At 49.6% G+C, this 118,457-nt stretch overlaps 1 protein-coding gene across 2 annotated transcripts; it reads left to right on the top strand.

Moving 5' to 3' along the window:
* The first annotated feature begins 40,163 nt into the window (after positions 1-40,163).
* LOC144511340 (galectin-9-like) lies at positions 40,164-107,472 on the top strand. 2 transcript variants are annotated; one of them, XM_078241611.1, is made up of 11 exons: positions 40,164-40,570; positions 67,348-67,436; positions 72,885-73,092; positions 79,041-79,160; positions 83,406-83,456; positions 92,382-92,444; positions 93,452-93,511; positions 96,230-96,262; positions 98,304-98,389; positions 99,695-99,860; positions 106,302-107,472. In XM_078241611.1, the coding sequence occupies exons 1-11, from the start codon at positions 40,541-40,543 to the stop codon at positions 106,446-106,448; spliced, it is 1,053 nt and encodes a 350-aa protein (XP_078097737.1). In that variant the 5' UTR covers positions 40,164-40,540; the 3' UTR covers positions 106,449-107,472. The 2 variants fall into 2 exon arrangements, with proteins under 2 accessions (XP_078097737.1, XP_078097738.1); XM_078241612.1 differs by lacking the exon at positions 93,452-93,511 and having other exon boundaries at positions 40,189-40,570.
* The last annotated feature ends 10,985 nt before the right edge of the window (positions 107,473-118,457 follow it).

The raw sequence follows: 118,457 nt of genomic DNA, 5'->3' as shown, positions 1-118,457 counted from the left end.
ATGTTTACAGAGTCTGCCCCAAGCGGAAGGTCACTTATGCCCAGATCACCGGAGGCAGAGCGAGGAAGGCGAGTGCTCCTGCCGCCTCAGGGAACAAGAAGCCCACCGCAAAAGAAGCTGGCACGGAGAAAGCTTCTGAAGCAAAGGTGGACCCCCCAGTGCAGCAGGATGACGACACATCCACACCACCACCAGCAGAGGGCGCAGAGGACATGGAGCAGGAGAACGGAGATCCCGAGGGCCCCTGGCAGGTGGTAAAGAAAAAGAAAAGCACCCAGAAAAGGAAATCCTGCGCAGCCAGGGTCTCCAGGGACGACGTCTCCTCAGACGAGGAAAAGAAAGCGGGCAGCCGACAAAGCATCAAACGGCGCATTAGAAAAGCGGCACGAGAACCACAATGGACTCGGACCAACGACCAGAAAGCAGCCGGGGACCATCCAGCCGACGGATACAGCAGTGCGGCCGAGGCCCCCCAAACCCCGGACAACAGGAACGAGGACACCGACGACGCCCAAGGCGGAGATCGGCCCGCAAGCCCGGCACCAACCGAGGGCTACACGACACCGACCATGTCACCCAGTCGTGGTCGGGGACCTGAGGCAGGGTCGGACTGCTACCTCAGCCCTGCAGAATTTCATCAGCGCCACAGGGATGCAGCACCTGGAAGAGGCTGACTGAAGGACACGTAAGAACTGACAAACCTTTTAAACATTAAAATGTCTTTAAAGTTTGCAACTTTAAATGTTCGCAGTGTTAAAGATAGTCTGAGATGTGCGGCCAGCTTGTCCTACCTGGCCAAGGTCAAGGCTGACCTGCTGTTCCTGCAGGAGTGTGGAATACCACACCTCAGCAACTACAGGCGCTGGTCGAGTGTGTGGTCCCACGGACCGTCCATCTGGTCAGGTGGGAACGACTGCCGTTCATCTGGCCTAGGCATTCTGCTGCGGGGGGGCGACTTCACCGTCTCCGAAGTTAAGGAGGTGGTGGGAGGACGCCTCCTCGTAGCAGACATCACGTACAAAAACTGCCCTCTCAGGCTGATTAATGTGTATGCCCCGGCCGTCAAGACTGAGCGGCTGGCACTTTTTGAACAGCTGCCACTGCTACTCACCACCTCCAGGCCAATCATACTGGGTGGGGACTTTAACTGTATCATTGACAAGGCCGGCCGATCCAACAGGGCCGAAAGCAAACTGGACGCTACGTCCAGAGCCCTGCTGGAAACAGTCAAAGATGCCAAGCTGCTCGATGTCTTCAGTGATCCAGCCGACGGAGGGAGGGCAGCGTAGATACACGTGGTCGCGGCCAGACGGGTCTGTCCGCTCCAGGATCGACTTCATGTTTGTATCCCGCGCGCTCACGGTCAGGTCCACCGACGTCAAGCCGGTGTTCTTCTCTGACCACTGCCTCCTGCTGGCAGACTGTCAGCTGGAGGAAAACCAGAAAGTGGGCAGGGGGTCCTGGAAGCTAAATGTAGAACTGTTGACCCCAGAGAATCTCAAGGAACTCAAGAGGGTTTACCACGGTTGGAGAACCGTGAAACCCTTCTTTGAGTCTCCATCGCTCTGGTGGGAAACCATCAAGGGCAACATCAAGAGGTTCTTTATCCGAAAAGTTAGCAAGGAATGAGCTGAAAAAGGGGCTGAGGAGAGCTAGGAGGGGACATGAGAAGTCCTTGGTGGGTCGGATCAAGGAAAACCCCAAGGCTTTTTACTCTTATGTGAGGAATAAAAGAATAACCAGGGTGAGGTTAGGGCCGGTCAAGGACAGTGGTGGGAACTTGTGTATGGAATCAGTAGAGATAGGCGAGGTGATGAATGAATACTTTTCATCAGTGTTCACCAAGGAGAGGGGCCATGTTTTTGAGGAAGAGAAGGTGTTACAGGCTAATAGGCTGGAGGAAATAGATGTTCGGAGGGAGGATGTATTGGCAGTTTTGAATAAACTGAAGGTCGATAAGTCCCCTGGACCTGATGAAATGTATCCTAGGATTCTTTGGGAGGCGAGGGATGAGATTGCAGAGCCTTTGGCTTTGATCTTTGGGTCCTCACTGTCCACGGGGATGGTGCCGGAGGACTGGAGAGTGGCAAATGTTGTTCCTCTGTTTAAGAAAAGGAATAGAAATGACCCTGGTAATTATAGACCGGTTAGTCTGACTTCGGTGGTTGGTAAATTGATGGAAAAGGTCCTTAGGGATGGGATTTACGACCATTTAGAAAGATGCAGATTAATCCGGGATAGTCAGCACGGATTTGTGAAGGGTAAATCGTGCCTCACAAATTTGATAGAATTTTTTGAGGAGGTAACTAGGTGTGTTGATGAAGGTAGGGCGGTTGATGTCATATACATGGATTTTAGTAAGGCGTTTGATAAGGTCCCCCATGGTCGGCTTATGATGAAAGTAAGGAGGTGTGGGATAGAGGGAAAGTTGGCCGATTGGATAGGTAACTGGCTATCTGATCGAAGACAGAGGGTGGTGGTGGATGGAAAATTTTCGGACTGGAGGCAGGTTGCTAGCGGAGTGCCGCAGGGATCGGTGCTTGGTCCTCTGCTCTTTGTGATTTTTATTAATGACTTCGAGGAGGGGGCTGAAGGGTGGATCAGTAAATTTGCTGATGACACCAAGATTGGTGGAGTAGTGGATGAGGTGGAGGGCTGTTGTAGGCTGCAAAGAGACATAGATAGGATGCAAAGCTGGGCTGAAAAATGGCAAATGGAGTTTAACCCTGATAAATGTGAGGTGATTCATTTTGGTAGGACAAATTTAAATGTGGATTACAGGGTCAAAGGTAGGGTTCTGAAGACTGTGGAGGAACAGAGAGATCTTGGGGTCCATATCCACAGATCTCTAAAGGTTGCCACTCAAGTGGATAGAGCTGTGAAGAAGGCCTATAGTGTGTTAGCTTTTATTAACAGGGGGTTGGAGTTTAAGAGCCGTGGGGTTATGCTGCAACTGTACAGGACCTTGGTGAGACCGCATTTGGAATATTGCGTGCAGTTCTGGTCACCTCACTATAAGAAGGATGTGGAAGCGCTGGAAAGAGTGCAGAGGAGATTTACCAGGATGCTGCCTGGTTTGGAGTGTCGGTCTTATGAGGAAAGGTTGAGGGAGCTGGGGCTGTTCTCTCTGGAGCGGAGGAGATTGAGGGGAGACTTAATAGAGGTTTATAAAATGATGAAGGGGATAGATCGAGTGAACGTTCAAAGACTATTTCCTCGGGTGGATGGAGCTATTACAAGGGGGCATAACTATAGGGTTCATGGTGGGAGATATAGGAAGGATATCAGAGGTAGGTTCTTCACGCAGAGAGTGGTTGGGGTGTGGAATGGACTGCCTGCAGTGATAGTGGAGTCAGACACTTTAGGAACATTTAAGCGGTTATTGGATAGGCACATGGAGCACACCAGGATGGTAGGGAGTGGGATAGCTTGATCTTGGTTTCAGATGAAGGTCGGCACAACATCGTGGGCCGAAGGGCCTGTTCTGTGCTGTACTGTTCTATGTTCTATGTTCTAAAAGGGGTTCAGAAGGCCAGGGAGAGACGGGGGGAAATGTCCCGACTCCAGAAAAGCATGCAGGAGCTACTCCAACTGCAGTCGATGGGGGTGGATGTCAAGGAGGGCCTCCGGGAGGTGAAGAGCCAGCAAGCCTCGCTCTTTGCCTCGGAGGCCTCCAAGGTCATCTTCCGGTCCAGGGTCCGCTCCGTGGAGCAGGACGAAACGTGCTCGCGCTTCTTCTTCCAGAAGGTGCACAGAGAAACCGCAGTGATCACAAGCCTGAAGGAAGAAGATGGCTCTGTAAGGTCATCGCAGACTGACATTCTGAGGATTTGCAAATCCTTCTATGCCGGACTGTATGACCTGAAGCCAACAGACAGCACGGCCTCCCAGTCTTTCCTGTCGTCTATCACGGAGGTCTTAGAAGACGGCGAGCGGGAGAGCCTGAACAGACCGTAATCTCTGGATGAGCTGACAAAAAATGTAATGTTAGATTACAGTAATGTTATGTAACAGTAATATGATGCTATATTATAGTAATGTGATGTTATATTACAGTAATGTGAAGGTATGTTTCAATAATGTGATGTTGTATTACAGTAATGTGATGTTACACTCTGTCCCTGCTTGCAGATCATTTATATAGATTGTAAACAGTTGAGGTCTGAGGACTGAACCCTGGTTACATTTTAGACCACTCCATCTGACGAAGGAGCATTGCTCCGAAAGCTTATGGTATTTGCTACCAAATAAACCTGTTGGACTTTAACCTGGTGTTGTGAGACTTCTTACTGTACATTTTGCCAGCCAGAGAAGGACCCATTTATCCCAACTCTCTGCTTTCTGTCAGTCAGCCAATCCTCAATCCAATCCCGTACTCTACCCCCAATCCCCTGCAAAGTTGTTACGGTTATGTGAAGGCACATTACGGTTGCGTGGAGGTGTGTTACGGTTATGTGGAGGTGTGTTATGGTTATGTGGAAGCGTGTTATGATGATATGGGGGCAAAAAGAGTTAAATTATGAGATCTTTTGCACAAATTGGCCCCTGGTTTTGCCTACACACCGATGTCTGGGATTTGAAAGTAGTCTGTTGGCTGTAAATCCTTCTGGGAAGTCTTGGGTGTGTGAATGGAATAAAATAACTGCAAGTCCCTTTGTCCTTTAAGGAACTGTAGTATAGCAAGGAGCCATTAGGAGAGGAATGTATAATAAGTTTTCATTGAAGAGGGGCAGCCAGCAGAGGGCAGTGACACACCATAAACAGCTGTGATACCTGTTGGAGTTAAAACCCAGGAACAAAACTATCAGAGATAAAGGAGGAAAAGAAACGGATGGTCACTTGTTACATTAATAAATAACTGTTGTTTGAGCTTTGTTCAAAGGTCACAGACTCGCTTGGTTTCATGTAGGCGTATGACCTTGATATCATAGAATCCCTACTGTGCAGAAGGAGGCCATTCGGCCCATCGAGTCTGCACCAACCACAATCCCACCCAGGCCCTATTCCTGTAACGCCACATATTTACCCTGTTAATCCCCTGACACTACGGTCAATTTAGCATGACCAATGCACCTAACCACACATCTTTGAACTGTGGGAGGAATCTGGAGAACCCGGAGGAAACGCATGCAGACACGAGGAGAACGTGCAAACAGTGCACACAGACAGTGACCCGAGGCTGGAATTGAACCCGGGTCCCTGGCACTGTGAGGCAGCAGTGCTAACCACTCCACCTTAACGTCAATTAACAATGTGTTAGCTCTGCAAAGCATTCTTAGTCATGAGCTGACTATTTTGAAACAGCCTCTGCTGGCTTAGATGGTTTGAATGGCTATTGTAGAATTTATCTATGAAGACTGGGGATTTGAAAGAAAGGCTAGCATTTACATGGGTGTACCTTGGTGCATTACAGCCAATGAAATACTTCTGAAGTGGAACTGCTGTTGTAGGAAACAAGGTCGCCAATTTGTGCGCACCAAGCTCCCATAAATAGAAATGTGATAACGGTCAGATAATGGGTGGCACGGTGGCACAGTGGTTAGCACTGCTGCCTCACAGCGCCAGGGAGCTGGGGTTCGATTCCCAGCCTCGGATCACTGTCTGTGTGGAGTCCGCATGTTTTCCCCATGTCTGCGTGGGTTTCCTCCGGGTGCTCCGGTTTCCTCTCACAGTCCGAAAGACGCGCTGGTTAGATGGATTGGCCGTGCTAAATTCTCCCGAACAGGTGCCGGAGTGTGGCCACTGGGGGATTTTCACAGTAACTTCATTGAAGTGTTAATGTAAGCCTACTTGTGACACTAATAAAAGTTTTTTATAGGTTTGGGGGATTGGCAGGGTGGACAGGGGGGGATTATGGGAATAGGATCTGGGTGGGATGCTCCTTCAGAGAGTCAGTGCAGATTCAATGGGCTGAATGACCTGCTTCTGCACTAGATTTATAGATAGAATTTATGGTTCCATAATCTTATAATGATGTTGATGGAAGGATAAATATTGGCTAGACACCATAGATAACTTCTCAGCTCTTTGACATAGTGCCATGGCTTATTTCATCGGCGAGGCAGCTGGGGCCTTGTTTGAATAATGCAAGCTGAAAATGCCCCTTCTGAAAGTTGCCAAAAGAGTGGAGGGTGTCACAGTGTCAGGATGTCTCAAACTGTGGAAGATTGGGGGGGGTTAACCCCAAAAATGCATGGTATCATAGAATCCCTACAATGCAGAAGAGGCCATTTGGCCCATCGAGTCTGCTCTGACTCTCCGCTAGAGCATCTTACCCAGGCCTATCTCTCCCCCGCCCTATCCCTGTAATCCCACACATTCCCCATAACCTGCACATCTTTGGAGTGTGGGAGGAAGCCAGAGCTCCCGGAGGAAACCCACACAGACACATGCAGACTCCACACAGAGTCCAAGCCGGGACTCGAACCTGCGCTCCTGGCGCTGTGAGGCAGCAGTGCTGACCACTATGCCACCGTACTGCCCCTATTCCTTTTATACTTTTCACAGGTGAATCTTCAGGTCAGCAGAAAGCCATGAAAAAAGCTTAAAGAAAAGTAAGATGGATTATGAGAGTAAAGTAGCTCAGAATATAAAAACAGATAGCAAAGGTTTCTACAAATATATACAATGAAAAAGAGTGGCTAAAGTAAACATTGGTCCCTCAGAGGATGAGAAGGGGGATGTAATAACTGGCAATGAGAAAATGGCTGAGGCATTGAACAGGTATTTTGTGTCAGTCTTCACAGTGGAAGACACAAATAACGTGCCAAAAATTGATGACAGGAAGGCTACGGCAGGTGAGAACCTAGAAACTATCATTATCACAAAAGAGGTAGTGTTGGGCAAGTTAATGGGGCTAAAGGTAGACAAGTCTCCTGGCCCTGATGGAATGCATTCCAAGGTACTAAAAGAGATGGCGGGAGAAATAGCAAATGGGTGGTAATTTACCAAACTTCGCTGGACTCTGGGGTGGTTCCCACAGATTGGAAAACAGCAAATGTGATGCCACTGTTTAAAAAAGGCGGTAGACAAAAGGCGGGTAACTATAGGCTGTTTAGCTTAACTTCTGTAGTAGGGAAAATGCTTGAATCTATCATGAAGGAAGAATTAGTGAGACATTTGGATATAAATTGTCCCGTTGGTAAGAAAATGGCTGAGGCATTGAACAGGTATTTTGTGTCAGTCTTCACAGTGGAAGACACAAATAACGTGCCAAAAATTGATGACAGGAAGGCTACCTCATTGAATGTTTTTAAGACATAAATTTCTGAACGGTAAAGGAATTAAGGGTTATGTTGAGCGGGCGGGCAAGTGGAGCTGAGTCCACAAAAAGATCAGCCATGATCTTATTGAATGGTGGAGCAGGCTCGAGGGGCCAGACAGAGTCATAGAGGTTTACAGCATGGAAACAGGCCCTTTGGACCAATTTGTCCATACCGCCCTTTTTTTTAAAACCCCTAAACTAATCCCAATTGCCCACATTTGGCCCATATCCCTCGTACCCATGTAACTATCTAAATGCTTTTTAAAAGATAAAATTGTACCCGCCTCTACTACTACCTCTGGCAGCTTGTTCCAGACACTCACCACCCTCTGTGTGAAAAAATTGCCCCTCTGGACACTTTTGTATCTCTCCCCTCTCACCTTAAACCTATGCCCTCTAGTTTTAGACTCCCCTACCTTTGGGAAAAGATATTGACTATCTACCTTGTCTATGCCCCTCATTATTTTATAGACATCTATAAGATCACCCCTCAGCCTCCTACGCTCCAGAGAAAAAAGTCCCAGTCTCTCCTTATAACTCAATCCATCAAGTCCCGGTAGCATCCTAGTAAATCTTTTCTGCACTCTTTCTAGTTTAATAATAATAGGGTGACCAGAATTGCACACAGTATTCCAAGTGTGGCCTTACCAATGTCTTGTACAACTTTAACAAGACGTCCCAACTCCTGTATTCAATGTTCTGACCGATGAAACCAAGCATGCCGAATGCCGCCTTCACCACTCTGTCCACCTGTGACTCCACTTTTAAGGAGCTATGAACATGTACCCCTATATCTCTTTGTTCTGCAACTCTCTCCAACGCCCTACCATTAACTGAGTAAGTCCTGCCCTGGTTCAATCTACCAAAATGCATCACCTCGCATTTGTCTAAATTAAACTCCATCTGCCATTCGTCAGCCCACTGGCCCAATTGATCAAGATCCCGCTGCAATTGGAGATAACCTTCCTCACTGTCCACCATGCCACCAATCTTGGTGTCATCTGCAAACTTACTAACCATGCCTCCTATATTCTCATCCAAATCATTAATATAAATGACAAATAACAGTGGGCCCAGCACTGATCCCTGAGGCACACCGCTGGTCACAGGCCTCCAGTTTGAAAAACAACTCTCTACAACCACCCTCTGGCTTCTGTCAAGAAACCAATTTTGTATCCATTTAGATACCTCACCCTGGATCCCGTGAGATTTAACTTTATGCAACAACCTGCCATGTGGTACTAGATGGCCTACTCCTGCTCCTAGTTCTTATGTTCTTATGTTTATGTTCAGAACTCAGAGCTTTTAACTGCTCCTTTCTCCAATCCCACTCTCAGAGGCTGGAGTGAGACCTAGAGGATGATTGAATGGAGACCATCACGGCCTGCTCCTTTGGTCGGCACTGCCTGCCTGCTGCCCAGCACGCTGTCTGTGAGGGAGATTGACGCTGCAACATTTCAACATTGGACTTGGTGACGGCCGCACCCCTTTTCCAAAGCTTCACATTGAACAAAGAACAAAGAAAATTACAGCACAGGAACAGGCCCTTCGGCCCTCCAAGCCTGCACCGACCGTGCTGCCTGACTTAACTAAAACCCCCTACGCTTCCGGGAACCATATCCCTCTATTCCCATCTCATTCATGTACTTGTCAAGACACCCCTTAAAAGTCACTGCCGTATCCGCTTCCACTACCTCCCCTGGCAACGAGTTCCAGGCACCCACCACTCTCTGTGTAAAAAATCTGCCTCGTGCATCTCTTTTAAAACTTGCCCCTCGCACCTTAAACCTATGCCCCCTAGTAATTGACTCTTCCACCCTGGGAAAAAGCTTCTGACTATCCACTCTGTCCATGCCCCTCATAATCTTGTAGGCTTCTATCAGGTCTCCCCTCAACCTCCGTCGCTCCAGTGAGAACAAACCAGGTTTCTCCAACCTCTCCTCATAGCTAATGCCCTCCATACCAGGCAACATCCTGGTAAATCTTTTCTGTACCCTCTCCAAAGCCTCCACATCCTTCTGGTAGTGTGGCGACCAGAATTGAACACTATATTCCAAGTGCAGCCTAACTAAGGTTCTATAAAGCTGCAACATAATTTGCCAATTTTTAAACTCAATACCCCAGCCGATGAAGGCAAGCATGCCGTATGCCTTCTTGACTACCTTCTCCACCTGCTTTGCCACTTTCAGTGACCTGTGTACCTGTACACCCAGATCCCTTTGCCTATCAATACTCTTAAGGGTTCTGCCATTTACTGTATATTTCATTGAGTAAAGGTGTCATAAAGTCTCCACATCACTGGGGCCATTGTCTGTGAGCAGACTCTGAACTGAGTGACATTTCAACACAAAACCTGCAACACGGACAAAGATCCAATTGAATTGTGCAATTTGAACAGCAGGATGAAACTGATACGAGATTGTTATCAAGATTTGTCTGATGCAATCACAAAGATCCATACAATGCAGTATTATTTAATGTAGTTCTAAATGAGGAGTTTGCAAATGTTAGATTGTAACTAATTATCCTTGATCTGCAAGTCGAGGTATTAATCTGGAGACTTGTATCTTGTAAAATATTCATTCATTAAACATAATTAGGCATCATTTCAGTCAGCTATCCAATGGATGTTACTTCCTGGCTCTTTCCTCCACATGGGGCGGCACGGTAGCACAGTGGTTAGCACTGCTGCTTCACAGCTCCAGGGTCCTGGGTTCGATTCCCGGGTCGGGTAACTGTCTGTGTGGAGTTTGCACATTCTCCTCGTGTCTGTGTGGGTTTCTTCCGGGTGCACCGGTTTCCTCCCACAGTCCAAAGATGTGTGGGTTAGGTTGATTGGCCAGGTTACAAATTGACCCTGAGAGTCCTGAGATGCGTAGGTTAGAGGGATTAGCGGGTGAATATGTGGGGGTAGGGCCTGGGTGGGATTGTGGTCGGTGCAGACTCGATGGGCCGAATGGCCTCCTTCTGCACTGTAGGGTTTCTATGATTCTATGGTGGCACAGTGATTAGCACTGTTGCCTCACAATGCCTGGGTTCAATTCCTGGCTTGGGTCACCGTATGTGTGGAGTTTGCACGTTCTCCCCGTGTCTGCGTGGGTTTCCTCTGGGTGCTCCAGTTTCTTCCCACACTCCAAAGATGTGCAGGTTAGGTGGATTGGCCACGATGAATTGCCCTTTAGTGTCCCAAGATGTGTAGGTTAGGTGGATTGGTGGGATGGATAGAAACATAGAAAACTACAGCACAAAACAGGCCCTTCGGCCCCACAAGTTGTGCCGAACATATCCCTACCTTTTAGGCCTACCTATAACCCTCCATCCTATTAAGTCCCATGTACTCATCCAGGAGTCTCTTAAAAGACCCTATTGAGTTTGCCTCCACCACCACTGACGGCAGCCGATTCCACTCGCCCACCACCCTCTGTGTGAAAAACTTCCCCCTAAAATTTCCCCTATACCGACCCCCCAGCACCTTAAACCTGTGTCCTCTCGTAGCAGCCATTTCCACCCTGGGAAAAAGTCTCTGAGAGTCCACCCGACCTATGCCTCTCAACATCTTATATACCTCTATTAGGTCTCCTCTCATCCTACGTCTCTCCAAGGAGAAAAGACCGAGCTCTCTCAGCCTATCCTCATAAGGCATGCCACTCAATCCAGGCAACATCCTTGTAAATCTCCTCTGCACCCTTTCAATCTTTTCCACATCCTTCCTGTAATGAGGTGACCAGAACTGAGCACAGTACTCCAAGTGGGGTCTGACGAGTGTCTTATACAGCTGCATCATTATCCCCGGACTCCTGAACTCAATCCCTAGATTGATAAAGGCCAGCACACCATATGCCTTCTTAACCACCTCCTCCACCTGCGGGGCCGATTTTAGAGTCCTATGGACCCGGACCCCAAGGTCCTTCTGATCCTCTACAGTACTCAGAGTCTTTCCCTTTATATTGTACTTCTTCATCCCATTTGACCTGCCAAAATGGACCACTACGCATTTATCTGGGTTGAAGTCCATCTGCCACTTCTCCGCCCAGTCTTGCATCCTATCTATGTCCCTCTGTAACTTCTGACATCCCTCCAGACTATCCACAACCCCACCAACCTTCGTGTCGTTGGCAAACTTACCAACCCATCCTTCCACTTCCTCATCCAGGTCATTTATGAAAATGACAAACAGCAAGGGTCCCAGAACAGATCCCTGGGGCACACCGCTGGTGACCGACCTCCATTTAGAAAAAGACCCATCTATAACCACTCTCTGCCTCCTTTTGGCAACCCAGTTCTGGATCCACAGGGCAGCAGCCCCTTGGATCCCATGCCCTCTCACTTTTTCTAGAAGCCTTGCATGGGGGACCTTATTGAACTTGCTAAAATCCATATAAACCACATCTACCGCTTTCCCTTCGTCAATGTGTTTAGTCACATTTTCGAAGAACTCCACCAGGCTCATAAGGCACGATCTGCCTTTGACAAAGCCATGCTGAGTATTCTTGAGCATACTAAACCTCTCCAAATGCTCATAAATCTTGTCCCTCAGGATCTTCTCCATCAGCTTACCAGCCACTGAGGTTAGACTCACCGGTCGGTAATTTCCTGGGCTATCCCTATTCCCCTTCTTGAAAATAGGAACCACATCCGCAATCCTCCAATCCTCCGGCACCTCTCCCGTCTCCATCGACGACGCAAAGATCATCGCCAGAGGCTCTGCAACCTCTTCCCTCGCCTCCCACAGTAACCTGGGGTACATCCCATCCGGACCCGGCGACTTATCTGGAGCACCTGGAGGAAACCCATGTGGGCACTGGGAGAACGTGCAGACTCCACACAGACAGTCACCCAAGGCTTGAATTGAACCCGGGTCCCTGGAGCTGTGAGGCAGCACTGCTAACCACTGTGCCGCCATCCATCCTCCAATAAAATCCACCCCATTAAGTCATTATGGCCCAGAATTCAGTTGACTGTTTTTTGCTGTTATGTGGCAGATTGTTTGGTTGGCTCTAATACAGTGAGAGATGGGAGAGGGTCTCGTTGATCTAGATCATCAATGTAGGCCCATTGAGACCATGCCGGATCGCTACAGAGCACTGTAGTCAGTCCCGTTTCCCCATTGTATTCCCATAGCCCTGCCTGTCCATTTCCCCATTGTATTCCCAGACTCCTGCCTGTCCATTTCCCTCCAGAGCCCTTCCAATTTCCCTATAAATTTGTTGATTGTCTCGGCTTCCGTCAGCCGGATTCGGTGAGTTGCAGGTCACCATCACCCGTGGCACAGAAAATGTAAATCTAATGTAAATCATGTGGACATACAGAAATTGTTTATTCATTTCGATTGATAAGTTAACACAGGTAAGAAGCTAAATATTAATAGACTGAAGATTACTTTGGCTGCAACTGACCTCAGGTTTATTCAGCTGTGAGATTAATCGGAGCAGCTCGAACCTGACAAGGGCATCATTAACACCAAAGTTAAAACTAAAGAAAGACTTCCATTTATGTAGCACCTTTCACTAGCCCAGTTTGTGCCAAAGACTGTTAAAGCCAATCAGGTACTTCTGGCGCGAATCGCCATTGTAATGTAGGAAAGGGATAAATGGTGAGGGGGTGGCATTGTTGGTCAGGGAAAATGTTACAGCGGTACTCAGGCAGGATAGATTAGGGAGCTTGTCTACAGAGGCCCTATGGGTGGAGCTGAGAAACAGGAAAGGTACGACCACATTAATGGGGTTGTATTATAGATCACCCAATAGTCAGCAAGAATTGGAGGAGCAAATCAGGAGAGAGATAGCTGACAACTGCAAGAAGTTGTGATAGTAGGGGATTTTAATTTTCCACATATAGATTGGGACTCACATATTGTTAAAGGTTTAGACGGGGTAGAGTTTGTAAAATGTGTCCAGGAGAATTTTCTACATCAGTATATAGAGGTGCCAACTAGAGAAGATGTGATATTGGATCTCCTATTGGGAAATGAGTTAGGGCAGGTGATGGATGTGAGTGTGAGGGAACACTTTGGATCCAGTGATCATAATGCCATTAGTTTCAACCTGATCATGAATAAGGATCGATCTGGTCCTCGGGTTGAAGTTCTGAACTGGAAAAAGGCCAAATTTGATGAAATGAGAAGGGATCTGGGAAGTGTGGATTGGCACAGGCTGTTCTCTGGTAAGGATGTAAATGGAAAGTGGGAGGCCTTCAAAGGAGAAATTTTGCGAGTGCAGAGTTTGTATGTTCCTGTCAGGATTAAAGGAAAAGTAAATAGGAATAAGGAACCTTGGTTCTCGAGGGAGATTGTAACACTGATTAAGAGGAAGAGAGAGTTGTATGAAATGTACAGGCAGTAAGGAACAGATCAGATGCTCGGAGTATAAAAAGTGCAAGAAGCTACTTAAGAGGGAAATCAGGAGGGCTAAAAGAAGACATGAGGTTGCTTTGGCAGACAGAGTGAAGGAAAATCCAAAGAGCTTTATAGGTATGTTAGGAGCAAAAGGATAGTGATGGATAAAAGTGGTCCTCTTGGAGACCAGAGTGGTAGACTGTGTATGGAACCAAAAGAGATGGGGGAGATACTAAATGGTTTTTTTGCATCCTTATTTACTGAGGAAACGGGCATGGAGTCTACGGAAATAGGGCAAACAGGTAGGGAGGTCATGGAACCTTTATAGATTAAAGGGGAGGAGGTGCTTGCTGTCTTGAGGCAAATCAGAGTGGATAAATCCCCAGGACCGGACAGGGTATTCCCAGCAAGGCCCACACCCCACCTGTCCGATCCCCGTAACCCCCTAATCCTCCTAAGCTGCATGTCTTTGAACTGTGGGAGGAAACCAGAGCACCCGGAGGAAGTCCACGGGGAGAACGTGCAAACTCCACACAGACAGTGACCCAAGCCAGGAATCAAACCTGGGTCCCTGGAGCTGTGAGGCAGCAGTGCTAACCACTGTGCCACCGTGCCGCCCGTTTCAGCTCTGGCACCTCAGTGAGAATATATTGGCCTTGGGAGGGGTGTGACAGAAATTCACCAGAATTATAGCAGGGTTAATAAGAGGTTAAATTACCAGGAGATGCTGTGTAAATGTGGCTTGGACTCCTTGAACTATAAAGCATTAAGAGATGATCTGACTGATGTGTTTCAGGACTTAGAAAGGTGCTATCTAAATGCAGTTGGCGGGTGTTTGAATCGGGCAGTTTGTTTAGTGTCTTTCCTATTGCATTAATTTGAAGTAGGGTGTGACTGAAAAATATAACCATTCTCTGCAGTTTACTAGTTTCCTGTTTCCATTTCCGGCAACACAGAGATTTCACTGTCAGTGACTGTCTGGATGAACTGCAGATATTTTCTGTGTTTTGTTCATTTATCCCATCTCAGAACCATTTGAGATGAACTGGAAATGTCAGCGATCTGATATCAAACAAAACAGAAAAACATGCCCCAAACTGGTCACGGCCTGTGAAGAAACCCACTCAGTGCCGATTACTAAAGTGTCAGCCACTTGAGATAGAAGGTTATGTGTTCGAGTCCAGCTCCAGGGCTGGGTCGCTGACCTCGAACTCTTTATCCTTTTTCTTCAAGTCGCGGGGTTCTTTCTGGGAGGCTTTGCCGAGCCTCCCCCCCCTCCCCGAACAATCTGGAAAAGCCCAATCCAAGAGGGTTCATAAGTGTCACCCCGTTAATAATTCAGCTGGCGGGACCCCGGTCGGTGGTAGTGTTTGGCGTGGTGTTACACAATAACAAAAAACTTGCCAAACGTAAAGTCAGTGGCCTGTGAGCTTGCTGTTTCCTGGAAGCTTTAAATGTTTGTACAGCTCACTCTGCTAAGCCTTTCGAGGCTGGGTGGAAGGAGCTGACCATACGTCTCCCCCCCCCCCCCCCCCCCCCACTTCCCCACAATAACACACCATCCTCACATATTATCTCTGTTCTACACTGCTGGTAGGGTCTGATCTGTTCTGACTTGTCATAGTGCCAACCTTGCAGCACAACCCTCTTTAGAACATAGAACATAGAAAAGCTACAGCACAAACAGGCCCTTCGGCCCACAAGTTGCGCCGAACATGTCCCTACCTACTAGGCTTACCTATAACCCTCTATCTTACTCCTTCCATGAACTTATCCAAAAGTCTCTTAAAAGACCCTATCGAATCCGCCTCCACCACCACTACCGGCAGCCGATTCCACGCACCCACCACCCTGAGTGACAAACTTACCCCTAACATCTCCTCTGTACCTACTCCCCAGCACCCTAAACCTGTGACCTCTTGTGGCAACCATTTCAGCCCTGGGTAAAAGCCTCTGAGAATCCACTCTATCAGTACCCCTCAACATCTTATACACCTCTATCAGGTCACCTCTCATCCTTCGCCTCTCCAAGGAGAAAAGACCGAGCTCTCTCAACCTCTCCTCATAAGGCATGCCACCTAATCCAGGCAACATCCTTGAAAATCTCCTCTGCACCCTTTCTATGGCTTCCACATCCTTTCTGTAATGAGGCGACCAGAACTGGGCACAGTACTCCAGGTGGGGTCTGACCAGGGTCTGACCAGCTGCAGCATTATCTCCCGATTTCTAAACTCAATTCCTCTATTGATGAAGGCCAGTATTCCATACGCCTTCTTAACCACAGCCTCCACCTGCGACGCTGCTTTGAGTGTCCTATGAACCCGGACCCCAAGATCCTTCTGATCTTCCACACTGCCAAGCGTCTTACCCTTAATATTATATTCTTCCATCCTATTCGAACTGCCAAAATGAACCACCACACACTTATCTGGGTTGAAGTCCATCTGCCACTTCTCCGCCCAGTCTTGCATCTTATCAATGTCTCGTTGCAACTGCTGACATCCCTCTGCACTATCCACAACACCACCAACCTTTGTGTCATCAGCAAACTTGGCAACCCATCCTTCCACTTCCGCATCCAGGTCATTTATAAAAATCACAAAGAGCAAGGGTCCCAGAACAGATCCCTGGGGCACTCCACTGGTGACCGACCTCCATGCTGAAAAAGACCCATCTACAACCACTCTTTGCCTTCTGTGGGCAAGCCAGTTCTGAATCTACAAAGCAATGTCCCCTTGTATCCCATGCCCCTTCACTTTCTCAATAAGCCTTGCATGGGGCACCTTATCAAACGCCTTGCTGAAATCCATATAAACTACATCTACCGCTCTTCCCTCGTCTATGTGTCTGGTTACATCTTCAAAAAATTCAATTAGGCTCGTAAGGCATGATCTGCCTTGGACAAAGCCGTGCTGGCTATTTCTGATCATACTATTCCTCTCCAGATGTTCATAAATCCTGCCTCTCAGGATCTTCTCCATCAATTAACCAACCACTGAGGTTAGACTCACTGGTCTATAATTTCCCGGGCTATCTCTTCTCCCTTTCTTGAATAACGGAACCACATCTGCAATCCTCCAATCCTCCGGAACATCTCCCGTCTCCATTGATGATGCAAAGATCATCACCAGAGGCTCAGCAATCTCTTCCCTCGCCTCCCACAGTAACCTGGGGTACATCCCATCCGGTCCCGGCGATTTATCTAACTTGATGCTTTTCAAAAGCTCCAACACATCCTCTTCCCTAATGTCCACATGCTCAATCTTCTCAGTCCACTGCCAGTCTGTACTGCAACCACCAAGATCCTTTTCCACTGTGAATACTGAAGCAAAGTATTCATTGAGTACCTCTGCTATTTCTACCGGTTCTATACAGACTTTCCCACCGTCACATTTGATAGGTCCTACTCCTTCACATCTTATCTTCTTGCTCTTAACATACTTGTAGAATGCCTTGGGGTTTTCCTTTATCCTGTCTGCCAAGGCCTTCTTGCTCTTCCAATTTCCCTCTTAAGTTCTTTCCTACTAGTCGTATACTCTTCGAGATTTCTAACATCACCTAGCTCCCTGAACCTTTTGTAGGCTTTTCTTTTCTTTTTGACTAAATTCGTTACAGCTTTCGTGCACCATGGTTCCTGTAACCTACCATAACTCCCCTGTCTCATTGGAATGTTGCTGTGCAGAGCTCCAGACAAATGTTCCTTGAAAATTTGCCACATTTCTTCTGTACATTTCCCTGAGAAAACCTCCTTCCAATTTATGCCTCTAATTTCCTGCCTAATAGCCTCATAATTGCCCTTACTCCAAATAAACACTTTCCTAGCTTGACTGATCCTATCTCTCTCCAATGCTAATGTAAAGGAGATAGAGTTATGATCACTATCCCCAAAATGCTCTCCCACTGCGAGATCTGACACCTGCCCAGGTTCATTCCCAAATACCAAATCAAGTACAGCCTCTCCTCTTGTAGGCTTATCCACATACTGTGTCAGGAAGCCCTCCTGAACACACCCAACAAACTCCTCCCCATCTAAACCCCTTACCCTAGGGATATTCCAATCGATATTTGGGAAATTAAAATCTCCCATCATGACCACTCTGTTATTATCACATCTCTCCAGGATCTGCTTCCCAATCTGCTCCTCCACATCCCTGCTACTATTGGGCAGCCTAGAAAAAACACCCAGTAAGGTTATTGACCCCTTCCTGTTGCGAACCTCCACCCTCAGAGATTCCGTAGACAATCCCTCTGTGGCATCCATCTTTTCTACAGCCGTGACACTATCCCTGATCAACAGTGCCACTCCCCCACCTCTTTTGCCTCCTTCCCTGTCCCTCCTGAAACATCTGAAACCCGGCACTTGAAGTATCCAGTCCCGTCCCTGAGATAACCAAGTCTCTGTAATGGCCACCACATCACACTTCCAAGTAGTGATCCACGCTCTAAGCTCATCCATTTTGTTCACTACACTCCTTGCGTTAAAATAAACACATCTCAACCCTTCGGTCTGAGCGCTCCCCTTCTCCGTCACCTGCGTATCCTCCCTCTCACACTGTCTACAAGCCCCTTTTATTTTTAAGCTAACCTCCCCTTTCCCAGTCACCTCATTTTGATTCCCACCCCCCAAACATTCTAGTTTAAACACTCCCCAGTAGCCTTAGCAAACCACCCCACCAGGATATTGGTCCCCCTGGGATTTAAGTGAAACCCATCCTTTTTGTACAGGTTGCACCTGCCCCTAAAGAGGTCCCAATGATCCAGGAACCTGAATCCCTGCCCCCTGCTCCAATCCCTCAGCATTTATCCTCCACCTTATTCCGTTCCTTCCCTCACTGTCTCGTGGGACAGGCAGCAATCCCGAGATTACTACCTTTGCGTTCCTTCTTCTTAACTCCCTACCTAACTTCCTATATTCTCCTTTCATAACCCCTTCCCCTTTCCTGCCTATGTCAGTGGTACCAGTATGCACCACGACCTCTGGCTCCTCTCCCTCCCACCTCAGGATTTCCTGGATACAGTCAGAAACATCCCTGATCCCGGCACCAGGGAGGCAACCCACCATCTGCGTTTCTCGACTTCCTCCACAAAAACGTCTGTCTGACCCCCTCACTGTCGAGTCCCTGATCACCACTGCCTTCCTCCTCAAACGTAAAGTCAGCGGCCTGTGAGCTTGCTTCTTCCTGGAAGCTTTAAATGTTTGTACAGCTCGCTCTGCTAAGCCTTTTGAGGCTGGGTGGAAGGAGCTGACCATACGTCCCCCCCCCCCCCCCCCCCTCCCCGCTTCCCCACATTAACACACCATCCTCACATGTTATCTCTGTTTCTACACTGCTGGTAGGGTCTGATCTGTTCTGACTTGTCATAGTGCCAACCTTGCAGCACAACCCTCTTTAGGTTGGAGAGAAATGGTCTCAGTCCAGGACTTGCCCATCCATAGTTACATAGAAACATACATCGAAAATAGAAGCAGGAGTAGGCCATTCGGCCCTTCGAGCCTGCTCTGATATTCATTTTGATCATGGCTGATTATCAAATTCAATATCCTGATCTCACCACCCCCCCCACCCCCCCATTTCCCCTGATCCCTTTAGCCCCAAGAGCGAAATGTAATTTCTTCTTGAAATCACACATTTTGGCCTCAACTATTTTCTGTGGGAGTGAATTCCACACATTCACCACTCTCTGGATGAAGAAATTTCTCCTCACCTCAGTCCTACAAGGTTTACCCCTTATCCTCAAACTAGGGCCCTGAGTTCTGGACTTCCTCACCATTGGGAACATTCTTTCTGAGTCTACCCTGTCTAATCCTGTTAGAATTTTATAAGTTTCTATGCGATCTCCTCTCACTCTTCTAAACTCCAGTGAATATAATCCTAACTGACTTAGTCTCTCCTCATATGACAGACCTGCCATCCCAGGAATCAGCCTGGTAAATCTTCGCTCTATAAACTCCCTCTAGGGAGGGAGGACATCCTTCCTCAGATAAGGACACACAATACTCCAGGTGTGGCCTCACCAATGCCCTGTACAATTGCAGCAAAACATCCCTATCCCTATACTCAAATCCTCTCACTATGAAGGTCAACAAACCATTTGCCTCCTTTACCGCCTGCTGTACCTGCGCGCTTACTTTCAGCGACTGATGCACAAGGACACCGAAGTCTCGCCTCTCCAATTTACACCCATTCAAATATAATCTGCCCTTCTGAAGGTGGTGGTGAGCCGCCTTCTTGAACCGCTGCAGTCCCTGAGATGTAGGTACACCCACAGTGCTGTTAAGGAGGGAATTGTTTGATCCAGCGACAGTGAAAGAACGGTGATATATTTCCAAGTCAGGATGGTGAGTGATTTGGAGAGGAACCCTTCACCTGGTCATAGAATCTGTCCAGTGCAGAAGGAGGTCATTCGGCCCATGGAGCCTGCACCGAGCACAACCCTACCCAGCCCCTATCCCCATAGCCCCACATATTTAGCCTGCTAGACCCTTGACATTAAGGGCAATTTAGCATGGCCAATCAACCTACCCATCTTTGGACTGTGGGAGGAAACCGGAGCACCTGAAGAAAACGCACGCAGACACGGGGAGAACATGCAAACTCCACACAGACAGTGACTCGAGGCTGGGAATCGAACCCGGGTCCCTGACACTGTGAGGCAGTAGTGCTAACCAGCGTGCCACCATGCCAACCCAGGTAGTAGTGTTCCCATTTGTCTCCTGCTCTTATCCTTCTAGATGGTAGTGGTTGTGGGTCTGGAGGGTGCTGCCTAAAGGGCCTGGGTGAGTTCCTGCAGAGCTTGCCATTGGGCATTGATGGTGGAGGGGGTGAATGTATGTGGATGGGGTGCCAATCAAGTGGGCTGATTTGTCCTGGATGATGATGTAGTGGGAAAAATCACAAAGGTGGGTACCTGACACACAAAATGGTTGCCTGGCACATAAAATGGTTACCTGGAAAGAGACATTAAGCAGGCACTGACTTTTAGCACAGACAGCTGCTTAACATTAAAACATGCAGCACAGACAGTTATTTAAAGTTAAACATGCAGGGAACAAATACTGCAGGAAGCCAGTAAGAGCTTGAGGCACTTTAAAGATAAGGACAGACCCGGGACAATAAGGTCTGATAAAGAGATTAGCCATAGATGAGGACAGAAATACATAAATGCAGCAAAACCAATCACTGTATGTATAGACCGAAACTAGTCATTGATAGTCATTGATAGAGGAAATGTATCCATTCTATGAAACAATGTGATGTTAAATGTCCATGTCTGTATCTGTCTGACTGTAACGATGTGTTAGAAACATAGAAACATAGAAAACCTACAGCACAAACAGGCCCTTCGGCCCACAAGTTGTGCCGAACACATCCCTACCTTCTAGACCTACCTATAACCCTCCATCCTATTACGCTCCATGTACTCATCCAGGAGTCTCTTAAAAGACCCTATTGAGTTCGCCTCCACCACCACTGACGGCAGCCGATTCCACTCGCCCACCACCCTCTGTGTGAAAAACTTACCCCTGACATCTCCCCTGTACCTACCCCCCAGCACCTTAAACCTGTGTCCTCTCGTAGCAGACATTTCCACCCTGGGAAAAAGCCTCTGAGAGTCCACCCGATCTATGCCTCTCAACATCTTATATACCTCTATTAGGTCTCCTCTCATCCTTCGTCTCTCCAAGGAGAAAAGACCGAGCTCCCTCAGCCTATCCTCATAAGGCATGCCACTCAATCCAGGCAACATCCTTGTAAATCTCCTCTGCACCCTTTCAATCTTTTCCACATCCTTCCTATAGTGAGGCGACCAGAACTGGTTAACTATCGATCATCAGGATCTGCCTACTCAACTATAATGATGTGTTAAATCGCTAATGTCCGGACTACCTATTGTATGAAAAGTATAGAAATGCTCAACTCCTATTGTATTATTGAGAAGGTAGCTGCTAAGGCACTGCGGAGTACCAGTGCTTTCTCCCTCGAAGCTTCGTGTCCCAAATAAAGCTGTATTGTTGAACCTCCGGTCTGACTCCGGGGGTAATTTTCCCACAACAATGACAAGCTTCTTGAGTGTTGTTGGAGCTGCGCTCATCTGGGTAACTGAAGTCCCTAATCCCTGGTACCATCCTAGCCAGCCTCTTCTGTACCCTGTCTAATACATTGACATCTTTCCTAATGTGTGGTCCCAGAATTAGCCACAAGACTCCAGTTGTGGCTAACCAATGCCGAATAAAGGTTTAACATGACTTCCTTGTTTTAGTTTTCAATTCCTCTATTATTTCATTTTTTTAAAAAAACAGCCTCAAACCTGCCTGTTTGCATTGTAGAAATTCTATTCCGTTAGTTTCATGGAACTATGGAAAGATGGATAATGCAACGCAGCAGATTGGTAAAATAAACTTCTCTCTAATTTCACAATTTAACCCAATAAGGGTTAAAAATTTGCCCTTTGTTTTAGGTGATTTGAAACTTGCTTGTGCCAGTCCCACTGGAGTGGGCAGCTTGGTGCACCTACCCCTTTACCAGTAACTGCAGCAGGGGTCTGAATGGGATTCTTGCCGTTGACTTCCTCCGCCCTCTGTTCTTAAAGGTCTGTCTTCAGTCCCTCTTAAAGGGAAACATCATCAAATGATATTGATGACATTTTAAAAATGGAAAATGGAATACCCGGGCAGAGAGAGAGGGTGAGGGAGGTGGCACGGAGGCATTCATGGTGAAGGTGGACAGGAGGTTAGGGGCCAGGGAGCCCCCCAGGATCACCTGCATGAGGGAATAGGAGCCGGCAGTTAGGGAGGTCAACACCCAGAGTCGAGACCTGACGATCAGGCTGCAGTGCCACAAGAGGTTGGTGACCAAGGTCGGTGAATGCAACTCCAAGCCTCCACCACACCAGCTCTTACACTGCTCAATCTACCACACACCTCTTCCCCCACTTTCTACGCACTCTCACACCCAACACCCAGATTCTCCATCTCATCCTCATGCCTCACACCCATCTCTCACTGCCTCTGCACACCTCCAGCTATTTGACCATGGCAGGCACTCCACCCAAACCATGCACCACAATCACTGACATTCTGCCCCCTCTCTTGCAGGACAAGCAGATACACAAGAGGAGGGAGCAGAGCAGAGTTGAGAGGGGCAGGGACTCCCATACCTCCTGAGTTTGATGAGGAGAATGTTCTCCGCATCGCAGGGCTGATGATGCCTATGACACTCAGTGTCCTGAGAACATTGAGGATTAGTGCATGCTCCTGTTTATTCCCCTTGTCAATTCCCAGATCATCTTCATCCTGCTTTTTGGCACAGTGGCCATGGACATCTTGTTTGCCACCCCAACACCCTTCCCCACCCCAGTCTTCCCCCTCTGCATCCCCCTTACCATTGCCCATGGGTTGCTGTGAAGTATGCCAGGGGGTCTGAGGTCACAGATGGTTATCAGCCATGGATATCTAAGGAAATCAAGGAGGGATCAAATTGAAAGAAAATGCATACAAAGTGGCAAAGATTAGTGGGAACCTAGAGGATTGGGAAATCTTTAAAGGTCAGCAGAAAGCCATGAAAAAAGCTATAAAGAAAAGTAAGATGGATTATGAGAGTAAACTGCTTCAGAATATAAATTTGCTAATGGCATTTGCTACCAAATAAACCTGTTGGACTTTAACCTGGTGTTGTTAAAACTCTTACTCAGAATATAAAAACAGATAGCAAAAGTTTCTACAAATATATACAATGAAAAAGAGTGGCTAAAGTAAACATTGGTCCCTCAGAGGATGAGAATGGGGATGTAATAACTGGAAATGAGAAAATGGCTGAGGCATTGAACAGGTATTTTGTGTCGGTCTTCACAGTGGAAGACACAAATAACATGCCAAAAATTGATGACAGGAAGGCAATGGCACCTAGAAGCTATCATTATCACGAAAGAGATAGGGTTGGGCAAGTTAATGGGGCTAAAGGTAGACAAGCCACCTGGTCCTGTTGGAATGCATCCCAGGGTACTAAAAGAGATGGCGGGAGAAATAGCAAATGGGTGGTAATTTAGTAAACTTCGCTGGACTCTGGGGTGGTTCCCGCAGATTGGAAAACAGCAAATGTGACGGCACTGTTTAAAAAAGGCGGTAGACAAAAGGCAGGTAACTATAGGCCGGTTAGCTTCACTCCTGTAGTAGGGAAAATGCTTGAATCTATCATGAAGGAAGAAATAGCGAGACATCTGGATATAAATTGTCCCATTGGTAAGACGCAGCATGGGTTCATGAAGGGCAGGTCATGTTTGACTAATTTGGTGGAATTCTTTGAGAACATTACATGTGCAGTGGACAATGGGGAACCTGTGGATGTGGTGTATCTGGATCTCCAGAAGGCATTTGACAAGGTGCCGCACCAAAGGCTGCTACATAAGATAAAGGTGCACGGTGTTACAGGTAATGTATTAGCATGGATAGAGGATTGGTTAACTAACAGAAAGCAAAGAGTGGGGGTAAATGGGTGTTTTTCTGGTTGGCGATCTGTGACTAGTGGTGTGCCTCAGGGATCAGTGTTGGGACCGCAATTGTTTACGATTTACAGAGATGATTTGGAGTTGGGGATCAAGTGTAGTGTGTCAAAATTCTCAGATGACACTAAGATGAGTCACAGAACAAAGTGTGCAGAGGATGCTGAAAGTCTGCAAAGGGATATAGATAGTCTAAGTGAATGGGCGAGGATCTGGCAGATGGAGTACAATGTTGGTAAATGTGAGGGCATCCATTTTGGTAGGAATAACAGCAAAATGGGCTATTATTCAAATGGTAAAAAATTGCAGCATGCTGCTGTGCAGAGGGACCTGGGTGTCCTTGTGCATGAATCACAAGGAGTTGGTTTGCAGGTGCAGCAGGTAATTAAGAAGGCAAATGGAATTTTGTCCTTCATTGCTAGAGGGATGGAGTTTAAAAATAGTGAGATTATGTTGCAGCTGTATAAGGTGCTGGTGAGGCCACACCTGGAGTACTGTGGACAGTTTTGCTTCCTTACTTGAGAAAGGATATACTGGCACTGGAGGGGGTACAGAGGAAATTCACTAGGTTGATTCCGGAGTTGAGAGGGTTGGCTTATGAGGAGGGACTGAGTAGACTGGGGCTATACTCATTGGAATTCAGAAGAATGAGGGGAGATCTTATAGAAACATATAAGATTATCAAGGGAATTGATAAGATAGAAGCAGGGAAGTTGTTTCCACTGGCAGGAGAAAGTAGAACTAGGGGGCATGGCCTCAAAGTAAGGGGGAACAGATTTAGGACTGAGTTGAGGAGGAACTTCGTCACACAAAGGGTTGTGAATCTGTGGAATTCCCTGCCCAGTGAAGCAGTTGAGGCTACCTCATTGAATGTTTTTAAGGTATAAATTTTTGAACAGTAAAGGAATTAAGGGTTATGGGGCAGCCAACCGCCCCAAACCCCCTCCCCCAACCAACTGCCCCGACCCCCTCCCCCAGCCAACCGTCCCTCGCCCCCTCCCCCAGCCAACCGCCCCTCCCCCCCTCCCCCAGCCAACCGCCCCGACCCCCCTTCCCCCAGCCAACCGCCCCGACCCCCCCTCCCCCAGCCAACCGCCCCTCCCCCCCTCCCCCAGCCAACCGCCCCGACCCCCTTCCCCCAGCCAACCGCCCCTCCCCCCCTCCCCCAGCCAACCACCCCGACCCCCCCTCCCCCAGCCAACCGTCCCTCGCCCCCTCCCCCAGCCAACCGCCCCTCCCCCAGCCAACCGCCCCGACCCCCCTTCCCCCAGCCAACCGCCCCGACCCCCCCTCCCCCAGCCAACCGCCCCTCCCCCCCTCCCCCAGCCAACAGCCCCGACCCCCTTCCCCCAGCCAACCGCCCCTCCCCCCCTCCCCCAGCCAACCGCCCCGACCCCCCCTCCCCCAGCCAACCGCCCCTCCCCCCCTCCCCCAGCCAACCGCCCCGACCCCCTTCCCCCAGCCAACCGCCCCTCCCCCCCTCCCCCAGCCAACCACCCTGACCCCCCCTCCCCCAGCCAACCGCCCCGAACCCCCCTCCCCCAGCCAACCGCCCCGACCCCCTTCCCCCAGCCAACCGCCCCGACCCCCTTCCCCCAGCCAACCGCCCCGACCCCCCCTCCCCCAGCCAACCGCCCCGACCCCCCCTCCCCCAGCCAACCGCTCCTCCCCCCTCCCCCAGCCAACCGCCCCGACCCCCTTCCCCCAGCCAACCGCCCCTCCCCCCCTCCCCCAGCCAACCGCCCCTCCCTCCCCTTCCCCAGCCAACCGCCCCGACACCCCCTCCCCCAGCCAAACGCCCCTCCCCCCTCCCCCAGCCAACCGTCCCTCGCCCCCTCCCCCAGCCAACCGCCTCTCCCCCCCCTCCCCCAGCCAACCGCCCCGACACCCCCTCCCCCAGCCAACCGCCCCGACACCCCCTCCCCCAGCCAACCGCCCCTCCCCCCACCCCCGCTCCCCCAGCCAACCGTCCCTCCCCCCCCTCCCCCAGCCAACCGCCCCGACCCCCCCTCCCCCAGCCAACTGCCCCTCCCCCCCTCCCCCAGCCAACCGCCCTGACCCCCTCCCCACTCCCCCAGCCAACCGTCCCTCCCCCCCTCCCCCAGCCAACCGCCCCGACCCCCCCTCCCCCAGCCAACCGCCCCGACCCCCCTCCCCCAGCCAACCGTCCCTCCCCCCTCCCCCAGCCAACCGCCCCTCCCCCCCTCCCCCAGCCAACCGCCCCGACCCCCCCTCCCCCAGCCAACCGCCCCAACCCTCCCCCCCCAGCCAACCGCCCATCCCCCCTCCCTCAGCCAACCGCCCCTCCCCCCTCCCCCAGCCAACCACTCCGACCCCCTCCCCCATCCCCCAGCCAACCGCCCCTCCCCCCCTCCCCTCGCCAACCGCCCCGACACGCCCTCCCCCAGCCAACTGCCCCGACCCCCCCCCAGCCAACCGCCCCGACCCCCGTCCCCCAGCCAACCGCCCCAACCCTCCCCCCCCAGCCAACCGCCCCGACACCCCCTCCCTCAGCCAACCACCCCTCCACCCTCCCCCAGTCAACCGCCCCAACACTCCCCCCCCCCAGCCAACCGCCCCTCCCCCCTCCCTCAGCCATCCGCCCCTTCCCCCTCCCCCAGCCAACCACTCCGACCCCCTCCCTCCTCCCCCAGCCAACCACTCCGACCCCCTCCCCCAGCCAACTGCCCCTCCCCCCTCCCTCAGCCAACCGCCCCTCCCCCCTCCCCCAGCCAACCACTCCGACCCCCTCCCCCCTCCCCCAGCCAACCACTCCGACCCCCTCCCCCCTCCCCCAGCCAACCGTCTCGACCCCCTCTCCCCCAGCCAACCGCCCCGACCCCCCCCATCCCCAGCCAACTGCCCCTCCCCCAGCCAACTGCCCCTCCCCCCCCTCTCCCAGCCAACCGCCCCTCCCCCCTCCCACAGCCAACCGTCCCTCCCCCCCTCCCCCAGCCAACCACCCCGAACCCCTCCCCCCTCCCCCAGCCAACCGTCCCTCCCCCCATCCCCCAGCCAACCGCCCCGACCCCCTCCCCCCTCCCGCAGCCAACCGTCCCTCCCCCCCTCCCCAGCCAACCGTCCCTCCCCCTCCCCCAGCCAACCGCCCTGACACCCCCTCCCCCAGCCAACTGCCCTTGCCCCCCCTCCCCCAGCCAACCGCCCCGACCCCCTCCCCCAGCCAACCGCCCCGACCCCCCCTCGCCCAGTCAACCGCCACACCCCTCCCCCAGCCAACCGCCCCGAACCCCACTCCCCTAGCCAACCGCCCCGACCCCCCCTCCCCCAGCCAACCGCCCCGACACCCCCTCCCCCAGCCAACCGCCCCTCCCCCCACCCCCGCTCCCCCAGCCAACCGTCCCTCCCCCCCTCCCCCAGCCAACCGCCCCGACCCCCCCTCCCCCAGCCAACCGTCCCTCCCCCCCCTCCCCCAGCCAACTGCCCCTCCCCCCCTCCCCCAGCCAACCGCCCTGACCCCCTCCCCCCTCCCTCAGCCAACCGTCTCACCCCCCCCTCCCCCCCCTCCCCCCCCCCCCTCCCCCAGCCAACCGCCCCGACCCCCCCTCCCCCAGCCAACCGCCCCTCCCCCCCTCCCCCAGCCAACAGCCCCTCCCCCCCTCCCCCAGCCAACCGCCCCAACGCTCCCCCCCAGTCAACCGCCCCTCCCCCCTCCCTCAGCCAACCGCCCCTCCCCCCTCCCCCTGCCAACCACTCCGACCCCCTCCCCCATCCCCCAGCCAACCGCCCCTCCCCCCTCCCCCAGCCAACCGCCCCTCCCCCGCTCCCCTCGCCAACCGCCCCGAAACGCCCTCCCCCAGCCAAATGCCCCGACCCCCCCCCAGCCAACCGCCCCGACCCCCGTCCCCCAGCCAACCACCCCAACCTTCCCCCCCAGCCAACCGCCCCGACCCCCCCTCCCTCAGCCAACCGCCCCTCCCCCCTCCCCCAGTCAACCGCCCCAACACTCCCCCCCGCCAGCCAACCGCCCCTCCCCCCTCCCTCAGCCAACCGCCCCTCCCCCAGCCAACCACTCCGACCCCCTCCCCCCTCCCCCCTCCCCCCACCCCCAGCCAACCACTCCGACCCCCTCCCCCAGCCAACTGCCCCTCCCCCCTCCCTCAGCCAACCGCCCCTCCCCCCTCCCCCAGCCAACCACTCCGACCCCCTCCCCCCTCCCCCAGCCAACCACTCCGACCCCCTCCCCCCACCCCCAGCCAACCGTCTCGACCACCTCTCCCCCAGCCAACCGCCCCGACCCCCCCCATCCCCAGCCAACTGCCCCTCCCCCCCTCCCCCAGCCAACTGCCCCTCCCCCCCCTCTCCCAGCCAACCGCCCCTCCCCTCCCCCCTCCCTCGGCCAACCATCCCTCCCCCCCTCCCCCAGCCAACCACCCCTCCCCCCTCCCCCCTCCCCCAGCCAACCGTCCCTCCCCCCATCGCCCAGCCAACCGCCCCGACCCCCTCCCCCCTCCCGCAGCCAACCGTCCCTCCCCCCCTCCCCCAGCCAACCGCCCTGACACCCCCTCCCCCAGCCAACTGCCCCTCCCCCCCTCCCCCAGCCAACCGCCCCGACCCCCTCTCCCAGCCAACCGCCCCGACCCCCTCTCCCAGCCAACCGCCCCGACCCCCCCCTCGCCCAGTCAACCGCCACACCCCTCCCCCAGCCAACCGCCCCGAACCCCACTCCCCTAGCCAACCGCCCCGACCCCCCCTCCCCCAGCCAACCGCCCCGACCCCCCCCCAGCCAACCACCCCGACAACCCCTCCCCCAGCCAACTGCACACACCCCCCCAGCCAACCGCCCCGACACCCCCTCCCCCAGCCAACCGCCCCGACCCCCCCCCAGCCAACCACCCCAACCACCCCTCCCCCAGCCAACTGCCCATCCCCCCCCGGCCAACCGCTCCGACCCCCCCTCCCCCAGCCAACCGCCCCTCCCCCCTCTCCCCCAGCCAACCGCTCCGACCCCCCCTCCCCAGCCAACCGCCCCGACCCCCCCTCCCCCAGCCAACCGCTCCGACCCCCCCTCCCCCAGCCAACCACCCCGACCCCCCCTTCCCCCTCCCCCAGCCAATCGCCCATCCCCCCCTCCCCCAGCCAACCGCTCCAAACCCCCCTCCCCCAGCCAACCGCCCCGACCCCCCCTCCCCCAGCCAACCGCCCCTCCCCCCCTCCCCCAGCCAACCGCCCCGTCCCCCCTCCCCCAGCCAACCGCCCCATCCTCCCCCCACTCAGCCAACCGCCCCTCCCCCTCCCCCAGCCAACCGCCTCGACCCTCCCCCCCCCCAGCCAACCGCCCCTCCCCCCTCCCTCAGCCAACCGCCCCTCCCCCCTCCCCCAGCCAACCACTCCGGCCCCCTCCCCCAGCCAACCGCCCCGACCCCCTCCCCCAGCCAACCGTCCCGACCCCCCCTCCCCCAGCCAACCGCCCCGACCCCCCCTCCCCCAGCCAACCGCCCCACCCCCCTCCCCCAGCCAACCGCCCCAACCCCCCCTCCCCCAGCCAACCGTCCCTCCCCCCCTCCCCCAGCCAACCACTCCGACCCCCTCCCCCCTCCCCCCTCCCCCCTCCCCCAGCCAACCACTCCGACCCCCTCCCCCAGCCAACTGCCCCTCCCCCCTCCCTCAGCCAACCGCCCCTCCCCCCTCCCCCAGCCAACCACTCCGACCCCCTCCCCCCTCCCCCAGCCAACCACTCCGACCCCCTCCCCCCACCCCCAGCCAACCGTCTCGACCACCTCTCCCCCAGCCAACCGCCCCGACCCCCCCATCCCCAGCCAACTGCCCCTCCCCCCCTCCCCCAGCCAACTGCCCCTCCCCCCCCTCTCCCAGCCAACCGCCCCTCCCCTCCCCCCTCCCTCGGCCAACCATCCCTCCCCCCCTCCCCCAGCCAACCACCCCTCCCCCCTCCCCCCTCCCCCAGCCAACCGTCCCTCCCCCCATCGCCCAGCCAACCGCCCCGACCCCCTCCCCCCTCCCGCAGCCAACCGTCCCTCCCCCCCTCCCCCAGCCAACCGCCCTGACACCCCCTCCCCCAGCCAACTGCCCCTCCCCCCCTCCCCCAGCCAACCGCCCCGACCCCCTCTCCCAGCCAACCGCCCCGACCCCCCCTCCCCCAGCCAACCGCTCCGACCCCCCCTCCCCCAGCCAACCACCCCGACCCCCCCTTCCCCCTCCCCCAGCCAATCGCCCATCCCCCCCTCCCCCAGCCAACCGCTCCGAACCCCCCTCCCCCAGCCAACCGCTCCGACCCCCCCTCCCCCAGCCAACCGCCCCTCCCCCCCTCCCCCAGCCAACCGCCCCGTCCCCCCTCCCCCAGCCAACCGCCCCATCCTCCCCCCACTCAGCCAACCGCCCCTCCCCCTCCCCCAGCCAACCGCCTCGACCCTCCCCCCCCCCAGCCAACCGCTCCTCCCCCCTCCCTCAGCCAACCGCCCCACCCCTCTCCCCCAGCCAACCACTCCGGCCCCCTCCCCCAGCCAACCGCCCCGACCCCCTCCCCCAGCCAACCGTCCCGACCCCCCCTCCCCCAGCCAACCGCACCGACCCCCCCTCCCCCAGCCAACCGCCCCACCCCCCCTCCCCCAGCCAACCGCCCCAACCCCCCCTCCCCCAGCCAACCGTCCCTTCCCCCCTCCCCCAGCCAACCGCCCCTCCCCCCCCTCCCCCAGCCAACCGTCCCTCCCCCCCTCTCCCAGCCAACGACCCCTCCCCCAGCCAACCGTCTCTCCCCCCCTCCCCCAGCCAACCGCCCCGACCCCCTCCCGCAGCCAACCGTCCCTCCCCCCTCCCCCAGCCAACCGTCCCTCCCCCTCCCCCAGCCAACCGCCCTGACACCCCCTCCCCCAGCCAACTGCCCCTCCCCCCTCTCCCCCAGCCAACCGCCCCGACCCCCTCCCCCAGCCAACCGTCCCGACCCCCCCTCGCCCAGTCAACCGCCCCACCCCCTCCCCAAGCCAACCGCCCCGAACCCCCCTCCCCTAGCCAACCGCCCCGACCCCCCTCCCCCAGCCAACCGCCCCGAACCCCCCTCCCCCAGCCAACCGCCCCGACCCCCCTCCCCCAGCCAACCGCCCCGACCACCCCTCCCCCAGCCAACTGCCCATCCCCCCCCAGCCAACCGCCCCTCCCCCCCTCCCCCAGCCAACCACCCCTCCCCCAGCCAACCAACCCGACACCCCGCCCCCAGCCAACCGCCCCTCCCCCCCCAGCCAACCGCCCCTCCCCCCCTCCCCCAGCCAACCACCCCTCCCCCCCTTCCCCCAGCCAACCGCCCCGACCCCCCCTCCCCCCCTTCCCCCAGCCAACCGCCCCTCCCCCCCTCCCCCAGCCAAACACCCCGACACCCCGCCCCCAGCCAACCGCCCATTCCCCCCTCCCCCAGCCAACCGCCCCGACTCCCCCTCCCCCAGCCAACCACCCCGGCCCCCCCTCCCCCAGCCAACCGCCCCAACCCCCTCCCCCAGCCAACCACCCCGACAACCCTCCCCCAGCCAACCGCTCCGACCCCCTCCCCCCTCCCCACCGCCCCGACCCCCCCTCCCCTAGCCAACCTCCCATCCCCCCCCTCCCCCAGCCAACCACCCCGACAACCCTCCCCCAGCCAACCGCCTCGACCCCCCCTCCCCCAACCAATCACCCCGAATCTCCCTCCCCCAACCAACCGCCCCAACCCTACCCCTCCCCCAGCCAATCGCTCCGACCCACACCCTCCCTCCCCCAGCCAACCGCCCGTCCCCCCCTCCCCCAGCCAACCGCCCCTCCCCCCTCCCTCCCCCAGCCAAACGCCCCAACCCACCCCCTCCCTCCCCCAGCCAACTGCCCCTCCCCGCCCTCACCCAGCCAATTGCCCCAATCCGCCCCCCCTCCCCCAGCCAGCCGCCCCTCCCCTCCCCCCAGCCAACCGCCCCGACCCCCCCCCCCCTCCCCAGCCAACCGCCCAACCCTCTCCCTGCCCCAGCCAACCACCTCTCCCCCTCAGCCAATCACCTGGAGAACTGGCAGGGTAGGTAGAGAACTATTTGCCCTGGCTGGGGCATCTCGCGCTCAGAAAGGAAATGGAAAAGCAGAGCTAGACATTCAGGTGTGATATTAGCCAAACACTTCTTCACAGAAACACTCCTCTGAAAATCACAATTGAAGACTTATTTATTAGTATCACAGGCAGGGTTATATTAACACTGCAATGAAGTTACGGTGAAAATCCCCTAGTCGCAGCACTCCGGCGCATGTTTGGGTGCACTGGGGGAGAATTTAGCATGGCCAATGCACCCTAACCAGCACATCTTCAGACTGAGAGAGGAAACCGGAGCACCCGAAGGAAACCCACGCAGATGCGGGGAGAACATGCAGACTCTGCACAGACAGTGACCTGAGGCTGGAATTGAACCCGGGTCCTTGGCGCTGTGAAGCAGCAGTGCTAACCACCGTGCCGCTGTGCCACCCTATGTTTGACATACTCTCTTTGGTTTCTCTGTGCTTTTATTAATAAAGGTCGGGACCCTAGCTGCTTCAACAACTCCCTCAACTTATCCTGCAACTTTCATAGTTTTGTGTACATGCATCCCCAGATATCTCTCTTCCTGCATTCCCTTTTAGAATTGTAACTTTTATTTTATATTGCTGCTCCTCATTTTCGCTGCTAAATTGTATCACTTCACATTTCTGTGCATGAAATTTCATCAGCTGTGTGTTGGACCATTTCACCAGCTTGTAGAAGTCTGTTTCCATTCTCCCTGTTGTCGTTCTGAGTCTTGTATCTCCCTGAAAGCTGTGTCCTGCAAATGCATGTCGCAGTCAGCAATATATATCAAAACGAGAACAGTCCTGAAAACATCCCCTGGGGAACTCCACTTGCCTTTAATGTGTAAAGCAACCGTTCACCACTACTTCCTCATTTCTATACCTTAACCACATTTGTATCCACACTACCATTGTCCAATGATCTATGGTAGAGTATGTTATCAGATGCTTTATAATGGCTACTTAGGCCTCAATTTTGCACTGCCCTCATCGCTGTTACCCCATCCAAGAGATTGACCAAGATAGTCAAACATAATTTGCCATACAGAAATCCGTGCTGGCATTTATTTATTAAGTAAGAAGTCTGACATCACCAGGTTAAAGTCCAACAGGGTTTATTTGGTATCCATGATATGGCAATGCCGGTGTTACATAGAAACATAGAAACCCTACAGTGCAGAAGGAGGCCATTCGGCCCATCGAGTCTGCACCGACCACAATCCCACCCAGGCCCTACCCCCACATATTTTACCCGCTAATCCCTCTAACCTACGCATCCCAGGACTCTAAGGGACATTTTTTAACCTGGCCAATCAACCTAACCCACACATCTTTGGACTGTGGGAGGAAACCGGAGTACCCGGGGGAAACCCACGCAGACACGAGGAGAAGGTGCAAACTCCACACAGGCAGTGACCCGAGCCGGGAATCGAACCCGGGACCCTGGAGCTGTGAAGCAGCAGTGCTAACCACTGTGCTACCGTGCCGCCCCGTTAGACTGGGGTAAACACAGTAAGGAGTCTAACAACACCAGGTTAAAGTCCAACAGGTTTATTTGGTAGCAAAAGCCACTAGCTTTTGGAACAGGCTGTCCCTTCGTCAGGTGGGTGGGAGTTCTGATCACAAACAGGGCACAAAGACACAAACTCAATTTACATGAATAATGATTGGAATGTGAGTCTTTACAGCTAATCAAGTCTTAAAGGGACAGACAATGTGGGTGGAGGGAGCATTAAGAACAGGTTAAAGAGATGTGTATTGTCTCCAGACAGGACAGCTAATGAGACTTATTTATTAACCCATACTTTCCCAAATGCCAATGAATGTTGACCTCTAGCCTATAGTTTGATTTTATCTCTCTGTCCTTTTAGAAACAAGGATTTGGAAACACCAGTCCTCTGGAACGACTCCGGTGTCTGAAGAGGATCAGAAGATTCTGCCAGTACCTCCAGCAGTGAGCTGGGATGCATCTCATTCAGACTGGCTGACTCTAATACTGTCAATCTTTTAACTACTCCCTCTTTATCTGCTTTTATCCTGATCAACATCTGTACTGTACATTGGCAGCAATTCTCTTACACATTTAGCACCTCAGCCATGCCCTCTGCCTCCATTTGAAGATTTAATTTTTGGAGGTCCAGCTTTAGAATTCTCTACCCAGAAGGCTGCTCTGTTTCTGAGTGTATTCAATAGTTGAATGAGAGGATGCTAAGGTGATTTCAGGATATGGGATTGGGATGTTAAAGTAGTAGGTGTTGAAGGTCTTATTGCATGGCAGAGCAGGCTGGAGGAGCCATGTATTTTCTCTGTCTTATGTAGTTGGTCCTTTCTCCATTATTCTCCAATTTCTTTATTAGTGTTTATGAAAATATTTGATTTTCCTCTTTATCTATTCATATACACTCTCTTTGCCTCACTTACATCCTCTTTCAGCTTTCCTTTATATTTCTATTGGGGCGGCACGGTGGCACAGTGGTTAGCACTGCTGCCGCACAGTGCCAGGGACCCGAGTTTGATTGCCAGCTTTGGTCACTGTCTGTGCGGAGTCTGCACGTTCTCCCCGTGTCTGCGTGGGTTTCCTCTGGGTGCTTCAAATGGAGGCAGAGGGCATGGCTGAGGTGCTAAATGTGTAAGAGAATGGTTTCCTCCCACAGTTCGAAAGACGTGCTGGCTAGATGCATTGGCCATCTAAATTCTCCCTCAGTGTACCCGAACAGGCGCTGGAGTGTAGTGACCAGGGGATTTTCACAGTAACTTCATTGCAGTGTTAATGTAAGCCTACTTATGACACTAATAAAATAAACTATATTGAACCTTGCTCTCTATTGTATTTTGAACCTTATTGTTTTGTTTTAGTTTAACCTCTACAGAGTGAATTCTCTGACCTTGGCCACAGCTGGGATTTTCCAGCCCCGCTGCTGTGAATGGAGATTTGACTGAGCATCAAATTCTCCGTTCTCTGGCAGTAGCGGTGGGGCGTGCGCGACTACAGAATTCCAGTCTATATCTTTAATCAGATTTAGCTTTGCTTGACCTTCATTTCCTCATTGTGGGAACACCTCTTGTCTGTTCCTGAACTATCAGCTAGTTGAAGGCCCCAAATTACTCAGTTAATATGTTGCCTGCCAATCTTTGAGTCCAATTCACCCAAACCAAATCCTTTTCCAACTCACTGAGTCCTCCTCGAGTTGAGCATTTACACCATTATGTTTTTCCTTGTCCATTTCCATAACTGCTCTAAACCTAATGACGTTATGATCACTGTTTCCCAAATGCTCTCCCACTAAAGCATGTTCTACTTACCCCACTTCATTCCATACAATCCACAGGATCCATAGAAGGAGGCCATTTGGCCCATCAAGTCTGCACAAATTCTCCGAAAGAGCATCTTACCCAGGCCCAACACCCCTCCCGGCCTGCCCGCTCTATCCCTGTAACCTGTGCATTAATCATGGCTACTCCATCCAACCCACGCATTCCTGGGAAACATACTGATTAAGAAAATTCTTATATCCAAATTTCAGGAATTCTTCTCCCTCTTTGCCCTTTACACTGCTCCTATCCCAGTCTGTATTAGGATAACGGAAGTCATCTACAATCTCTACTCCATAGTTCCTTTGTCTTTCTGTGATTCGTCAGTAAACTCACTCCTCCAACTCCTTCTCACTATTTGGTGGCCTAGAGTATACACCCAGCAGTGTAACAGCTATTCAATTCAAACTAAATAGGCCCTATTTCTGGCTGCCCTCTAATATGATCCTGTTCCAATGCTATAAGAATACTTTGGCCCATAATGCCTGCACCCCGCCCCCCCCCCCCCCCCCCCCCCGCCCCCCCGGCAACCCCTCCATTTTTTGTTACCCTACCTTTCCTGAATAATTTGATGTTGGAATGTCAGATAACTAATGCTCCCTTTCTGGGAGTCAGGTTTCATTGTCTGTCTATTACAGTGCCACGTGGTGACTTGCATCTCTCCAGCCTGATCGGCCAGGCTGTGTGCATTTACGTAGATGCACTCTAGACCCCTTTTAGACTGCCTTGCCTTTGCCCCTGCCTGGTCTCTTCTGTAGCTGGGGTAGTTTTTACTGTTTGCCCACTGTGCAGATTATTTCTTCTCCCTGTTGCTTCATCATGGTGCCATACCCTTTTCTAGACCATATAACATATTGACCATTCGATTAGGATGACTTCACTGGGGGTAAGAACCATAGGCCGGAACTTTCCAGCCGACGGTGTGATTTTCCAGTCCCGCCGATAATGCACCCCTGCCGTGAGGGATGTGCTCAATGGGAAACCCCGTTGAAAACAGCAGGACCAGGAGCTCCTGCCGTTGGCTAACATAGAACATAGAACATTACAGCGCAGAACAGGCCCTTCGGCCCACGATGTTGCACCGACCAGTTAAAAAAAAAACTGTGACCCTCCAACCTAAACCAATTTCTTTTCGTCCATGAACCTATCTACGGATCTCTTAAACGCCCCCAAACTAGGCGCATTTACTACTGATGCTGGCAGGGCATTCCAATCCCTCACCACCCTCTGGGTAAAGAACCTACCCCTGACATCGGTTCTATAACTACCCCCCCTCAATTTAAAGCCATGCCCCCTCGTGCTGGATTTCTCCATCAGAGGAAAAAGGCTATCACTATCCACCCTATCTAAACCTCTAATCATCTTATATGTTTCAATAAGATCCCCTCTTAGCCGCCGCCTTTCCAGCGAAAACAATCCCAAATCCCTCAGCCTCTCCTCATAGGATCTCCCCTCCATACCAGGCAACATCCTGGTAAACCTCCTCTGCACCCTCTCCAAAGCCTCCACATCCTTCCTGTAATGTGGGGACCAGAACTGCACACAGTACTCCAAGTGCGGCCGCACCAGAGTTGTGTACAGTTGCAACATAACGCTACGACTCCTAAATTCAATCCCCCTACCAATAAACGCCAAGACACCATATGCCTTCTTAACAACCTTATCTACTTGATTCCCAACTTTCAGGGATCTATGCACACATACACCTAGATCCCTCTGCTCCTCCACACTATTCAAAGTCCTCCCGTTAGCCCTATACTCAACACATCTGTTATTCCTACCAAAGTGAATTACCTCACACTTCTCCGCATTAAACTCCATCCGCCACCTCTCGGCCCAACTTTGCAACCTGTCTAAGTCTTCCTGCAAACTACGACACCCTTCCTCACTGTCTACCACACCACCGACTTTGGTGTCATCAGCAAATTTGCTAATCCACCCAACTATACCCTCATCCAGATCATTAATAAATATTACAAACAGCAGTGGCCCCAAAACAGATCCCTGAGGTACACCACTTGTAACCGCACTCCATGATGAATATTTACTATCAACCACCACCCTCTGTTTCCTATCCGCTAGCCAATTCCTGATCCAATTTCCTAGATCACCCCCAATCCCATACATCTGCATTTTCTGCAGAAGCCTACCATGGTGAACCTTATCAAACGCCTTACTAAAATCCATATATACCACGTCCACTGCCTTGCCCCCATCCACCTCCTTGGTCACTTTCTCAAAAAACTCAATAAGGTTAGTAAGGCACGACCTACCTGCCACAAAACCATGCTGACTATCACCTATCAATTCATTACTCTCCAAATAACTATAAATCCTATCCCTTATAATTTTTTCCAACATCTTGCCGACAACAGAAGTGAGACTCACCGGTCTATAATTCCCGGGGAAGTCTCTGTTCCCCTTCTTAAACAATGGGACAACATTCGCTAACCTCCAATCTTCTGGTACTATACCAGAGGCCAACGACGACCTGAAGATCAGAGCCAGAGGCTCTGCAATCACTTCTCTTGCCTCCCAGAGAATCCTTGGATAAATCCCATCCGGACCAGGGGATTTATCTATTTTCAGACCCTCCAGAATATCCTGCACATCCTCCTTATCAACTGTAATACTGTCTATTCTACTCCCTTGCAACCCAGTGTCCTCCTCAGCTATATTCATGTCCCCTTGCGTGAACACCGAAGAGAAATATTGGTTCAATGCTTCACCAATCTCCTCCGGTTCCACACATAACTTCCCTCTGCCATCTATAATTGGCCCTAAACTTGCCCTAACCAACCTTCTGTTCTTGACATACCTATAGAACGCCTTAGGATTCTCTTTAACCCTATCCGCCAAAGTCTTCTCATGTCCCCTTTTAGCCCTTCTAAGCTCGCTCTTCAACTCCCTCTTAGCCAATCTAAAGCTTTCTAGTGCACTACCCGAGTGCTCACGTCTCATCCGAACATAAGCCTCCTTTTTCTTTTTAACCAACAAAGAAACTTTTTTGGTGCACCACGGTTCCCTAGCCCTACCAATTCCTCCTTGCCTGACAGGGACATACCTATCACAGACTCGCAGTAGCTGCTCCTTGAAAAAACTCCACATGTCGGACGTTCCCAGTCCCTGTAATCTCCTAGTCCAACCTATGTTTCCTAATTCTCTCCTAATAGCCTCATAATTACCCTTCCCCCAGCTAAAACCATTGGCCCGAGGTTCATGCCTATCCCTTTCCATCACTAAGGTGAACGTAACCGAATTGTGGTCACTATCACCAAAATGCACACCAACTTCCAAGTCTAGCACCTGGTCTGGCTCATTTCCCAGCACCAGATCCAATATAACGGCAGGCCATCTCCCGTCGCGGTGAAATACACAGCGTCCTGCGTGGTAAACCTTGCCCGTGGAGTTTATTCATTGTGCCGGTGAACAGCACGGTGGGTGTACCTACATCTCAGGGACTGCAGTGGTTCAAGAAGGCAGCTCACCACCACCTTCTGAAGGCGCAATTAGCGATGGGCAACAAATCAGCGACACCCACTTTCGGTAAGTTAATAAAAAAGATCTGGTTAAGGTCTATTGGACAATCTGGGGATGAGGAGGAGTTGGGAGTGTCCAGAACCAGGGGTCACAGTCTAAGGATAAAGGGTAAACCTTTCAGGACTGAGATGGGGAGAAATTTCTTCATTGTAATTTTCAAGAAGGAGTTAGATTTCACTCTTGGGGCTAAAGGGGATTAAAGGATATTGGGGGGAAGGTGGGATCAGGCTATTGAATTGGATGATCAGCCACGACCATAATGAATGGTGGAACAGGTTTGAAGGGCCAAATGGCCTGCTCCTGCTCCTATTTTCCACTCGGGGGAGGTGAATCTTTGGAATCCTCTACCCCAGAGAGGTTGGGCATCTCAACCACTGAACATATTCAAGACCGAAATGGATAGAGTTCTACACACTAATGAGAAGAAGGGAAATATAAAGGGAAAGACCCTTAGTACTGTAGAGGATCAGAAGGATCTTGGGGTCCGGGTCCATTGGACTCTAAAATCGGCCCCGCAGCTGGAGGAGGTGGTTAAGAAGGCGCATGGTGTGCTGGCCTTTATCAATCGAGGGATTGAGTTTAGGAGTCCGGGGATAATGATGCAGCTATATAAGACCCTCGTCAGACCCCACTTGGAGTACTGTGCTCAGTTCTGGTCGCCTCATTACAGGAAGGATGTGGAAAAGATTGAAAGGGTGCAGAGGAGATTTACAAGGATGTTGCCTGGATTGAGTGGCATGCCTTATGAGGATAGGCTGAGGGAGCTCGGTCTTTTCTCCTTGGAGAGACGTAGGATGAGAGGAAACCTAATAGAGGTATATAAGCTGTTGAGAGGCATAGATCGGGTGGACTCTCAGAGGCTTTTTCCCAGAGTGGAAATGGCTGCTATGAGAGGACACAGGTTTAAGGTGCTGGGGGGTAGGTACAGGGGAAATGTTAGGGGGAAGTTTTTCACACAGAGGGTGGTGGGTGAGTGGAATCGGCTGCTGTCAGTGGTGGTGGAGGCAAACTCAATAGGGTCGTTTAAGAGACTCCTGGATGAGTACATGGGACTTAATAGGTTGGAGGGTTATAGGTAGGTCTAAAAGGTAGGGATGTGTTCGGCACAACTTGTGGGGCCGAAGGGCCTGTTTTGTGCTGTAGTTTTTCTATGTTTCTACATAGGGAGCGGGGGGAGGGAGGGATGATGCTGAGATAGATCAGCTTGAATGCTCCTCCCATTTCCTATTCCTAAACCTCCGCCTGTTAAGCCAATTGTTCTGAGTTCTGATGCGATCTAACTGAGTGTTTCCTTTCCCGTTTAAATATCCGGGTAAAATAACATTGCGTGGCTTTGTAAATTAAACAGGAAATCAAGTCTAAAGCTAGATTTCTCTGTTTTTCTGTTGGCAGGAATCCACACTGAACACGCTTGTGAGCAGAAATGAAAGTGAAGCAGAGTTTCGGTTCTGTGTGAGGGTGGAGTCAGCTCTCCCCGAGGTCACAGACTGAGGCTGGGACATTTCACAAACTGACATTGCTGCAAGTGTTTCAGCCTCCGGAGCTCCGACAGAACAAACTGCGTGAGGATGGCAGAGCAACAGCCCATATATAACCCGGTATGTCCCATCTGTCACCCTGTGTGCCCATCTGTCACCCTGTGTGCATCTGTAACCCCCCTGTTCCCATCTGTAACCCCCCCTGTTCCCATCTGTAACCCCCCTGTGCCCATCTGTAACCCCCCTGTTCCCATCTGTAACCCCCCTGTGCCCATCTGTAACCCCCCTGTTCCCATCTGTAACCCCCCTGTGCCCATCTGTAACCCCCCTGTTCCCATCTGTAACCTCCCTCTACCCATCTGTAACCCCCCTGTGCTCATCTGTAACCCCCCTGTGCTCATCTGTAGCCCCCCTGTGCCCATCTGTCACCCCCCCGTGCCCATCTGTAACCCCCCCTGTTCCCATCTGTAACCCCCTGTGCCCATCTGTCACCCCCCTCGTGCCCATCTGTCACCCCCCCGTGCCCATCTGTAACCCCCCTGTTCCCATCTGTAACCCCCCTGTGCCCATCTGTAACCCCCCCCCTGTGCCCATCTGTAACCCCCGTGTCCATGTGTAACCCCCCTGTGCCCATCTGTAACCCCCCCTATACCCATCTGTAACCCCCCTGTGCCCATCTGTAACCCCCCCGTGCCCATCTGTAACCCCCCTGTTCCCATCTGTAACCCCCCTGTTCCCATCTGTAACCCCCTTGTCCATCTGTAACCCCCCGTGCCCATCTGTAATCCTCCCGTGCCAATCCATGCCCTCTACTGTCCCTCTACTGGGAGCTGCTCAGATCTGGCACTGAATCAACAACAATCCCAAACTGTTCCCCTTCTTTCTCAGCTTGTGCTTCTCTCTGTAAATACCCGCGATGCTGCATTCAATTCAGGACTGGGGAGTGAGAGGAGTGAGGGAGATTTGGAGGGATGAGGGTGAGAGCGAGGGGGGGGGGAGCGAGGGGGAGAGCGAGAGGGGGGGAGCGAGGGGGAGGGCGAGGGGGGGGAACGAGGGGGAGAGTGAGGGTGAGCGGGGGAAAGCGAGGGGGAGAGTGAGGGTGAGCGGGGGAAAGCGAGGGGGAGAGTGAGGGTGAATGGGGAAGGCGAGGGGGAGAGTGAGGGTGAGTGGGGGAAGGCGAGGGGGAGAGTGAGGGTGAGTGGGGGAAGGCGAGGGGGAAAGTGGGGGAGAGTGAGGGAGAGTGTGGAGTTCTGCGGGTGTGGGGGGGGGAGCCTCTCAGAGCAGCCGGGAACTCAGGAACAGGAGTAGATGATTGAGCCTAACAATCTTTACAGCCACTGACTGATCTATATCCTAACTGCAGCCTCCATTTTAGTTCCAGTGGATTCAAACTGGGCGTTTGAGAGATTGAACTTTGCAGCAACCTATCACACTACTGTGACATTTAATGTTTAAGCACATTTATTTGAAAATTCCTTATCTCCTCCTTGTACAGTTTGTAACCATGAGCAGAAGGAAATATTCTCGGTAATCCGACAACATCACCACAGATTCAAATGCCAAGCTGTCCTGAGATAATTGAAAAATAAATCCATGATGGGTTTTTACTGGAAAGTTGAGGCAGAGCCAGATTCAGCTCAACAAGCCGGGGGCTCGAGAAGATTTAGAGCAAATCGACAGAAAATTTGCCCAAATTGAAAAGATAATTGATTTAAATCTGTAATTTCAGTGATATAAAATTGGACATGGTCCTGTAACTGCATAATTATCCAAACTTCCTTTTCGCTATTCCTTCAAAGCCTTGATGTATTTCAGAGATGTGGTGGATTTATCATAGAATCCCTACAGTGCAGAAGGAGGCCATTCAGCCCATCGAGTCTGCATCGACCACAATCCCACCCAGGCCCTATCCCCATATCCCCATGCATTTACCCTAACAAATCCTCTTGACACTAAGGGTCAATTTAGCACGGCCAATCCACCTAACCCGCACATCTCTGGACTGTGGGAGGAATTTGGAGCACCCGGAGGAAACCCACGCAGACACGGGGAGAACGTGCAAACTCCACACAGACAGTGACTCAAGTCGGGAATCGAACTCGGGGTCCCTGGTGCTGTGAGGCAGCAGTGCTAACCACTGTGCCACCATGCCGCCCCTATTTGCTAAACTTGCTGCCATTAATTTAACTTAATACTTGCAAAGAATGGTTCTCACAGTCGAAAGTCCACAAGTACCCAAGCACTCAAATTCTGCTCAATCAATTCCAGTGCTTTTTAATTTTGTTTTCCAAACATTATTCATGAACCCATGTTTTTTTCCAGCCATTACCATTGCTGCCTTAAATGAGAAAACATGTATCCTCAGGAGAAGACAAGCTCACACAAGCAACACCAATTAGTAATCTCACTATTAACTTAGAACACAAGACCTTGTTCAGTCCTATTTAAAAAGCACGGTATTTTCCATGTCTTTTTCAACAGGATATATAATATATGTATAAAATTGAGTCAGATTAAACACCAAATTTTGTTCAATAATTTATCATTTGTTCAAAAAAGATGTTTAAAAGCTCGATATTGTTTTTAAAGTTTATTTATTAGTGTCACAAGTAGGTTTACATTAACGCTGCAATGAAGTTACTGTGTAAATCCCCCAGTCACCACACTCCAGCACCTGTCCGGGTACACTGAGGGAGAATTTAGGATGGCCAATGCACATCTTTCGGACTTTGGGAGGAAACCGGAGCACCAGAGGAAACCCACACAGACACAGGGAGAACATGCAGACTCCACACAGACACTGAGCCAAGGCCGGAATTAAACCCAGGTCCCTGGCGCTGTGAGGCAGCAGTGCTAATCACTGTACCACCATACTACTCTTGGATAGTCAGTCCCAGTCCAGTGATGAATTTTGATTTGATTTATTATTGTCACATGTATTAACATACAATGAAAAGTATTGTTTCTTGCGTGCTATACAGACAGAGCATACCATTCATGGAGAAGAAAAGGAGTGCAGAATGTAGTGTTACAGTCATAGCTAGGGTGTAGAGAAAGATCAACTAAATACAAGGTTGGTTCATTCAAAAGTCTGACAGCAGCAGGGAAGAAGCTGTTCTTGAGTCGGTTGGTACGTGACCTCAGACTTTTGTATCTTTTTCCTGACAGAAGAAGGTGGAAGAGAGAATGTCCGGGGTGCGTGGGGTCCTTAATTATGCTGGCTGCTTTGCCAAGGCAACGGGAAGTGTAGACAGAGTCAATGGATGGGAGGCTGGTTTGCATGATGGATTGGGCTACATTCACGACTTTCTGTAGTTTCTTGAGGCCTTGGGTCAAGCTGTGATACAACCAGGAAGAATGCTTTCTGTGGTGCATCTGTAAAAGTTGGAGAGAGCCGTAGCTGACATGCCAAATTTCCTGAGTCTTCTGAGAGTTGGTGGGCTTTCTTAACTATAATGTCGGAATCAGGGGACCAGGACAGGTTGTTGGTAACCTGGACACCTAAAAACTTTAAGCTTTCGACCCTTTCCACTTCGCCCCCATTGATGTAGACAGGGGCATGTTCTCCTTTACGCTTCTTGAAGTCGATGACAATCTCCTTCGTTTTGTTGACATTGAGGGAGAGATTATTGTTGCCGCACCAGTTCACCAGGTTCTCTATCTCATTCCTGTACTCTGTCTTGTCATTATTTGAGATCTGACCCACTATGGTGGTGTCGTCAGCAAACTTGAAAATCGAGTTGGAGGGGAATTTGGCTGCAAAGTCATAGGGGAATAAGGTGTATAGTAGAGGGCTGAGAACACAGCCTTGTGGGCACCGGTGTTGAAGATGATCGTGGAGGTGTTGTTGCCTATCCTTACAGATTGTGGTCTGTGAGTTAGGAAGTTCAGGATCCTGGTAATTATAGGCCGGTTAGTCTTACTTCGGTGGTCGGTAAGTTAATGGAAAAGGTCCTGAGGGATAGGATTTATGACCATTTGGAAAGATGCAGCTTAATTCGTGATAGTCAGCATGAATTTGTGAAGGGTAAGTCTTGCCTCACAAATTTGATTGAATTCTTTGAGGAGGTAACTAAGTGTGTAGATGAAGGTAGAGCAGTTGATGTCGTATACATGGATTTTAGTAAGGTGTTTGATAAGGTTCCCCATGGTAGGCTCATGAAGAAAGTAAGGAGGTGTGGGATAGAGGGAACTTTGGCCGATTGGATAAGTAACTGGCTATCTGATCGAAGACAGAGGGTGGTGGTGGATGGAAAATTTTCAGACTGGAGACCAGTTGCCAGCGGTGTACCACAGGGATCAGTGCTGGGTCCTCTGCTATTTGTGATTTTTATCAATGACTTGGAGGAGGGGGCTGAAGGGTGGGTCGGTAAATTTGCTGATGACACCAAGATTGGTGGAGTAGTGGATGAGGTGGAGGGCTGTTGTAGGCTGCAAAGAGACATAGATAGGATGCAAAGCTGGGCCGAAAAATGGCAGATGGAGTTTAACACTGATAAGTGCGAGGTGATTCATTTTGGTAGGACTAATTTGAATGCGGATTACAGGGTCAACGGCAGGGTTCTGAGGAATGTGGAGGAACAGAGAGATCTTGGGGTTCATATCCACAGATCTCTGAAGGTTGCCACTCAAGTGGATAGAGCCGTGAAGAAGGCCTATAGTGTGTTAGCTTTTATTAACACGGGGTTGGAGTTTAAGAGCCGTGGGGGTTATGCTGCAACTGTACAGGACCTTGGTGAGACCACATTTGGAATATTGTGTGCCGTTCTGGTCACCTCACAATAAGAAGGATGTGGAAGCATTGGAGAGAGTGCAGAGGAGATTTACCAGGATGCTGCCTGGTTTGGAGGGTAGGCCTTACGAGGAAAGGTTGAGGGAGCTGGGGCTTTTCTCTTTAGAGCGGAGGAGGATGAGAGGCGACTTAATAGAGGTTTATAAGATGATGAGGGGGATAGAGTGGACATTCAGAGACTATTTCCTCGGGTGAATGTAGCTGTTACTAGGGGGCATAACTATAAGGTTCATGGTGGGAGATATAGGAGGGATGTCCGAGGTAGGTTCTTTACTCAGAGAGTGGTTGGGGTGTGGAATGGACTGCCTGCTGTGATAGTGGATTCGGACACTTTAGGAACTTTCAAGCGGTTATTGGATAGGCACAGGGAGCACACCAGGATGATAGGGATAGCTTGATCTTGGTTTCGGACAAAGCTCGGCTCAACATCGAGGGCCGAAGGGCCTGTACTGTGCTGTACTGTTATATTTTTTCTATTTTATCCAGTCGCAGAGGGAGGAGCCGAGGCCCAGGCCATGGAGTTTGGAGATGAGTTTAATGGGAATAATGGTGTTGAAGGCTGAGCTGCAGTCAATAAATAGGAGTCTGACATAGGTGTCCTTGTTATCTAGGATTGAGTGTAGGGAAAGGGAGCTGGTGTCTGCTGTGGACCTGTTGCGGCGATAGGCAAACTGTAGTGGATCCAGGCAGTCCGGGAGCTGGAATTGATTCGTGCCATGACTAACCTTTCAAAGCACTTCATGATGATGGATGTCAGAGCCACCGGCCGATAGTCATTAAGCCACGCTGCTTGGCTTTTCTTAGGTACCGGGATGATGGTCATCTTCTTGAAGCAGATAGGGACCTCAGATTGTTGTAAAGAGAGGTTGAAGATGTCTGAATACCCCCGCCAGCTGATCCACGCAGGATCTGAGTGCTCGTCCGGGTACCCCATCCGGGCCAGTCGCTTTCCGTGGGTTGACCTTCGAGAAAACAGCTCTGACATCTGCAATGGTGACCCCAGATACAGGTTCATCCAGGGTTTACAGGGTGGAGGTCATGCTCTCGCTGACCTCTTGCTCAAAACGGGCATAGAATGCATTGAGTCATCAGGGAGGGGTGCGTTGGAGCCAGCGATTTTACATGCCTTCATCTTGTAGCCTGTTATGTCTTGCAGACCTTGCCATAGTCGGCGGGGGTCAGTGTGGCTAGCCTGGGACGCTAGCTTGGTCCGGTACTGTCTTTTGTTATCTTTGATGGATCTCCTTAGATCTATCTGGCTTTCTCGTATAGACAGCAAGAAGTCTAACAACACCAGGTTAAAGTCCGACAGGTTTATTTGGTAGCAAATGCCACTAGCTTTCGGAGCGCTGCCCCTTCGTCAGGTGGAGTGAGAGATGTGCTCACAAACAGGGCATACAGAGACCTGGTGTTGTTAGACTTCATACTGTGTTTACCCCAGTCCAACGCCGGCATCTCCACATCATTTCTTGTATAGGTCAGTGTCGCCGGACTTGAACGCCTCAGACCTGGACTTCAGCAAGCAGTGGATATCCCTGTTCATCCATGGTTTCCGGTTGGGGAACACGCTGATTTGCTTCTTTGGCACAGTCTTCTACACACTTACTGATGAAGTCAGTTACTGTAGTTGCTGAAATGTCTCACTGTTGCCATGGAGGTGGAGAGTTCTTTTTGTGACCATTTTAATCATGCGTGGGCGCTATCAGTTCCTTTATGCAGTGTGGGGACTAGTACAACCTGTCACTGGGTCAAAACTCTTCCTAGCAACACTATTGAGTATCGGAGTTGGAATGTTATGGTGAAGTTACCTACACCACATGGACTGCAGCGGTTCAGGAATAGCTCACCACCACCATTCATTAGGGCATGGGAAATAAATTCTGGCCTTGCAGTGATGCCTGCATTATCATGAAATCATTTTAAAAACAAGGTGAATTGCATGTCATCATTACTTGAAAAGTAGATCAAACCAAATGAGGCAAAACAAAACCACATTAAAGCTCTCGAGACTTCGGAAAGAGTAAGTTAACAACATTAATGCCTTAAACTGAATTAGTTTCTTTGCTATCAACAGTTTCTCCAATTAATAGCACAACATAACACCTCCAGTCACATTAGTTAGTCTTAGGACTCACCAAGGCTCCTCCGACAGCACCTTCCAAACCTTCAACCACTACTGTCTAGAGGGACGAGGGCTGCAGATACTTGGGAACACCAGTACCTGTAAGTTCCCCTCCGAGTCACTCTGAACTCCCTCCCTAACAGCACTGTGGGTACCTACACCACATGGAATGCAGCGGTTGAGGAAGTCAGCTCACTACCACTTTCCCAAGGGCAAATAGGGATAGGCAATAAACGCTGGCCTGGCCAGTTACCCCCACGTCCCATGAATGAATTTTAAAAAGTTAATTCCACATCAAGCTTAAATCATTCCTTCCTTGTTCTGGGTTACAAATTCAGAATTGCCAATTATGTGCCAATCTGTCACAGACATGATGGGCTGAGTGGCCTTTTTCTGTACCGTAAACATTCTATGATTCTATGAAGCTCATGTCCAGAACTGTTCACATAATTTCTAATTTCCTTATGACCAAGATCAAAGTCAAGCTTTAAGAGTTGGATCAGATATATACCTAGAATGTTTGGGTGGCCTTGGTTGAATGATGGAGCCTGGGAGAACTGTCAATCCACATCCTCATGTTGGATTTGATGTGATTTGATTTATTATTGTCACATGTATTAACATACAGTAAAAAGTATTGTTTCTTGAGTGCTATACAGACAAAGCATACCGTTCATAGAGAAGGAACCGAGAGAGTGCAGAATGTAGTGTTACAGTCATAGCTGGGGTGTAGAGAAAGATCAACTTAATCATGTGGAGGCATGGTGGCACAGTGGTTAACACTGCTGCCTCACAGCGCCAGGGACCCGGGTTCAATTCCCAGCTTGCGTCACTGTCTGCTGCACATTCTCCCTGTGCCTGTGTGGGTTTCCTCCAATTTCCTCCCACAGTCTGAACGACGTGCTGGTTAGGTGCATCGGCCATGCTAAATTCTGGGGGATTTTCACAGTAACTTAATTGCAGCGTTAATGTAAGCCTACTCGTAACTAATAAATAAACGTCATGCCTCACATCGTGCCTGACCTCAGTGCCCCCAGGAAACACCCTCCTGCACCCACCCACTCTCCCCGTTCACTGCCTAATATTGCAGTATGAAGATCTTAGTATAATGAGGATGTATTTGGTGTGATTTTTAAAAATACCCTGACATGGGATGTGGGTGTCGCTGGTAAGGCCAGAATTTGTTGCCCATCCCTGATTAGTCTTCAACAGAGTGGCTCGCTCAGCCATTTCAGAGGACATTATGAGCCAACAACATTGCTGTGGCTCTGGAGTCACATGTAGGCCAGACCAGGTAAGGATGGCAGACTTCCTTCCCTAAAGGACATTAGTGAGCCAGATGGGTTTTTACAACAACTGATGATAGTTTCACAGTCACCATTACTGAGAATAGCTTTATATTTCAGATTTATTAATTGAATTTAAATTCCATCAGCTGCCTTGGTGGGATTTGAGGCCATGTCCTCAGAGTATTATCCTGGGCCTCTGGATTACCAATCTAGTAACATCACTGCTGTATCACACCTTGGGGTCTGGAGTTGCTGCTAGGATGTCATTGGGTAAATATATTCAAAATGCGCTAATAGCTGAGATGAGGTGGGGTTACATAGAAGTTTTCGTTTAAAAGTTTATTTATTTGTCACACGTAGACTTACACTGCAATGAAGTTACTGTGAAAATCCCCTAGTCGCCACACTCTGTCGCCTGTTCGGGTACACTGAGGGAGAATTTAGCATGGCCAATGCACCTAACCAGCACATCTTTCAGACTGTGGGAGGAAACCAGAGCATCTGGGGGAAACCCACGCGGACATGGGGAGAACGTGCAAACTCCGCACAGACAGTGAACCAAGCCGGGAATTGAACCCGGGTCCCTGGTGCTGTGAGGCAGCAGTGCTGAGAACTGAGCCGCAGTGCCACCCTGAGCCTGAACCTGAACATAAAATCTGCCAATGACTTGGCACAATCATGTAGAATAATCAATCACAAATGATTATTGACTGGAGCAAGGCGAAACAGAGCTTAGAATTGCTGAATTAAACTGGTTGGAAGTGCAGGTTTGCGGCAGTGTCTGTTGAAATGGGGTCGATTGTAGCTAACTGCTGGTCACGACAAGAAACTGGGCACAATGTGGCGAGCAACCCCAGGCCCGAATGTGGGGGGAGGGATCTTCATATTGCTGAAGTTGAGAGAATTCCACCTGGACACAGCGCTCCATGGTTGATGCGTTTTAGCACTGTCATATTGCCATTGCGTCATTTCTTTTGAGAATGTTAGCTCGATACCGAGTCAGTTGGTGAAGTGTAAAACTCGATATCAATGCTGAACCTGATAATCATCCAAAATAAGGGTGATTATCAGGAAGGTGGCGGAAAGCGTCACAGACAGGAGCTTTAGAGACGTGGTCACACCCAAGGTGCAGGCAGGTAGATGGGTGACCGCTAGAAGGGGCAGGCAGTCAGTGCAGAAATTCCCTGTGGTCGTCCTCCTCTCTAACAAGTATACTATTTTGGATACTGTTGGGGGGGATGGCCTATCAGGGGATACCAGCAGCAGCGGCCAGAGCAGTGGCACCACAACTAGCTCTGTTGTTAAGCAGGGAGTGACAAAGAGCACTAGGGCAATAGTTATAGGGGACTCTGTAATTAGGGGTGCAGATACGTGAAAGAGACTCCGGGATGGTCTGTTGTCTCCCTGGTGCCAGGGTCCAGGATGTCTCTGAACGGACAGAAAGCATTCTGAAGGGAGTGGGTGAACAGCCAGATGTCATGGTACATATTGGTACTAACGAGATAGGTAAGAAGAGTGATGAGGTCCCGCAGCAGCAGTTTAGGGAGTTAGGTAGAAAGTTAAAAAGCAGGACCTCCAGGGTTGTAATCTCAGGATTACACCCTATGCCACATGCCAGTGAGGCTAGAAATAAGAAGCTAGTATAGCTCAACACGTGGCTAAACAGCTGGTGTAGGAGGGAGGGTTTCAGATATCTGGACCATTGGGATCTCTTCCGGGGCAGGTGGGACCTGTACAAGAAGGACGGGTTGCACCTAAACTGGAGGGGCATAAATATTCTGGCCGGGAGGTTTGCTAGTGAAGCAAAGGTGAATTAACTGCAGGGGAATGAGAGAGTAGGGCCAGTTAGACTCAGAGGAAGAGCAGACAGGGTGTGGTTGCTAATCAAAGAGGGTCTGGTGGACTGAAGTGCATTTATTTCATTGCAAAAAGTGTTACAGGTAAGACAGATGAACTTAGAGCTTGGATTAGTATTTGGAACTATAATGTTGTTGCTATTACAGAGACTTGGTTAAGGGAAGGACAGGATTGGCAGCTTAACATTCCAGGATACAGATGTTTCCTGGGAGGGGATCGAGACGAGGAGACTGGGAGCGAGGAAGTTAGCTCGCAAACAGAGAAGGGTTATAGACGGTGCAAAAGGGAGCTTGGACGGGGGATAGAGAAGGGGAGAGCTCAGACCAAAGGATTGAGATGTGTTTACTTTAATGCCAGGAGTATAGTAATTAAAGGGGATTAGCTCAGAGCGTGGATCGATGCCTGGAAGTGTGATGTGCTGGCCATTACGGAGACTTGGATGTCTCAGGGTCAGGACTGGATACTCCGGGTGACGGGATTCAGATGTTTCAGGAAGGACAGGGAGGGAGGCAAGAGAGGGGGTGGAGTGGCACTGTTGATCAGGGATAGTGTCACAGCTGTAGAGAAGGTGTATGCTGTGGAGGGATTGTCTACAGGCTCTCTGTGGGTGGAAGTTCGGAATGGGAAGGGGTCGATCACTTTGCTGGGAGTTTTCTATAGGCCGCCCAATAGTAACAGGGAGGTGGAGGAGCAGATAGGGAAACAGATCCTGGAGAGATGCAGTAATAGCAGAGTTGTTGTGATGGGAGACTTTAATTTCCCAAACATAGATTGGAATATCCCGAGGGTAAGGGGATTGGATGGGGAGGAGTTTGTTAGGTGTGTTCAGGAGGGTTTCCTGACACAGCATGTGGACAAGCCTACAAGAGGAGAGGCTGTATTTGATCTGATACTGACCAATGAACCTGGACAGGTGTCAGATCTCTCAGTGGGAGAGCATCTTGGGGATAGCGATCATAACTCTATCTCCTTTATGCTTGCATTGGAGAAAGAGAGGATAAGGCAAGCCAGGAAAGCGTTTATATGGAATAAGGGGAAATATGAAGACATAAGGCAGCAAATTAGAGGAGTAAATTGGAAGGAGGTATTCTCGGGGAAATGTACTGAAGAGAGGTGGCAGTTTTTCAAGGAATGTCTGTCTAGAGTTCTATGATATTCGGGTAAGCGTTCTCCAAGGCGGCCTTCGCGACACACGACAGCGCAGAGTCGCTGAGCAGAAACTGATAGCCAAGTTCCGCACACACAAGGACGGCCTCAACCGGGATATTGGGTTTATGTCACACTATTTGTAACTCCCACAGTTGCGTGGACCTGCAGAGTTTCACTGGCTGTCTTGTCTGGAGACAATACACATCTTTTTAGCCTGTCTTGATGCTCTCTCCACTCCCATTGTTTTGTTTCTTAAAGACTGGATTAGTTGTAAGTATTCGCATTCCAACCATTATTCATGTAAATTGAGTCTGTGTCTTTATAAGTTCTGTTTGTGAACAGAATTCCCACTCACCTGAAGAAGGGGCTCAGAGCCTCGAAAGCTTGTGTGGCTTTTGCTACCAAATAAACCTGTTGGACTTTAACCTGGTGTTGTCAAACTTCTTATAGAGTTCTACAGGACAACGTTCCGAGCAGACAGGGAGGTGTTGGTAGGTTAAAGGAACCGTGGTGCACGAAAGCTGTGCGGGACCTAGTCGAGAAGAAAAGGAAAGCATACAAAAGGTTCAGAGAACTTGGCGGAGATAGGGATCTAGATGAGTATACGGCTTGTAGGAAGGGACTAAAGAAGGAAATTAGGAGAGCCAGAAGGGGTCACGAGAAGGCCTTGGCAGGTAGGATTAAGGAAAACCCTAAGGCGTTCTATAAATATGTGAAAAGTAAAAGGATGTGACGTGAAGGAATAGGGCCTATAAAAGGTGAAGGTGGGAAAGTCTGTACGGAACCAGTAGAAATGGCAGAGGTGCTGAATGAGTATTTTGCCTCGGTTTTCACAGAGGAAAGGACCTGGGTGGATAGACTGCGGGTTTGCGTTGGACTGAAAAGATTGAGTATGTGGACTTTAACAAAGAGGTTGTGCTGGAATCTTTGAATGGCATCAAGATAGATAAGTCACCGGGTCCGGATGGGATGTACCCCAGGTTACTGTGGGAGGCGAGGGAAGAGATTGCAGAGCCTCTGGCGATGATCTTTGCGTCGTCGATGCTGACGGGAGAGGTGCCGGAAGATTGGAGGATTGCGGATGTGGTTCCTATTTTCTAGAAGGGGAATAGGGATAGCCCAGGTAATTACCGACCGGTGAGTCTAACCTCAGTCGTTGGTAAGCTGATGGAGAAGATCCTGAGGGACAAGATTTATGAGCATTTAGAGAGGTTTAGTATGCTCAAGAATACTCAGCATGGCTTTGTCAAAGGCAGATCGTGCCTTAAGAGCCTGGTGGAGTTCTTCGAAACACATTGACGAAGGGAAAGCGGTAGATGTGGTTTATATGGATTTTAGCAAGGCGTTCGATAAGGTCCCCCATGCAAGGCTTCTAGAAAAAGTGAGAGGGCATGGGATCCAAGGTGCTGCTGCCCTGTGGATCCAGAAGTGGCTTGCCCAAAGGAGGCAGAGAGTGTGTATAGATGGGTCTTTTTCTAAATGGAGGTCGGTCATCAGTGGTGTGCCCCAGGGATCTGTTCTGGGACCCCTGCTGTTTGTCATTTTCATAAATGACCTGGATGAGGAAGTGGAGGGATGGGTTGGGTAAGTTTGCCTACGACACGAAGGTTGGTGGGGTTGTGGATAGTCTGGAGGGATGTCAGAAGTTACAGAGGGACATAGATAGGATGCAAGACTGGGCGGAGAAGTGGCAGATGGACTTCAACCCAGATAAATGCGTAGTGGTCCATTTTGGCAGGTCAAATGGGATGAAGGAGTACAATATTAAGGGAAAGGCTCTTAGTACTGTAGAGGATCAGAAGGACCTTGGGGTCCGGGTCCATCGGACTCTAAAATCGGCCCCGCAGGTGGAGGAGGTGGTTAAGAAGGCATATGGTGTGCTGGCCTTTATCAATCGAGGGATTGAGTTTCGGAGTCCGGGGATAATGATGCAGCTATATAAGACCCTCGTCAGACCCCACTTGGAGTACTGTGCTCAGTTCTGGTCACCTCATTACAGGAAGGATGTGGAAATGATTGAAAGGGTGCAGAGGAGATTTACAAGGATGTTGCCTGGATTGAGTGGCATGCCTTATGAGGATAGGCTGAGGGAGCTTGGTCTTTTCTCCTTGGAGAGACGTAGGATGAGAGGAGACCTAATAGAGGTATATAAGATGTTGAGAGGCATAGACCGGGTGGACTCTCAGAGACTTTTTCCCAGGGTGGAAATGGCTGCTACGAGAGGACACGGGTTTAAGGTGCTGGGGGGTAGGTTCAGGGGAAATGTTAGGGGGAAGTTTTTCACACAGAGGGTGGTGGGCGAGTGGAATCGGCTGCCGTCTGTGGTGGTGGAGGCAAACTCAATAGGGTCTTTTAAGAGACTCCTGGATGAGCACATTGGACTTAATAGGATGGAGGGTTATAGGTAGGCCTAGAAGGTAGGGATATGTTCGGCACAACTTGTGGGGCCGAAGGGCCTGTTTGTGCTATAGTTTTTCTATGTTTCTATGTTTCAGGCGGGATAGAGGGGGATGTAAAAGGGGTTGAGGAGTTGTACTACTGGTTAAGGAGAATATAGTAAGAAGTTTAACAACACCAGGTTAAAGTCCAACAGGTTTATTTGGTAGCAAAAGCCACACAAGCTTTCGGAGCTCAAAGCCCCTTCTTCAGGTGAGTGGGAATTCTGTTCACAAACAGAGCTTATAAAGACACAGACTCAATTTACATGAATAATGGTTGGAATGCGAATACTTACAACTAATCAAGTCTTTAAGAAACAAAACAATGTGAATGGAGAGAGCATCAAGACAGGCTAAAAAGATGTGTATTGTCTCCAGACAAGACAGCCAGTGAAACTCTGCAGGTCCACGCAACTGTGGGAATTACAAATAGTGTGACATGAACCCAATATCCCAGTTGAGGCCGTCCTCGTGTGTGCGGAACTTGGCTATCAGTTTCTGCTCAGCGACGCTGCGCTGTCGTGTGTCGCGAAGGCCGCCTTGGAGAACGCTTACCCGAATATCAGAGGCCGAATGCCCGTGACCGCTGAAGTGCTCCCCAACAGGAAGAGAACAGTCTTGCCTGGTGATTGTCGAGCGGTGTTCATTCATCCGTTGTCGCAGCGTCTGCATAGTTTCCCCAATGTACCATGCCTCGGGACATCCTTTCTTGCAGCGTATCAGGTAGACAACGTTGGCCGAATTGCAAGAGTATGTACCGTGTACCTGGTGGATGGTGTTCTCACGTGAGATGATGGCATCTGTGTCGATGATCCAGCACGTCTTGCAGAGGTTGCTGTGGCAGGGTTATGTGGTGTCATGGTCACTGTTCTCCTGAAGGCTGGGTAGTTTGCTGCGGACAATGGTCTGTTTGAGGTTGTGCGGTTGTTTGAAGGCAAGAAGTGGGGGTGTGGGGATGGCCTTGGCGAGATGTTCGTCTTCATCAATGACATGTTGAAGGCTCCGGAGGAGATGCCGTAGCTATGCAGACTATGTAGAAACTATGCAGACGCTGCGACAACGGATGAATGAACACCGCTCGACAATCACCAGGCAAGACTGTTCTCTTCCTGTTGGGGAGCACTTCAGCAGTCACGGGCATTCGGCCTCTGATATTCGGGTAAGCGTTCTCCAAGGCGGCCTTCGCGACACACGACAGCGCAGAGTCGCTGAGCAGAAACTGATAGCCAAGTTCCGCACACACGAGGACGGCCTCAACCGGGATATTGGGTTCATGTCACACTATTTATAACTCCCACAGTTGCGTGGACCTGCAGAGTTTCACTGGCTGTCTTGTCTGGAGACAATACACATCTTTTTAGCCTGTCTTGATGCTCTCTCCATTCACATTGTTTTGTTTCTTAAAGACTTGATTAGTTGTAAGTATTCGCATTCCAACCATTATTCATGTAAATTGAGTCTGTGTCTTTATAAGCTCTGTTTGTGAACAGAATTCCCACTCACCTGAAGAAGGGGCTTTGAGCTCCGAAAGCTTGTGTGTCTTTTGCTACCAAATAAACCTGTTGGACTTTAACCTGGTGTTGTTAAACTTCTTACTGTGTTTACCCCAGTCCAACGCTGGCATCTCCACATCATAAGGGAAAGTCAGGGAAACAAGAGGTGAAGGAATCAGTGGGAAGCGTAGCTGCTTAGGATTACAAAAAATCACGAAAAGACAGCACTCAGGAGAGGTTACGATAGTCCCCATCTCACAAAATATGACACAGTGTCTGGAAAGGCTCAGTAGACCAAGGTCCACCACACTACGAAAACAAAAAGGGACGGTCAATAGGGAATTAAAGGTGCTATATTTAAATGCCCGCAGTGTCCGGAACAAGATAGATGAGCTTGTGGCCCAGATTGTGACTGGCAGGTATGATGTGGTAGGCATCACAGAGACGTGGTTGCAGGGGGTTCAGGACTGGCAGTTAAACATCCAGGGATTCACAACCTATCGAAAAGACAGAGGGGTGGGTAGAGGGGGCGGGGTTGCCTTGTTAATTAGAAATGAAATTAAATCAATAGCACTAAACGACATAGGGTCAGACGATGTGGAGTCTGTGTGGGTAGAGTTGAGGAACCACAAAGGCAAAAAAACCATAATGGGAGTTATGTACAGGCCTCCTGACAGTGGTCAGGACCAGGGGCACAAAATGCACCACGAAATAGAAAGGGCATGTCAGAAAGGCAAGGTCACAGTGATCATGGGGGATTTCAATATGCAGGTGGACTGGGTAAATAATGTTGCCAGTGGACCCAAAGAAAGGGAATTCATTGAATGTTTACAGGATGGCTTTTTGGAACAGCTTGTGATGGAGCCCACGAGGGAACAGGCTATTCTGGACTTAGTGTTATGTAATGAGCCAGACGTGATAAAAGATCTTAAAGTAAGGGAACACTTAGGAAGCAGTGATCATAATATGGTAGAATTCAGTCTGCAATTTGAAAGAAGGAAGGCAGAATCAGATGTGAAGGTTCTACAGTTAAATAAAGGTAATTACAGGCGCATGAGGGAGGAACTGACAAAAATCGACTGGAAGCAGAGCCTAATGGGAAAGACAGTAGAACAGCAATGGCAGGAGTTTCTGGGAGTAATTGAGGACACAGTGCAGAGGTTCATCCCAAACAAAAGAAAGGTTATCAGAGGGGGGATTAGGCAGCCATGGCTGACAAAGGAAGTCAGGGAATGCATCAAGGCAAAAGAGAGAGCCTATAATGTGGCAAAGAGTAGTGGGAAGTCAGAAGATTGGGAAGGCTATAAAAACAAACAGAGGATAACAAAGAGAGAAATAAGGAAGGAGAGGATCAAATATGAAGGTAGGCTAGCCAGTAACATTAGGAATGATAGTAAAAGTTTCTTTAAATACATTAAAAACAAACGGGAGGCAAAAGTAGACATTGGGCCGCTCCAAAATGACGCTGGTAATCTAGTGATGGGAGACAAGGAAATAGCTGAGGAACTTAATAAGTACTTTGCGTCAGTCTTCACAGTAGAAGACATGAGTAATATCCCAACAATTCAGGAAAGTCAGGGGGCAGAGTTGAATATGGTTGCCATCACAAAGGAGAAAGTGCTAGAGAAACTAAAAGGTCTGAAAATTGATAAATCTCCGGGCCCAGATGGGCTACATCCTAGAGTTCTAAAGGAGATAGCTGAAGAAATAGTGGAGGCGTTAGTTATGATCTTTCAAAAGTCACTGGAGTCAGGGAAAGTCCCAGAGGATTGGAAAATCGCTGTTGTAACCCCACTGTTCAAGAAGGGAACAAGAAAAAAGATGGAAAATTATAGGCCAATTAGCCTAACCTCAGTTGTTGGCAAAATTCTAGAATCCATCGTTAAGGATGAGATTTCTAAATTCTTGGAAGTGCAGGGTCGGATTAAGACAAGTCAGCATGGATTTAGTAAGGGGAGGTCGTGCCTGACAAACCTGTTAGAGTTCTTTGAAGAGATAACAAATAGGTTAGACCAAGGAGAGCCAATGGATGTTATCTATCTTGACTTCCAAAAGGCCTTTGACAAGGTGCCTCACGGGAGACTGCTGAGTAAAATAAGGGCCCATGGTATTCGAGGCAAGGTACTAACATGGATTGACGATTGGCTGTCAGACAGAAGGCAGAGAGTTGGGATAAAAGGTTCTTTCTCAGAATGGCAACCGGTGACAAGTGGTGTCCCGCAGGGTTCAGTGTTGGGGCCACAGCTGTTCTCTTTATATATTAACGATCTAGATGACGGGACTGGGAGCATTCTGGCCAAGTTTGCCGATGATACAAAGATAGGTGGAGGGGCAGGTAGTATTGAGGAGGTGGGGAGGCTGCAGAAAGATTTAGACAGTTTAGGAGAGTGGTCCAAGAAGTGGCTGATGAAATTCAACGTGGGCAAGTGCGAGGTTGTACACTTTGGAAAAAAGAATAGAGGCATGGACTATTTTCTAAACGGTGACAAAATTCATAATGCTAAAGTGCAAAGGGACTTGGGAGTCCTAGTCCAGGATTCTCTAAAGGTAAACTTGCAGGTTGAGTCCGTAATTAAGAAAGCAAATGTAATGTTGTCATTTATCTCAAGAGGCTTGGAATACAAAAGCAGGGATGTACTTCTGAGGCTTTATAAAGCACTGGTTAGGCCCCATTTGGAGTACTGTGAGCAATTTTGGGCCCCACACCTCAGGAAGGACATACTGGCACTGGAGCGGGTCCAGCGGAGATTCACACGGATGATCCCAGGAATGGTAGGCCTGACATACGATGAACGTCTGAGGATCGTGGGATTATATTCATTGGAGTTTAGGAGGTTGAGGGGAGATCTGATAGAAACTTACAAGATAATGAACGGCTTAGATAGGATGGACGTAGGGAAGTTGTTTCCATTAACAGGGGAGACTAGGACGCGGGGGCACAGCCTTAGAATAAAAGGGAGTCACTTTAGAACAGAGATGAGGAGAAATTTCTTCAGCCAGAGAGTGGTGGGTCTGTGGAATTCATTGCCACAGAGGGCTGTGGAGGCCGAGACGTTGAGCGTCTTCAAGACAGAAATTGATAAATTCTTGATTTCTCGAGGAATTAAGGGCTATGGGGAGAGAGCGGGTAAATGGAGTTGAAATCAACCATGATTGAATGGTGGAGTGGACTCGATGGGCCGAATGGCCTTACTTCCGCTCCTATGTCTTATGGTCTTATGGTCTAATATCACAGCTGTACTGCGGGAGGACACCTCATAGAGCTCAGACAGCGAGGCAATATGGGTAGAGCTCAGGAATAGGAAAGGTGTAGTCACAATGTTGGGGGTTTACTATAGGCCACTCAACTGCCAGCGGGAGATTGAGGAACAGATGTGTAGGCAGATTTTGGCAAAGTGTAAAAGTAACGGTTGTTGTGGTGGGAGATTTTAACTTCCCCTATATTGACTGGGACTCACTGAGTGCTAGGGGGCGTGGATGGGGCAGAGTTTGTAAGGAGCATCCGGGAGGGCTTCTTGAAGCAGTATCTAGATGGTCCAACTAGGGAAGGGGCCGTACTGGACCTGGTATTGGGGAATGAGCCTGACCAGGTGGTTGACGTTTCAGTAGGGGAGCAGTTCAGGAACAGTGACCACAATTCAGTAAACTTCAATGTACTGATGGATAAAGATAAGTGCAGTCCTCAAATGAAGGTGCTAAATTGGGGGAAGGCTAATTACAACAATATTAGGCAGGAACTGAAAAATGTAGATTGGGGGCAGATGTTTGAGGGCAAATCCACATCTGGCGTGTGGGAGGCTTTCAAGGGTAAGTTGATAGGGATTCAGGACCGGCACATTCCTGTAAGGATGAAGGATAAGTATGGCAAGTTTTGGGAACCTTGGATAACGAGAGATATTGTGAGCGTAGTCAAAGAGAAAAAGGAAGCATTTGTCAAAGCTAGGAGGCTGGGAACACACAAAGCAAGTGTGGAATACAAGGAAAGTAGAAAGAAACTTAAGCAAGGAGTAAGGAGTGCTAAAAGGGGTCATGAAAAGTCATTGGCCAGCAGGTTAAGGAAAATCCAAGGCTTTTTATACATATATGAAGAGCAAGAGGGTAGCCAGGGAGAGGGTTGGCCCACTCCAGGACAAGGGAGGGAATCTATGTGTGGAGCCAGAGGAAATGGGCGATGTATTAAATGAGTACTTTGCGTCAGTATTCACCAAAGAGAAGGACTTGGTGGATGATGAGTCTGAGAAAGGGTGTGTAGATAGTTTGAATTATGTTGAGATCAAAAAGGAGGAGGTATTGGGGTTCTGGGGAAACATGAAGGTAGACAAGTCCCCAGGGCCTGATGGGATATACCCCAGAATACTGAAAGAAGCAAGGGAGGAGATTCCTGGGGCCTTGAGAGAAATCTTTGTATCCTCTCTGGCTATAGGGAAGATCATGATGTAGAGATGCCGGCATTGGACTGGGGTAAAGAAGTCTCACAACACCAGGTTAAAGTCCAACAGGTTTATTTGATAGCACAAGCCACAAGCTTTCGGAGCGCTGCTCCTTCATCAGGTGAGTGGGAGTTCCGTTCACAAACAGGGCATATAAAGACACAAACTCAATTTACAAGATAATGGTTTGAATGCAAGTCTTTACAGGTAATCAAGTCTTAAAGGTACAGACAATGTGACTGGAGAGAGGATTAAGCACAGGTTAAAGAGATCTGTATTATCTCCAGCCAGGACAGTTAGTGAGATTTTGCAAGTCCAGGCAAGTCGTGGGGGTTACAGATAGTATGATATGAATCCAAGATCCCGGTTGAGGCCGTCCTCATCTGTGCGGAACTTGGCTATCAGTTTCTGCTCAGCGACCCTGCGGTGTCGTGAAGGCCGCCTTGGAGAACGCTTACCTGAAGATCCAAGGCTGAATGCCCGTGCCTGCTGAAGTGCTCCCCAACAGGAAGAGAACAGTCTTGCCTGGTGATTGTCAAGTGGTGTTCATTCATCCATTGTCATAGCGTCTGCATGGTTTCCCCAATGTACCATGCCTTGGGACATCCTTTCCTGCAGCGTATCAGGTAGACAACGTTGGCCGAGTTGCAAGAGTAGGTACCGTGTACCTGGTGGATGGTGTTCTCACGTGAGATGATGGCATCCATGTCGATGATCCGGCACGTCTTGCAGAGGTTGGTGTGGCAGGGTTGTGTGGTGTTGTGGTCACTGTTCTCCTGAAGGCTGGGTAGTTTGCTGCGGACAATGGTCTGTTTGAGGTTGTGCGGTTGTTTGAAGGCAAGAAGTGGGGGTGTGGGGATGGCCTTGGCGAGATGTTCGTCTTCATCAATGACATGTTGAAGGCTCCGGAGGAGATGCCGTAGCTTCTCCGCTCCGGGGAATTACTGGACGACGAAGGGTACTCTGTCCGCCGTGTCATGTGTTTGTCTTCTGGGGAGGTCGGTGTGTGGCGCGCCGGAACTGTCGATCAATGAGTCGAACGCCATATCCTGTTCTTATGAGGGCATCTTTCAGCTGTAGGTGTCTGTTGCGATCCTCCTCATCTGAGCAGATCCTGTGTATACGGAGGGCTTGTCCGTAGGGGATGGCTTCTTTAATGAATTTGGGGTGGAAGCTGGAGAAGTGGAGCATCGTGAGGTTATCCGTGGGCTTGCGGTACAGTGAAGTGCTGAGGTGACCGTCCTTGATGGAGATGCGTGTGTCCAAGAATGCAACCGATTCCGGAGAGTAGTCCATGGTGAGTCTGATGGTGGGATGGGACTTGTTGATGTCATCATATAGTTGTTTCAGTGATTGTTCACCATGAGTCCAAAGGAAGAAAACCGTACCGACCTCCTCAGAAGACAAACACGGGACACAGTGGACAGAGTACCCTTCATTGTCCAGTACTTCCCGGAGTGGAGAAGCTACGAAGTCTTCTCCAGAGCCTTCAACAAGTCATCAATAAAGACGAACATCTCACCAAGGCCATCCCCACACCCCCACTTCTTGCCTTCAAACAACCGCACAACCTCAAACAGACCATTATCCGCAGCAAACTACCCAGCCTTCAGGAGAACAGTGACCACGACACCACACAACCCTGCCACAGCAACCTCTGCAAGACGTGCCGGATCATCAACACGGATGCCATCATCTCACGTGAGAACACCATCCACCAGGTACACGGTACCTACTCTTGCAACTCAGCCAACGTTGTCTACCTGATACGCTGCAGGAAAGGATGTCCCGAGGCATGGTACATTGGGGAAACCATGCAGACGCTATGACAACGGATGAATGAACACTGCTCGACAATCACCAGGCACCTCCTGTTCTCTTCCTGTTGGGGAACACTTGTAATCACCAGGCACCTCCTGTTCTCTTCCTGTTGGGGAACACTTCAGCGGTCACGGGCATTCAGCTTCTGATCTTCGGGTAAGCGTTCTCCAAGGCGGCCTTCACGACACACAACAACACAGAATTGCTGAGCAGAAACTGATAGCCAAGTTCCGCACACATGAGGACGGCCTCAACCGGGATCTTGGGTTCATGTCACACTATCTATAACCCCCATGACTTGCCTGGGCTTGCAAAATCTCACGAACTGTCCTGGCTGGAGACAATACACACCTCTTTAACCTGTGCTTAACCCTGTCTCCACTCACATTGTCTGTACCTTTAAGACTTGATTAGCTGTAAAGAGTTGCATTCCAACCATTATCTTGTAAATTGAGTTTTGTCTATATAATGCCCTGTTTGTGAACACAACTCCCACTCATCTGATGAAGGAGCAGCGCTCCGAAAGCTTGTGGCTTGTGCTACCAAATAAACCTGTTGGACTTTAACCTGGTGTTGTGAGACTTCTTACTATGGGAGAGGTCCCAGAAGATTGGAGAATAGCCAATGTTGTTCCTTTGTTTAAGAAGGGTAGCAAGAATAATTCAGGTAATTACAGGCCGGTGAGCCTGATGTCAGTGGTAGGGAAATTATTGGAAAGGATTCTTCGACACAGGATTTACTCCCACTTGGAAATAAGTGGACATATTAGTGAGAGGCAACATGGTTTTGTGAAGAGGAGGTTGTGCCTCACTAACTTGATCGAGTTTTTCGAGGAAGTGACGAAGATGATTAGAGTCATAGAATCATTGAGGTTTACAGCATGGAAACAGGCCCTTCAGCCCAACTTGTCCATGCCGTCCTTTCTTTTTAAAACCCCTAAACTAATCCCAATTGCCCACATTTGGCCCATATCCCTCTATACCCATCGTACCCATGTAACTATCTAAATGCTTTTTAAAAGATAAAATTGTACCCGCCTCTACTATTACCTCTGGCAGCTTGTTCCAGACACTCACCACCCTCTGTGTGAAAAAATTGCCCCTCTGGATACTTTTATATCTCTCCCCTTAAACCTATGCCCTCTAGTTTTAGACTCCCCTACCTTTGGGAAAAGATATTGACTATCTACCTTGTCTATGCCCCTCATTATTTTATAGACCTCTATAAGGTCACCCCTCAGCCTCCTACGCTCCAAAGAAAAAAGTCCCAGTCTATTCAGCCCCTCCTTATAACTCAATCCATCAGGTCTCGGTAGCATCCTAGTAAATCTTTTCTGCACTCTTTCTAGTTTAATAATATCCTTTCTATAATAGGGTGACCAGAATTGCACACAGTATTCCAAGTGTGGCCTTACCAATGTCTTGTACAACTTCAACAAGACGTCCCAACTCCTGTATTCAATGTTCTGACCAATGAAACCAAGCATGCCGAATGCCTTCTTCACCACTCTGTCCACCTGTGACTCCACTTTCAAGGAGCTATGAACATGTATCCTCAGATCTCTTTGTTCTGTAACTCTCCCCAACACCCTACCATTAACTGAGTAAGTCCTGCCCTGGTTCAATCTACCAAAATGCATCACCTCGCATTTGTCTAAATTAAACTCCATCTGCCATTCGTCAGCCCACTGGCCCAATTGATCAAGATCCCGCTGCAATTGGAGATAACCTTCCTCACTGTCCACCATGCCACCAATCTTGGTGTCATCTGCAAACTTACTAACCATGCCCCCTATATTCTCATCCAAATCATTAATATAAATGACAAATAACAGTGGGCCCAGCACTGATCCCTGAGGCACACAGCTGGTCACAGGCCTCCAGTTTGAAAAACAACTCTCTGCAACCACACTCTGGCTTCTGTCAAGAAGCCAATTTTGTATCCATTTAGATACCTCACCCTGGATCCCATGAGATTTAACTTTATGCAACAACCTACCATGCGGTACCTTGTCAAAGGCCTTGCTGAAGTCCATGTAGACAACATCAACTGCACTGCCCTCATCTACCTTCTTGGTTACCCCTTCAAAAAACTCAATCAAATTTGTGAGACATGATTTTCCACTCACAAAGCCATGCTGACTGTCCCTAATCAGTCCTAGCATCTCTAAATGCCTGTAGATCCTGTCTCTCAAAATACCTTCCAACAATTTACCCACCACAGATGTGAGGCTAACTGGCCTGTAGTTCCCAGGCTTTTCCCTGCGGCCCTTTTTAAACAAAGGCACAACATTTGCCACTCTCCAATCTTCAGGCACCTCACCCGTGACTATCGATGATTCAAATATCTCGGCTAGGGGATCTGAAATTTCCTCCCTAGTCTCCCACAACGTCCTGGGATATACCTCATCAAGTCCCGCAGATTTATCTACCTTGATGCGCTTTAAGACTTCCAGCACCTCCTTCTCTGTAATATGTACACTCCTCAAGACATCAATATTTATTTCCCCAAGTTCCCTAACATCCATGCTTTTCTCAACAGTAAATACTGATGAGAAATATTCATTTTGGATGTCACCCATCTCTTGTGGATCCGCACGTAGATGACCTTGTTGATCCTTAAGAGGTCCTACTCTCTCCCTAGTTACTCTTTTGGCCTTTATGTATTTGTAGAAGCTCTTTGGATTCTCCTTTGCCTTATCTGCCAAAATAATTTTGTGTCCCCTTTTTGTGCTCCTGATTTCTCTCTTAACTCTACTCCTACACCCCCTATACTCTTCAAGGGATTCATTTGATCCCAGCTGCCTATGCATGTCATATGCCTCTTTCTTCTTCTTGACCAGGGCCTCAGTATCCCGAGTCATCCAGGGTTCCCGATTTCTGCCAGCCTTCCCTTCACTCTAAGAGGAATGTGTTTACCCTGAACCCTGGTTAACACACTTTTGAAAGCCTCCTACTTACCAGACATCCCTTTGCTTTCGCACAGACTCCCCAAATTAACTTTTGAAAGTTCCTGCCTGATACCATCAAAATTGGCCTTTCCCTAATTTAGAATATTAACTTTTGGGCCAGACCTATCATTCTCCATAGCTATCTTAAAACTAATAGAATTATGGTCACTGGTCCCAAAGTGATTCCTCACGAACATTTCTATCACCTGCCCTTACTTATTTCCCAAGAGGAGGTCAAATTTTGCCCCCTCTCTAGTTGGGCCATCCACATACTGAATGAGAAATTTATCCTGAATTCACTCAACCAATTTCTCTCCATCCAACCCTCCAATACTATGGCTGTCCCAGTCAATGTTGGGAAAGTTAAAATCTCCGACTATTACCACCCTATTTTTCTTGGCGCTATCTGTAATCTCCTTACATATTTGCTCCTCAATTTCCCGCTGATTATTTGGGGGCCTATAGTCCAACCCTATCAAAGTGATTTCCCCCTTCTTATTTCTCAGTTCTACCCATATAGACTCAGTGGCCGAACCCTCGGATATATCCCCCCTCAGTACGGCCGTGATGCTTTCCCTAATCAAAAGTTCAACTCCCCCTCCTCTCTTACCTCCTGTTCTATCTTTCCTATAGCATCTGTACCCTGGAACATTGAGCTGCCAGTCCTGTCCCTCCCTTAGCCATGTTTCAGTAATTGCTACAATATCCCAATACCACATACCCATTCATGCCCTGAGTTCATCTGCCTTGCCCGTCAGGCCTCTTGCATTGAAATAAATGCAGTTTAATCTGGACTTCCCTTGCTCTCTGTCTTGCTTCTGTCTGACCTGTCTGGTACTAGGATTGTTGACACTCTGGTACTAGGATCATTGACACTGATTGATGAGGGTAGGGCAGTGGGTGTTGTCTTCAAGGCTTTTGACAAGGTCCCTCATGGCAGACTGCTGCAGAAGGTGAAGTCACTTGGGATCAGAGGTGAGCTGGCAAGGTGGATACAAAACTGGCTCGGTCAAAGAAGTCAGAGGGTAGCAGTAGAACAGTGCATTTCTGAATGAAGGGCTGTGACAAGTGGCATTCCTCAGGAGTCAGTGCTGGGACCTTTGCTGTTTGTAATATATATAAATGATTTGGAGGAAAATATAACTGGTTTGATTAGTAAGTTTGCGGACGACACAAAGGTTGGTGGATTTCGGATAGCGATGAGGACCATCAGAAGATACAGCAGGATATAGATCAGTTGGAGACTTGGGCAGAGAGATGGCAGATGGAGTTTAATCCGGACAAATGTGACGTAATGCATTTTGGAAGGTCTAATGCAGATCGGAAATATACAGTAAATGGCAGAACCCTTAAGAGTATTGATAGGCAAAGGGATCTGGGTGTACAGGTACACAGGTCACTGAAAGTGGCAATGCAGGTGGAGAAAATAGTCAAGAAGGCATACGGCATGCTTGCCTTCATCGGCCAGGGCATTGAGTTTAAAAATTGGCAAGTTAGGTTGCAGCTTTATAGAACCTTAGTCAGGCTGCCCTTGGAATATAGTGTTCAATTCTGGTCGCCACACTACCAGAAGGCTTTGGAGACGGTACAGAAAAGATTAACCAGGATGTTGCCTGGTAAGGAGGGCATTAGCTACAAGGAAAGGTTGGGGAAACTTGGTTTGTTCTCACTGGAAGGACGGAGGTTGAGGGGGCGACCTGATAGAAGCCCACAAGATTATGAGGGATATGGACAGAGTGGATAGTCAGAAGCTTTTTCCCAGGGTGGAAGAGTCAATTGCTAGGGGGCACAGGTTTAAGATGCAAGAGTCAAGGTTTAAAGGAGATGTACAAGGCAAGGTTTTTACACAGAGGGTGATGGGTGCCTGGAACTCGTTGCTCGGGGTGGTAGTGGAAGCGGATATGATAGTGACTTTTAAGGGGCATCTTGACAAATACATGAATAGGATGGGAATAGAGGGATATGGTCCCCGGAAGGGTAGGGGGTTTTAGTTAAGTCGGGCAGCATGGACGGTGCAGGCTTGGAGGGCCGAAGGGCCTGTTCCTGTGCTGTAATTTTCTTCTTAGTTCTTTGTTCATCTCTGCCCTCGTTCATGGCTGCAAATCTCTTGCTGCCTTTATCTGTGCTTTAAGTAATTACTGAAACAACATCCGTCATCTGTTTATCATCGAAATATAATTAGCATACCATGGATATATCACTAACGTATCACTAACAGGGAGTGTCCATCCCTTTTGGTATGTATACATGACAAGCAGCTTTAGAATCCCATTGAACACCCACAGTGCAGAAGGAGGCCATTCGGCCCATCGAGTTTGCATTGACTCTCAAAAGAGCATCTTATCCTGTGGGTCACATGATTTTCTCCACCGGTGTGGAATTTGTTTAAATAAAATTCATATTTGAATCAAAGATTTTATTGGCAGTGGGCAAGAAGGATTAGGGGAAGATGGGGAGAGAGTTGTCTTAGAAAGGAGGGTGTGTGTGCAGGAATTCTGTAACCCTGGAATGGTGGTGTGGAATGTCTCCTTGAGTACTCTGCTGCTTCTATTTCAGATTATCCCCTTCACTGGGGCGATATTTGGTGGACTTCAAGATGGGAAGATGATGGTAATTCAAGGACAGGTGCCAGGACACGCCAAAAGGTAACACTACCAGGAAAATCAAAATCAGAGAAACTCCAGCCCCAGAGACCTGCGGGCACCCTACACACCTTCCTTGTTACCTATCCTCAATTTCCATCACTTCAACTCCGACATCCGCTGGTGCCCCAGGGAATTCTCCCCTTAACCCTCTCCACCTCTCTCAAGACACCCAACCTCGTGAACGAAGCTTTCGGTTAGCTGTCTGTAAGGGTCAGATTCTAATTAATAATCATTCCTGAAGCACCGTGCAATATTTTACTATATTGGGACTGCACACACCAGGTTCCATTCTTATCTCTCTAATCATAATCATTGGATCAAACAGCCTCTCTTCCTGCCCCCACAGTGTTGTCTCTGATGTCACGAGGATCTATCCTTGTCCCCTTTCTAGTTCTCATCTACGTGTTGTTCTTTGGCAATATTCATAGAATCCTCGAATCCCTACAGTGCAGAAAGAGGCCATTCGGCCCATCGAGTCTGCATCGACTCCCCAGCAGAGCATCTTATCCAGGCCCTATCCCCGTAACCACACATATTTATCCCACTAATCCCCCAACCTACACATCTTTGGACACTGAGGGAGAATTTAGCATGGCCAATCAACCTAACCTACACATCTTTTGACTGTGGGAGGAAACTGGAGCACCTGGAGGAAACCCACACAGGGAGAATTTGCAAACTCCACACAGTCACCCAAGGCCAGAATTGAACCCGGGTCCCTGGCGCTGTGAGGCAGCAGTGCTAACCACTGTGCCACCCCATTCAAAAACACAGTGTTAGTTTTCACACATATTCTGCCAGCTCTGCTAGGTTACCACCTCCTCCACTACTTTTCAATTGTCAGACTGATTTTTATATCCAATACTATATGAGCAGCAACTTTCTTCAACTAAATATCCAGAAGACTGAAGCCAATTCTTAAACTTCCTGTGACAAGCTCCATTTCTGAGCCACCAAATCTACCCCTTATCCTGGCAAATATCTGAGAGTGAACTGGTCTGTTCACAACCCCTGTGTCTCAGAGCTGTGCTTTCAACCACATATCCTCACATCACTACAACTGAATATTTCCACCCTTGTGACTCTGTCCCCATCTCAGTTCATCTAAAGTAAAGTTTATTTATTAGTCACAAGGCTTACATTAACACTGCAATGAAGTTGCTGTGAAAATCCCCTAGTCACCACACTCCGGCGCCTGTTCGGGTCAATGCACGTCTTTCAGACTGTGGGAGGAAACCGGAGCACCCGGAGGAAACCCACGCAGACACGGGGAGAACGTGCAAACTCCACACAGACAGTGACCCAAGCTGGGTATTGAACCCGTGTCCCTGGCACTGTGAGGCAGCAGTGCTAACCACCGTGTCACCTCGGCTGCTCAATGCCTCATCTAAAGCCTTTGTTATCTCTCAATGTGACTATCCCAACACACTCCTGGCTGCTTTCCCCATTCCACCCCCCATAAACTCAAGTTGATACAAAGCCCTTTGCCGCCTTTGTGCTAAATAACTCTAAATCCCATCAACCCGTGCTAACTGACCTGTACTGGCTCCTGGTAAAGCAACATTTTGTTTTGAAAATTCTCCTTCTGCCTATCAAATTTCCCCATAGCTTCACCCTTCCCTATCTCTGTAATCTCCTCCAGCCCCACAACCCACCGAGATATTTGTACTTCAATCTGACTTCTTCAACATCTCCGTTTATAACTGTTCCACCATTGGTGGCTATACCTTCAGCTTCTAGGGTCCAGGTTGTGCAATTCGCTCCCTCTACCTCTCTCTCCCCCATGAAGAAGATCCTTAAAATCCTTTTGCCCTAATATGAGGTTTGGTATTAAATCTGGCTTTAGAAAGCTCCTCTGAGGCACTTTGACATTTTATCATATTAAAGGCACTTGCTATTTATAAGTGGTTGTTATTATTAGTGATGTTGTGCAAATTGTTGTTGTACACTTTTAAAAAATTCATTCGTGGGACATGGGCGTCACTGGCTGGCCAGCATTTATTGCCCATCCCTAGTTGCCCTTGTCCAGAGGGCAGTTGAGAGTCACCCACATTGCTGTGGCTCTGGAGTCACAAGGAGGCCAGACCGGGTAAGGACAGCAGATTTCCTTCCCAGGAGGGCGTAAATGAACCAGATGGGTTTTCCCCCCACAGAATTCTTAATTCCAGTTATTTTTATTGAATTCAAATTCCACCATCTGCCGCGGCGGGATTCAAAGCCGGGTCCCCAGAACATTAGCTGAGTTTCTGGATTACTAGTCTAGTGATAATACCACTAGACCATCACCTCCCCTTTTCCAACACCAAGATGATCATTGCTACTCACAACTGTCAGCAAGAAACTCCTTGAGTGTCTGAAAGCTTGTGTGTTGATTTTCTTTTTTGAATTGTTTGCAGTTTGATGGAGTGATCTATCTACGTGTGACTATAATGAACACCACCCACTTTTATCAATTAAGTCTTTCCTCTCCAACTTCCCTTTCCTCGACCCACTCAAACCGCCCACCATGAAATTCTATTGTAGAGCAGCTTAATAAGATTCAGATCTGGGTGAGCTGCAGTACTGGCAGAGATGAAAAATAGGAATGGGAGGTAGCATTTCCTGATGCACATTCCAAACATTTTTCAGGGCTATATCCCTTGCCATGGGAATAACAGAGATTAAGCTCCTCTGGGATCAGTTCACTCACAACTGATCCCTTAACGCATTGCATCAAAGTCCTCTTTAGTGATTGTTAGGAACTGAAGGTCTTGACCTCCCCAGACTTGGACCAGCGTTTTGGTAAATTGTGCAAGAAAAATCACTAAGTGGTAATTGGATCATCTCCCTCACTGTGGGACATGGGGGTCGCTGGCTGGACCAGCATTTATTGCCCATCCCTAGTTGCCCGATGGTAGTTGAGAGTCAACCACATTACTATGGCTCTGGAGTCACATGTAGGCCAGACCGGGTAAGGACGGGCAGATTTCCTTCCCTAAAGAGTATTAATGAACAAAGTGGATTTTTCCAACAATTGACAATGGTTTCATGGTCATCAGTAGATTCTTAATTCCGGATTTTTAAAATTGAATTCATATTCCACCATCTGCTGTGACGGGATTCGAAGCCGGGTCCCCAGAACATTAGCTGAGTTTCTGGATTAATAGTCTAGGGATTGTACCACTAGGCCATTGCCTCCCCTTGTGAAAGAACAAAATTTAAATTGAGAAAAAGACATCACCAGCACACAAAATACTTATCAAAGTTGTTTGGGTTGAGGGACTTTCTTCGAGTAATGGACCATAAATAATAGCACTCTCCCAGTGAATCCCCTTCAGATAACGGCACACTCCCAGTGAACCCCCTTCAGATAATGGCACACTCCCACACAACCCCTTTCAGATAATGGCATGCTCCCACAGAACTCCCTTCAGATAATGGAGCGCTCCCAGTGAACCCCCCTTCAGATAATGGCACACTCCCAATTAGCCCCCTTCAGATAATGGCACGCTCCCACAGAACTCCCTTCGGATAATGGAGCGCTCCCAGTGAACCCCCTTCAGATAATTGCACACTCCCAAAGAACCCACTTCAGATAATGGCACGGTCCCACAGAACCCCCTTCAGATATGCACACTCCCAAAGAACCCACTTCAGATAATGGCATGGTCCCACAGAACCCCCTTCAGATAATGGCACGGTCCTACAGAACCCCCTTCAGATAATGGCACATTCCCACAGAACCCTTTTCAGATAATGGCACGCTCCTAAAGGATCACCTCCTGAAGACCCCCCTCTTCAGATAATGCCACGCTCCCATGAGTTCCTCCCCCTCCAATGATAGTTGCTCCCTGGGAGCCCCTTTCAGATAATTGAGGGGAGACTGCGGCACAGTGGTACTGTCACAGGACTAGTACATGATGTGGAGATGCCGGCGTTGGACTGGGGTAAACACAGTGAGAAGTTTAACAACACCAGGTTAAAGTCCAACAGGTTTATTTGGTAGCAAAAGCCACACACAAAAGGTGTGGCTTTAGCTACCAAATAAACCTGTTGGACTTTAACCTGGTGTTGTTAAACTTCTTACAGGACTAGTAATCCAGAGACCCAGGCTAATACTTTGGGTACCTGGTTCAAATCCCACCATGGTGGCTGGTTGAATTTAAATTAAGTTGAATATGAAGCTGGCCCTGTAATGGTGACCATGACAACCATCATCGATTGTCATAAAAACCCATCTGGTTCACAAAGTCCTTTAGGGAAGGAAATCTGCTGTCCTTACCCGGTCTGGCCCACATGAGATGGCTGAGTGAGCCACTCAGCTCCAGGGCAACTAGGGATGAGCAACAAATGCTGGGCTTGTCAGCAATGTCCACATCTCAGTGAAGAAAGCACACTCCCACGGTCCACCCCGACCCCCCATTCGACCCCACACCCTTCTGGTAACAGCACCATCTCTCAAATAATAACACACCCTCCGAGAGCCTGCAACGCCATCCCAGAAAACAGTACACTCCCAAGGGCCTGAAAAATGGTAGCAAGCACCTATCCTGCACCTCCCCCAATCTGATAATAACATGCTCCTGGGATCTCCTCTTCCCAGAGGTGGAATTGCACTTTTGGGGGTCCCATGCTCTCCCTCCTTGTGGGGCACCCCCATAGTCTAACACCCTGTTCCCTGGTGAGCCAGTCACCAGTGAGAGCCTTGCCCTTGCCCTCGCCTTCCCAGCCCTTCTCAGCCCTGGCCTGGGGCTGGAGTCACCCCTGCAGCTGCTCCCCTCGATGATCTAAGCTGGCAGGGTTGCTGGTGGCTGCCTGGCTGCTGCTGCTAGCTATCTGGCCTGGAAACAGTAACTGTGCATGATAAAGATCAGTTCAAAGTAGGAGCTCTGGGTATGGGGCTTCCTCTCTTCAGCTCCCCAACACTCCCGTTCCAGCGTGTTACACACTATCTGACCTGGCCTGGCCTCTATCCCCAACCCTCCTCACTCTCAGCCCTGGCCTCTGGGTAAGCCACCCCATTACTCCCCAAAACCAGGCCAAATTCAGAGCTACCAGGCTCTGATTGGTGCTCCCACGGTCACCTCTCAGTAGCCCCCCCCCCACTCCCAATTGGCCAGGACCCCCTGCTGCAGCACTGTTTGTTTCATTGTGAGTCTGCCTTTGCCCCTTTCTAATCACAGCACGTGCTCAGACAGTGCCCCACCTTCAGATAATGGCATGCTCTTTGTGGAACCCCCCCCCCCCTCCCCCCCTCTTCAAATAACAACATGGTCCCAGGGCCCTCCCCCCTTTAGATAATAGACAGTCTTCTCACTGAGTGTGAGAGCAAGCTGCTGTTGCAGTCAGTGTGTTGAGTGGTAGTGCGGTTGACTCGAGGCCGTTCCCAGTACTCAGGGAGCCAATGTTTCGAGTAGTGTGTGAACATCAAAGGAGCAATCTGACTGACTCTGTCCTTGTGTCCTGCAGGTTTGCTGTGGATTTTCAGTGTGGTAGCAGCCTGAAGCCACGCGCGGATGTTGCCTTTCACTTTAACCTGCGTTACGATGAGGGGACGGTGGTGTGTAACACGCTGGAGCAGGAGTGTTGGGGAGCTGAAGAGAGGAAGTCCCACTTACCCATCTCCAGAGGCTCCTACTTTGAACTGATCTTTAACGTGCGCAGTTACTGCTTCCAGGTAAGAAGGAAGACTAATGGACTCCATGGCAGGATTTGATTTATTATTGTCACATGTATTAACATACAGTGAAAAGTATTGTTTCTTGCGCACTATGCAGACAAAGCATACCGTTCATAGAGAAGGAAAGGAGAGAGTGCAGAATGTAGTGTTACAGTCATAGCGAGGGTGTAGAGAAAGATCAACTTAATGCAAGGTAGGTCCATTCAAAAGTCTGATGGCAGCAGGGAAGAAGCTGTTCTTGAGTCGGTTGGTGCGTGACCTCAGACTTTTGTATCTCTTTCCCGACGGAAGAAAGTGGAAAAGAGAATGTCCAGGGTGCGTGGGGTCCTTGATTACGCTGGCTGCTTTGCTGAGGCAGTGGGAAGTGTAGACAGAGTCAATGGATGGGAGGCTGGTTTGCATTGTTGAGCCTGCCGCACAGTCTGTTTTAATCCTTATACGATGGACAAATAACTGCGAGTAGACGTCTAGTTAGTACAACCAATATTTATTTAAACACACAATCAATAATCAGCCACCCAACCAACAATAAGTTACCTTTACAGAAAATACGAGAGTTCAAGTCCAATACAAGACCTTGACTTAACTTTGCGTGACTGGCAAGTACCCAAGCAGATATTGGCCTTTATCTGTGCGCTGGTCTCAGTCGTCCTCTGCGTAGTCTGGTCCTTTGGTCTGGTCTGGCACTCTGGCTCTGGTCTTCCTTCCTTCTCGGGTATGGTGGCTTTCCTCGTGCTGGTCGTCGCTGGCAATGGTCACCGGTGTTGTAGCTCGTTCGTGGGGTCAGAGAGAGAGATTCTTGGTTGCGCAGCACCCTTTATACCCCATTGGGCTTCGTGCTCCTTTTGGCCATTGCCAATCAATCAATCAGGACTTGATCACCCTGATCGATAAAGTCCAATTGGGTGCTGCCACACCAACCTCTGGGTGTGTTCCCAACGGCCATGTCTGTAGGTGCTGGGGGCACATAGGGTTCACACCTCCCTCCCAAATAAGGGGTTACAGCGCCCCTATGTCTGGTAAACAACCCAGTTTGACCAGAAAGTCTCTTTTGTCCTGGAGATGGCCCATATCCTGTGTATTCACCCGTCTGGGTTGCAGCCTGTTTATCTCTGTCTTTTAGGCTGCAACTTGTCGCTTTAGTTCTTGCCCAATTGTCCCAGAGTGCTTTACAAATCGCCATTTTAGATGGCCCGTTTGGCCACAGCATGATGGATTGGGCTACATTCACAACCTTTTATTGTTTCTTGCAGTCTTGGGCAGAGCAGGAGCCATATCAAACTGTGATTCAACGAGAAGGAATACTTTCTATGGTGCATCTGTAAAAGTTGTTGAGAGTCATAGCTGACATGCCAAATTTCCTTAGTCTTCTGAGAAAGTAGAAGCTTTGCTGAGCTTTCTTAACTATAGTGTCAGCATGGGGGGACCAGGACAGGTTGTTTGTGACCTGGACACTTAAAAACTTGAAGCTTTCGACCATTTCTACTTCATCCCCATTGATGTAGACAGGAGCATGTTCTCCTTTACGGTTCCTGAAGTCGATGACAATCTCCTTTGTTTTGTTGACATTGAGGGAGAGATTATTGTTGCCGCACCAGTTCACCAGATTCTCTATCTCATTCCTGTACTCTGTCTCGTCATTGTTTGAGATCCGACCCACTATGGTGGTGTCGTCAGCAAACTTGAAAATCGAATTGGAGGGGAATTTGGCCGCACAGTCATAGGTGTATAAGGAGTATCGTAGGGGGCTGAGAACACAGCCTTGTGGGACACCTGTGTTGAGGATGATCGTGGAGGAGGTGTTGTTGCCTATCCTTACTGATTGTGGTCTGTGAGTTAGGAAGTTCAGGATCCAGTCGCAGAGGGAGGTGCTGACATGTTTGGGGCAGCACGGTAGCACAGTGGTTAGCACTGCTGCTTCACAGCTCCAGGGTCCCGGGTTCGATTCCCGGCTCGGGTCACTGTCTGTGTGGAGTTTGCACATTCTCCTCGTGTCTGCGTGGGTTTCCTCCGGGTGCTCCGGTTTCCTCCCACAGTCCAAAGATGTGCGGGTTAGGTTGATTGGCCAGGTTAAAAATTGCCCCTTAGAGTCCTGAGATGCGTAGGTTAGAGGGATTAGTGGGTAAATATGTGGGGGTAGAGCCTGGGTGGGATTGTGGTCGGTGCAGACTCGATGGGCCGAATGGCCTCCTTCTGCACTGTAGGGTTTCTATGATTCTATGATTCTAAGTTCAGGATCCAGTCGCAGAGGGAGGTGCCAGAGTTTGGAGATGGGTTTCGTAGGAATAACGGTGGAGCCGTCTCCTCCAGGGGTGCAAGCCTGGCCATACGACTGAAATCTAATGTCGAGATAATCTGAGACCAAGACCCATGTTGCATTCCTTGTATTCCAGCACGGTGACCCAGTGGTTAGCACTGCTGCCTCACAGCGTCAGGAACCCAGGTCCGATTCCCGGCTTGGGTCGCTGTCTGTGCGGAGTCTGCACGTTCTCCCCGTGTCAGCATGGGATTCCTCCGGGTGCTCCGGTTTCCTCCCACAGTCCAAAGACATGCAGGTTAGGTGGATTGGCCGTGCTAAATTGCCCCCGAGTGTCCAAAGATGTGTAGGTTATAAATTAGTTTAGAATCTTTTCGATTGTCCTGGCAGCTGAAAGGTGGGTCGAGTGTCCTATGGAGCTATGTTGGGAACGCCATTTGTAGCTCATGAATGTTCATCGAGAGGACATATGTGTTCTTCCTCCAAATTAAGTGCCCCCGCCAGCAGGAACTTGGAAGATTCTGTGCCAAGGCTAGACACAGGGGAGGGGTGAGACTGAGGCAGGACTGGAGGTTGTTGCGAATGCTTCAGCCTCTTTGTTTTGCTCTGATGTGCTGGGCGGATATTTGTGGAGCCGCCTCCTCCAGTGAGTTGTTTAATTGTCCACCACCATTCACAGCTGGATGTGGGAGAACTGCAGAGCTTGGATCTGATCCATTGGTTGTGGGATTGCTGATCTCTGTCAGTTACTTGCTGGGAGTCCTGTGTTGTAGCTTCTGTCTCATTTGCTCTCATGCCCTCCTACACTCTTTATTGAACCAGGGTTGATCCTCTTGCTTTGTGGTAATGCTCGAGTGGAGGGTATTTTGGGCCATGAGGTTACAGATTGTGGTCGAGTACAATTCCGTTGCTGCTGATGGCCCACAGCAGTTATAGAAAGTGAGATATCACTGAGCAAGAGTTTTCTAACCTTGATACAAGTCTTCAGCCAACTCGATTCACTCCATATGACATCTAGGTTCAATAGAAGGCTCTGGATACTGTAAAGGCAATAGGCCCTGACAATATTCCAGCAATAGTACTAAAGACCTGTGCTGCAGACCTGTCCATGCCCCCAGTCAAGCTCTTCCAGTACAGTTACAACACTGGCATCTAGCCAGCGATGTGGAAAATTGCCCAGGGATGTCCTGTACACAATAAACAGGACAAATCCAACCTGGCCATTAACCGTCCCATCAGTCATCTCTTGACCATCAGTAAAGTGATGGAAGGGGTCATCAACAGTACTGACAAGCTGCACCTACTCAACAATAACCTGCTCAGGGATGCCCAGTTTGGATTCCGCCAGGGTCACTCAGATCCTGACCTCATTACAGCCTTGGTTCAAACTTGGACAAAAGAGCTGAATGCCAGAGGTGAGGTGAGAGTGACAGCCCTTGACATCAAGATAGCATTTGACTGAGTGTGGTATCAAGGGGCCCTAGCAAAACTTCAGTTAATGGAAATCAGGGGTGAGGGCGGGGGAACCCTCTGATGGTTGGAATCATACCTAACACAAAGAAAGATGGTTGTGGTGATTGGAGATCAGTCATCTCAGTCCCAGGACATCACTGAAGGAGTTCCTCAGGATAGTATCCAAGGCTCAACCATCTTCAGCTGTTCCATCTGACCTTTTGATGGAAGAGAGGTCACTGAAGTGGGGATGTTGGCTGGTGACTGCACAATGTTCAGCACCATTCGCGACTCCTCAGATACTGAAACAGTCAGAAGCCCACTTGCAACAGGAACTTGGCAATATCCAGGCTTGGGCTGATAAGTGGCAAATAACATTTACATAACACAAATGCCAGGCAATAGCCGTCTCCAACAAAAGAGAATCCAACCATCCCCCTTGTCATTTTATGAAATTACCATTGCTGAATCTCCCACAGTCAACATCCTGGGGGTTACCATTTACCAAAAACTGAACGGATCTAGCCATATAAATACTGTGGCTACCAGACCAGGCCAAAGCCTCAAAGTCCCGCGACGAGTAACTCACCTCCTGACTCCCCAAAGCCTGTCCACCATCTACAAGGCACAAGTCAGGAATGTGGTGGAATACTTCCCACTTGCCTGGATGGGTGCAGCTCCAACAACACTCAAGAAGCTGGACACCATCCAGGACAAAGCAGCCCCACTTGATTGACACCTCATCTACAAACATTCACTCCCTCCACCACTGAGGCACAGTGGCAGCAGTGTGTACCATCTACAAGATACACTGCAGGAACTCACCAAGGTTCCTTGGACAGTACTTTCCAAATCCATGACCATCACCATCTAAAAGGAGAACAAAAAACAAAGAAAATTACAGCGCAGGAACAGGCTCTTCGGCCCTCCAAGCCTGCACCGACCATGCTGCCCGTCTGAACCAAACCCACCAACCTCCCCCCCCGCAGCCGTTCTGGGGACCATATTCCCATCCTATTCATGTATTTGTCCAGACACCCCTTAAAACTCACTATTGTGAGAAGGGTAACAGGGAAGCATGGTAGCACAGTGGTTAGCACTACTGCTTCACAGCTCCAGGGACTCCGGTTCGATTCCCGGCATTGGGTCACTGTCTGTGTGGAGTTTGCACATTCTCCCTGTGTCTGCGTGGGTTTCCTCCGGGTGCTCCGGTTTCCTCCCACAGTCCAAAGATGTGCAGGTTAGGTTGATTGGCCATGCTAAATTGCCCCTTAGTGTCCCGGGATGCGTAGGTTAGAGGGATTAGCAGGTAAATATGTAGGGATACGGGAATAGGGCCTGGGTGGGATTGTGGTCGGTGCAGGCTCGATGGGCCGAATGGCCTCTTTCTGCACTGTAGGGTTTCTATGATTCTATATCTGGGAACACCACCGCCTGGAAGTTCCCCTCCAAGCCACTCACCATCCTGACTTGGAAATATATTGCTGTCATTGTCACTGGGTCCGAATCCTGGAATTCCCACCCTCACAGCACTGTGGGTGTACCTACACCACAAGGACTGCAGCGGTGGAAGAAGGCAGCTGCTCACCACCTCAAGGGGCAATTAGAGATGGGCAACAAATGCTGGCCTAACCAGCGACACAAAATCCTGTAAATTAATTTTTAAAAACCACGCTGTGGCATGAATAATACATAATCTTAGCATTTTGTGAACCATCTTAACCATCATGTTTTGGCGGCACAGTGGTTAGCACTGCTGTCTCACAGCGCCAGGGACTGGGTTCAATTCCCGGCTTGGGTCACTGGCTGTGCGGAGTCTGCACGTTCTCCCAGTGTCTGCATGGGTTTCCTCCAGGTGCTCCGGTTTCCTCCCACAGTCTGGGAAGACCAGTGCTGGTTAGGGTGCATTGGCCGTGCTAAACGTTCCCTCAGTGTACCCGAACACGCGCCGAAGTGTTCGGCTAAGGAATTTTCACAGTAACTTCATTGCAGTGTTAATGTAAGCCTACTTGTAACACTAATAAATAAATTTTAAACTTTAAATAAACTTGCTCAGTTTTTAACCGATACACAAGGTTTTTGTAGTTAGCGATCGAATCTGACCAATCCACATGGATTCTACAAGCAGCAGCACCAGGACACAACAATTGGACTGAGCTGCAACAATATTTAAAATGTTGAGAGATCAGAGGCCTGAGATTTAACGAATAATTTCATCATTCTTTCTCTTATAAAGGTTTCTGTGAACGGTCAGCATTACATTGACTACAACCACAGGTTGTCCTACAATAGAGTGGACACGTTGAAAGTTTCAGGAGATGTCCATGTGAACGCCATCACCTTTCAGAGCCTAAATGTAAGTAATTTGTTAATATTTGACAGAGGCAAAACAGGACAGGGAGGCAGAGACCATCTCCAGTTGGAACCGTGGTTTAAATTCTGACACTTGCTCTGTAATGTAAACATGTCACAACACAAAGATGTGCAGGTTAGCTTGATTGGCCATGCTAAAGTTGCCCCTTAGTATCCTGAGATGTGCAACTTAGAGGAATTAGTGGGTAAATATGTAGGGATATGGGGGTAGGGCCTGGGTGGGATTATATTGGCCTTGGAGGGAGTGTAGAGAAGGTTCACCAGGTTGATACCAGAGATGAGGGGTGTTGATTATGAGGAGAGACTGAGCAGATTGGGTTTGTATTCGTTGGAATTTAGAAGGCTGAGGGGGGATCTTATAGAGACCTATAAGATAATGAAGGGGCTGGATAGGGTAGAGGTGGAGAGATTCTTTCCACTTAGAAAGGAAACTAGAACTAGAGGGCACAGCCTCAAAATAAAGGGGGGTCGGTTTAGGACGGAGTTGAGGAGGAACTTCTTCTCTCAGAGGGTGGTGAATCTCTGGAATTCTCTGTCCACTGAAGTGATGGAGGCTACCTCGTTGAATATGTTTAAATCACGGATAGATGGATTCCTGATCGGCAAGGGAATTAGGGGTTATAGGGATCAGGCGGGTAAGTGGAACTGATCCACTTCAGATCAGCCATGATCTTATTGAATGGCGGGGCAGGCTCGAGGGGCTAGATGGCCTACTCCTGCTCCTATTTCTTATGTTCTTATGGTCGGTACAGACTCGATGAGCCAAATGGCCTCTTTCTATACTGTAGGGTTTCTATGATTCTATAAGAACATAAGAACGAGGAGCAGGAGTAGGCCATCTGGCCTCTCGAGCCTGCTCCGCCATTCAATAAGACCATGGCTGATCTTTTCGTGGACTCAGCTCCACTTACCCGCCCGCTCACCATAACCCTTAATTCCTTTACTGTTCAAAAATGTATCTATCCTTGCCTTAAAAACATTCAATGAGGTAGCCTCAACTGCTTTACTGGGCAGGGAATTCCACAGATTCACAACCCTTTGTGTGAAGAAGTTCCTCCTCAACTCAGTCCTAAATCTGCTTCCCCTTATTTTGAGGCTATGCCCCCTAGTTCTAGTTTCACCTGCCAGTGGAAACAGCTTCCCTGCTTCTATCTTGTCTATTTTCTTCATAATCTTATATGTTTCTATAAGATCTCTCCTCATTCTTCTAAATTCTGACAGCACTGGTGTCAGCGCACAGGGTGAGTTTTATTTTAAAACCAATCATTTGAAAAGGTTTCCCTCCATTATCCTGCATAAAATCAGACAGGATAATGGCTGGAAAAGCGGATGAATTAGATGGTGAGGCCTACTTAAGTCATAAAGCCCCAGCCTCAATTTCGGTCGCTGGCCCAAGGCATGACCACTGCTGATGGCTCTTTCCATGTAAATGCTTGTGGGTAACTTTGCCTGAATTGGCTATAAGAATGAGGATTAAATCGGACAAAGCGTCTTACTCAACTGAAGTATGAACAATCAGTTGGAATTTATTTAAGAAATGATTGGATGCTGCACTCGGGGCACTGTTGAGATTCGCTGGAAGGAGAAATTAAGGTGAATGGCCTTTCTCATAGAATCTTGGAATCCCTGCAGTGCAGAAGGAGACCATTTGGTTCATCAAGTCTGCACCTACCACAATCCCACCTAGGCCCCATCCCCGTAACCCCACATATTTACCCTGCTAATCCCCCTGACACTAAGGGGCAATTTAACATGGCCAATGCACTGACTGCAGGAGGAACTGGAGCACCCAGAGGAAACCCACGCAGACACGGGGAGAGCATGCAAATTCCACACAGACAGTGAAGCGAGGCTGGAATTGAATCTTGGCGCTGTGAGGCAGCAGTGCTAACCACTGTGCCACCGTGCTGCCCTATGATCATCCGTAATGATCGTGTAGCTTCCACCAGTGCAGACGTGCGGAGTGGAAATCTCATGTTTAGCCAAGGGAGATGAGAAAAGCCATTCTCTTGGGCATCTCTCAGTAGCCAGCTTCAGAGTGACGTTGGTAAAGTCTTGAAGGATGTGGTGGGGTTGGGGTGGGGGTGGTGACAACATGTGGCTGGGAGGAGGTTACTTTCCCTTTTGGTGGAGGAAGATTTGGAGTGCAGGAACAAGCAAATGTGGAAAATTCAGGATGAGAGGAGATGGTGGCGTAGTGGTAATTGTCGCTGGACTAGTAATCCAGAGACCCAGGGTTCGAATCCCACCATGACAGATGGTGAAATTTGAATTTAATGAAAATCTGGAATTAAGAATCTACTGATGACCATGAAACCGTTGTCGATTGTTGGAAAAACCCATCTGGTTCACTAATGTCCCTTTAGGGAAGGAAATCTACTGTCCTTACCTGGTCTGGCCTACTCCAGAGTGACTCCAGAGCCACAGCAATGGGGTTGACTCTTAAATACCCTCAGGGATGGGCAATAAATGCTGGCCCAGCCAGCGACGCCCACATCCAATGAACGAATAAATTTTTTTTAAAAATGCCTTCAAATCCAGTTGTTATGTTTATTCTGATAAATATGAGTTGCATCAGGTTCTGATGAAGGATCTTACCCTATTGCTCGTTTATCCTTCTGTCTATGATTTGACTCTGTGCTTCCAGAGTGTGAGGCCTTCCTGGTTCCTGCATTCTAACTCATTTCAAGACGTTTCCCCATCAGCTCACTAACCTAAATTGGCTCTCAGTCTGTGTCTTTTTAAAGTTCTCAGCCATGTTGCTTCAATCCCCTCCCTCCCCTATCACTGTCACCTCTTCCAGATCTCTACAGTCCTTTTGTCAATTCTCAGTTCCTCCTTCCCACTATTGGATGGCCGTACTTTCAGCTGTTAAGGCCCAAAGCTCTGGAATTCCCTCCCCACTAGCCACAGATTTGACCTCCTCCTAAACTGTGCTGTATGCTGTATGTTTGAGGGCAGCATGGTGGTTAGCACTGCCGCCTCACAGCACCAAGGACACGGGTTCAATTCCAGCCTTGGGTGACAGTGTGGAGTTTGCACGTTCTCCTCGTGTCTGCGTGGGTTTCCTCCGGTTGCTCCAGTTTCTTCCCACACTCCAAGATGCGCAGGTTAGGTGGATTGGCTATGCTAAATTGTCCCTCGTGTCCAAAGAAGTGCAGGTTAGGGGGATTAGCAGGGTAAATACATGGGGTTACGGGGATAGAGCCAGGGTGGGATGTTCTGTCAGAGGGTCGGTGCAGGCTCGATGGGCCAAACACCACCTTCTGCACTGCAGGAATTCTATCTGCCCTTACACCAAGTCCCATTCATCCATTAACCGTTAGTCTCGCAAAGACTCAAATTTAAAATTCTCATCTGTGTTTTTGAATCTGTCTATGGTTTCACCACTCCCTATCTTTCTTCCAGCCCTAGAACCCTCCAAGATAACTGACCCATCTCCATTTTTGGCCTCTGGTCCATCCCTGATTTTAGTTCCTTCTCCGTTTAGCTGCCTGGACCCTGAGCTCTGAAACTCCCTCCCTAAACCTCACCATCTCTCCAACTTACCCTCTTCCTTTTAAGACACTCCATAACACCTGGAGAATCATTGAACCCATACAGTGCAGAAGGCGGCTATTCGGCCCATCGAGCCTGCACCAACTCTCCGAAAGAGCACTCTATCTAGGTCCCCTCCCCTGCCCTATTCCCGTAACTCCGTGCATTTACCATGGCTAATCCCCCTAACCTGCAAATCTTAGGACACTAAGGGGCAATTTAGCGTGGCCAATCCACCTAACCTGTGTATCTTTGGAGTGTGGGAGGAAACCGGAGCACCCGAAGGAAACCCACGCAGACACGGGGAGAACGTGCAAACTCCACACTGACAGTCACCCAAGGTTGGAATTGAACCCGGTTCCCTGGCACCGTGAGACAGCAGTCCTGATCCAGGGTGGGATGTTCTGTCAGAGGGTCGGTGCAGGCTCGATGGACCAAACACCTCCTTCTGCACTGCAGGGATTCTATCTGCCCTTACACCAAGTCCCAGTCATCTGTGCCACTGCACTGCCCTTGACTATCTTTTTGACCATACCCCTGCCCTGATGTCTCATTCCTAATGTTTTCCTGAGATTGTACCTATGGCATGTTGTATACTGTGTATAAGGATCTCTGTAATTACAAATTCCTGTGGCTGTGTTGTGGACATCCGATCCTGTTCATCCTGATTCTGATCCTGTTTTTGTTCCAGGTTCATCCAGCTTATGCTCCGCCAGCCTACACCCCAGTTCAGGCTGCTAATGTAAGTCTGGTTACATTTCATTCCTTCAACTGTTCCTGCTAGGTTTTGTAAATGTGAATACTCTCCATTGCATGCATTTTTAAAAATAAGATTTACGATTGGATGTTGTGAAAAGTGGGATGACTGGTTTATTCCAGGAGAAAATGCTGAGAGGATCAGGATACATCGAGTCCTCTGTTCTTGCCTTGAGACCATTTCCTGGAATTTGGGGATGAACCTAAACTTGTATGAAAATTGCTGTGGAAATGTGATTTAAAAACACTCAGAGGATCAGAGTGGGTTACGAGTGAAAAACGGGAATTTCACATCGGAGAATTAACTCTCTCACCCTGTGGAGGTGGGAGGGAGAGGGTAACTCTTCCTACTCTAGGGGAAGGTGGGGATAAACCTCCAATTCTCAACTGGTGAAAGGGAGGGAGACATTGTGAGTAACCTGCCCATCCTGTCGGTGGGGCTGTGGATAAATCTGTCCTGTATTGGGGAGGGTGGGAACGGACACAGTGGTATGGATAATCCTCCCATCCTGTAGGGGGAGAGACTGGATAATCCTCCCATCCTGTAGGGGAACAGACTGGATAATCCTCCCATCCTGTAGGGGAGAGACTGGATAATCCTCCCATCCTGTAGGGGAGAGACTGGATAATCCTCCCATCCTGTAGGGGAGAGACTGGATAATCCTCCCATCCTGTAGGGGAGAGACTGGATAATCCTCCCATCCTGTAGGGGAACAGACTGGATAATCCTCCCATCCTGTAGGGGAGAGACTGGATAATCCTCCCATCCTGTAGGGGAGAGACTGGATAATCCTCCCATCCTGTAGGGGAGAGACTGGATAATCCTCCCATCCTGTAGGGGAACAGACTGGATAATCCTCCCATCCTGTAAGGGGAGAGACTGGATAATCCTCCCATCCTGTAAGGGGAACAGACTGGATAATCCTCCCATCCAGTAGGGGAGAGACTGGATAATCCTCCCATCCTGTAGGGGAGAGACTGGATAATCCTCCCATCCTGTAGGGGGACAGACTGGATAATCCTCCCATCCTGAAGGGACAGACTGGATAACCCTCCCATCCTGTAAGGGGACAGATTGGATAATCCTCCCATCCTGTAGGGAAACAGACTGGATAATCCTCCCATCCTGTAAGGGGAACAGACTGGATAATCCTCCCATCCTGTAGGGGGACAGACTGGATAATCCTCCCATCCTGTAGGGGAGAGACTGGATCACCCTCCCATCCTGTAAGGGAACAGACTGGATAATCCTCCCATCCTGTAGGGGGAGAGACTGGATAATCCTCCCATCCTGTAGGGGGACAGACTGGATAATCCTCCCATCCTGTAAGGGGACAGACTGGATAATCCTCCCATCCTGTAAGGGAACAGACTGGATAGGCTTCCCATCCTGTAGGGGGACAGACTGTGGATAACACTCCCACCCTGTAGGGGAACAGACTGGATAATCCTCCCATCCTGTAGGGGGAGAGACTGGATAATCCTCCCATCCTCTATCTGGGGCAGCAGATAACCTTTCTATCCTGTAGGGGGACAGACTGCGGATAATCCTCCCATCCTGTAGGGGAACAGACTGGATAATCCTCCCATCCTGTAAGGGGAGAGACTGGATAATCCTCCCATCCTGTAAGGGGAACAGACTGGATAATCCTCCCATCCAGTAGGGGAGAGACTGGATAATCCTCCCATCCTGTAGGGGAGAGACTGGATAATCCTCCCATCCTGTAGGGGGACAGACTGGATAATCCTCCCATCCTGAAGGGACAGACTGGATAACCCTCCCATCCTGTAAGGGGACAGATTGGATAATCCTCCCATCCTGTAGGGAAACAGACTGGATAATCCTCCCATCCTGTAAGGGGAACAGACTGGATAATCCTCCCATCCTGTAGGGGGACAGACTGGATAATCCTCCCATCCTGTAGGGGAGAGACTGGATCACCCTCCCATCCTGTAAGGGAACAGACTGGATAATCCTCCCATCCTGTAGGGGGAGAGACTGGATAATCCTCCCATCCTGTAGGGGGACAGACTGGATAATCCTCCCATCCTGTAAGGGGACAGACTGGATAATCCTCCCATCCTGTAAGGGAACAGACTGGATAGGCTTCCCATCCTGTAGGGGGACAGACTGTGGATAACACTCCCACCCTGTAGGGGAACAGACTGGATAATCCTCCCATCCTGTAGGGGGAGAGACTGGATAATCCTCCCATCCTCTATCTGGGGCAGCAGATAACCTTTCTATCCTGTAGGGGGACAGACTGCGGATAATCCTCCCATCCTGTAGGGGAACAGACTGGATCACCTTCCCATCCTGAAGGGAACCGACTGGATAATCCTCCCATCCTGTAAGGGGACAGACTGGATAATCCTCCCATCCTGTAGGGGAACAGACTGGATAATCCTCCCATCCTGTAGGGGAGAGACTGGATAATCCTCCCATCCTGTAGGGGAACAGACTGGATAATCCTCCCATCCTGTAAGGGGACAGACTGGATAATCCTCCCATCCTGTAGGGGAACAGACTGGATAATCCTCCCATCCTGTAGGGGAGAGACTGGATAATCCTCCCATCCTGTAGGGGAACAGACTGGATAATCCTCCCATCCTGTAAGGGGACAGACTGGATAATCCTCCCATCCTGTAGGGGAACAGACTGGATAATCCTCCCATCCTGTAGGGGAACAGACTGGATAATCCTCCCATCCTGTAGGGGAGAGACTGGATAATCCTCCCATCCTGTAGGGGAACAGACTGGATAATCCTCCCATCCTGTAGGGGAACAGACTGGATAATCCTCCCATCCTGTAGGGGAACAGACTGGATAATCCTCCCATCCTGTAGGGGGACAGACTGGATAATCCTCCCATCCTGTAGGGGAACAGACTGGATAACCCTCCCATCCTGTAGGGGAACAGACTGTGGATAACACTCCCATCCTGTAGGGGAACAGACTGGATAATCCTCCCATCCTGTAAGGGGACAGACTGGATAATCCTCCCATCCTGTAGGGGAACAGACTGGATAACCCTCCCATCCTGTAGGGGGACAGACTGGATAATCCTCCCATCCTGTAGGGGAACAGACTGGATAATCCTCCCATCCTGTAGGGGGACAGACTGTGGATAACACTCCCACCCTGTAGGGGAACAGACTGGATAATCCTCCCATCCTGTAGGGGGACAGACTGGATAATCCTCCCATCCTGTAAGGGGACAGACTGGATAATCCTCCCATCCTGTAAGGGAACAGACTGGATAGGCTTCCCATCCTGTAGGGGGACAGACTGTGGATAACACTCCCACCCTGTAGGGGAACAGACTGGATAATCCTCCCATCCTGTAGGGGGAGAGACTGGATAATCCTCCCATCCTCTATCTGGGGCAGCAGATAACCTTTCTATCCTGTAGGGGGACAGACTGCGGATAATCCTCCCATCCTGTAGGGGAACAGACTGGATCACCTTCCCATCCTGAAGGGAACCGACTGGATAATCCTCCCATCCTGTAAGGGGACAGACTGGATAATCCTCCCATCCTGTAGGGGAACAGACTGGATAATCCTCCCATCCTGTAGGGGAGAGACTGGATAATCCTCCCATCCTGTAGGGGAACAGACTGGATAATCCTCCCATCCTGTAAGGGGACAGACTGGATAATCCTCCCATCCTGTAGGGGAACAGACTGGATAATCCTCCCATCCTGTAGGGGAGAGACTGGATAATCCTCCCATCCTGTAGGGGAACAGACTGGATAATCCTCCCATCCTGTAAGGGGACAGACTGGATAATCCTCCCATCCTGTAGGGGAACAGACTGGATAATCCTCCCATCCTGTAGGGGAACAGACTGGATAATCCTCCCATCCTGTAGGGGAGAGACTGGATAATCCTCCCATCCTGTAGGGGAACAGACTGGATAATCCTCCCATCCTGTAGGGGAACAGACTGGATAATCCTCCCATCCTGTAGGGGAACAGACTGGATAATCCTCCCATCCTGTAGGGGGACAGACTGGATAATCCTCCCATCCTGTAGGGGAACAGACTGGATAACCCTCCCATCCTGTAGGGGAACAGACTGTGGATAACACTCCCATCCTGTAGGGGAACAGACTGGATAATCCTCCCATCCTGTAAGGGGACAGACTGGATAATCCTCCCATCCTGTAGGGGAACAGACTGGATAACCCTCCCATCCTGTAGGGGGACAGACTGGATAATCCTCCCATCCTGTAGGGGAACAGACTGGATAACCCTCCCATCCTGTAGGGGGACAGACTGTGGATAACACTCCCATCCTGTAGGGGAACAGTCTGGATAATCCTCCCATCCTGTAGGGGGACAGACTGTGGATAATCCTCCCATCCTGTAGGGGGAGAGACTGGATAATCCTCCCATCCTCTATCTGGGGCTGCAGATAACCTTTCTATCCTGTAGGGGGACAGACTGTGGATAACACTCCCATCCTGAGCAGCACAGTTTTTTAAAATTCCAATTCAATCCAATCAAAGTCCAATTGAAGTCTTAACAAGTGAGACATTCCCGATCCAAGCTGACAAGACAGGGCTCTCACCTCCTGTCTTGGGCTTGATCTACATGATCCAAGCTGATTGGAGTCGGCATTGCCCCTCCTCCAAGACTTGATCTCATTTGCATCTTAGCCAAAAGGCCGAGATGCCGCTTTTAAAAATAGCTTCAAATGAAGCTAAAATGTAACCTAATGACTTCAACCAAGCACAGCATGTCGATACGACACTTGATCTCAGCCGCCTCACAGCGCCGGGGTCTGAGAGATTCCCGGCTTGGGTCATTATCTGTGTGGAGTCTGCACGTTCTCTGGTTTTACTCCAGCTTCATAATTGTTAAATTTCTAAAATGTTCTAGTTCTGATGAAGTATTAATTCAGTTAATAACCCTCCCCCCCACCGCAACCCTTAGCATTTGAATTCTTAACTCACTTCCCCTCTCCAAGCTGCTGCCAGACCTGCTGAGAGTTTCCAGATATTGTTGATAAATATTTGAATATTGGGAGGAACAAAGCCATTGTCCTTCTCACAGATGCTGTTCCCTAGCTACCCATTCCATTCCTCTCACTGAGGGATGAACCAGCCTGTTTACAACACTTTCAAAGGGAATGCAATATAGAAGTAATGCTTTTTTGCTAAGACTATACAAAGCACTAGTTAGACCTCATTTGGAAAACTGTGAACAGTTTTGGTCCTCTTATCTAAGGAACGATTGGAAGTAGTCCAGACACTGCTCCCTGAGCGGGCAGCACGGTGGCACAGTGTTCAGCACTGCTGCCTCACAGCACTAGGAACCCGGGTTTGATCCCGGCTTGGGTCACTGTCTGTGCAGAGACTGCACGTTCTCCCCGTGTCTGCGCGGGTTTCCTCCCACAGTCTGAAAGACGTGCTGGTTAGGTGCATTGGCTATGCTAAATTCTCCCTCAGTGCACCCGAACAGTTGCCAGAGTGTGGCGACTCGGGGATTTTCACAGTAACTTCATTGCAGTGTTAATGTAAACCTATTTGTGACACTAATAAATAAACTCTTCAAAAATTTAAAGAAGGTTCACTAGGTCGATCCTGGGTATGGAGAGATTTTCTAATGAAGAGAGGTTGAGTAGGTTGGGCCTGTACTCACTGGATAAAAGCAAAATTGGAGTTTAGAAGAATGAGAGGCGACCTTATAGAGACATCGGATTCTCAGGAGGCTTTGACAGGGTCGATGCTGAGAGGTTGTTTCCCCTTGTAGGAGAGTCTAGGACCTGAGGGCATCATCTCAGTGTAAGGAGGTCACCCACTGAAGACAGAGATGCGGGAGAATTTCTTCCCTCAGAGGGTAGTGAATCTCTGGAGTTCTTTACCGCAGAGGGTTGTAGAGGCTGGGTCATTGAATGTGTTCAAGGTTGAGATAGACAGATGTTTCATCAGTAAAGGAATCGAGGGTTAGGGGGATAAGGAGGTCACTGTATAAGGCAGGCCTTATACAGTGACCTCATTGAATGGCAGAGCAGACTCGATGGGCCAAATGGCCTACTTCCATTCCCATGTTTATGGTGTCACTTTTGAACTGGAGTTGGGCTTCTGATATATCCAGGGCATCACTCAGACCAGCTTTCCATCTATAACATCATCTGATCCAGCCCCTGCTTCAGCTCATCAGCTGCTCACCCATCTCTTTGCTACAGTCTCCAGAGTTGACTGTACCACCATTCTCCCAGCAGCTCTTCAACATTTCACCCTCTGTAAGCCTGAGCTCAGCTAAATCTCTGCTGCCCACGTTCGCACCTCGCTCCCGTTCGCACCTCGCTCCCGTTCGCACCTCGCTCCCGTTCACTCCAGAACACATTGGCTCCGGGTGAAGCAAGACCTTAAAATTCTCACCCCTGGTTTTCAAATGCTTCCCTATCGCTGACCTCCTCAATTTGCAGAAGAGAGGTCCCAACTCCTACAACCCTTTGTGTGACGAAATGTCTCCTAATTTCACTCCTGAAATGTCTGATTCTGTTAGACTGCCCTCATCCTAGACTCCCCACCCAGCCAGAGTATCCACCCTATCTCTTCCCGTAATATCTTGTAAACTTTGATCAAATCATCTAAACCTTCTAAATTCCAGGGAATACAACTCTAGTTTCTGTAAACTTGTAATTTAACCTTTTGGAGATGTCATAAACCTATGCTACACTCTGCCCATGTCTTATCTAATGTGCAGAACTGATCACAGTCACTCCAGGTGTGGTTTAACCAGGGCTTTGGATAGCTTTAGCTCATATTAGCTCACGGCACGGTAGCACAGTGGTTAGCACTGCTGCTTCACAGCTCCAGGGACCTGGATTCGATTCCCGGCTTGGGTCACTGTCTTTGTGGAGTTTGCACATTCTCCTCGTGTCTGCGTGGGCTTCCTCCAGGTGCTCCGGTTTCCTCCCACAGTCCAAAGATGTGCGGGTTAGGTTGATTGGCCATGCTAAAATTGCCCCTTAGTGTCCTGGGATGCGTAGGTTAGAGGGATTAGCGGGTAAAATATGTAGGGATATGGGGGTAAGGCCTGGGTGGGATTGCGGTCGGTGCAGACTCGATGGGCCGAATGGCCTCTTTCTGTACTGTAGGGTTTCTATGATTTCTATGATATTTTAAGCTTTTAAATATATGTCGAGACCAGCATTGTATTAGCCCTCACTAGATTTTAAAGATCTGTGTACCTGTCTCTCCATCCCCAACCCAACATTTGCATACATCCTGTCCAATACCTGCCCTCTCTCGCTCTGTCTCTTGCTGCCACCCATTTTCCTAACCGGGCTAATAATTTACCTTCAATTCCATGGACATCTTCTTGAGCTAACAGTCACTTGTGAGGGATTTATCAAATTCCTTCTGGAAGTCTATGTAAATTGTATTGGAAGCCCCAGTCCACAAGTTTCTGAAACAGAGTTATTGAAAGAGGCCATTTGGCCCATTGAGTTCTTGCTGGCTCTCTGGAGAGCAATCTAGTCAATTCCATTCCCCCCCCCCCCCCCCACTCCCCCCCCCTGCTCTGTCCCTGTCGCCCTGCAAGTTTATTTCCTTGTTGGAATGCCTGTCCAATTTCCTTGAGAAATCATTGACCTTCTCCACTCTTGAGGGGCCGAATGGCCAACTCCTGCTTCTAATTCATACGTTCGTAACCGTAACAACCTAACGTTGGAACAGGGTAGATACTGAGGCATTGTTTCAGCTTGCTGGGGAATCTAGAACATGGGGTAGACTCTCAGGAAAAGGGGGCCAATCATTTAGGTCTAAGATGCAGAGAAATTCCTTCACTCAAAGGGTGGTGAATCTTTGGAATTCTCGATCCCACAGGAATGTGAATGATCGATTGTTGAATTCGTGAGACTTAGATATGTAGAATTTTGGATTCTCGACGAATCAAGGGATACTGGGAGTGGATGGTAAAATGGAGTTGAAATGTCCAGGTAACTGTGGCTAGCACTGTGGCTAGCACTGCTGCTTCACAGCTCCAGGGTCCTGGGTTCGATTCCCGGCTCGGGTCACTGTCTGTGTGGGGTTTGCACATTCTCCTCGTGTCTGCGTGGGTTTCCTCCGGGTGCTCCGGTTTCCTCCCACAGTCCAAAGATGTGCAGGTTAGGTTGATTGGCCAGGTTAAAAATTGCCCCTTAGAGTCCTGAGATGTGTAGGTTAGAGGGATTAGTGGGTAAATATGTGGGGGTAGGGCCTGGGTGGGATTGTGGTCGGTGCAGACTCGATGGGCCGAATGGCCTCCTTCTGCACTGTAGGGTTTCTATGTTTCTATCACTTGTCTGGGACTGCAGTGCATTCCAGATTTCCACTGTTCCACTCCATATTCATTTGATTAGTCAATTAGTTATTAATTTATACAGCAAAAGTAATAGAAAGTTACATTTTCCTAGCTTGGAGACAAAGGACTTACCAGTTATTGGAAGCTGAAAAAGGAGCTCCTCGGTTCCCCTTCCACACACAATTTCAAACGTGAACCAAATCCCCGACTTCTCACTTGGTTCATGTCTCACTCTCCGGCGTTCGCCCCTTTCCATGTGTTCCCTTAATAATCATCTACAATAATATCTCCTTGTGTGCTTTGGTGTCAGATTTTGCTTGGTTCATATTGATGTGCAGAACTTGGCGATATCAGACGCTGCCCCAGAAATACAAATTGTTGTTGGGGGCAGGGATTCAGCAGCTCACTACTGCCACATGCAGGACCATGTTGGCACTGCAGCCTTTTGTAACCTGTCAAATGAAGCATTGGATTTGCAGAGAAACACCTTCCTCAGATCCCAGTTTAGATTTGTTTAGGCTCAGTGAGATGTGTTATTTTCAAGTGTTTCTCCCCCTTTTCTCTCCCTTCAGCAGACCGTAGGGTGACGTTTGGTTGTATTTTTCTTCCAGCTCCAGTCTGTATTTGCCTCCGGTCCGGTCTTTTCCTCATCTCCCCAGTACAACAAAGGAATTGTAAGTCTCTGTATGAAGTTTGACTTTATTTTAGCAAGTGCCTCAGGCTGAACAATGACATGGCTTTAAGCAAGGGATAGTGTGGGCAGAACTGAGTGAAGCTGTTTGAGTTGTGACTCAAGTGGCTGTAGTCAGTGCCTAGGGAAGGGATTCAATGGAAAACATTGTGCCTGTTTTCTTTACTCAGAGAGTGGTTGGGGTGTGGAATGGACTGCCTGCAGTGATAGTGGAGTCGGACACTTTAGGAACTTTCAAGCGGTTATTGGATAGGCACATGGAGCACACCAGGATGATAGGGAGTGGGATAGCTTGATCTTGGTTTCGGATAAAGCTCGGCACAACATCGAGGGCCGAAGGGCCTGTGCTGTTCCAGGTTCTATGTAAAACTGATAAGAATACAGACATGGAAATTGCAACCAGAGTTTCAGCCCATTTTATTTATTTAACGAGTGCCAAGTCCTTAATCCAGGCACTTCCTTCTGATCCTGCTGTGTTGAGTGTGGATAGACACCTCCGAGTCTGTGGATTGGACACTCTTCGCAATGTGGTGATAGTTCGCTGCCTCCCACAGCCACGTAGTGAGCCTGACCATGTTCTCCCACGTGGACAAAACCAGGTGGAGAGTCCCTCTGTGTCAGTTTGGACTTTCACCATGCAGATGGCATAGTGGCACAGCGCCAAGGACCCATGTTCAGTTCCGGCCTCGGGTCACTGTCTGTGCGGAGTTTGCACGTTCTCCCCGTGTCTGCATGGGTTTCCTCCGGCTGCACTGGTTTCTCACCCCCCTCTTGCCCTCTGTCTCATTCTCCCACACCCCTCAACCACAAGATGCAACACACCCTCGAGCTCCAGTCGAACTATCTGAGGAATGAGGCACCAGGGGATTTTCACATGTAGGTGTTTGCATTGGTGTGACAGCTTGGTAACTGGGAGTCGTGTGTGGGGTTGCCTATGTCCCGGGGGGGGGACTTTGTAAATCTATTGACTCTCCCCCTCCCTCATCATAGGCCAGTCAGCTCGCAGCTGAATGCTTTGTCTCTGCAGCTGGGAGGCGAAATCGCTCCAAGGTGAGTCAGACTGAATGGTGATGGGGAATTCACAATCCTGAGGGATTGGAAAGGATGGAACCAAAGTCCTGCCAGATCTGTACAGCCATGTTTCCTTCCCCATGTGATATTACAAGCTGAAACCACTGGAGAAGCGTCTCAATTTGAGTTGATTGCTCTGTAGGCCAAGCAGACAATGCTTACGGAACAGGAGAATTCAGGCCTGTCAGCCTGAACTCTGGTTAGAAATGTAGAAAACCAACTGCACAGAAGGAGGCCATTTGGCCAATTCTGCCTATGCCGGCTGGACGAGAGCTTTCCAGCACTTGGTCCATAACCCAGTGGATTATAGCTTCAAGCACGCTTTAAATCCAATGTGGGTCTCTGCTTCCAACGTTCCTTCAGGCAGTGAGCTCCAGATTCCCACCACCCTCTGGTTAAATAAAACTCTCCTCTGATCTAAACTAGTTAACACACACTGAATATAGAACAGCACGGGAACAGACCCTTCGGCCCACAATGTTGTCGAACATGACGCCAAATTGAACTAATCCCTTCTGCCTGCCCTTGGTCCATATCTCTCTATTCCTTGCATATTCATGTAGTTTTCCAAAAGCCCCTTAAACGCCTCTATCATATCTACCTGCACCACCACCCCGACAGCGGGTTCCAGACACTGACCACTCTCTGTGTAAAAACAACTCGCCCCTTCACATCTCCTTTGAACTTTCCCCCTCTCACCTTAAGCATGTCCCCGAGTATTAGACATTTCAACTCTGGGGAATAGATTCTGACTGTCAATCCTATCTCTGTCTCTCACAATTTTATAGACTTCTAACAGGTCTCCCCTCAGCTGCTCGAGAAAAAACAACCCTCTCCTGACAGCTCACACCCTCTAATCCAGGCAGCATCCTGGTAAACCTCTTCCGCACCCTCTCCAAAGCCTCCACATCCTTCCTGTAATGTGGCCACCAGAATTAAGTGCGGCCTAACCAAAGTTTTATAAAGCTGCAACATGACATCCTGACTCTTGTACTCAATGCCCCAACCAGTATAGACTTCTAACAGGTCTCCCCTCAGCCGCTCCAGAGAAAACAACCCTCTCCTTATAGCTCACACCCTCCAATCCAGGCAGCATCCTGGTAAACCTCTTCTGCACCCTCTCCAAAGCCTCCACATATGCAGATACCATAGGGGTGCTTAAGGGGCTTTCGGATAAGCACATGAATATGCAAGGGATAGAGGGATATGGATGAGGGAGGTAGTTGAGGTAAGTTACATTACCCTTATCGTCTTCCTGACTCTAATCTGCGGGTTGTGGACGGAGTGAGGATTGAAGTTTAGACTTTGCCATTCTGGTTTAATTAGAATTCCCACTTGGCTGAGGTCAGGGAGGGCACCTTGTCGCACATTTAAACCTGAGCAATAACATGTTGTGAAGGTAAATTTGTATTCCATTTCCTCCAGCACCAGCCTCGCTCACAGTGCTGGGCCCAAACAGGAGAAACCGGAGAGATCCATCCTGTCCAAAACTGGCTGAGACTGGCAGGACTTCCCCAACCCCTGCGGGGAATCTGGGTTAGATTGCACACGTCTCTCTGGTGTTTGATTTGTGTTTTGGTTTGAACTCTGATCAGGGTGGGTGTGTCTAATTTTGCTTCCATTCACGTCTATTTGACAGTAAGGACTGAATTAAGTGCTGGGTTGGAGTGGTACTCTGGGTTCAGTGGAGTCCAGGATTAGTGCGTTGTTGACACTGGGCTGTGTAAACCACTGCATTTCCAATTGGACCAAGACAGTTGACTCTTTCACCAGCCAGCTTATTACAAACTGAGCTATCGTGACTCTCCTTTAAGGTGCCGTTGACGTGAATCTGTTCAAATATTGTTCGGATGGACTTGCGCTCCAAATGATGATCCAATTCAACTGTTCCTTCCTATCTCCACAAAGCCGCTGGTGAAAGGGTCGTGTCTCATTGCATGTCTGATCTCTACAAAGTCTCCAGCAAAAACTAAATGCCTATAGCAGTAAACAATGTGAACTGTGGGGGGTTAGGGGTGTGTGTGTGTGGGGGGTTAGGGGTGTGTGTGTGGGGGGGGTTAGGGGTGTGTGTGTGTGTGGGGGGTTAGGGGTGTGTGTGTGTGGGGGGTTAGGGGTGTGTGTGTGTTAGGGGTGTGTGTGGGGGGGGTTAGGGGTGTGTGTGTGGGGGGGTTAGGGGTGTGTGGGGTGGGGGTTAGGGGTGTGTGGGGTGGGGGTTAGGGGTGTGTGTGGAGGGGGTTAGGGGTGTGTGTGTGGGGTGGGGGTTAGGGGTGTGTGTGGGGTGGGGGTTAGGAGTGTGTGGGGTGGGGGTTAGGGGCGTGTGTGGGGTGGGGTTAGGGGCGTGTGTGTGGGGTGGGGGTTAGGGGCATGTGTGTGGGGTGGGGGTTAGGGGCATGTGTGTGGGGTGGGGGTTAGGGGCGTGTGTGTGGGGTGGGGGTTAGGGGTGTGTGTGTGGGGTGGGGGTTAGGGGTGTGTGTGTGGGGTGGGGGTTAGGGGTGTGTGTGTGGGGTGGGGGTTAGGGGTGTGTGTGTGGGGTGGGGGTTAGGGGTGTGTGTGTGGGGTGGGGGTTAGGGGCGTCTGTGGGGTGGGGGTTAGGGGTGTGTGTGGGGTGGGGGTTAGGGGTGTGTGTGTGTGGGGTCAGTGAGACATCATCTCAAACCCTCATTTTGAATACTAACATTATTTTTCTTTGCTTTTCAGAAGTCACCCACCCAGGTGACTGTCTCGTGCCCGGTGAGTGTCTGCTTGGGTTTTTGTTAAACTATACTGTGTGGTTTGAGTCTTGCTAAACTGGTGCTTTGTGTGACATGCCCCATGTCCATATTCTTACTCAAGGTGAATGACATGTTCAACACCCCAACCATAAGTCTCTCTCCCCTATCACCTCTCCCTGGCTCTCTCTCTCCCTGTCCCTCCGTGTCCCCCCCATCTCTCATATTCTCTCTCTCTCCCCCACCTCTCCCTCTCTCCACATCACGCTCTCCCCTTCCCCGTGTCTCCCTCTCTCCCCTTCCCCGTGTCTCCCTCTCTCCCCTTCCCCGTGTCTCCCTCTCTCCCCTTCCCCGTGTCTCCCTCTCTCCCCTTCCCCGTGTCTCCCTCTCTCCCCTTCCCCGTGTCTCCCTCTCTCCCCTTCCCCGTGTCTCCCTCTCTCCCCTTCCCCGTGTCTCCCTCTCTCCCCTTCCCCGTGTCTCCCTCTCTCCCCTTCCCCGTGTCTCCCTCTCTCCCCTTCCCCGTGTCTCCCTCTCTCCCCTTCCCCGTGTCTCCCTCTCTCCCCTTCCCCGTGTCTCCCTCTCTCCCCTTCCCCGTGTCTCCCTCTCTCCCCTTCCCCGTGTCTCCCTCTCTCCCCTTCCCCGTGTCTCCCTCTCTCCCCTTCCCCGTGTCTCCCTCTCTCCCCTTCCCCGTGTCTCCCTCTCTCCCCTTCCCCGTGTCTCCCTCTCTCCCCTTCCCCGTGTCTCCCTCTCTCCCCTTCCCCGTGTCTCCCTCTCTCCCCTTCCCCGTGTCTCCCTCTCTCCCCTTCCCCGTGTCTCCCTCTCTCCCCTTCCCCGTGTCTCCCTCTCTCCCCTTCCCCGTGTCTCCCTCTCTCCCCTTCCCCGTGTCTCCCTCTCTCCCCTTCCCCGTGTCTCCCTCTCTCCCCTTCCCCGTGTCTCCCTCTCTCCCCTTCCCCGTGTCTCCCTCTCTCCCCTTCCCCGTGTCTCCCTCTCTCCCCTTCCCCGTGTCTCCCTCTCTCCCCTTCCCCGTGTCTCCCTCTCTCCCCTTCCCCGTGTCTCCCTCTCTCCCCTTCCCCGTGTCTCCCTCTCTCCCCTTCCCCGTGTCTCCCTCTCTCCCCTTCCCCGTGTCTCCCTCTCTCCCCTTCCCCGTGTCTCCCTCTCTCCCCTTCCCCGTGTCTCCCTCTCTCCCCTTCCCCGTGTCTCCCTCTCTCCCCTTCCCCGTGTCTCCCTCTCTCCCCTTCCCCGTGTCTCCCTCTCTCCCCTTCCCCGTGTCTCCCTCTCTCCCCTTCCCCGTGTCTCCCTCTCTCCCCTTCCCCGTGTCTCCCTCTCTCCCCTTCCCCGTGTCTCCCTCTCTCCCCTTCCCCGTGTCTCTCTCTCTCCCCTTCCCCGTGTCTCTCTCTCTCCCCTTCCCCGTGTCTCTCTCTCTCCCCTTCCCCGTGTCTCTCTCTCCCTCTTCCCATCTCCCTGTCTCTCTCTCCCCTTCATAATCTTACATGTTTCTATAAGATCTCCCCTCATTCTTCTGAATTCCAATGAGTATAGCCTCAGTCTACTCAGTCTCTCCTCATAAGCCAACCCTCTCAACTCCGGAATCAACCTAGTGAATCTCCTCTGCACCCCCTCCAGTGCCAGTATATCCTTTCTCAAGTAAGGAGACCAAAACTGTACACAGTACTCCAGGTGTGGCCTCACCAGCACCTTATACAGCTGCAACATAACCTCACTGTTTTTAAACTCCATCCCTCCAGCAATGAAGGACAAAATTCCATTTGTCTTCTTAATTATGTGTGCGGCCTGGTTTACCCCGGAGGTCAGAGTGTACCCGGCCTGGTTTACCCCAGAGGTCAGAGTGTACCCGGCCTGGTTTACCCCAGAGGTCAGAGTGTACCCGGCCTGGTTTACCCCAGAGGTCAGAGTGTACCCGGCCTGGTTTACCCCAGAGGTCAGAGTGTACCCGGCCTGGTTTACCCAGAGGTCAGAGTGTACCCGGCCTGGTTTACCCAGAGGTCAGAGTGTACTGAGGCCTGGATTGAGTTTCTCCTCATGTGTTGCTGTTTCTTTTCCAGACTGTTCCGTACCAGGCTTACCTAGGAAGCATCCGGCCACAGCAGCAGATAAAAGTTGTCGGCACTGTGAAACCCAAGCCTTACAGGTAAACTGTGGACCATGGGCATGACAGAGTTTAAGGTTCTTTATAAAAGTGTATGAGACAACCACAGTAGAATCATAGAATCCCTGCAGGCAGGCAGGAGACCATTTGGCCCATCGAGATTTCCTAGGATGCTACCAGGACTTGATGGATTGAGTTATAAGGAGAGGCTGGATAGACTGGGACTTTTTTCTCTGGAGTGTCGGAGGCGGAGGGGTGACCTTATAATGAGGGGCACAGATCAGCTAGATAGTCAATATCTTTTCCCAAAGGTAGGGGAGTCTAAAACTAGAGGGCACAGGTTTAAGGCGAGAGGGGAGAGATACAAAAGTGTCCAGAGGGGCAATTGTTTCACACAGAGGGTGGTGAGTGTCTGGAACAAGCTGCCAGGGGTAGTAGGCGGGTACAATTTTGTCTTTTAAAAAGCATTTAGATAGTTACATGGGTATTGAGGGATATGGGCCAAATGCGGCCAATTGGGACTAGCTTAGGGGTTTTAAAAAAAAAGGGCGGCCGGGACAAGTTGGGCCGAAGGGCCTGTTTCCATGCTGTAAACCCCTATGACTCTACCCCAGCAACAATCCTACCCAGGCCCTATCCTCATAACCCCACATACTTACCCTGCTGTTCCCCCTGACACTAAGGGGCAATTTAGCATGGCCAATCCACACATCTTTGGAGTGCGGGTGGAAACCGCAGCACCCGGAGGAAACCCAGGCAGACATGGGGCAGATGCCGCAAACTCCACACAGACAGTGACCCAAGGCTGGAGTTGAACTCAGGTCCCTGGTGCTGTGAGGCAGCAATGCTAACCACCGTGCCACCCAGTATGCCAACACCTCCATTGTACGATTCTCACCTTTATATTCAAATCCCTCCTATGGTCTTGCCCTCCGTCACCTCCTCCAGCCACCTCAAATCTCAAATTCTGGTCTCTGACACATCCTTATTCCCCTATTCTTTGCAATTTTACTTCCACATTGTCCTCCCTTCAATATACTGTCCATCACCTTCTTATGAACTGTTCCGTTTATTCGCCCATTTTTATGACTACTTAATTCTTACAAGTTCTTAACCTAATGATTTAGTCTATTTTTTTTAATTTAAAAAGATTGTAATTCCCCATCCAGGCAGCCAAAGGATTTCTTGAATAAAATGCCATTAATATTATCCCCAATTACCTTCCCACCATCGTTAATGTCTCGGCCTAAGCTCTGGGATTCCCCTCTTTCTTCACCGCTCTACCCCGCTATCCTTCATGTATATCGAATCATCTCCCAGTTCAAGTCGTGCCTATTGTTTTTTCAGGTTTACCATTAATCTGAAGACTGGTTACTCGAATAACATTGCTCTCCACATAAACCAAAGATTCGATGAGAATGCAGTGGTGAGGAACAGCTGCATCAACCAGAGCTGGGGTACGGAGGAGAGAAGCCTGCCCTTCCTCCCATTTGTGCCTGGCCAGACATTTGAGGTAAGCTCCCTGACAAATGTGAGGTAATGCACTTTGGAAGGTCTAATACAGATGGGAGATATACAGTAAATGGCAGAACCCTTAAGAGTATTGATAGGCAAAGGGATCTGGGTGTACAGGTACACAGGTCACTGAAAGTGGCAACGCAGGTGGAGAAGGTAGTCAAGAAGGCATACGGCATGCTTGCCTTCATCGGCCGGGGCATTGAGTTTAAAAATTGGTAAGTCATGTTGCAGCTTTATAGAACCTTAGTTAGGCCGCACTTGGAATACAGTGTTCAATTCTGTCGCCACACTACCAGAAGGATGTGGAGGCTTTGGAAAGGTACAGAAAAGATCTACCAGGGTGTTGCCTGGTATGGAGGGCATTAGCTATGAGGAGAGGTTGGAGAAACTTGGTTTGTTCTCATTGGAATGACGGAGGTTGAGGGGCGATCTGGTAGAAGTCTACAAGATTATGAGAGGCATGGACAGGGTGGATAGTCAGAAGCTTTTTCCCAGGGTGGAAGAGTCAATTACTAGGGGGCATAGGTTTAAGGTGCGAGGGGCAAGGTTTAAAGGAGATGTACAAGGCAAGGTTTAAAGGAGATATACGAGGCAGATTTTTTACACAGAGTGGTGGGTGCCTGGAACTCGTTACCGGGAGTGGTCGTGGAAGCAGATACGGTAGTGAGTTTTAAGGAGCATCTGGACAAATACATGAATAGGATGGGAATAGAGGGATATGGTCCCCGGAAGGGTAGGGGGTTTTAGTTCAGTCGGGCAGCATGGTCGGTGCAGGCTTGGAGGGCCAAAGGGCCTGTTCCTGTGCTGTAAACAAAAAGCAGAACAGTACAGCACAGTACAGGCCCTTCGGCCCTCGATGTTGTGCCGAGCTTTATCTGAAACCAAGATCAAGCTATCCCACTCCCTATCATCCTGGTGTGCTCCATGTGCCTATCCAATAATCGCTTGAAATTTCCTCAAGTGTCTAACTCCACTATCACAGCAGGCAGTCCATTCCACACCCCAACCACTCTCTGAGTAAAGAACCTACCTCGTACATCCCTCCTATATCTCCCACCATGAACCTTATAGTTATGCCCCCGAGTAACAGCTACATTCACCCAAGGAAATAGTCTCTGAACTTCCACTCTATCTATCCCCCTTATCATCTGATAAACTTCTATTAAGTCATCCTCCTCCACTCTAAAGAGAAAAGTCCTAGCTCCCTCAACTTTTCCTCATAAGACCTACCCTCCAAACCAGGCAGCATCCTGGTAAATCTCCTCTGCACTCTCTCCAATGCTTCCACATCCTTCTTATAGTGAGGTGACCAGAACTGCACACAATATTCCAAATGTGGTCTCACCAAGGTCCTGTACAGTTGCAGCACAACCCCACGGCTGGTAAACTCAAACCCCCTGTTAATAAACGCTAACACACTATAGGCCTTCTTCACGGCTCTATCCACTTGAGTGGCAACCTTCAGAGATCTGTGGATGTGAACCCCAAGATCTCTCTGTTCCTCCACATTCCTCAGAACCCTGCCGTTGACCCTGTAATCCGCATTCAAATTTGTCCTACCAAAATGAATCACCTCGCACTTAGAAATCATAGAAATCATAGAAACCCTACAGTGCAGAAGGAGGCCATTCGGCCCATCGAGTCTGCACCGACAACAATCCCACCCAGGCCCTACCCCCACATATTTTACCCGCTAATGTACGCATCTCAGGACTCTAAGGGGCAATTTTTAACCTGGCCAATCAACCTAACCCACACATCTTTGGACTGTGGGAGGAAACCGGAGCACCCGGAGGAAACCCACGCAGACACGAGGAGAATGTGCAAACTCCACACAGACAGTGACCCGAGCCGGGAATCGAACCCGGGACCCTGGAGCTGTGAAGCAGCAGTGCTAACCACTGTGCTACCGTGCCGCCCCTCACTTCTCAGTGTTAAACTCCATTTGCCATTTTTCGGCCCAGCTCTGCATCCTATCAATGTCTCTCTGCAGCCTACAACAGCCCTCCACCTCATCCACTACTCCACCAATCTTGGTGTCATCAGCAAATTTACTGATCCACCCTTCAGCCCCCTCCTCCAAGTCATTGATAAAAATCACAAATAGCAGAGGACCCAGCACTGATCCCTGTGGTACACTGCTGGTAACTGGTCTCCAGTCTGAAAATTTTCCATCCACCACCACCCTCTGTCTTCTATGAGATAGCCAGTTACTTATCCAATCGGCCAAATTTCCCTCTATCCCACACCTCCTTACTTTCGTCATAAGCCTACCATGGGGAACCTTATCAAACGCCCTACTAAAATCCATGTATATGACATCAACTGCTCTACCTTCATCTACACACTTAGTTACCTCTCAAAGAATTCAATCAAATTTGTGAGGCAAGACTTACCCTTCACAAATCCATGCTATCACGGATTAAGCTGCATCTTTCCAAATGGTCATAAATCCTATCCCTCGGGACCTTTTCCATTAACTTACCGACCACCGAACTAAGACTGACCGGCCTATAATTACCAGGGTCATTCCTATTTCCTTTCTTGAACAGAGGAACAACATTCGCCACTCTCCAGTCCTCTGGCACTATCCCCGTGGACAGTGAGGACCCAAAAATCAAAGCCAAAGGCTCTGCAATCTCATCCCTTGCCTCCCAAAGAATCCTAGGATATATCCCATCTGGCCCAGGGGACTAATCAACCCTCAGGTTTTTCAAAATTGCTGATACACCTTCCCTCAGAACATCTACCTCCTCCAGCCTATCAGCCTGTATCACACTTTCATGCTCAAAAACATGGCCCCTCTCCTTGGTGAACACTGAAGAAAAGTATTCATTCATCACCTCTCCTATCTCTTTTGACTCCATGCACAAGTTCCCACTACTGTCCTCGACCGGACCTAACCTCACCCTGGTCATTCTTTTATTCCTCACATAAGAGTAAAAAGCCTTGGGGTTTTCCTTGATCCGACCCGCCTCGGACTTCTCATGCCCCCTCCTAGCTCTCCTAAGCCCTTTTTTTTTTTAGCTCATTCCTTGCTACCTTGTAACCCTCAAGTGACCCAACTGAACCCTGTTTTCTCATCCTTACATACGCTTCCTTTTTCCTCTTGACAAGACATTCAACCTCTTTTGTGAACCATGGTTCCCTCACTCGGCCATTTCCTCCCTGCCTGACAGGGACATACCTATCAAGGACACGCAGTATTTGTTCCTTGAACAAGCTCCACTTTTCATTAGTGCCTTTCCCTGACAGTTTCTGTTCCCATCTTATGCTCCCTAATTCTTGCCTAATCGCATCATAATTACCCCTCCCACAATTGTAAACCTTGCCCTGTCGTACGGCCCTATCCCTCTCCATTGCAATAGTAAAAGACACCGAATTATGGTCACTATCTCCAAAGTGCTCTCCCACAACCAAATCTAACACTTGGCCCGGTTCATTTCCCAGTACTAGGTCCAATGTGGCCGCACCTCTTGTCGGCCTATCCACATATTGTGTCAGGAAACTCTCCTGCACACACTGCACAAAAACTGCCCCATCCGAACTATTTGACCTACAAAGGTTCCAATCAATATTTGGAAAGTTAAAGTCACCTATGACAACTACCCTGTGACCTCCACACATATCCATAATCTGCTTAGCAATTTCTTCCTCCACATCTGTATTACTATTTGGGGGCCTATAGTAAACTCCTAACAATGTGCCGCTCCTTTCCTATTTCTAACTTCAGCCCATATTACCTCAGTTGGCAGATCCCCCTCGAAGTGCCTTTCAGCAGCCGTTAAACTATCCTTGATTAACAATGCTACTCCTCCACCTCTTTTACCACCTTCTCTACTCTTACTGAAACATCTATACCCTGGAACTTCCAACAACCATTCCTGTCCCTGTTCTAACCATGTCCCTGTAGTCCCTGTAATGGCCACAACATCGTAGTCCCAAGTACCAATCCACGCTCCAAGTTCACCTACCTTATTCCGGATGCTCCTTGCATTGAAGTAGACACACTTCAACCCACCTTCCTGTCTGCCAGTACACTCCTGCGACCTTGATACCTTCCTCAGTACCTCACTACACTCAACACTGGCTTCTGGACTACAGCTCGTTTTCCCATCCCCCTGACAAATTAGTTTAAACCCCCCTGAAGAGCCGTAACAAATTTCCCTCCCAGGATATTGGTGCCCCTCTGGTTCAGGTGCAAACCGTCCTGTTTGTACAGGTCCCACCTTCCCCAGAATGTGCTCCAATTATCCACGTAACTGAAACCCTCCCTCCTACACCATCCCTGCAGCTACGTGTTTATCTGCACTCTCTCCCTGTTCTTCAACTCGCTATCACGTGGCACCGGCAACAAACCAGAGATGACAACATGGTTTGTCCTGGCTCTCAGCTTCCAGCCCAGCTCCCTAAATTCCTGTTTTAAATCCCCGTCCCTTCTCTTACCTATGTCGTTGGTACCAATGTGTACCATGACTTGTGACTGTTCCCCCTCCCCCTTAAGGATCCTGAAAACACGGTCCGAGACGTCACGGATCCTGGCACCCGGGAGGCAACATACCATCCGTGAGTCTCTTTCGCTGCCACAGAATCTCCCATCTGTCCCTCTAACTGTCGAGTCCCCAATGACTATTGCTCTCCTGTTCTCCCCCCTTCCCTTCTGAGCCATAGGGACGGACTCAGTGCTGGAGATCCGGTCACCGTGGCTTACCACTCGTAGGTCCCCCCCCCCCCCCCCCCCCCCCCCACCCCCAACAGTATCCAAAGCGGTATATTTGTTGCCGAGGGGAACGACCACAGGGGATCCCTGCACTGACTGCTTCCTCCCAGCCCTTCTCACCGTCACCCATCTATCTTCATACTTCGGAGTAACTACATCCCTGAAGCTTCTATCTATGACCACCTCTGCCTCCCGAATGATCCAAAGTTCATCCAGCTCCAGCTCCAATTCCCTAACACGGTCTTCAAGGAGCTGGAATTGGATGCACTTCCTGCAGGTGTACTCAGCTGGGACACTGGTGTTCCTCACCTCAAACATCCCACAGGAGGAACATTGCACTGCCTGCACTGACTCCCCGGCTAACTTACCTCAATAAGAAACGAAAGAGAGAAAAAAAAATGTAATTTTCTTTGTTCTTTGAGTGTGTACAGTGACTGACCCTGATCAGACCTACCCTGGACAAGGCTGAGTCCAAAGAATGAACTTCGAGATCAGTGGATCAATATTATCGACCTTGGCTACAGTTTGTTCTGAGCAATGTGCCCTCCTCCTCACTTTAATTGCTGCTAGGAAGAGGAGGGGGGGGGGTGGTCAAGTAGAGCCCTAAAATAGGATTTGCACATGGCATCGGGGCGTGACAGTGGTTCGAAATCTGGATTTTGCATCTGTCTTTACTAAGGAGAAAGATGCTGCCAGACCGTGGAGGAGGTAATTGAGACACTGAACGAAAGAACCATAGAATTCCTAAACTGCAGAAAGAGGCCATCTGGCCCATCAAGTCTGCACTGACTCTCCAAAAGAACATCTTACCCAGGTCCTATCCCCATAACCCCACATGTTTATTCTGCTAATTCCCCTAAACTACACATCTTGGACACTATGGGGCAATTTACCATGGCCAATCCACCTAACCTTTGCTTCCTTGGAGTCTGGGAGGAAACCGGAGCACCTGAAGGAAATTCATGCAGACATGGGGAGAACGTGCACACTCCACACAGACAGTGACCCAAGCCGGGATCGAACCAGAGTCCCTGGTGCTATGAGGCAGCAGTGTAACCACTGTGCCACCATGCCGCCCTTTTGAAATCTTTTAAATCTTTGGATTCTTTTGGAGTCCTAACACCAAACCACCCAATGATAACAAACAGTCCCGACCAACATTCCTCCCTCAACCAACCAATGACAACGATCAATCCCAGCCAACATTCCTCCCTTAACCAACCAATGACAGCAAACAGTGGCATTGTGGTGACATCACTGGACTGGATAGAGGCTCAAGCTAATTTTCCAGGAAGAAGGGTTCAAAAATCCCACCACGGCAGCTGGTGGAATTTAAAATAGAGATGGGCAATGAATGCTGGGATTGCCAGCGATGCCCAAATCCCTTGAAAGAATAAAGGAAAAAAATTCTTATCTATCTTATCGTTATGTTTAGGATGTTATGTGTTGGTTTAAGTGATAAAAGTCTGAACACCCAAAATAATTAATCTCTGAGACATGAGAAGACCCCGTGTGAAATGCCTGTTCTTTGTTGCTGAGGACTTTGTTTGATCAGATCAGTAACCTGATGTTGTGAGACTTCTTAAAGTCCAACAGATTTATTTGATATCACCAGCTTTCGGAGCGCTGCTCCTTCATCAGGTGAGTTTGATCAGATCACACAAGAGCCCTTTGATGTGGAGAGTTCCTGACTCATCTGGAATTATGTCTTTTCAGTTGCTGCTCGTGGTTCAACCAAACTGTTACAAGATTTCAGTCAATGGAAGACACCTGTTCAACTACAACCATCGGCTCCAACCCCTGAACCAAGTTGACCAGTTAGAGGTCACTGGTGACATCAGTCTTTCTCTTGTGCAGTACTAACATTTTGAAGTAATTCATCTGCTTTCCCGCAAAATTGAATCTACTTGGGCAAGTCCCACTTTCTTTAACCTCCTCCTTCTTGAAGAATAACCTTTAGTGTCAACTCCCCTCCACAGATGTGTGGATGCCGGCGTTGGACTGGGGTGGGCGCAGTAAGAAGTCTCACAACACCAGGTTAAAGCCCAATAGGTTATTTGGAATCACAAGCTTTTGGTTTCTTTTGTTTATTACAAATAATCACAAGCTTTTGGAGCGCTGGTGAGTCACCTGATGAAGGAGCAGCACTCCGCAAGCTCATGATTCCAAATAAACCTGTTGGACTTTAGCCTGGTGTTGTGAAACTTCTTACTGTTTCAGGAATAAGGAATTGGGGGAATGAAGGAGTTGACCATTCCTAGATTCTCGATAGTTGGCTTGTGGAAGCACTTGTCTGTTGCAGCTCAAGGAAAGAACATGGCTGACTCTCAAGGAATTTCCACAACTTTTTGTTGGATGATCCTTCGTTATAATTTGACGTACAGGACTCCAGGGTCAGAATTTCCCTCTTCCCCTTATCCCTTGCCTGCTCCAATTCTTAATTGAATCAGAGAATGACACAGTAACAAGGTCATTCAGCCCACTGTGTCAATGCTGACTTAACTCCATTAGTCCCACGCCCCGTCTCATGGTCCAACTGCTGTAAAAAACACAATTAAAGTGTCACTAATTTGGTATTGAGAAGAAATCTCCCCCTTTGCCATATGTCATACGAGATGGCCACTAACAAACAGCACTGAGAACGGTTACATTTCACTTATTGGTGGACTCAATGGGCCTAATGGCCTCCTTCTGCACATTAGACATTCAATGATTGGGATGGGTTTCAAACTGCTTCCATCTAAACTCCTAAATAGTGATGCAGTGATTAAAGGTTAACATTTCATGATTTTATTTTACAACTTTTGACAGCTGCACAGCCGGTTAAATATTATAATCACAATGTGTTTTAATGTTTTATGCTTATTAAAAGAGCTTTTGAATTTCATTTCGTTTCTTCCACCTTTGTTGTTATCATAGTATCCCACAGTTCAGAACAGGTTATTCAGCTCATCAAGTCGGCACCAACTCTCTGATAGAGTATCTTACACAGGATCTTATCCCCAAACCCATCATACTTCCCATGTCTAATCCACCTAATCCACACATCTTTAGACTGTGGGAGGAACTGGAGCACCCAGAGGAAACCCTCACAGATACGGGGAGAATGTGCAAACTCCGCACAGATAATGACCCAAGCCGAGAATTGAAACTGGGTCCCTGGCACTGTGAGGCAGCAGTGCTAACCACTGTGCCACCATGCTGCCAAACCACTGTGTCCCCCAAGGCATGGTTATGTGAACCAAAATGAACGCAAGCCAGGAGAAATCCAGGAATGTTGGGAATCTGTGCCAGAGGTGGTAGAGGATTCTGAGAAGTTATGGTAGCCCCCACAGTGTCTGGAGGAGAAAGGAGAACTCAACATTTCTGGCTGAAGACCATCTCTTGACAACTATGCAGTCACACCATCTGAACCCTTTCCCTAAGGTGAGTGGTCTTAGGGTAGAGAGTTGGGGAGATTGAGGTAAGGGGGAGGGTGGATAACCAGCCTCTGTAATGTCTTATATATGTTAGGGGTTGTGGGTTTTAATAAAAAGTAAAGATGTGATTTGCACGCGTAGGTTCGAACTAACAACAATATGTTTATTGAAAGAGCTACAGCCTGTATAGGGGACAAACAAAGTTAAACAGCTGCCTGTGCAACACCCTAATGACATCACCATCAAATCTTGCGACTGGCTCTTAAAGCAATCATGCAACCCTTTAAAATATATAACAGCCTCCCCTCCTAAATTCTAGCCTTTGACATTGGCCACTGACTTGGTCCCCAATCCCTAGCTCCTGCTATACTGGTTCTGCAGCAGAGGGAAGAAGCTACATGAGCTCATCCTAACCAATACATCTGTCTCTGTCAGTATTGATTGGACAACTGTTTTCATGGAGATACCACCATGTTAACAGAGATAGATTTCCAATTGATTTAGCAACTCAAAACTGGGCACCTCTGAACCACTGTGGGCCACCTGCAGCAGCAGAATTGTACTTAACCACAAACTGTAACCTCATGGCCCGTCATTTCCACTCGACCATTATCATCAAACAGGGATCAACCCTGTTTCAATGAAGAGTGCAGGAGGGCAGGATCAGCACCAGGAGAGCTAAAATGAGGTGAAGTTACAATACAGGACTACTTGCATGCCAAACAGCCGAAATAACATGCAATAAACAGTTCAATGATTCCACATCCAATGGATTTTTGATATGATTTTATTATTGTCACATGTATTGGGATAGTGAAAAGTATCGTTTCTTGCGCGCTATACGGACAAAGCATACCGTTCATAGAGTACATAGGGGAGAAGGAAAGGAGAGGGTGCAGAATGTAGTCTTATAGTTATAGCTAGGGTGTAGAGAAAGATCAACTTAATATAAGGTAGGTCTATTCAAAAGTTTGACGGCAGCAGGGAAAAAGCTGTCATTGAGTCGGTTGGTACGTGACCTCAGACTTTAGTATCTTTTTCCCGATGGACGAAAGTGGAAGAGAGAACGTCCGGGGTGCGTGGGGTCCTTGATTTTGCTGGCTGCTTTTCTGAGGCGACGGGAAGTGTAGGCAGTCAATGGATGGGAGGCTGGTTTGCGTGATGGACTGGGCTTCATTCACAACCCTTTGAAGTTTCTTGTGCCCGGAAAGGATGCTTTCTATGGTGCATCTGCATAAACTGGAAAGAGTCATAGCGGACATGACAAATTTCCTTAGCCTCCTGAGAAAGTAGAGGCTTTGCCGGGCTTTCTTAACTATAGCGTTGGCATGGGGGGGACCAGGACAGGTTGCTGGTGATCTGGACACCTAGAAAGCTCTTGACCATTTTCACTTCATCCCCCATTAATGCAGACAGCTCAAAGCTCTGCCGTCCTGCTACATTCATCCGTAAATGGAAGAGTTTTCAAAACACACTTTCAAGTCTTGGGCAGGCTGGGATCCCAGATAACTGTTATATTGTTGAAATACCTACTCCCCAGAGAAAACATTGGTTGACGTAACAGCTGAGGCTATCTAATCTCTGCTGTCAATTTCACAATGTTTGTTTACACAATGTTAAATAGTTTCAATGGTTTGTGGTCTTTGTTGTTGATACTTTAAAGGTCTGGATGATTGACACTTTTGTTGGTTTGTAGTGAAAATAACTCTTTAAACATAGCAGAAAGTTATGAATGAATTACTTTTTTAAAAAAGCTTTCTTTGAAATACATTCTAGTGTCATTATTGGATTTATTGCTTCTAAACAGTGTATAATGACATAGAAGTATCATGGGGTTATGGGAGTGAGTGGGAGTGGCAAATCTTGGCATGGGCGGCTGTGAAGAGGACCTTTTGAAGGTCCCCTCATGCAGGCCCGATTTCATGAACATTGGAGATACCTCTAGTCGGGGTGTCACTACCAGGGTGCCAGCGGCTAATGCAAGGTTGGCACTGCAGCTCCTGGGGGGAGAGGGACCAAGATGGTGTCCTGAGGGGAGGTTCCTGAGGGCAGTTCTGAGGCGGTTGTAATAATCTTACTGTGGCAAGTCTTCCATCACCAATCACCTTTATTTACAGCGGGTTCTAAACACAGTTCAATGGCTACAGAGTGCAGATTCGTCCCGAGTCTCTCGACTGCTGGCCTGAGTGGAGGCAGCTGGTGTTAAACCCCCCTCAGCCCCCATCCACTGTTCCTTTGCTTTTGGACGAGCCTTCACTCTCCAAATAGGGGAGCTCATTTTTAACGAGGCCATTTTCAAACCATTTTTCGCCATAGAAATTTCACCATAGAAAGTATTCTTTCTGGTTGTATCACAGCTTGATATGGCTCCTGCTCTGCCCAAGACCGCAAGGAACTACAAAAGGTCGTGAATGTAGTCCACACAAACCAGCCCCCCCATCCATTGACTCTGTCTACACTTCCCGCTGCCTCGGCAAAGCAGCCAACATAATTAAGGACCCCACGCACCCCGGACATTCTCTCTTCCACCTTCTTCCATCGGGAAAAAGATACAAAAGTCTGAGGTCACGTACCAACCGACTCAAGAACAGCTTCTTCCCTGCTGCTGTCAGACTTTTGAATGGACCTACCTCGCATTAAGTTGATCTTTCGCTACACCCTAGCTATGACTGTAACACTACATTCTGCACTCTCTCATTTCCTTCTCTATGAACAGTATGCTTTGTCTGAATAGCGTGCAAGAAACAATACTTTTCACTGCATACTAATACATGTGACAATAATAAATCAAATCAAACGGGAAGATCTATTGATGATCCCTCGTGGCCATCATAACATCCTTCCCCGTTCAAGTCCATTTCTTCCCCTGCACCCCTGCCACGGGTGTTCTTTTCCACTGTTTAGCGATCGGTCTGGGGTTGGTTGCAGGCAGGACTGGATCATAGGGTGTGAGCACAGTAAGAAGTCTCACAACACCAGGTTAAAGTCCAACAGGTTTATTTGGTAGCAAATACCATACGTTTTCGGAGCGCTGCCCCTTCATCAGATGGAGTGAAAATCTGTTCTCCAACAGGGCACAGAGACACAAAATCAAGTTACAGAATACTAATTAGAATGCAAATCTCTACAGCCAGCCAGGTCTTAAAGATAAAGTGGGTGGAGGGAACATTAAACACAGGTTAAAGAGATGTGTATTGTCTCCAGACAGAACAGCTAGTAAGATTCTGCAAGATCAGGGGGAAAGCTGTGGGGGTTACTGATAATGTGACATAAATCCAACATCCCGGTTTAGGCCGTCCTCATGTGTGCGGAACTTGGCTATCAGTTTCTGCTCAGCGACTCTGCGCTGTCGTGTGCCGTGAAGGCCGCCTTGGAGAACGCTTACCTGAAGATCCAAGGCTGAATGCCCGTGACTGCTGAAGTGCTCCCCCACAGGAAGAGAACAGTCTTGCCTGGTGATTGTCAAGTGGTGTTCATTCATCCGTTGTCGTAGCGTCTGCATGGTTTCCTCAATGTACCATGCCTCGGGACATCCTTTCCTGCAGCGTATCAGGTAGACAACGTTGGCCGAGTTGCAAGAGTATGTACCGTGTACCTGGTAGAAGGTGTTCTCACGTGAGATGATGGCATCCGTGTCGATGATCCAGCACATCTTGCAGAGGTTGCTGTGGCAGGGTTGTGTGGTGTCATGGTCACTGTTCTCCTGAAGGCTGGGTAGTTTGCTGCGGACAATGGTCTGTTTGAGGTTGCGTGGTTGTTTGAAGGCAAGAAGTGGGGGTGTGGGGATGGCCTTGGCGAGATGTTCGTCTTCATCAATGACATGTTGAAGGCTCCGGAGGAGATGCCGTAGCTTCTCCGCTCCGGGGAAGTACTGGACAACGAAGGGTACTCTGTCCACCGTGTCCCGTGTTTGTCTTCTGAGGAGGTCGGTGCGATTTTTCGCTGTGGCGCGTCGGAACTGTTGATCGATGAGTCGAGCGCCATATCCTGTTCTTATGAGGGCATCTTTCAGCGTCTGGAGGTGTCTGTTGCGATCCTCCTCATCCGAGCAGATCCTGTGTATTCGGAGGGCTTGTCCGTAGGGGATGGCTTCTTTTACGTGTTTAGGGTGGAAGCTGGAGAAGTGGAGCATCGTGAGGTTATCCGTGGGTTTGCGGTACAGTGAAGTGCTGAGGTGACCGTCCTTAATGGAGATGCGTGTGTCCAAGAATGCAACCGATTCCGGAGAGTAGTCCATGGTGAGTCAGATGGTGGGATGGAACTTGTTGATGTCATAATATAGTTGTTTCAGTGATTGCTCACCATGACTCACCATGACTCCAAAGGAAGAAAATGTGAGGGTGTGAAGCAGATCAGAGACCTGCGCTTCCAAAGAGAGCGCACAAAGTCACCGACTCCGGGTCTCCTCAAGGTCTCACGCCCAGAGGGGCCGGCTGGGGGGTACAGCTCCATTGGCAGCTCGACACTGACAGTGGCCATCCCCATGGCTGGTAATGAGGCCTGCACTGGCACAGGCTCCCTACTCCTGAGCTGGTCCAGGTGTTTCCTGACAATTTTACCCTGCAATTGGATCTTATAAGACACGGACCCGTTTTGTCCGATATAATCCCAGGGACCCAACTGAGGCCGTCCCTGGAGTTCCTCACGTGGATGAGGTCACTGGTTTTGAACATTCTTTCTATCCTTACAGAATCATAATTCTTCTTCTGGTTCTCTTATTAGGACTCCACCCTGCCACCAGATTTGGGAATAGTTGGTTTAGAACATAGAAGGAGTACAACAAAAGAACACACCCTTCAGCCCACGATATTGTGCCAAAGATACGCCAAATTTAACCAATCCCTTCTGCCTGCCCTTGGCCCATATCCCCTCCATTCCTTGCATATTCACGCGCTTATCTAAAAGCCACTTAAATGCCCCTATCGTATCTGCCTCCACCACCATTCTAGGCAGCGCATTCCAGACACCTACCACTCTCTGTGTAAAACAACTTGCCCTTCACATCTCCTTTCAACTTTCCCCCCTCACCTTAAGTGCATGCTCTCTAGTATTGGACATTTCTAGAAGGATTTTACGGCTTCGTTCGTCCCAAAACTGTAAAATCCCGCTCAATGTCAACGGACCTTTCCATTGTCCGCTCCGCGGCCGCTCTGATTCCCGTGGCGGGCAGGGCGGTAAAATTCCAACTTTTAACTCTGGGGAATAGATTCTGACCGTCAACCCTATCTATGTCTCTCACAATTTTAAAGACTTCCATCAGGTCTCCCCTCAGCCTACGCTGTTCCAGAGAAAACAACTCTGGTTTATCCAGCTTCTCCTGATAGCTCATACCCTCTAATCCAAGCAGCATCCTGGTAAACCTCTTCTGCACCCTCTCCAAAACCTCCACATCCTTCTTGTAATGTGGCCACCAGAATTGAATGCAATGCTCATAAGTGCAGCCTAGCCAAAGTTTTATAAAGCGGCAACATAACATCCTGACTCTTGTACTCAATGCCCCGACCAGTAAAGGCAAGCATGCCATACGCCTTCTTTACCACCTAATCTACTTGTGTGGCCATTTTCAGGGAGCTATGGACTTGAACCCCAAGATCTCTCTGTACATCAATGCTGTTAGGGTCCTGCCATTAACTGTATAATTACCCTTAATCTCCCAAAGTGCAGCACCTCACACTTGCCCGGACTAAACTCCATCTGTCATTTCTCTGTCCATATCTGAAACGGATTTATATTCCGCTGTATCCTTTGACAACATTCTACACTATCCACAACTCCACCTATTTTTGTGTCATCTGCAAATTTACTAATCCACCCATCTGCGTTTTCATCCAAGTCATTTGTCTATATTACAGACAGCAGAGATCCCAGTACAGGTTCCTGTGGAACATCAATAGTAACAGATTTAACAACACCAGGTTAAAGTCCAACAGGTTTATTTGGTAGCAAATACCATTAGCTTTCGGAGCGCTGCTCCTTCGTCAGATGGAGTGGAAATCTGCTCTCAAACAGGGCACAGAGACACAAAATCAAGTTACAGAATACTGATTAGCTATTCATAAGCTATCACTCCATCTGACGAAAGGGCAGCGCTCCGAAAGCTAATGGTATTTGCTACCAAATAAACCTGTTGGACTTTAACCTGGTGTTGTTAAAACTCTTACTGTGTTTACCCCAGTCCAACGCTGGCATCTCCACATCATGACGAACATCAATAGTCACAGACCTCCAGTCAGAAAAATACCCTTCCACCACTACTCTGGCTTTTATGGGCAAGCCAATTCGGAATGCAAGCAGCCAAGTCACCGTAGATCCTTTGAATCTTGTCCGAAGCCTCTGTCCCATTAATAATTCTGCTGGGGCAATTCCTGTCATTTTGAGAGGGGTAGTCCTGTAGTTCAATAAAAGTCATGCCGGTTTGGTCTCTATGGACGCTGTAGGTTGCTTGGTTATGTCGAGCTTAAAAATCTGCACCGCTCGTTCAGCCAACCTACTCAATGATGGGTGATGAGGTGCTAATCTGTTTGATTCCATTGGAAAGCATGAAGGTCTGAAACTCGGTGCTAGCAAAGGCAGTGCCATTGTCAGAGACCAGGACTTCAGGTATCCCATTCATGCAGGAACTTTGTGGTAGGGTAGCATGGGAAGTGGTGGAGCCCACTCGATGTATCTCCAACTTCTTGGAATGTGGGTCAACCATAATCAGGACAATGGAGCCCAAAACGGCCCAGCGAAATCCACATGCACTCGCATTCAGGGTCAACCAGGCCACTCCCCATGGATGTAGGGAGGAGTTTTTGATTCTCTTTGCACAACTCTCACTGTCTAACCAAGTCTGTTTCGAGGCTAGGCCACCATGTGTAGCAGCTCCTGGCTAGCATTCTCATCTTTGAAATCCCAGGGTGACCATGATGTAATTCCATAACTATCAGACGTCGCCCTGGGATGAGGGACAACTACACCGGAACCCCAGGGGATGATGCCACCCTCAACATCGAGCTCATCTTTCTGTGTCAAGTAGTGTTTCACTTGCTCTGGGATTCCTCTGAATCCCCGATACAGAATTATCTTTTTCAATTTGGACAGGACTGGGTCCTTTTGCATCCGGGCCTTGCAGATACCAGCCCAAAAGATTGAGGGTCATCACGGCCTCTGGTGGCGAGACCGGACTTATGGACAATGGCAGATGACTCAGTGCATTAGCATTAGCTATTCCAAGTCCTGGGCCAGTGCTCTGGGAAGTATTCATAAGCTATCAGTAACAAGGTTCAAAGCTGTATCCAGGCAATGGGGGAGTATTGTCTTCTTTAAAAAGTCCCAGCAATGGTTTATGGTCAGTCACTATGAAAAGGCATCTACCATAGATGTATTGATGGAACTTTTTAAACACCAAAGAGCACTGCCAATCCCTCTTTCTTCATCTGCGAATACCTCTGCCCAGTGTCTCAGAGGGTCCTAAATGCGTCTGTTATAGGCTTATCTATCCGATCCTCATTGCCAGCATAATAATCTTACCGAGGCAGTCTTCCATCACCAATCACCCTTTTATTTATAGTGATATCTGAACACCTTTCAACACCAGTGACAAAAACGGTTGATGAAGGAAGGGCCGTGGATGTCGTCTATATGGATTTCAGTAAGGCATTTGACAAAGTCCCACATGGCAAGTTGGTTAAGAAGGTTAAGGCTCATGGGATACAAGGAGAAGTGGCTAGATGGGTGGAGAACTGGCTTGGCCATAGAAGACAGAGGGTAGTGGTCGAAGGGTCTTTTTCCGGCTGGAGGTCTGTGACCAGTGGTGTTCCGCAGGGCTCTGTACTGGGACCTCTGCTATTTGTGATATATATAACTGATTTGGAAGAAGGTGTAACTGGTGTAATCAGCAAGTTTGCGGATGACACGAAGATGGCTGGACTTGTGGATAGCGAAGAGCATTGTCGGGCAATACAGCAGGATATAAATAGGCTGGAAAATTGGGCGGAGAGGTGGCAAATGGAGTTTAATCCGGATAAATGCGAAGTGATGCATTTTGGAAGAAATAATGTAGGGAGGAGTTATACAATAAATGGCAGAGTCATCAGGAGTATAGAAACACAGAGGGACCTAGGTGTGCAAGTCCACAAATCCTTGAAGGTGGCAACACAGGTGGAGAAGGTGGTGAAGAAGGCATATGGTATGCTTGCCTTTATAGGACGGGGTATAGAGTATAAAAGCTGGAGTCTGATGATTCAGCTGTATAGAACGCTGGTTAGGCCACATTTGGAGTACTGCGTCCAGTTCTGGTCGCCGCACTACCAGAAGGACGTGGAGGCGTTAGAGAGAGTGCAGAGAAGGTTTACCAGGATGTTGCCTGGTATGGAGGGTCTTCGCTATGAGGAGAGATTGGGTAGACTGGGGTTGTTCTCCTTGGAAAGACGGAGAATGAGGGGAGATCTAATAGAGGTGTACAAGATTATGAAGGGGATAGATAGGGTGAACGGTGGGAAGCTTTTTCCCAGATCAGAAGTGATGTTCACGAGGGGTCACGGGCTCAAGGTGAGAGGGGCGAAGTATAACTCAGATATTAGAGGGATGTTTTTTTACACAGAGGGTGGTGGGGGCCTGGAATGCGCTGCCAAGTAGGGTGGTGGAGGCAGGCACGCTGACATCGTTTAAGACTTACCTGGATAGTCACATGAGCAGCCTGGGAATGGAGGGATACAAACGATTGGTCTAGTTGGACCAAGGAGCGGCACAGGCTTGGAGGGCCGAAGGGCCTGTTTCCTGTGCTGTACTGTTCTTTGTTCTTTTGTCTACAGAGTGCGAATCAGTCCTGAGTCTATCGACTGCCGGCCTGTGTGGAGCCAGCTGGTTTTACTCCTTCCCTATTGTGCGAACCTCCACTTTCCTAATGGGGGAGCTCATATTCAATGAGGTCCTCAGGGAGATCTATTGATGATCCCCCGTGACATAAGAACATAAGAAATAGGAGCAGGAGTAGGCCATCGAGCCCCTCGAGCCTGCCCCGCCATTCAATAAGATCATGGCTGATCTGAAGTGGATCAGTTCCACTTACCCGCCTGATCCCTATAACCCCTAATTCCCTTACCGATCAGGAATCCATCTATCCGTGATTTAAACATATTCAACGAGGTAGCCTCCACCACTTCAGTGGGCAGAGAATTCCAGAGATTCACCACCCTCTGAGAGAAGAAGTTCCTCCTCAACTCTGTCCTAAACTGACCCCCCTTTATTTTGAGGCTGTGCCCTCTAGTTCTAGTTTCCTTTCTAAGTGGAAAAAATCTCTCCACCTCGACCCTATCCAGCCCCTTCATTATCTTATAGGTCTCTATAAGATCCCCCCTCAGCCTTCTAAATTCCAACGAATGCAAACCCAATCTGCTCAGTCTCTCCTCATAATCAACACCCCTCATCTCTGGTATCAACCTGGTGAACCTTCTCTGCACTCCCTCCAAGGCCTTCTTGATCACCTGTTGCACCTGCAGACTGGGTTTTTGCATCTCATGCACAAGGACCCCCAGGTCCCTCTGCACAGCAGCATGTTGTAATTTCTTTCCATTTAGATAATAATCCAATTTGCTATTATTTCTTCCAAAGTGACCATTAAACAGGGGTCATGAGGGGGGTCCACCTGGGAGTGCCTCTCTTGTGGACGGGGGAGTTGTACAGGCCTCTGGTTGGACAGGGTGGCCAAGTCACCCTCATGCCTGTGTGAATAACGGAGTGACCCGTTATTTCTGTGCTGTGGGGGGTGAGGCGGGGGGGGGGGGGGGCAGATGCCCCACTGTGATGAGGGGTTGGTGATATTCCCCTGGTCAGTCAGGGGGGGGGGGGGGGGGGGGTGGTGGTTCACCATTTCTATTGTGGGGATTGGATAGTCAGTCAGCACGGAGATTGGGGGATCGCGCCCTTACCTCAAGTGCCAGGCTGGCGAGGGCGTTTCCTGTGATGCATAAATTTGCATCGTTCAGGCGGGTGAATCCCACCTGACAGCCACTGTTGATGCCAATGTGAAACACTCGGTTTACCCACTGGGGTGGGCATTTTGAACCGATTTGGGGGGAATCACGGGCAAAGTTTAACTGTTCGGTGACCAAGCCACTGGCCTTCATTTGAAAACATTTCTGTGTCCTTATTTTCGGCTTTAGTGAGGTCACAAATTTTATTGTGACGTCATGTGACTTGAGCGGTCACATGACCTCCCAGGTGGTGACCTCACTGGCGAGGGTGACCCTGTTTGTGATTGACCTGTGCATTTGTGGTTTGATTGTGAAACCACTTTTAAAATTAGTTTTTGGAGCGGTAATGATCAATGGTACAGATTGAAGGGTTGATTTTATGAACATGTTTTCCTGAGAGGGTTCATGAACCAGATTGCCAATATGAGTTCCTCATCACAGAAAAGATACAGCACAGAATGAGGCCATTCAGCCCATCGTCCTCCACTACTGTCCAG

This window comes from Mustelus asterias, chromosome 24 (genome assembly GCF_964213995.1).
Source record: "Mustelus asterias chromosome 24, sMusAst1.hap1.1, whole genome shotgun sequence".
Lineage (NCBI taxonomy): Eukaryota > Metazoa > Chordata > Chondrichthyes > Carcharhiniformes > Triakidae > Mustelus > Mustelus asterias.
This window is presented reverse-complemented; position numbering and strand designations above follow the sequence as displayed.

Coding starts and splice junctions, on each gene's coding strand:
- LOC144511340 (XM_078241611.1), top strand. CDS start 40,541: ATGGCAGAGCAACAGCCCATATATAACCCG. Junction 40,571..67,347: donor AACAGCCCATATATAACCCG/GTATGTCCCATC, acceptor CTTCTATTTCAG/ATTATCCCCTTCACTGGGGC. Junction 96,263..98,303: donor AGGTGACTGTCTCGTGCCCG/GTGAGTGTCTGC, acceptor TTTCTTTTCCAG/ACTGTTCCGTACCAGGCTTA.